This window comes from Nycticebus coucang, chromosome 8 (genome assembly GCF_027406575.1).
Source record: "Nycticebus coucang isolate mNycCou1 chromosome 8, mNycCou1.pri, whole genome shotgun sequence".
Taxonomy (NCBI): Eukaryota; Metazoa; Chordata; class Mammalia; order Primates; family Lorisidae; genus Nycticebus; species Nycticebus coucang.
The window spans coordinates 85,591,857-85,736,035 of NC_069787.1; the positions used below are offsets into that span (position 1 = coordinate 85,591,857).

At 42.2% G+C, this 144,179-nt stretch overlaps 4 protein-coding genes, 1 long non-coding RNA gene and 1 pseudogene across 9 annotated transcripts; 3 read left to right on the forward strand and 3 right to left on the reverse strand.

Moving 5' to 3' along the window:
• Positions 1-10,831: 10,831 nt before the first annotated feature.
• Positions 10,832-11,314, reverse strand: LOC128591778 (60S ribosomal protein L21-like; annotated as a pseudogene).
• Positions 11,315-17,608: 6,294 nt separating this feature from the next.
• ENTPD3 (ectonucleoside triphosphate diphosphohydrolase 3) lies at positions 17,609-58,572 on the forward strand. The gene is made up of 11 exons (XM_053600434.1): positions 17,609-17,688; positions 18,488-18,539; positions 23,230-23,357; positions 31,795-31,912; positions 42,593-42,743; positions 44,983-45,142; positions 46,385-46,618; positions 52,949-53,221; positions 53,376-53,486; positions 53,896-54,033; positions 57,286-58,572. Exons 2-11 carry the CDS (start codon positions 18,500-18,502, stop codon positions 57,520-57,522), a joined length of 1,590 nt encoding a protein of 529 aa, XP_053456409.1. The 5' UTR covers positions 17,609-17,688; positions 18,488-18,499; the 3' UTR covers positions 57,523-58,572.
• Positions 58,573-60,874: 2,302 nt separating this feature from the next.
• LOC128591832 (nucleoside diphosphate kinase A-like) lies at positions 60,875-62,931 on the reverse strand. Its single transcript, XM_053599600.1, has one exon. It carries the CDS (start codon positions 61,535-61,537, stop codon positions 61,079-61,081), a length of 459 nt encoding a protein of 152 aa, XP_053455575.1. The 5' UTR covers positions 61,538-62,931; the 3' UTR covers positions 60,875-61,078.
• Positions 62,932-64,087: 1,156 nt separating this feature from the next.
• Positions 64,088-79,006, reverse strand: LOC128592566 (uncharacterized). The gene is made up of 3 exons (XR_008381930.1): positions 76,030-79,006; positions 74,711-74,795; positions 64,088-64,791 (listed from the first exon to the last, which is right to left on the reverse strand). It is a non-coding gene; the product is annotated as an uncharacterized LOC128592566 (long non-coding RNA).
• A 1,452-nt stretch (positions 79,007-80,458) lies between these two features.
• RPL14 (ribosomal protein L14) lies at positions 80,459-83,462 on the forward strand. The gene is made up of 6 exons (XM_053600542.1): positions 80,459-80,511; positions 80,965-81,066; positions 81,508-81,602; positions 82,742-82,841; positions 82,949-83,002; positions 83,136-83,462. Exons 1-6 carry the CDS (start codon positions 80,509-80,511, stop codon positions 83,418-83,420), a joined length of 639 nt encoding a protein of 212 aa, XP_053456517.1. The 5' UTR covers positions 80,459-80,508; the 3' UTR covers positions 83,421-83,462.
• Positions 83,463-90,200: 6,738 nt separating this feature from the next.
• Positions 90,201-103,227, forward strand: ZNF621 (zinc finger protein 621). 5 transcript variants are annotated; one of them, XM_053600546.1, is made up of 5 exons: positions 90,201-90,768; positions 91,266-91,343; positions 97,188-97,341; positions 98,465-98,569; positions 99,696-103,227. In XM_053600546.1, the coding sequence occupies exons 2-5, from the start codon at positions 91,320-91,322 to the stop codon at positions 100,754-100,756; spliced, it is 1,344 nt and encodes a 447-aa protein (XP_053456521.1). In that variant the 5' UTR covers positions 90,201-90,768; positions 91,266-91,319; the 3' UTR covers positions 100,757-103,227. The 5 variants fall into 5 exon arrangements, with proteins under 5 accessions (XP_053456521.1, XP_053456519.1, XP_053456522.1 ...); XM_053600544.1 differs by having other exon boundaries at positions 98,462-98,569; positions 99,696-103,226; XM_053600547.1 differs by having other exon boundaries at positions 97,215-97,341; positions 98,462-98,569; positions 99,696-103,226.
• Positions 103,228-144,179: the final 40,952 nt, after the last annotated feature.

A 144,179-nucleotide genomic window follows, 5' to 3' on the forward strand; every position in this document is an offset into this window, starting at 1 on the left:
GTAGCTGGGTTCATCTCTTGGTTCTCTATTCTGTTCCAGACATCTACCTCTCTGTTTATGTGCCAGTACCATGCTGTTTTGATCACTATCGATTTATAGTATAGTTTGAGGTCTGGTAGCGTGATTCCTCCTGTTTTGTTTTTATTTCTGAGTAATGTCTTGGCTAATCAAGGTTTTTGATGATTCCACATAAAATTAAGTATTGTTTTTTGGAGATCTTTAAAGTATGACAGTGGTGCTAAATAAGGATTGCATTAAATTTGTATATTGCTTTGGGTAGTATGAACATTTTAACAATGTTGATTTTTTTTTTTTTAACAATGTTGATTCTTTCCAGCCATGAGCATGGTATGTTTTTACATTTGTTAACATCTTTAGCTATTTCTTTTCTTAGAGTTTCATACTTCTCTTTATAGAGATCTTTCATGTCCTTTGTTAGGTAAACTGCCAAATATTTTATCTTCTTTGGCACTACTGTAAAAGGAATAGAGTCCTTGACTGTTTTTTCAGCTTGACTATTGTTGGTCTATATAAAGGCTACAGATTTGTGAGTATTGACTTTGTAGCCTAAGACATTGCTGTATCCCTTGATCACTTCTAAGAGTTTTGTAGTTGAATCCCTGGGGTTTTCCAGGTATACAATCATATCATCTGCAAAAAGTGAAAGTTTGATCTCCTCTGACCTGATATGGATACCCTTGATTGTCTTTTCTTGCCTGATTGTGATGGCTAAGACTTCCATTGCAATGGTAAAAAGCAGTGGAGACAATGGGCAACCTTGCTTGGTTCTTGATCTGAGTGGAAATGATTTCAATTTAACTCCATTCAATACGATATTGGCTGTGGGTTTGCTGTAGATGGCCTCTATCAGTTTAAGAAATGTCTCTTCTGTAACAACAGGAATATGCACACTCATACAAAAATATGGAAGTTAAATAACCTTATGCTGAATGATAGCTGGGTCAGAGATGAGATTACGAAGGAAATTGCCAAATTTTTGGAACAAAATGATAATGAAGACATGAATTATCAGAACCTCTGGGATACCGCAAAGGCAGCGCTAAGAGGGAAATTTACAGCACTGCAAGCCTTCCTCAAGAGAACGGAAAGAAAAGAAGTTAACAACTTAATGGGACATCTCAAGCAACTGGAGAAGGAAGAACATTCCAACCCCAAACCCAGTAGAAGAAAAGAAATAACCAAAATTAGAGCAGAATTAAATGAAATTGAAAACAAAAGAATTATACACAGATCAATAAATCAAAAAGTTGTTTTTTTGAAAAGGTCAATAAAATAAACATTTGGCTAACCTAACCAGGAAAAAAAGAGTAAAATCTCTAATTTCATCAATCAGAAATGACAAACACAAAATAACAACAGACTCCTCAGAAATTCAAAAAATCCTTAATGAATATTACAAGAAACTTTATTCTCAGAAATATGAAAATCTGAAGGAAATTGACCAATACTTGGAAGCACATCACCTTCCAAGACTTAGCCAGAATCAAGTGGAAATGTTGAACATGCCAATATCAAGTTCTGAAATAGCATCAACCATACGAGATCTTCCTAAAAAGAAAAGCCCGGGACCAGATGGCTTCACGTCAGAATTCTACCAAACATTTAAAGAGGAACTAGTGCTATATTACTCAACATGTTCCAAAACGTAGGAAAAAAAGGAAGACTACCCAACACGTTATATGAAGCAAATATCACCCTGATCCCCAAACCAGGAAAAGACCAACAAGAAAAGAAAATTATAGACAATATCACTAATGAATATAGATGCAAAAATATTCAACAAGATCCTAACAAACAGAATCCAGCAACATATCAAACAAATTATACATCATGACCAAGTCGGTTTTATCCCAAGGTCTCAAGGCTGGTTTAAAATACGTAAATCCGTAAGTATAATTCAGCACATAAACAAATTAAAAAAGCAAAGACCATATGATTCTCTCAATTGATGCAGAAAAAGCTTTTGATAATATCTAGCATCCCTTCATGATCAGAACACTTAAAAAAATTGGTATATGATGGACACTATGCCAGCAACGTGGATCTTCATCCACACAGAGATGGATTGTTCTCTTCTATATTTCTCCAGTTGATTTTAAGTAAGACTTGGTAAGACATTTTACCAACAGAATTGGGATATGATAGAAAATCCACAATAAAGAATCTTAATGCCCTTAAAAAAAATTGGTAAAGAAGTGACATTTCTTAAACTGATAGAGGCCATCTACAGCAAACCCACAGCCAATATCATATTGAATGGAATTAAACTGAAATCATTTCCATTCAGATCAGGAACTAGACAAGGCTGCCCATTGTCTCCACTGCTCTTTAACATTGTGATGGAAGTTTTAGCCATCACAATTAGGGAAGAAAAGGTGATCAAGGGTATCCATATAGGAGATAAAGAGATCAAACTTTCACTCTTCCCAGACGATAAGATTGTATATCTGGAAAACACCAGGGATTCTACTACAAAACTCTTAGAAGTGATCAAGGAATACAGCAGCGTCTCAGGTTACAAAATCAACATTCATAAATCGGTAGCCTTTATATATACCAACAATAGTCAAGCTGAAAAAACAGTTAAGGACTCTATTCCATTCACAGTAGTGCCAAAGAAGATGAAATATTTGGAAGTTTATCTAACAAAGGATGTGAAAGATCTCTATAAAGAGAACTATGAAACTCTAAGAAAAGAAACAGCTGAAAACGTTAACAAATGGAAAAACATACCATGCTCATGGCTGGGAAGAATCAACATTGTTAAAATGTCCATACTACCCAAAGCAATATACACTTTTAATGCAATCCCTATTAAAGCCCCACTGTCATACTTTAAAGATCTTGAAAAATAATACTTAGTTTTATATGGAATAAAAAAAAAAAACCTTGAATAGCCAAGACATTACTTAGAAATAAAAACAAAGCAGGAGGAATTACGCTTCCAGCCCTCAGACTATACTATAAATCGATAGTGATCAAAACAGTATGGTACTGGCACAAAAACAGAGAAGTAGATGTCTGGAACAGAATAGAGAACCACGAGATGAACCCAGCTACTTACTGTTATCTGATCTTTGACAAGCCAATTAAAAACATTACTATAAATTGATAGTGATCAAAACAGTATGGTACTGGCACAAAAACAGAGAAGTACATGTCTGGAACAGAATAGAGAACCACGAGATGAACCCAGCTACTTACCGTTAACTGATCTTTGACAAGCCAATTAAAAACATTCAGTGGGGCCGGGCGTGGTGGCTCACGCCTGTAATCCCAGCACTGTGGGAGCCTGAGGAGGGAGAATCGCTTGAGCTCAGGAGTTCGAGACTCGCCTGAGTGACAGTGAGACCCCTACTCATGAAAAAAATGGAAAAACTCAGCCGGGTGCCGCGGCGAGCGCCTGTAATCCCAGCGGCTTCCGGAGGCTGAGGCAGCGGGCTGCCTGCAGCCGGAGTCTGAGGTTGTGGTGAGCTACCATGCCCACTGCACTCTGCTCAGGGGCATAGGGTGGGACCCTGTCTCAGCAACAACAACAAAAAAAATAAAAACATTCAGTGGGGAAAAGATTCCCTATTTAACAAATGGTGCTGGGTGAACTGGCTGGCAACCTGTAGAAGACTGAAACTGGACCCACACCTTTCACCATTAACTAGGATAGACTCTCACTGGATTAAAGATTTAAACTTAAGACATGAGACTATAAAAAAACTAGAAGAGAGTGCAGGGAAAACCTAAAAAGCTTCTGCACAGCCAAGAACACAGTAAGTAAAGCAAGCAGACAGCCCTCAGAATGGGAGAAGATATTTGCAGGTTATGTCTCTGACAAAGGTTTAATAACAAGAATCCACAGAGAACTCAAATGTATAAGCAAGAAAAGAGCAAGTGATCCTATCTTAGGCTGGGCAAGGGACTTGAAGAGAAACTTCTCTGAAGAAGACAGGCATACAGCCTACTGACATATGAAAAAATGCTCATCATCTTTAATCATCAGAGAAATGCAAATCAAAACTACTTTGAGATACCATCTAACTCCAGTAATATTAGCCCATATCACAAAATCCCAAGACCAGAGATGTTGGCGTGGATGTGGAGAAAAGGGAACCCTTCTGCACTGCTGGTGGGAATGCAAATTAATACATTCCTTTTGGAAAGATGTTTGGAGAACATTTAGAGATATAAAAATAGACCTGCCATTCAATCCTATAATTCCTCTACTATGTATATACCCAGAAGACCAAAAATCACATTATAACAAAGATATGTGTACCAGAATGTTTATTGGAGCCTAATTCACAATTGCTAAGTCATGGAAAAAGCCCAAGTGCCCATAAATCCACAAATGGATTAATAAACTGTGGTATATGTACACCATGGTATATTATGTAGCCTTAAAGAAAGATGGGGACTTTACCTCTTTCATGTTTACATGGATGGAGCTGGAACATATTCTTCTTAGTAAAGTATCTCAAGAATGGAAGAAAATGTATCCAATGTACTCAGCCCTACTATGAAACTAATTTTTGGCTTTCATATGAAAGCTATAACCCAGGTATAACCTAAGAATATGGGGAAAGGGTGAGAGGGATGGGAGGGAGGGGGGAGGATGGGCAGAGGGAGGGTGATAGGTGGGATTACACCTGTGGTGCATCTTACAACGGTACATGTAAAACTTAGTAAACATAGAATATAATTGTCTTAACACAATAAAAGAAAATGCCAGGAAGGCTATGTTAACCAGTGTAATGAAAATGTGTCAAACTGTTTATAAAATCAATGTATGGTGCCCCATGATCGCATCAATGTACACAGCTATGATTTAATATTAATAAAAAAAATGCAACTATTGTCAGCATTTTGGCAAAAAAGAACTCAAAATAGATCTCCCATTTGACCCTGCAATCCCACTACTAGGCATCTGCCCAGAAGAAAAAAAGTCCTTTTATCATAAAGACATTTGCACTAGATTGCAAACACAGCTTAATTTACAATTGCCAAGAAGTGGTAGCAACCTAAATTCCCATCAACTCAGGAATAGATTAACAATCTGTGGCATATGTATACTATGGAATACTACTCAGACATTAAAAAGATGGTGACTTGACCTCTTTGGTATTAACCTGGATGGAACTGAAACACATTCTTCTTAGTAAAGTATCACAAGAATGGAAAAGCAAACATCCAAAGTATTCAATACTAATACGAAGCCAGTAGACAATCTAATTTCAATTCAAGTTGGGGGGAGAGAGAAAAGGGGGGGAAGTAGGTGATTGGGGTGCTCCCACTTAATGGGCACAATGTATGGCACACCTGTGTGGGACATTACTAGCAGAGGGACTCTACTTAAGAAATGCAAATATTGTGACCTGGTTGTATGTGTCCTCATGTTAACTTGAAATTAAAAAAAAAAAAAAATCAAAGTAATGGCTTTTAGATTAATTTCAACATGAAAGTAAACAAACACATAAACAAACAAACAAAAAAAGAAATGTCCCTTCTCTACCCATTTTCTTAAATGTTCTGATCAAGAAAGAATGCTGGATATACATATATATATATTTTTTTTTTTTTTTTTGAGACAGATTCTCACTTATTAACCCTTGGTAGCATGCCATGGTGTCACAGCTCACAGCAACCTCCAAATCCTTGGGCTTAGGTGATTCTCTTGCCTCAGCCTCCTGAGTAGCTGGGATTACAGGTGCCTGTCATGATGTCCAGCTATTTTTTTGTTGCAGTTTGGCCGGGGCTGGGTTTGAACCCACCACCCTCAGTATATAGGGCTGGTGCCTTACCCACTGAACCACAGGCGATGACCACCTTCTTCTAGCTCGAAGAGTTTAAGCAGAGAGATCTGCACTTATTCTAATACTTTTCCCCATGTAGGTTATGATTTTCTTACATCTGGCTGCTTGCAGAATTTTCTCCTTCATATTAACTTTGGTGAATTTAATTATAATGTATCTGGGAGATGCTTTATTGGGGTGCAGTCATGCTGGGGTTCTGAAACTGTCTGCTGTCTGAATTTCAGAATCTCTTGCCAAGTTTGGGAAGTTCTCCACAATTATCTCTTGGAGTATAGCATCTGGGCCTTTTCAAGCAACCTTATTGCTTTCAGGAATTCCTATAAGGTGAATATTAGTTTTTTTGAATTGTCCCAGAGTTCTCTGAGAGAATAATCCATTTTTGCTCTCCACTTCTCTTCCTCTTTGGGAGAGGAAGAGCATTTGGGAGCATTCAAAAGCTTTGTCTTCAATGTCAGAAATCCTTTCTTCTGCCTGCTCTATTCTGTTAGCGAGGATTTTACTGTATTTCTCAGATGTTTGAGGAATGCAAGTTCTTGCTTCAATGTGTCAAAATCTTTGGTAATTTTGTCTTTGAATTCATTGAATTCTTGAGACAACTTTTGAAATGCTCCTTGATTTTCTGATTCCAACTTTACCTCTATTCTGTTCATCTTATTTGCAATCTAAATTCTGAATTTGATTTCTGACATCTCAGCCATTTGTTTATGAATGGGATCTTCTGGTGTGTTTTCCTTGGTGTTCCTTGGGGGAGTTGATCTACTCTGATTATTAATATTGCCAGAGTTTTTCCACTATTCCTCCCCATGATTATTTTTAACCATTTGGCTAGATGAGCAAATAAAGTGAAATTGGATTAGGGGCTCCTGGAGTAGTGATTAACCAGCCCTTTCCCCAATAGCTGGGACTGGTGACTGCAGGTTTTCCCCTAGAGCTTTGCAAAGGACCCATACAGTGCTACAGCCTAAGACACTGGGGACCTGCTTGGTGTGGTGTGGTTAAGTGGCTCTGTCTTATTTTCAGCTGGTCTCTGTCCAATCCTAGTGAATCAGTAACTCATGGGTTGAAGTCTCAGCTGTGGAGAAATACAAGCAACTAAGACACCCACCCCCCATGGGTGACAACTGGAAAAGGAATATCATATCTTCCCACAACAACATAACCTGGTTACCACCTTGGATGGTCCTTGGGTGATTAGCCCAGGTCAAGAGTTCCAAATCAATTGTCCTAGTCAGCACCCAGTCTCAAGTGAGAGAGTTCAAAAGGTCTCCAGCAACTAGATAGCAGGGGTCTGCTGGCAGCTCTAGTATGACTCACTCTAATACTCTGTGGAGTCAGAATGGCCCACCCAGCAAGTGGATTAGTCCAGGAAGGTTGATGTCTCCTTCCCCACCTTGCACATCTGTCACACCCACTCAATGGTTACCCTGCAGGGCTGTGACCCAGTTCCCTCCAGTGAGCAGATCCATTAGGGGTTTGCACCTACCTGACCTGAGTCACTGGGAGATCTATGTCTCCTTAGCCAGGCAATGGCACTCTGCCACCAGCTGGCAAGGGGAGCTGAAGTCTGACTACCGTGGGTGCTTAATGGAGGCTGAGGAGTTTCACTTAGTTCCAGCCCTGCCCCTGATTGATGTTGCTGCCACTTATAATCTCAGAGAATTTGTGTTTCTGTCCTGACTATATTCCCCTGGGGACCATGTTCTGTTTGAGTTCACAGAAACTGCGACTCAGCCCCACCCTGTGCCGCTGCTGCTGTGTCAATTCTCATGGAGCTGGCGTCTCTGTCTCCGCTGCACTCTGTGCTGGGGTGGGTGCTGTTAGAACTCACAAATGGCTCTCAGGGCTCAGTGCCTGTGGCTCAAACGGCTAAGGCACCAGCTACATACACCTGAGCTGGTGGGTTCGTATCCAGCCTGGGCCTGCCAAACAACAATGATGGCTGCAACAACAACAAAAAAAATGGCTCTCAGTTCCTGCCCTTCCCTGGGCTAATGCTGCTGCCACACCTGCTTTTGGCCCAGCTATGCTCCCCTGGGGGCCAGTTGCATCTTGGGTTCACAAAAGCAGCAATTCTGACTCAGCCCCACCCTTGGAGTATGCTACTTCTGCACATGCACATGGATTCTATTCTCCATCCCTGCCATGCCCCACCTGGGCAGGTACCACCTCAGGCATACCCTTTGCTCACAGGGCTTGCCTTTCCATCTCAGATCTGTTCTGCCTGAGGCTGCCACTGGACCAGAGGCCTGACTCCCTTTGTTTGCTAAGAGAGGAGGGAATTGTTTCTCCAAACATCACCATGGGTGTGAGCCCTTTTGTTACCACCACTGCCGCTGCTGCGCTGTGCCACAGGGCACCATCTCTCCCTTTCCCATATGGCTCCCTCACTTCACAGTCCCTGCTTATCATCTATGCTGTCGATTCAGCACAGAATTGTAACAACCCATGCCCTGTCCACACCTCTTGAGAAAATGCCCAAGAATCCATGGGGGACTCCATGGGGGACAGGCTTCCAGACCACAGGGTGAGAATGGAGGAGAGTGCTGGGAATTCAGAATTACAGATAGAGCATATGTTCAGTTTTATGTCTGGCAGGAGAGTGCCATGGCACACTAGTGGGTCCTTTCTGGGGAAGGAGTTCTAGTTTTTAGAAGGCCTTTCCCATAGGATAAAATAGGAGGAGATCTGAACTCTGCTCACTTGTTTGTAGAAAGTATCCTGTGAGCCGTTCTTATAGGGGAGGGGACTCCCATCCTCTTGGCGATGGGTTTTGTACCTATTGTTTGTTTCCTTGGGGTTACAACTTGCCTCAGCAGGGGTGATGTGTGCTTTTCGATCTTCTCTCTTGGCTCAGCTCCAAACCATTGGCTTACTTACTAAATTTCTGTCCTTTACCTCTCCCTCTGGATGGAAGGCTCTGTGTAAAGCTAGCTCCAATCGGCCATCTTGCCTCCTCCGTTCTTTTCCTCAATACACTTTCTATCAATATACCAATGATATTCTTCATGGAAGCAGAAAAATTAATTTCAAAATTTACATGAAACCACAAGAGACTCTGAATAGCCAAAAATCTTGAGCAAAAAGAACAAAGCTGATGGCAACATACTACCTGAAACCAAAACATATGTACTACAAAGCTAAAATAACCCAAACAGTATGATACTAGCATAAAAATAGATATATAAACCCATGAAATGGAATAGAGAAGGGAGAAATAAACTCACATACTTTTTAGCCAACTGATTTTCAGTGAAGATATCAAGAATGTACACTGTGGAGAGAACAATCTTTATAATAAATGATGCTAGGTAACTGTATATCCACATGCAGGAGAATGATGCTGAATTCTTTCTCTCACCATATACAAAAATCAAATCAAAGTAGATTAAAGACTTAATGTAAGATGTGAAACAACAAAGCTACTAGAAGAAAATGTAGAAAAAATACTGTATGATATTGCTCTGGGTAAGGATTTTCTGGATAAGATCTCAAGAGCACAGGCAACAAAAGCAAAGATAGACAAATGGGATTAGATCAAACCAAAAACCTCCTGCACAGCAAAGGAAACAATCAACAGGGTTATTTCCAGCCTTACCCCAATAAGTACGATGCCTGGCACATAAGGGTAACCATGTCTAAATTATCAAATGAATAGAAAAAGGAATAGGCATGGGAGTCAATTGTGAAGTGTAATAAACTGATTTGGTCCCATGAATGGGCTTATGAGACTAGAAAGCAGGGCCAAAGGTGATAGAAGCTATTGAATCATACTCAGATGAATTCCAGGGATGGATGTGTGGTGCCAGAGCACAGGCACGAGGATGGCAGACTTGTAATGTGCCTACCAAAGGCAACCAGCTCATTTGTCTTCTGTGCTTCTGGATAGTCTGTGACTATAGACTGCTCTTAGTTTTTAATTTCACTGGATCTTCTCCCAAATTTGACTTTTCTCCTTTATAAAAGGGATTCTTGAACACATAAATGTCAGTCCTCCTGGACATTTTCCACAAAAGCAGGTTGAAATGAGGCTTTTCCTAACCCAGAACTTCTAGTGCCAGGAACAGCTGACCTTACATAATACCACCCAGGCAAGACCCAAATCTGGGGCCAGAATAGTTTATTTTTTTAAAGACAATTAGATTTTATGGTGGTTAAATTTTATGTGACAATTTGACTGGACCATGGGGGTGCCCAAATACTTGGTTAAACATTGTTCTCAACCTTCCTAATGCCACAATGTATTTTCATTGTTAAAAAGGGGTTGCAACCCAGAGGTTGAGAACCACTGGTTTAGAGTGTGTCTGTGAGAGGGGTTTTGATGAAATTAATATTTGAATCAGTAAATCAGTAAATTGAGTAAGGCCAATTCATCCAATTTAAGCAGGATTCATCCAATCACATGAAGGCTTGAATAGAATCAAAAGGCAAAGTAAGGGAGAATTCACTCTTTTCCTGTTGCTTTCCACCTCAGAAGTCAGTCTTCTCCTGCCTTCAGACTTTTACTAGGACTGAAACTTACACTATCGGCCCTCCTGGTTCTCAGGCCTTCAAACTTGGACTAAAACTATATCATTGCCTCTACTCAGTCCCCAGTTTGATAACTACAGATCCTGGGAATTTTCAGTTTCCATAACTACAGGAGTCAACCCCTTGCAATAAATCTCATACACATATATGTTAACATAATTGGTTCTGTTTCTCAGAACCAGACAAATACAGATTGTTGGAAATAATCAGATGGAAATGATCTTCTTTATCTACAATTCTTCATCCATAAAAATGTTACAAACCATAAATTTTGTGGTTTTTTTACAGTAGACTTTTATTTTTAATACCTATTATGCCATGAATTCATAGGGAAAGGTTCCAGGACCTCAGGGAGGTGCCTTTCCATTGAATGTGACAAAGCTTGCTATGCCATGAATTCATGTGGAATAGGTTCCTGCACTTTACGCTCCTGCTCAGCTGGTTCTCTTGGTTCTCCTGTGTGCTGTGCTGTATGCCTATTATGCCATGAATTCATAGGGAATGGGTTTCAGGAGCTCAGGCTCCTTTCTATTGGTTCTCACAGAGTGGGCTTCTCTTGGTGGAGCAGGCTGGTGCTTCGGTTGAACCCAGCTATCTTTTCCTTTGGCTTCCTTCTTTTTCTGATCATTTCCCTTCATGTGTTTTAGAAAGCTATCTTACCTCTTAGAGTCCTTAACACACTCAATACGAATATTAATCCTCTTGGCAAGAATCTTGCTCTTAACTTGTTTGATTACGATGCCGACAGCATGCTGGGTAACACTGTAGACTCTTTCAGTTTTGCCATGGTAACCTTTGTGTGGCATGCCTTTTTGAACAGCACCCATTCCCTGGATGTCTACAATGCCAGCTTTCTTATAGATTTACATATATGTGGCCAAAGGAACAACTCCATGTTTTCTAAAAGGCCTAGAGAACATGTATTGGGTGCTTCTCTTTCCCTTTGTGATCGTCATTTTCATGAATTACTGGAAGGTAGAATCTCTGGCCAAAAGGCACAAAACCATAAATTTAGAGCAAATTATTTGCTCCTGATTCTTTGTTAAGTTTTCTGGACCAACAAAGGACATCAAGAAAAATGATTAAGGGAATGAATTTCAGTAGAACTTAAGTGTGGCTCAAATGGTGGGGTGAGGACTGTATTGGAGCGGAGCAGGAATGAGGATTGTCCAGGATTCACACACATGTTCTGGTTCCTCCTCACGCACTCCTCTTGACTTCTGGCAGTCTGACTTCCATCCTGGACCTCTGGTCTTAGCCTTTACTCCCCCAAACTCCAACCATCACATTCTGCTAATGGTATAAATCATTAGCCTTAAGTTTTCAAAAATGGTGAAATCATCACCTGTCTGACTCTAGCCAAAGCCTACATTTCACAAATGAAAAATGCTGCAGATATTAGAGGTCTAGCGATGTGTGCAGTGTCCCCCATCTGCTGGTAATTAGCAGAGTTGACACTGGAAGCCAGGTTTCCTAAGTATCATATACTCCCTCTCTTATCACCTGGTTGTCCTTCTGGTCTATATTTTAGTTAGCTATAAACTATCTCAATTAGATAGCCTCTGTTTAACTCAAATACTACAAGCCTCAGCATACAGCCAGAAATATAGCAATCACTTGTAAAACTAAATGTCTTAATTGAAAAACTGGAGAAAACTATTTCTCATATAAGGTAGTAAAGGAGTTCATATTCTTAATCTATGAAAGAATATCTTTAGGTGGGGTGGGGGATGAAGAGAGGTAGGTTAGTGGGTATAAAAATACAGTTAGGTAGAAGGAAATAAGGTCTAATGTTCAGTAGCACAGTAGGGTGACTGTAGTTAACAACAATGTAACGTAACTCAAAATAGCTAAGACAGAGGATTGAAATATTCCCAACACAAATGATAAATTCTGGAGGTGATAAATACCCTAAATATCCTGTATTGATCATTACACACTCTATGCATGTATGAAAATGTCACATGTGCCTTATAAATATGCACAAATATTATATATCAGTAAAATCATTCAAAATTTAAAAATCTAATGACTAAAAAAATGAGCACAAATTTACTGAGTGCTCACTAGGTATTTGACTGTGCAAGGCATTGAGAATGCAAAATGAACTTGAGGACAGCATGATTTCTACATGCACGTGGTTTACTGTATAGTGAGCAGAGAAAAACTCATCAGAGGCAGCTAGGTACAGCTTCTCGCCCTCTGTGTGGTTTCATAAGAGTGGTGTTGGGCCTGGAATTCTTCCTCGCATAGAGAAAGCATCACGACAGCCTGTACTAGGCGTATCTCTTTTCTTTTTAATATTTTCCCTGTTCCGGGTTTGATGTGTACTTCTTTGTTCTGCTTAAGTGTGTGAATCAGTGGCCCGTAAGCACATTCCCAGGTTTGTATGGTTCAGGTCCCATTGGGAATGGGGTGAGGACCTTCACCTACACACAAGAGGGGTACATCCAGGTCACCACCTTGCATGGGGGTGGGGGTGGGGGTGAGACCTGCTGGGAATAGGGGGGGGCCAATACTCAGTATTGAAGCTAATCTTGCTTTGTCTCTTCTCCACCTGGTGAAATTGTTTTCTATCCAGTGACTGTGTGAGTTCTGTCTTTGTTGGTGACCCTGATACCTGAAAACCATGAGGTGGGTTAATGTCCTGGGACTTCTGCCCCTGGTGGTAGGCAACAGGTGTCACTTGTTCTACAATTACCATCATGAAACTCTAGCTAGAAGAACCGCTTCTAAGAAGCACATAAGGGGCCTGACCCAGGGTGGATATATGACCCAGTTGCGGAGTATTGGGGAGGTGTTGATGAAGTGATTGAGCAAATTAGGGAAGAAAAAGAAATGGTCACACACAGCAGGCAAAGGAAATGCTCTGTGGCAGGAGTAAATATGGTACATTTGAAAAACTGAAAAGGTTTTGCCCTCAGGCTTAAGGTAAGAAGAAGCATTGAGGCTGGCCAGGTATTGGGTGTGCATGCCTGTAGTCCCAGCTACTTAAGATGTTGAGGCAAGGGGATTGCTGAGCCTGTTTCAAAAAGAAAAAAAAAAAAAGAAAATAGAAGAAGCAACAGTCTAGGGATGACAGACACTGAAAAGAGAGATAGGAACCACACCTTGTGAGATCTTCTAGGTCATGTGGAGGATTTGGTTCTGCATCCACTGAGAAGCGGACAGTACAAATGAGGGGTTAACACACTGAGATTTGTATTAAAGTGATGGTACTGGTAGCAGTGAGAAAAATAAATAAGAAAGGGAGAAAAGGGACACAGTAATTAGTGTGAGACTCTTGTTGACATCCAGGAGAGGGAGTATAGTAACTTAAACCAGAGGTTCTCACCAAGGGAATTCTACCCTTCAGAGGACACTTGACTATGTCAGGAGTCATTTTTGGTTGTTATATTGTGTGGGGAAAGGGGGATGTTACTGGCTTCTAGTGTATAAAGGCCAGAGATGAGATGAAATAAACATCCTAGAATACACACAAGGCAGCTCCCACAACAAAAATTATCTGACCTAAAGTATCTATAGCGGCCAGATTGGGAAACACTGGCACAGACCACGGTGGTGGTGGAGGTAGAGGGATGCTCATATTGGAGAGACAATTAAGAGATTAAAATCAGCAGTAATTAGTGACTGATTGATTGTGAGAAATGAGGGAAAGATTATCAAAGGTAACCACAAGTTTCTGGCTTGCTCACCTGGGTGAGTGGGGGGTGCCATACACGGAGATGAGAAATGCTTGAGGAGTTGACAGTTTGGTGGAGGAAGACAAGGAGCTCAGCCTGAAACCTGGTAAATTTGAGATGCCTGTAAGACATCCAAAGGGGCCCAACACTCTGAGTTCCAGCTCAAGAGGGAAAGCCTCTTGCATTAGACAGGCTTCTGTGACAAGAACTGAACCCCTGGGCATGGATGAGGTCACCTGGAAAAAGAATCCAGAGTGAGGAGGGGAAAAAAAGAGCCTAGGACTGAGGCTTGAGAAACTCCTGAGAAAGAAGCATGAGCCAGCGAAAATCACCCGGGAAGGTATGAGAATGGATCACATATCAGAAGCTTCAAGAAGGCTTGTTTCCTCAACATGTTTCCCAACTCAAGCACTACTGATCTTTTAAAACTTTGCAAAATGGATAAGTTATTTAAATACATTTTTTAGCCGGGCACAGTGGCTCACATCTGTAATCTCAGCACTATGGGAGGCTGAGGCGGGAGGATTGCTTGAGCTCAGGAGTTCAAGGCTTGCCTGAGGGAGAGTGAGACTCTGACTCATGAAAAAAACAGAAAAACCCAGCCAGGCACCACAGCGAGAGCCTGTAATTCCAGCGGCTTTGGAGGCTGAGACATCAGGATGCCCACAGCCTGAATCTGAGGTTGCAGTGAGCTACGACGCCATTGCACTCTGCTCAGGGCATAGGGTAGAACTCTGTGTTGACAAAAATAAATAAATAAATAAATGAATAAATATATTTTAAAGATATGACAGTTTTAATCAGCAATTTTTGGTAAGCAATGAGATTAGCATCTTTGTCATGTTTATTGGCCATTTCTTTCTTTCTTTTTTTTTTTTTCTGAGACAGAGTCTCACTTTGTTGCCCTTGGTAGAGTGCCATGGCATCACAGCTCACAGCAACCTCCAGCTCTTGGCTTAGGTGATTCTCTTGCCTCAGCCTCCTGAGTAGCTGGGACTACAGGCCCGCCACAATGCCTGGCTATTTTTTTTGTTGCAGTTTGGCTGGGGCCGGGTTTGAACCTGCCACCCTCAGTGTATGGGGCCGGCGCCCTACTCACTGAGCCACAGGCACCACCCTATTGGCCATTTCTTATTTCTTTTGTAAGTGCCTCACATTTGTCTATTTTTCTATTTTAAATATTTATATTTTTCTATGGATTTGTAGAACTTCATTATAGATCATGGTTTTTAAGTCTTTGTTATAACTATATTAGATATTTCCCCATAACTTATATTTTGGATGTTTTCCTATGCAGTATTTTTTCATTTTTATAAATGAAATTTATAAATTTTGAATTTATAAATTCAATTTATAAATTCAAATACATTGACTTTATCTTTGTGCTTTAATCTCCTGCTAGAAGAGACTATTCCTTCCCAAGGATCATGAGAAAATGTTCTTTTATATGTTCTTAGGACATTAAATTCTTTTATATATTTAAATTTTTAATCCATATAAAATTTAATTTCATGTGTGATGAGTAATTAAGATTTTTTTCCAAACTAGTAGTTTCAATACCAGTAATCGAGTAACATGTTCTTTCAAACTTCTTTTTACCTTGTACTCAATTGTATATCCATTAGTCTGATACTGGACTCTTTTGTTCTTTAGTTTGGTAATATGTTTTGACATCTGAAAAGGCAAATCTATATTATTTTATAACTAGGAAAACCCACAAAGGTTTGTGTACCTATGTATGTGTGTTTGTGTGTCTGTGTGTTCTTGTATGTGGAGGGTCAATGGGGAAGTGCCTTGGAATGACTAAGTTTGGTTTGGAAGCTGCAAAGAAGTTTGACACAGTGCCTTGAGCAGAGTTTCCAGGAAAATTTGGAAAAGTAAAAGAAGAGGTAGAGACAACAGGACTGTTGAAGGAGGTTGGTGCTCATACTATGAGGTCTGTGGATGGAGGCAAGCAGAGAGGAAAACTGGCACGGACTGGATCTCTATTACTTTTAGATACTGGCACCAATTGCCTTTCAAGGCTCCCACAGCCAGGAAACTTTTTCCCAGTCCCTGGGTAGTCAGGGATGCTAAGGTGATCCATTCACCCCTTAGAGTTGATCTACTGATGTTTGGTTTGGGTGCAGAGTCATCAGCCATTTGTGAACTATGTCCCCCTGCATTCAGAGGGACCCTCAGCTCTTAGTCATATGCCTTATCTTTCACTGGGCCACAGCTTTCAAAGAGAAAGAGTCTTGTAATTCAGCAAGCATTCACTGAAGGTGTGACACTTCCAGTACACACCCTGTACCAATCCCCCAGCAAGGGCCCATTTCCATACAGCTTTGAATGAGTGACCACAGTGCTCTTGAGAGCACATGCTCACACACCCCTCCCCCCCACCTTGGACTACCTTGGGACCCACCTCTCCAGCCACCAAGGTCTCAAAGCAAGAGCATTCCTGTGTTAAGGACCTCTTGTCTCATACAGGCTTTGCACCACCACCACCACCCCCAACTCCACTCCCCTACCAGCCCCAGTACAGTATAGGAAACTGGTAGATTTCCAGTAAAGAGCATACAGACCCAGGACATAGTCAGGTTCTCAGTTTTTCCTTCCAGACATTCAGGAACCACAAGGAGGGATAGTCTAATGGAGCTCACTTAAGCTCTTGCTGGGATCATTCCAAGGGTCTCTGGAGTCACTCAGAAGGGTGAGGAGGCTGCCTACTGCTGCATTAGAAAGAGTCTCTAGGGTATTTGGAGCAGTCCTCATGCCCCATTTTTTGTCATCTTTCCCATTTGGTTTCTTCCAGGCTGTACTTGCCCTGAATTTTGGCCTAATGACACCCATATAAAACTGGGAAGGGGAGAGCACTGCTCAGGAACCAGTGAGAACGTCCCTGGGCACAGCCAGCGTGGTTCTGCTAAATGTTTGTGCATTGCTCTATGCAGCAGGCCCAAGTGACTAAAGAACCCCCCTGCATAATGGCTTCTACCCCAACATCACAGGTGTTTGACTTCCCGTCATCCCCACAAAGGGACAGGGCACAGGGACTGAATGAAGTCATGCATGCCCATAAAATGTCCAGTCCTTCCCTGTCTCTGGCCCTATTTTCCCTTCATCTAGGTAGAGTTGGGGTGACAGTGGAGGAAAGTAGAAGAGAGACCAAAAATCTCTTCGCCTGGACACAGATGGAAGAGGGAGGAAGCAACGGTCATTCCCTCTTCCCTGCGTCCCCCCGCCCCCTCACGTAGTCTCCTGCATCATTCCCAGGCAAGGCCTCACTCCCTGCTCTCCTACACTGGGTTAAGAGGAGCACGGAGAGAACTAAAACAGGGAAGGTGAAGGGCTATTTGGCTTGAACCTGAAGAATGACAGTGGACCCTCAGGGCAGGCAGGAGCGGCCTTCGAGCGGGGGGGGGGGGCTGCCTCGTCCCTTACCCTTCCACCAAGGTCTGGGGTGAAGGTGGGAAGAAGTAGAAGAGAAAGTTGAAGAGGCATTTAGCGGTGACACGGATGAGGGGGCGGTCCCGAGCGGAGGCTGCACCGCCCCCGCCCCGCCCCGCCTGCGCCACCTCCCTAGTCCGGGGAGGCAACCTCCTGCGCGCTGGCTGCCGGCTGCCACTGCGGCAGCGCTAATCGCCGCCTCCCGTCCGCGGGCCGCGCAGGTAAGTACGCGAGACCCGGCGCCCCAGCCTCCGGGAGACCTGAGGGCTGCGTGAGGCTGAGAGCTCGGAGGGAATCAAACGGGGTCATATTTCCCCAGAGGGCCGGAAGAAAGGACCGAAGCCCTGGAACCCCAAATCCTCAGGCGGCGGGAGGTGGCCCCTGCCTCGAGGGCGAGGGGTGGGCGCGTTTTACCCAGTGCCTGCTGGATCTGGAGATGCGCGGGGCGCTTAGATGCCTGCGGCTGCGTGGAGACGCAGTCCAGAGTGGGGCCCCCCAGATCCTGGGGCGCTGGATCCCCAAAGCTCGTCATCCCATTGCAATTGTTTCTAGCTACAGCTAAAGATACCTCTCCCGGGTCTTTAAAGGGAGACTTCAGGCTCCTGGGCCAGGAACACACACAGAAACCTTCCTTGCTGTTGTGCTTTGAAGAAAAGCTCTGCCTCCACCCCATGAATGTTCATAATAGGAGGCAGATTTATTCTGCCCTGGGTTATGTGTACAGGTGGAACAATCTGCTGAAAAGGACGCTAAAAATTATTTTCTTTCAGGTTAAAGTTTCAGCAAACTCATTCTTCGCCCTTTCCTCGAATTTGGGAGAATGACATGAGAATTTAAACTTCAGCTTTCTCTGAAGTTCTGGGTTTGGGCTCACCTTTCCCGGGATGAGGTTTTCATTTGGAGGGGTTGAAGTGTTTATTCTATTTTATTCTGGCTACTGTTTTAACCAGTGCAAGTCTTTTTAACTTCTGGAGTCAGGGGCCAGGGACATACTGACATGCTATATTCTCTAACTTGCAGCTGGGAGAAAAGATGTTCACCGTGCTGACCCGCCAACCATGTGAGCAAGCAGGTTCGTATCTCTCAGCACGCAGCAAGTGTAGTTTTGTCAAATCAGAGGAGAATTTCAGCTTCAGCCCACAGTTTTTCATCCGTGTCCCCTACAAATGACTGTTTAACCTCATTAGTTTGAAACAAGTTGCTCACTGGGGCTTTGCCACCAGCATTCCTCAGATAAAAGCAATGTTTTCATCAAAGCCACACAAAACAAGGACTAACATGTATGTTTCGCTTAAATGGTTTTTCCGGTTTGTATAATCCATTAATTTGGCCTTTGTGGTTTCCCTTACCTCACTGTGTGTAAGATTTGCTTTAGAAGACTGTATTGTTGATTTTATGATGAATTGTAAAGTACTTAGATCTTTCGTGTACTTCCATCCAAACGTTGTTGCTGGCGCAGTGCTCACAACACCCCCAGCCCCCACCATGGGTCAGTGTTGTTATGGTTGATGTTGCATCCACCGCTGTGGATGTGTGTTCTCACACACACGCTTCTAAGCTTGCCCAGCCTGGCTCTGGAGCACTTTTTGGATTGCTCAGGAGAAAACCCAGAAGGCGCTGGCCTCTCCACACTTAGGTAGGCACCTTGCAATTACAGTGTTTGTCCAGCCCTAATGACAGCACAGCTCTCCATATTTCCTAAATGAATGAGACCTGATCTAGTCCATTTTGCTTTGTAATAAGCTTTTCTGCTGGGGCAAGGGTTTGCTTAAGGTAATCATAGCTTTTTGGTTGAAAACTGCTGAAACACAGAGGACTTAGGAGGCCAACCACGTGGCTGTGGTCAGGAAACTGCTTACATGTCACACGCCACCCCTCCCCCGTGGATAAATGTTCTTTAGTCATGTCTCTAACTAACTTTGTATTCTTGTCTTCTAAAAGGATATTTTAGGATATAAGAGCAATTTATATGGTTTTTTTTTTTTTTTTGGTAAAGATAAATTATACTTAAGGAGCTGGTTTACTTTGATTTTTGGGTTTTCCCCACAGCACTTTGAAATTTTAACACATATACTATAACATCATACATACAGACTAGCATGTTACAATTCTTTAAGTTTAACTTGGTAGATTAAATCCCCACCACATCTTGTTAGGGGAAAGAAAACAAACTCTTAAACCTCTATCACTGACAATGACATATTTCACTTGAAAGTTGATGAGAAAGTTTGCATCTGTGGATTAACTGGTTCCTGGCTAGTTTGTGTACTTTTAACTGGAACCCCATTAGATGCTCTGAAGGTCAGCTCCAAGGTAGTTGGCACCCCCTCCAATTGCTATTACCAATGATTTTGCAATGAGTGACCTTGTGTATATGTCATCTTATGTATGTGAGGTTAGTTCTGTGGGGTAAATTCCCAGAAGGGGGACTGCGAGCCAGGTGGTATGTTCATTTGCAGTTTTGATAAAGGTCAACAAATAGGCTGGGCATGGTGGCTCACACCTGGAATGCTGGTGTTCTGGAAGTTTTTTTATTTTTTTGTTTATTAAGATAGAGCCTCAAGCTTTCACCCTGGGTAGAGTGCTATGGCATCACAGTTCACAGCAACCTGCAACTCCTGAGCTCAAGTGATTCTCCTGCCTCCGCCTCCCAAGTAGCTGGGACTACAGGCACCCACCACAATGCCCGGCTATTTTTTAAATTTTTTTATTTTTTTGCAGTTTTTGGCTGGGGCTTTGAACCCATCACCTCTGGCATATGGGGCCAGCACCCTACCCCTTTGAGCCACATGCACTGCCGATGCCCAGTTATTTTTTGTTCCAGCCATCATTGTTGTTTGGCAGGCCCAGGCTGGATTTGAACCCGCCAGCTCAGGTGTATGAGCTGCTTGAGCCACAGGCGCCGAGCCGGCCTTCTGGAAGTTTGAGGCAGGTGGATTGCGTGAGCTCAGGGGTTCCAGACAAGCCTGAGCAACAGTCTCTACTAAAAATAGAAACATTAGCCAGGTGCTGTGGCAGGTGCCTGTAATCTCACCTTCTTGGGAGGCTGAGGGGAAGGATCACTTGAATCCAGGAATGTGAGGTTGTTGTAAGGAGGCTAAAGCCATGGCACTCTAGCTGGGCAACAGAGTGAGACTCTGTCTCAAAAAAACAAAAGAAATAGATTGACAAGTAGCCCTCTATTCATGTTATACTAGTTTACACTCTTAATGACAAGGTAGGAGAACTAAGATTTTACATGGCCACCTGTGACATTAGGAAGCGTCTGTGACTGCATCTACACTCCAGTGGAATCAGATGGACAGAAGAGTTGGCTACTCTAAACCACCAAAACCCGCTGCATGCCTGCCCTCCCCACAAAGAGAATGATGCGATATGATTGGATATAGGGACTGAATCTCATTCTATCATGGTCACATGTATGTAGCCTCCTTTTTTCTCTAGGAAAATGTCTTGTAGAAATAACGAAGGGGCAAAACACAGGTTATTATGCTCTAAGAATAAATGTTCTAAAATAGGGCAGGATCTGCCCCATTGCTGTTCAATAGAACTTTCTATAATGATGGAGATGTTCAGTAGCTGCAATGTCCAATATGGGAGCCACTAGCTCACATGTGGCTGTTGAAGACTTGAAATATGGCTAGTGAGACATATGGCTGTGAGGGACAGCTCACAGCAACCTCAAACTCTTGGGCTTAAGCTATTCTCTTGCCTCAGCCTTCCAAGTAGCTGGGACTACAGGCACCCGCCACAACACTTGGCTACTTTTTAGAGATGTAGTCTCACCTTGCTCAGGCTGGTCTTGAACTCCTGACCTCAAGCAATCCACCCGCTTCTCTCCCAAGTGCTGGGGTTATAGGCGTGAGCCACCACACCTGGCTATTCAGTAAATATTTTAATCGAATACCTTTTTATCTTGTTTTTAAAAATTAGGTATAATTTATATTCAGTGAAATGGATAGACCTTAAGTTGTGCTTCTAAGTTGGATATTCTTGTCTTCCTAAAGTATATTTTTTAGGATAGTGAGGGCAATTTATAAGAGTTTTTTTTTTTTTTAAGGAAATTGTGCCTAAGAAGCTGCTTTGCTTTGATTTTCAGGTTTTTACCAAAAGACTGAACAGTTTGATGAGTTTTGTCAAATGCACACATTAGTATACACCACAATCCTGTAAGGTCTAGAGAATTTTCTTTCTTTTTTTTTTTTTTGAAACACAGTCTCTCTCTGTAGGCCAGAGTAGAGTGCCGTGCATCATGCATCACAGCTCACAGCAACCTCAGACTCCTGGGCTCTAGCCATCCTCTTGCCTCAGCCTCCTGAGTAACTAGGACTACAGGTGCCCACCATAACAACTGTCCATTTTCTTTCTTTCTTTCTTCCTTCCTTCCTTCCTTCCTTCCTTCCTTCCTTCCTTCCTTCCTTCCTTCCTTCCTTCCTTCCTTCCTTCCTTCCTTCCTTCCTTCCTTCCTTCCTTCCTTTCTTTCTTTCTTTCTTTTCTTTCTTTCTTTCTTTTCTTTTCTTTTCTTTTCTTTCGTCCCTTCCTCCCTCCCTCCCTCCCCTCCCCTCCCTGCCTCCCTCCCTCCCTCCCTCCTTCCTTTTTTTTTTTTTTTGGTTTTTGGCCAGGGCTAGGTTTGAACCTGCCACCTCTGGCATATGGGACCAGCGCCCTACTCCTTGAGCCACAGGCGCTGCCCATTCTTTCTTTCCTTTCTTTCTTTCTTTCCTTTCACCTCAAGCTGTCGCCCTGGGTAGAATGCTACAGCATCATAGCTCACAGCAACCTTCAACTCTTGGGCTCAAGTGTTCCTCTTGCTTCAGTTTTTAGTAGAGACAGGATCTTGCTTTTTGCTCAGGCTGGTCTTGAACCCATGAGCTCAAGCAATCAACCTGTCTCAGCCTCCCAGAGTGCTAGGATTACAGTCATGAGCCACTGCGCCTGAGCCTGGCTAACTTTTCTGTTTTTATTTAATTTTTTTTTCTTTTTGATTGCAGTTGTCTTTGTTGTTTAGCAAGCCCGGACCAGGCTCGAACCCGCCAGCCTCGGTGTATGTGGCCAGTGCCCTACTCACTGAACTATGGCCGCTGAGCCTAATTTTTCTATTTTTAGTAGAGATGGGTTCTTGCTCTTGCACATGTTGTTCTTGAACTCCTAAGCTCAAGCCATTCCCTCCTCAGTCTCCCAGAGTGCTAGGATTACAAGCATGAGCCACCATACCCAGCCTGGTCTAGAGCATTTTCTTTACCTCTAGAAAGTGCCAAAATGTTCATCCCAGTGAATTCTTGCCTCAAACTTCCAGGTAATAATTGTTCCACTTTCTGTTATCTACTTGTTTTAGAACTTCACATAAATGGAATCATTTCAGTATAATACAGTACTAATTTCTTTTTATTTAACTAAGATTATTTTTAAATAAAATATATTAACTGCTGTAATAGAAAACCTGGATTTTTTTTTGACTCTCCATTAAAACGAATGTTACTGTAATTCACCTCAGAGATGACCATTAATATGTGTAACGCATTTTGGGAAGTATAAGAAAACTAGATCATGCATACCCTCCCTCCAAACAGTTTTAGTCTATAATTTTGGAGGAAGGATAAATGGAACCCAATTGCTACTCTTTCGTAAAGTGTAGGGTCTCACTGAAGCCAGAGAAAGCGGTTTTTGTACACAATTATGGACCCAGCCATGAATTATGCAAAGAAGACTGGTGCTTGGTTGCTACTTTCCCCTCTCATGTCTTGTGGGTCTTCTCATTTTAGGCCTCAAGGCTCTCTACCGCACTCCAGCCATCATTGGCTTGGTGGTCTTGGTGGTGAGTGTTGTGGTCCTCGTGAGTATCACACTCATTCAGATTCATAAGCAAGAGGTCCTCCCTCCAGGACTGAAGGTAAGTGCTAAGGAATTGGTGTCAAAAGGAAAAAATGGGCTATGATGTCAATTATTCTATAATCATGAGTTAGAGGAGTCCTTTCCCTCTGCCTCTAGCTAGAGCCAGGAGAAAGTGGTGTGTAACCCAAGGCAGAAACACACTGGGTTTGTGATGTTTGAGGCTACGGATCAAGGGTGATGATACCTTCTCTAAGGACAGCATAGCCTGCTTTGACTTCTGATGGTGGAAACCAAAACTAGAATTTGAAGCTAAGAATTGCAGATGGCTACCAAAGATTGCCAGTTAGTGTGGTTTCCTTTTTTACCAGTTTGTCCATTCTCCCAGACCACACAACTCCGATCGTGAGTCAAGGCCAGGAGATCTAGGCTCCTCTTCTTGCCTAGCCCGGGTGAACAAAAACTCAAGGACCTGAGAGGGTCTCCCTGAGCCATATTTGTGCTACCTCTCTTGTGTGCCATGATCTCTCCCAGCCTCCCCCTTGAAAATTACTCAGGCCCTTGTGCTTAGTCCTGAAGCTCTCTCTCAGCTTTTGGTAAGCTCATCCCCAAAGGGTCCCTCAGATGATTCTTGTAAGGATGAACATCATAACAGGATGAACAACCACCCCAGCCTTGTCTCTGAGGATGCCATTGGAGAAAGAAATGATAAAATTAGCAACTGACAAATAAAAGGTGAAGAGAGTCAGTGACTCATTCGATCGTTTTGGGTAAAAAATGCCAGATAGTACATATTTTAGGCTTGGAGGCCCACTTACAGTCTCTAGATAGGATATAGGCAGAGAGTCATCAGTGACAGTTCCATGTAAATAGTATTATTATCACCCCCATTTTACAGATGACACACCAGAGGAACAGAAAGGACTCATCTTCATTTATTGGCTCATTAAAAATATACAGTAATATTTTTTCAGTACAGCAGTCATCTAATTTCTTTTCTGAATGTATTTGTCTTTGTTTGTTCTTTGCAAGGTTTTTGTTTTTGGTCCCTAACTTAAATATTTTTATTGTTGTTAAATTTTAAGCCTTTTTAATTTTGTGAAGGCAAAAAGTGGAAGCCTGATGAACACATGTATATATGAAGAAAAAAAATATATATATATACAGTAATATTCTGAAGTTAAAAAAATAATAAAATACCCTCTCCAAAAAAATGTACAAACTTTTTTTAGCTGGAGGCTACCAGGACCAAGTAATTCAGCTGCGTTATTTGAATCTCATTTAGCATTTACACTTGACCCCACAAGTCCTTTCTGTATCTTCCTGCTATCAGTGACTATTCAAAGGTCATATTTAAAATACATAGAAGTTTTTAAAAGAAAATAAACCAACATTGTTTTGGATTCTGTGAATGGATTTGATGTAACATTCTGAAGCTACTTTCTTCAAGGATTAGTGTAAAATCCCTTTAGACAGGGCATTTGCTTCCTCGATAGAATATTTACTTAAAAAACTCTGTCCACATGAATAATGCTGAATAAAAAGGGGGAGAAAACCCTATGCAACTGTTCAACCATGAGAGAAAAACAAATTACCTGGTTGTCCAAAGACATCAGCTGAGGCCTAGAAATGCTGTTTTCCCCATGCTGCAGGTAGTTCCTTCTTCTGTAAACTACTGTATACAACATTGCGACTGCAACTTAGAGTGATCTTTCTGTCCACTTTGCACAGCGCTTCTCAGTTTAGTGAGCACATTTCCCTGACTTATTTCATTTAGCTCTGTACAAACCGTAGAAGGTGGGCCAAGCAAGCATTGCGGCCCCCTACTTTTCAAATACAGGTTTGGCTAGTAAATGGCAGAACCAGACTGAAACCTGGTCCCTTCTCGTCCCAAGGCCAGGGCTCTCTTCACTGCCACCCACTTTTCTCTGATGCTGAGTTCTGAATAAAGAACCTAGAAGGAGAGATTGGCTTCTGGTGGGAGAACTTGTTCTGCTTTGTATAGAAGAAAAGGTAGCGAGGATGGATACAGATGCCAGAATGTTTGTTGAAATGAGGGAGGAGAGTTAAGGCTAATACTACTCAAAGGCCCCAGTGACTAGGGTCCCACATTTCACAAGGACCAGCTCTGGCTGCACTGCAGCTTCTTCTCTCTCCATGACACAAAGGAATGTGCCAACCCGGAGTCCCATACTCCCCCTTGTAGAACTGCTATGGTGCCTGGGACCTCAGAATCCTGACACAGTGTGGACTTCTCAAGGGCGGACCTCACTGCTGGTCTGAGGGGTGGTCAAGAAACAGCTGCTTATAGTGGGTATAGACAGAGCATGTATGTGGAATAGGAGCTGTCCACACACAGGTGCATGGAGCCCTTCACTCTGTGGATTTGGGTGGGAAAAGAACAGGTTTGGAGCAGGATAGAAGATGCTCTATAAAATTTTTTCTCAGGTGTTACGAATGTTAAGAATCAGCTGGTTAAGAAGTTTGGTAGCTGATGGCTTCTATTCATTTTGGGAGGTAATTAGTAAGCCCTCTATTATGCTGAAGGGACATGAAGGATTATACGGAAGACTGGAAGAGTAAAGTGAATAGAGAAATGTGGAGATCCCAAGGCAGTACAGAGGGCACCATTGAAAGAAAGGATTACACATGCTTAATGCCACTGTCTTGGATTGGGCGCTGCTACTCAAAGATGTGAGTGTAAGCAGATCAGCTGGGGCTGATGCCAGGGAGCATGGGCAGGGGATAGGGAAGTGAGATAGGAGGTTGGGCAGCCAACAGGGGGTAGCACTATGGGAAGCCGGGGCTTAGCCCTGCTGGGGACCTGGGGAGCCAGTGCAAAGTTCACCAGAGTCATCCTGTACCAAGGGGCATATGGAAACACACCTCGCAGTTGTCCCACTCAAGGGCATGTTTATTCTGTCATCAGTCATGTGGTTAAAGGTCTGCTCCCTAGGTGATGTTAACTCTCTAGTACTTTTGGCATATTATGGGCTCGGGTAAACTCAGGCCACTAAAGAAAGCTTTCAGGCAGGTGGGAGGTGGATAATTATACACCATAGTAGTAAGGTCTGAGGGGTTATAGGCAGAGAGTCATCAGTGACAGTTCCATGTAAATAGTATTATTATTACACCCATTTTACAGATGATACAACAGAGGAACAGAAAGGACAAAGACCTTCTCATGGTTTCATAAGATTGAAAATAGAAAAATTGGTATAAAGGAAAGAAAACAGCAGAAAATAGTGGCCTTAAGCAAGGGTTTGGAGGGACTAGAAGACATAACCCTCCACCAATTAGCGGACAGTTCAAAGAGATTTTAAATGTCTTCAGAATCTTGCTATCAGACCCCAGCCACAGTTGCAGGGGACTGGACTTTGTATAACAGGAAGATTGACTCAGAAGTTCTATTCTGCTTAATTGGGTGGATCAAATGTAAGAAAAAACCAGAAGTTCTGGGCCAGTTGAACCAGAAACAGAACAACAGCCCTGGAAGAGGGTGTTTAATATGTAGAACCGTTTTCTCAGGGTGTTGAGAGACTCTCTCTTTTTGTTTTGCAGTACATGCTGGGGTGGGGAGACTATTGTAGGGGATGAAGTCGAATGAATACAAGGCCTTTGGTATTCATTTTTGAATATAATTTTCACGTTTGTTGTCATGTTTATATTTCTTACACCATGAAACCTATTGTGTTGCTGACAGTTGTTCTGAGGGGTCGGGTCTACGTCAGCCAATCTGGAGGGCCATGAAATGTTACATGAGACCATCAGGCAAGGCCATGATATCTGGCTATTAAATCCGACTTTGGCTTGCCTAAACTTGGTTTATGTCAGTTTAACAGCAGAACTATTAAAACTCAGTCAAGGGGCGAAAATGTCCCCAGTCTCTTGTGTTACTGGTCTAACCTGTTCCACAAGCTTTGAAGAGCGAACATGATGCCATCACTTGTATTTTTCACTCAGGCCCCCACATGCTTTAGTCTCATTAAATCCAGTATCTTCCTCTTGAGTCTTCATGCACCACCACCCCAATCAGAATCACCCAAGAGCCTTGGAGCATCTTACACCAGTGACTAACATCCCATTACCATTGCTTTTCACAGCCACATGATGACAGTCCTGAAGATGGGTCTTGCACAGTCTTAGTATATCAGGTACAGGCTTTTTCCTGTGGCCTGCCCAGGCCCCATTAGTTCCCTATGCTGGGTCCAAGATTATAGGCTGTTTTTAGTTACACTCCCATGTTCAGCCATTACTCTCCAAAGCACAACCACTGGGCTAGTCTGTGTTAAAGTTGTTCCCTTCTCACTTTCATTGAGCCTTACTCATCAGCCTGCATTTCTGGTACCTTGTGGCCCATTCTACTCTCTCCCTTTGAAAGCAAGGGTCGGATAATTGGTTTCTTCTTTTCCAGAAGGTTCCAGTCTTCTTACATAAATTGATCTTCTTCTCCTCCAGCCACTTCTGCAGAACTAAGAATGTGCTTCCAAGGAACTTTCTGTCTAAACAAAGGAAGTCTGTAATATCATATCACGCACCTTATTACTGAACAATCAGCCCATTAGATTTGGTTTCCTTGGAGCTCAGTGAAGGCATGATAGCTATGAGTATAGGTTTTAGAGTCAATTGAGCCCAAGCTTATTTTCAGGTCTGTGATCTTTGCTTAGTTTTGTGAGCCTCAGTTTCCTCATATGTCAAATGGGAATGATGACCTCTGCCTTTATAAAGTCAATAACACTTATTATTTTGTGCAATGCCTAGCATACATGCTCAATAATGTTTGTTTTACTACTAGTGGTCTTATTGTTATAGAAACAGTGATAATAAATCTAAGAAAGCTGACCTTATGACTTTGCTTTTGCTTTTGACAGATCACACAGTCTCTAAGTGTTGGACCAGGGAGTTTAGTACTGAAGGCTGTTTCCTTTCAGTTAACCTTCAGTTAACTGAGTGTGTCTTCAGATCTACATTCAAGTCATGCCTTTTTCTGACACTGAATTAAACACAGGGTTACTAATTACTTTTCATCCAAACATCACCTCCCTTGCTGAACTGAAAACAAATTCGTTCCATCCCCAGTTCCCCCATGGAACCATATTGAGTTTCACTCATTTAGGCAAATGAACGTGAAACTGGTTAAAGAGCAATTTTTACACTTTTGAAAATGTCAGTGAATTATGGCAGGGCTAATCAGTGTTAATAGGCAGTAGGTTGGCCCCATCAGCACATCAGCAGGTGCCAGAGAGGCAGCCCTTTCTTTAGGCTCACTGAGCAAAGTCTGGCTGCTCCAGACCCTGGTGAGAGCTGGATCCCTGTCAGTGTTACCAATGGGAATGGATACTCTCCCTTCTTTCTGATCTTGGCCCAGTGACACTGGACTACATACACAGGGAAAACATGCATCCTTTGTGAAAAGTTTGAATAAAGGTTTGGGGAAAGGTGGGTAATAGTTGTTGTCCGTCTCTCTCCTCTTGTTTCATGGGTCAGCACAGGTACGCCAGGGCTGGTGGGAGTGGTGGTGCTAGGTCAGCAGGAGGGAGGAGAGAAAGAAGATCGAGAATCTTGAGGCCTGGACCTTTTTAGTGCCTGATTTCCTTTTTGCCTTCAGTTTCAACCTGTGCTTTAATCTGATTGTGAGTCTCTGCATGGGACAGATAGTGAACAATGCCACCCTTGTTCACACTGAGGGAAGTCATATCAGGATCCCCGTCAATGTCATCAGACTGAAAGACTAAGATTAAGAGGCTGTCCAAGTTCAAATACCAGTGTATACAGGATATTCTGTTTCAATTTGTATAATGGAGAAGCTGTGCTTTAGAAGCTGGAGCAACTATATTTGGTCTTGTTTCAAAAGAAATAAGCATTGTATTTTAGGTGGTAGAAAGTAGGAAACCTTCTAGAATGTCTAGTTTTTTTTTGTTGTTGTTTGTTTGTTTGAGACAGAGTTTCACTTTGTCACCCTTGGTAGAGTGCTGTGGCATCACAGCTCACAGCAACCTCCAACTCTTGGGCTTAAGTGACTCTCTTGCCACAGCCTCCCAAGTAGCTGGGACTACAGGTGCCTGTGACAATGCCCAGCTATTTTTTTTTGTTGTTGCAGTTGCCATTGTTGTTTTAGCTAGGCCAGGCTGGGTTCAAACTACCAGCCTTGGTCTATGTGGCCAGCGCCCTACCCACTGAGCTACAGGCACCGCCCTTCTAGAATGTCTAGTATCAGGAAATTAGTTAAATAAATTATTCTTTATCTCACAGGATGTTATGAATGTATGAAAATGATATTTCTACTGGCAGGGAGAAATGATATAATGCTAAGAAAAGAACATTGCAGGGTGGCGCTTGTAGCTCAGTGAGTAGAGCGCCAGCCCCATATACCGAGGGTGGTGGGTTTGAACACGGCCCCAGCCAAACTGCAACAACAAAAAAAAAGAGCTGGGCATTGTGGCAGGTGCCTGTAGTCCCAGCTACTTGGGAGGCTGAGGCAAGAGAATCATCTAAGCCCAGGAGCTGGAGGTTGCTGTGAGCTATGACGGCACAGCATTCTACCGAGGGCGACAAAATGAGACTCTGTCTCTCAAAAAAAAAAAAAAAAGAAAAAGAAAAGAACATTGCAGGCTGGGTGCTGTGGCTCACGCCTATAATCCTAGCACTTTGGGAGGTTAAGGATTGCTCGAGACAGCAGTTTAAGATTTTTATCTCTACAAAAAATAGAGAAAAAAACTAACCGGGCATGGTGGCACAGGCCTGCAGTCCCAGCTGCTGGGGTGGGAGGTAGGGGCTGAGGCAAGAGGATTACTTGAGCCTAGTAGTTTGAGGTTGATGTGGGCTATGATGCCGCAGCACTCTACCAAGGGCAACAGAGTGAGACTCTGTCTCAAAACAAACAAACAAAAACAAAAAACAAATAATCGGATTTGAAGGATGTCATTTGCTTTGCTTTTCTCTTTTTCTCATTTTATAATTTTATTTATTTTGCTAGACAGGCTTTTGCAATTTATTTGATAATTGACTGTATTTATTGAGCAGCCACTAGGCATCAGGCATATGGTCTCCTATTTACTTCTGAAAGTAAGTTGTCTAAAGATTTGGGAACTCAGAGAGAGCAGGCATCTTACCCAGCCTTGTAAAATTAAGAATCCATTTGCGCAAAAAAAAAAAATCCATTTGCGCCAGCCTGCTTACAGACCCAACCTCCTCTTCTTCCATGGGACAGTTAGGCCAACCCAAAAGCAGTGGAATGGGGGGAAAGGTGGCTACCCTGAAGGCCTCTGGATGCCCGGGGAAGACTCTAAGCATAATTGGATACTAGGTTTAGGTCAGCATCACTCATTCTGAGTTCCATAGGCTGCTAATATGTGTTCTTTCCATGTCAGGGTTAGCCCCGGGCCTGGCCCAGGCCAAATCTTCAGGCACCTGCCTCAAGCAAGACAAGATGGTCCAGGGGTGGGCTGTGCCTATGGCTCAGTGGGTAGAGTGCCAGCCCCATATACTGAGGGTGGCGGGTTCAAACCTGGCCCCAGCCTGCTAAAACAGCAATGACAACTACAACAAAAAATAGCCAGGCGTTGTGGCAGGCGCCTATAGTCCCAGCTACTCGGGAGGCTGAGGCAAGAGAATCGCTTAAGCCCAAGAGTTGGAGGTTGCTGTAAGCTGTGATGCCACAGCACTCTACTAAGAGTGACAAAGTGAGACTCTGTCTCAAGAAAAAAAAAAAAAAAAGAAAAGAAAGAAAAAAGAAATGGTCCAGGGCTCCCAGCTGCTCTCCTGTGCACAGCCAGCCCCAGCCCCACACCTGTCTATGCATATACATATTAGTAAAGTGAGAACAACAATGTGTCAATATTATGTTACATTTTGTTTTTTTCTCCTTAATTATGAATATTTTAATTCTCGGGGCTGATGCAGTTGCTAACATATCTCTACCTTGTGAGAATTTTCTACGTTTTCTTCCTATAGTTTTCTTTCATTTGTTTATTTCCAGGCTATGATAAGTCTAGGTGTTTGGAGAATAGAGGGCATCCAGACGACCAAGCAATTGTTTCCCTTCTGAGACCCTTATGGCTCCTTTTGCTCACCTCAGAGGTCAGGATGAGGTCTTTGTATGCAAGATCCGTGCAGTACAATGAATTCTCAACCTGCGTATTAGGATCATCTGGGGAGCTTTAAAACCTGCTGATGCCTAGGTCCACTTTCAGAGATTCTGATTGATTAGGTCTGGGTTAACCCAGGCAATGGGAGTTTTTGAGGCTCCCCAAGTCATTCTAATGCAGGGCCACGACTGAAAACCTGCCCTGGAACCTGCTTTCCCTCCCCTCATCCTCCTCCCTCACAGTCCACAGAGACAAAAATTGGGTTGGAGAAAACAGTTTTCTCTTCTTGGTCAGCCCCACCCTAAGTGAAGCAGTGTGGTTAGAGGTATCTGGGACTCGCGGTGCCCACTGGGAAAGGAATCCTCGGAGAGGCCCATCTCGCTTCTAACTCTCCCTTCCCTTTTTATTCAGTACGGAATCGTGCTGGATGCCGGGTCTTCCAGAACCACAGTCTACGTGTATCAGTGGCCAGCAGAGAAGGAGAATAACACCGGAGTGGTCAGTCAAATCCTCAAATGTAGTGTGAAAGGTAAGGACCGAAGTCCATCTGGGAGGACGGAAAGAAAGGTAGAATCCTAAGTCCTCTGGAGGCCTGGCGAGGTCCTGAGAAGCTTCCCGGAGGCAGGGACTGAGGGGAGACTTGGGGGTCGGGAAAATAGGAGATCCTGTGCTAGTGTGGCTCCTCCTCAGCACAGCACCTTGCTCCAGGCACTTTCCCTCTCTGGGCCTCAGTTTTCTCATCTGTAAATGTGGGGCTGAATGTCAAGAACTGTGAATGGTCTGAGAGTTGCCCACGCTGTATTTTTGTGCATGCTGGAAGACATCAGACTCCTGGGTCAGAAACAAAGGCAGTTTGTTACAGCAGTAGCCAGAGTATCAGTGTTTTCTTGAACTGGTTCTCTGACTCCCAGTTTGCACAGGATGATAACAAAGAAGGCCAGACAGCATGTGCTCATGCAGTGGATTCTATTTACAAAAAGGAGGCCTGAGATTATTATTATTATTTTTTTTTGAGACAGAGTCTCACTTTGTCCTCCTTGGTAGAGTGCTGTGGCATCACAGCTAGCAGCAACCTCCAGCTCTTGGGCTCAAGCAGTTCTCTTACCTCAGTCTCTCAAGTAGCTGGGACTACAGGTGCCCTCCACAACACCCGGCTATTTTTTTGAGATGAAGTCTTGCTCAGGCTCAGGCTGGTCTCGAACCCATGAGCTCAAGCAATCCACCTGTCTCAGCCTCCCAGAGTGCTAGGATTATAGGTGTGAGCCACCGCACCCGGCAAACCTGAGATTATTTATAATGGGCAGGAGGCATGCTTGCCTTTGCTCTGGAAGAATATCTTTGTCTTCCAAGGCTTCTTGCTATGAAAACATCCATAAAAAGAAGATACTCAGGAATAGAGGCAATCAGCACTTCTGCTCATAAGACATGCAGAAACACAGACATATGTGAAAAATTTGTCTTCCAACAGGGCAAGGAATGGCTGTGTATATTGGGAGTGAGTCAGGAGGGGTATTGACAGTATGTAAACAAATAGGCTTGGCTCTGTTCCAGTGAAGCTTTATTTATGGACACCAACATTTTGAATTTTGTACACCTCTCACATCACAAAATGCTGGAGGCTGAGGCAGGAGGATCACTTCAGCCCCAGAGTTGGAGGCTGCAGTGAGCTATGTTAGGGCCACTGCCCTCCAGCCTAGGTGACAGAATAAGATCTTATCTCAAAAAATAAAAAAATTAATAAATATGAAAACTCTCTCAGCTCACAGATTGTACAAAAAGGTGATAACTATAGGCTGCCAACCCCTGAAATAGAATTTAACAGCATCTTTAATTACCCTCTATGAAACGCCCTGCCTCCCCAACAGCATATTCAGAACTTTGTTAGCTGTGTCCTTGTTCTTCTTTACAGTTTTGTCTTTTGTATTTAGTCTTTCCTCTTCTTGAGAAGAAATCAAGCAAGTATTTATATAAATGAAATCAACCATACACTTTTCTGTAATTTGCTTTGTTCACTAACATTGGATGTTTAAAGTTCATCTATATTTATATTTGTATCTATAGCTCATTTATTTTTCTTTGTTGATGGACATTTGTGTTTCTTTGGTTACAAATAATATTGACTATCTTTCCATGTGTTTATGGCCATGTCTGTTTTCTGTGAAATGTCTGTTCATGTCTTTTGACAATTTTTCTACTGAATTGCTTGATATTTTCTTACTGATTCATTGAAATTCCTTATAACTATTTGGAATATGAATACTTTGCTAATATTATTATATTAATGCTAATAATAACTTCTCATAGTTTATAACTTATGTTTGTAGTTTCTCCATGGTATCTTTTTTTTTCTTGAGACAGAGTCTTACTATATTGCCCTCAGTAGAGTGCTTTGGCATCACAGCTCACAGCAACCTCCAACTCCTGGGCTTAAGCGATTCTCTTGCCTCAGCCTCCCAAGTAGCTGGGACTACAGGTGCTCGCCACAATGCTCCGCTATTTTTCTGTTGCAGTTGTCATTGTTGTTTAGCTGGCCCAGGCTAGGTTCGAACCCCCAACCTCGGTGTATGTGGCCAACGCCATAACCACTGTGCTTCGGGTGCCAAACCCATGGTATCGTTTTGTGAGTAGAAGTTCTTAATTTTTTTGTAAGTACACCTATCTATCTTCTCCTTTGTGGTTTCTCTTTTGTATGTTTTATGTAGGACATCCTTTCCTATTCTGAGGTCCTAAAGATACCCTTATATCGCAGTATCATAATATTTCCCCTTACAATTAGTCTTTAGTCCACATTAGCAGGCCCAGTTCATGAGTATGTGCACGTGTAGGCCTTTTTTATTTTTTTTAATTAATTTATTTTTTTTTATTAAATCATAGCTGTGCACATTAATGTGATTGTGGGGCACCATACACTGGTTTTATAGACCTTTTGACACATTTTCATCACACTGGTTAACATAGCCTTCCTGGCATTTTCTTAGTTATTGTGTTAAGACATTTATATTCTACATTTACTAAATTTCACATGTACCCTTGTAAGATGCACAGCAGGTGTAATCCCACCAGTCACCCTCCCTCCATCAATCCTTCCCCCTCTCCTCTCTCTCTCCCACTTCCCCCTATTCTTAGGTTATAACTGGGTTATAGCTTTCATGCAAAAGCCATAATTAGTTTCATAGTAGGGCTGAGTACATTGGATACTTTTTCTTCCATTCTTGAGATACTTTACTAAGAAGAATATGTTCCAGCTCCATCCATGCAAACATCTTTCTTTAAGGCTGCATAAATATTCCATGGTATACATATACCACAATTTATTAATCCATTCGTGGATCGATGGGCACCTGGGCTTTTTCCATGACTTAGCAATTATGAATTGGGCTGCAATAAACATTCTGGTACAAATATCTTTGTTATGATGTGATTTTTGGTCTTTTGGGTATATACCTAGTAGAGGAATTATAGGATTGAATGGCAGACCTATTTTTAGATCTCTAAGTATTCTCCAAACATCTTTCCAAAAGGAATGTATTAATTTGCATTCCCACCAGCAGTGTAGAAGTGTTCCCTTTTCTCCACATCCACGCCAACATCTCTGGTCTTGGGATTTTGTGGTATGGGCTAACCTTACTGGAGTTAGATGGTATCTCAAGGTAGTTTTGATTTGCATTTCTCTGATGATTAAAGATGATGAGCATTTTTTCATATGTCTGTAGGCCATGCATCTGTCTTCTTCAGAGAAGTTTCTCTTCAAGTCCCTTGCCCAGCCTGCGATGAGATCACTTGTTCTTTTCTTACTTATACGTTTGAGTTCTCTGTGGATTCTGGTTATTAAACTCTTTTGGAGACGTAACCTGCAAATATCTTCTCCCATTCTGAGGGCTGTCTACTTGCTTTACTTCCTGTGTTCTTGGCTGTGCAGAAGCATTTTAGTTTGATCAGGTCCCAGTAGTGTATTTTTGAAGCTGCTTCAATTGCCCGGGGGGGGGTCCTCCTCATAAAATACTTGCCCAGACCGATTTCTTCAAGGGTTTTCCCTGCACTCTCTTCTAGTATTTTTATAGTTTCATGTCTTAAGTTTAAATCTTTAATCCAGTGAGAGTCTATCTTAGTTAATGGTGAAAGGTGTGGGTCCAGTTTCAGTCTTCTGCAGGTTGCCAGCCAGTTCACCCAGCACCATTTGTTAAATAGGGAATCTTTTCCCCACTGAATGTTTTTAATTGGCTTGTCAAAGATCAAATAACGGTAAGTAGCTGGATTCATCTCTTGGTTCTCTGTTCTGTTCCAGACATCTACTTCTCTGTTTTTGTGCTAGTACCGTGCTGTTTTGATCACTATCGATTTATAGTATAGTCTGAGGTCTGATAGCGTGATTCCTCCTGCTGTGTTTTTATTTCCGAGTGCTGTCTTGGCTATTCGAGGTTTTTTTCTGATTCCATATAAAACGAAGTATTCTTTTTTCAAAATCTTTATTTATTTATTTTTTTTTAAATTTTTTTATTAAATCATAACTGTATACAATGATATGATTATGGGGCATCATACACTCACTTCATAAACCATTTGACACATTTTTATCACAGTGGTTAACATAGCCTTTCGGCGTTATCTCAGTTACTGTGCCAAAACATTTACATTCTACATTTACCAAGTTTCGCAAATACCCCTATAATATGCACCACAGGTGTGATTCCACCGATCCCCCTCCCTCTACCCACCTCCCCCCTTTCCCACTTCCCCCTATTGTTAAGTTGTAGCTGGGTTATAGCTTTCATGTGAGAGTCCCAAATTAGTTTCATAGTAGGGCTGTGTACATTGGGTATTTTTTCTTCCATTCTTGGGATGCTTTACTAAGAAGAATATGTTCCAGCTCCATCCATGTAAACATGAAAGAGGTAAAGTCTCCATCTTTCTTTAAGGCTGCATAGTATTCCATGGTATACATATACCACAATTTATTAATCCATTCGTGGATCGATGGACACTTGGGCTTTTTCCATGACTTAGCTATTATGAATTGGGCTGCAATAAACATTCTGGTACAAATATCTTTGTTATGTTGTGATTTTTGGTCTTCTGGGTATATGCCCAGCAGAGGAATTACAGGATTGAATGGCAGATCTATTTTTAGATCTCTGAGTGTTCTCCATATATCTTTCCAAAAGGAATGTATTAATTTTCATTCCCACCAGCAGTGTAGAAGTGAAGTGTTCCCTTTTCTCCGCATCCACGCCAGCATCTCTGGTCTTGAGATTTTGTGATATAGGCTAGTCTCATTGGAGTTAGATGATATCTCAAAGTAGTTTTGATTTGCATTTCTCTGATGATTAAAGATGATGAGCATTTTTTCATATGTCTGAAGGCCTTGCGCCTGTCTTCTTCAGAGAAGTTTCTCTTCAAATCCCTTGCCCAGCCTGCGATGGGATCCCTTGTTTTTTTCTTGCTGATGCGTTTGAGTTCTCTGTGGATTCTGGTTATTAAACCTTTGTCAGAGTTATACCCTGCAAATATCTTCTCCCATTCTGAGGGCTGTCTGCTTGCTCTGCTTACTGTGTTCTTAGCTGTGCAGAAGCTTTTTAGTTTGATCAAGTCCCAGTAGTGTATTTTTGAAGCTGCTTCAATTGCCCGGGGGGTTCTCCTCATGAAATACTCACCCAGACCAATTTCTTCAAGGGTTTTCCCTGCATTCTCCTCTAGTATTTTTATAGTTTCATGTCTTAAGTTTAAATCTTTAATCCAATGAGAGTCTATCTTAGTTAATGGTGAAAGGTGTGGGTCCAATTTCAGTCTTCTGCAGGTTGCCAGCCAGTTCACCCAGCACCATTTGTTAAATAGGGAATCTTTTCCCCACTGAATGTTTTTAATTGGCTTGTCAAAAATCAAATAGCGGTAAGTAGCTGGATTCATCTCTTGGTTCTCTATTCTGTTCCAGACATCTACTTCTCTGTTTTTGTGCTAGTACCGTGCTGTTTTGATCACTATCGATTTATAGTATAGTCTGAGGTCTGGTAGCGTGATTCCTCCTGCTGTGTTTTTATTTCCGAGTGCTGTCTTGGCTATTCGAGGTTTTTTTCTGATTCCATATAAAACGAAGTATTCTTTTTTCAAAATCTTTAAAGTATGACAGTAGAGCTTTAATAGGGATTGCATGAAAATTATATATTGCTTTGGGTAGTATGGACGTTTTAACAATGTTGATTCTTCACAGCCATGAGCATGGTATGTTTTTCCATTTGTTAACATTTTCAACTATTTCTTTTCTTAAAGTTTCATAGTTCTCTTTATAGAGATCTTTCGCATCCTTTGTTAGATAAATTCCCAAATATTTCATCTTCTTTGGCACTACTGTGAATGGAATAGAGTCCTTAACTGTTTTTTCAACTTGACTATTGTTGGTGTATATAAAGGCTACTGATTTATGAATGTTGATTTTGTCACCTGAGACGCTGCTGAATTTCTTGATCACTTCTAAGAGTTTTGTAGTAGAACCCCTGGTGTTTTCCAGATATACTATCATATCATCTGTGAAGAGCGAAAGTTTGATCTCTTCTGACCCTATATGTATACCCTTGATCGCCTTTTCTTCCCTAATCGCATGGCTAAAACTTCCATTACAATGTTAAAGAGCAGTGGAGACAATGGGCAGCCTTGTCTGGTTAAAGCCACCCTCTTCCTCTTTGGAGCATTAAGATCTTTTTGTTGGCCTGGTGCTTTCTAACCAGTGTGTCCTGAATGTGCTCCATGTGTCCTCTCGCCCACAGAGCAATAGGTTCCCAACTGTGGACCTGTCTTCCTCACCCCCAGGAGACTCCTACATTTCCTTCAGTGAGCTGCCGAAATTCTCCATTATAAGTTCATAGGATTCATGGCATTGAAAAAGTTAGGAAGCAGGGTTAGACTTTTCCACCAACAGACCAAGAGTCTTCTTTGGATAACCAGGTGAGGCAGCCTGGAGCTGGTGCCCAGGTACTGCAGGCAGGTAAGGGTCTTTAGAAACAGATATTGAGGCAGAATTTGAGATGCAAGTTATTAGAAACCCACTCCTGTGGCAGAAAAGGTGGGACAGAAAAAGAAGTCCAGCTTCAATGCTTACCTGACGAAGCTGCAGCCGATCAGTTACTCTGCACTGGGTTAAGATGACATGAGGTGACAGGGCTGCAACACCCCTGTTGCCGTTGCTCACTGGGAGTTTACCACCACCAGAAGGGCAAAATCTTGAGCAAGGCAGCTCTCTGCAACTGAGGCAAACCCTGAAGGAGCTGACAGCTGGGACGAGATGTCTTTATTGGAAGGGGGATCTGTGTAGCATGATTGTGGGTTTACTGCAACAGGGGGTTTGGTTTGGATGTTTGCTGAGTGTTGCCTTCAGTGTTATCCACAAAACACAGGCAGCATAGCTCTGACCTTAGCTGGCGATCCCATGTCTGTTCAGCTAACTTCTGAGCCATTTCCTCACATCGAAGCATGACAGAAGGTAGCAGGATGTTTCTTTTGAAAAGAGAGACTAAGGGGTGGCGCCTGTGGCTCAGTCGGTAAGGTGCCTGCCCAATATACCGAGGGTGGCAGGTTCAAACCCAGCCCCAGCCAAACTGCAACAAAAAAATAGCCGGGCGTTGTGGCGGGCGCCTGTAGTCCCAGCTACTCGGGAGGCTGAGGCAAGAGAATCGCTTAAGCCCAGGAGTTGGAGGTTGCTGTGAGCTGTGTGACACCATGGCACTCTACTGAGGGCCATAGAGTGAGACTCTGTCTCTACAAAAAGAAAAAAAAAGAGAGACTAAGGTAGGATAGTGATTAAGACTGTACCCCATCTCTACTCTGTGAACTCTGGAATGTTATCTAACCTCTCTGACTTTTGACACTCTAAAATTAAAAAAAAACATAGTAATAGTATTAGCTACCCCTATAGGAGTGATTTGAAGATTAAACAACATAATACATGTAAAGCAGGTAGCAAATGTGTGGCATACAGGAAGCGCTTAATAAGTATTAGCAGTTATTATTCATGGGACACTACGATCTGGAGCTCTTGGTTGAGCCTCTTGCCGATAGCTACTCTGTCCCATAGTCACAAGATCTGTCTTTAGACCTTTAAGAGCAATTCAACTAAGTCAGTCCTGATGGCTTTGTGGGGAGAGGTGGGACTGTCATGGGGAAAGGTCAGGGCAGTTCCTCAGTGGAAGGCTCCGTGGCCCACAGGGTCATGTATCCCACAGCACATCCATACATGGATCTTCCCTTCTTTGATCACAGCAGCCTCGGGGATCCACATATACTCAGAATGAACAAAGACCAGTACTTAAAGCTTAAATTACAGAGTTGAAGTTCAGCAAGTGTCATATCCTCAGAGACTGTGGCTTCTCCAAAGATATTTTGCATTTCTGATTCTCAGTTGCCAATTTCCCGGACTCTGCTGCCTTGGCAGACAGAAGGGACAGTAAATGCTTGCTCACCCAGCAGTGACTCTCAGACATCTGGGCCCTCAGAAGTTTCTTTTTCTCAGGGTCCCTGGTGAGTATCATTCCTCAGCTGCTGCTGTTTTCCACAAGTTCATCCCTGGTGTCTGCAGCTTTAGCTTCTTCTGGTGAAACCATTCTCTTGAGGGCCTGCTTCCTTGGGGCTTATGCCTGCTGTGACCTTATCCCCAAGGGATGTTCCCAATGTCTTTTCTTTAAGCCAGTGATTAAAAATCCTTTAAGCTCCACTGCAGCCTAAATATCTCCTCCATTGAAGTGCCTTGAAGAATTGCTTTAGGGACCAGGTCTGTAGTATCAGACAGCATCTTTTGCCAATAATTGGCCAGAACCCAAACTTAGGCACATTATCTTTTGCTTCTGTCCCACCTTGGGTAAGTTTTGTGCCATCTGTTCAACCCTGCCTTTCCATATTGAAATAGTAATTTCAGTGCTATTTTCATGGAGTTATAAACCCAGTATCTCAGGAATTTGTGAGCCCCATCTCCTTATTCATGAGAGGAGGCTTAAGGGATCTTACACAAATAGGCTTAAGGGATCTTACACAAATAGGTGACATGCCCCAAGTTTTAGTCATTCTATCTTACTCCTCACCAGCTCCTCCCCAGAGACCAGCTATCACAGATTGTATTGGGTTTGCCCCAGGGACTACACAATCCCCTTACTATAGAGGTGGGTGCTGCCTTAAAAGTCTCTTTGATTGATTCATTCATTCACTCATTTAATAAATATGTATTAGCTGCCTGACAACATATTTGCCAACTGTTCTTGGCACTGGGAATTTAAAAATAAACAAAATGTATCAAGTCTCTGCAGTTAGGTGAAGAAAACAGACAAAAACTAAATGGGTATGCAATAAGAGAAACATGCTGGGAAGAGAAATCAAGCAAGAGAGCTGTCATGCTGTTTTAGACAGGATTGTCAGTGAGTGACAAAGAAGATGACAGTTAAGCAGAGACAAAAGTGAGATGAGAGGGGGAGCTGTGTAATTGTGGGGTGGGGGTGGGGGAGAGAACATGCTGAACAGAAGACATGGCAAGGAAAAGGCCAAGAATGGGATCTGCTTGGCATTGTCTAGGAAAAACCAAGGGGCCAGTATGGCTGGAAAAAAGGTGAGAAATGAGACCAGAGCTGTAGCCAAGCTTCTCCATTTAGTTGACAATTTATAGGAAATACAAGGGGACAAGTAAGATGTTAATGCAACTGTGTGGTTCAGTCAGCAAACTCTAGACTATAGAAACTCTGCAGGAGAAAGAAATTGCAAGGGAATTTTTAATTTAATAATTTCAAGGAAAAATAGAAAGGAGAACCAATAGATTAAAAGAGACTTATAATTGCCATGTATGCATTTTCTTGGGATCCTATTTCACAGGAGAGTGGGGGAAAGGGGAGCAGAGGAAGGAAGTGAGGGAAAGAGTGAGAGAAGTTGAAAATGAGAATGAATATGGAGTCAATGTAACCATTAGTGGATAGTTGATGATATTAAGAAGTTATTTCTAGGGCTGGGCGAGGTGGCTCAGTGAGTAGGGCGCCGGCCCCGTATACCGAGGGTGGTGGGTTCAAACCCAGCCCCGGCCAAACTGCAACAAAAAAAATAGCTGGGCATTGTGGCAGGCTCCTGTAGTCCCAGCTACTGAGGAGGCTGAGGCAAAAGAATCGTTTAAGCCCAAGAGTTTAAGGTTGTTGTGAGCTGTGACACCACGTCACTCTATGGAGGGCGACATAGGAGACTCTGTCTCAAAAAAAAAAAAAAAAAAAAGCAAAATAGCGTGCATTGTGGCAGGCGCCTATAGTCCCAACTACTTGGGAGGCTGAGACAAGAGGATCACTTGAGCCCAAGAGTTTGAGGTTGCTGTGATCTATAACATTACAGCACTCTACCTAGGGTGACAAAGTGAGACTCTGTCTCGAAAAAAAAAAAGTTATTTCTAATTTTTATAGGTGTAATGATGGAACTCTAGCTATGCTTTTTTTCAAAGAATTCCTATCTTTTGTGACATATACTAAAATATTGGAATGAAATGATGTGTCTGCAATTTGCTTTGTGGGGAGAGAGTAGGAAAGAGTTGATCTTTAGATGTGATTTTAGAGAATGAAGTTAGAGTTGATCATTGTTGAAGCTGGGAGGTGGGTACGTGAGGTTCAATATACAATTATCTCTACTTTTATTTATATTTAAAATTTCCACAATGAAAACATCTTTTTAAAGAAGCTTTGGCTTATTTTCCTCACTTTCGCAATTCATTCCTTTTGGTGGTTGGGAGTGGAGCTATCAGTGTGACCACGTGAGACTTAGGACATGCACCTGTTCTCAGACCCCTACCAAATAACTGGGTTAATAATTTCCAAAGCCAACTTGTTTTTTATTTAAAAATTGTATTCCTGGTCACACATAGTGGCTCATGCCTCTAATCCTAGCACTCTGGGAGGCTGAGGCAGGTGGATTGCTTGAGCTCAGGAGTTCCAGGTGGATTGTTGGCTCAGCCTGAGTCAAGATCGAGACCCTGTCTCTACTAAAAATAGAAAAACTAGTCAGGCATTGTAGCAGGTACCTGCAGTCCCAGCTACTCCAGAGGCTGAGATCACTCACTGGAACCTAGGAGTTTGAGTTTACTGTGAGCTATAATCCATGGTACTCTACCCAGGGCGACAGAGTGAGACTCTGTCTCAAAAAAAAAAAAGCTGTATTCCTATTGTTGCTTCCTGGGAATGCTGACAAATGCTGACTACTTGCTCTTCAGGCTCTGGGATCTCAAGCTATGGGAAAAATCCTCAGGATGTCCCCAAAGCCTTTGAGGAGTGCATGCAAAAAGTCAAGGGGCAGGTTCCAATGCATCTCCATGAGTCTACTCGCATTCATCTGGGAGCCACAGCTGGGATGCGCTTGCTAAGGTAAAAGTGAAATGGCACAAAGGAGCCCACTTGACCAAAATAGCTAAGAACGTGTTGAGCCTTGCCTTCCCTCTGTTTTGGGGAACAAACCCAAAAGAAAGAAGCAAGCCTGTGTCATGCCATAAATGTGGGTTGGAAAACTTTTAGTCTTTATTTTAATATCCAGAATGAAACAGTTCTAAAATCTTACTTGGTGCCTTTACTGAAAACACTGGGGAAAAGAAAGTAATATGAAATCTTCTCATAGGGGGGTACCTCTAGTTCTTTAAAAAAATAGTTGTTTTTGACACTTGGAATTTTGATATCTGTGAACAACCAGCTTAGTTCTGTAGTAAGTTCAACCTACAGCTATGTAGCGTCTGCCCATATTCATGGGTCATTATGAAAGTATTGAGATACACAAAAATCAAGTAACAAAATCTCCATGGAAGAAACAAATGCAGTTCTCCCAGCAACACCAATAAACTAAGCAAGTTGAAATTTGCATGGGTGAATTAGAAAAGACACTATCAACTGTGTTTCCTGTAAGTAAAATAATGGAGCATAACACAGTCAGTCTCAAAACTTTCATAGTGACCCATATTTAAAAGAGCACTAAAGTCTGTTTTAAAACAATGAAATGTCTATATCTCATGTCAATCAAGTCTTTCAGAGTTGCTTTGAAACAAAGATCTCATTTCATTCAGTTAATTAGTTCCTTCTAAAAGCCATGAATTTAGCCTGGTTTGTTTTTGAATGTCTTTTCTCCATTATAATATTTCCTTAATCTTGAAATTAAAAAAAATTATTCCAAAAAGAAACCCCAAACTTAAATCTACTCAGGGTAAAAGCTGCTGTAAGCATTAAAATAAGGCTTTATCACAAGAAGATGACACCCTGTTTCAAAGGCCCTTTTTCTATAGTTCCAAAAATGTAAAATTATATGTATCTTGGCATGAAGAAAATATAAAGAAACACAGAGGCACTTTTACAGGATCACAAAAAGATATCATGAGGGTCACCTAGATGGATAGGGCCTTTTCCCTGGAGTTCCCCTAGCCTTGTTTCTATTCTGATGTTCTGGTCAGCCATGTAGTATCTTGACAGAAGTCAGATTTTTTTGCACACTTTTGGAAACTGCAGTGCGTTTCAAAATTATTGAGTTTATAATAGGAATGATCTATAAATTCCTTCCTTCTGCTGTTTCTTTTTCATTAAAAGAGTTCTTAAAAACCTGTTTCTTAGTTACTTACCCCCCCCATCTCTCAGTAAGGAATAATAATTAAAAGGCTCTCCAATTTGTAGCCCATGACAAACCCATGAAACAGAGAACTCACGAGCTGGGGATAAAGAGTGGATGCCTCCTGTAAATAGATTAAATATTAATCCATCTTGTAAAATGATTTTTTGGTTATGATCTATTCTTCTGAGGAACTAGTTGACATTTTAATTACTAGATACGTAAAATGGAAAAAAATAATGAGAATCAGCTGTGATGGAAATTGCTAAAACTGGGAAAAATCTGCATTTTTTTTCAAGCGATGATACCTTGGCATTGAATTGATCCTGTACGCCTGGCTTTCTCACCCTACTGATGAAAGGGAACATAATCTACCAAATGAGCTTTCTTTCACAGGGTAGAATGGCAACAGACGGATGCCTAATCATTTGCCACTTCTCTGTGGATCACCACACCCATGGTTTTCCAAACCGCTGACCTCCACGATGACCATCATATCCCCTCATGACAAAGCTCTCCCAAACAGTGAAACAGGAACAGCAGAAAACTCAACCTTCTTCCTTTCCCCCTTTCTCCTAAGGTCTCCTTCCTCTGGTCAGATGAGGAAAGGCTCCTTTTATGGTGCCCCCAAGAGATTGCTTAACACACTTGTATGCCTTTGCTGACCTTTCCTTTCCTCTGCTGACCTGCGGCAGAGCAATGGCAGTTAAGTAGGAGGCTCTTATTAGCTGGTTGCTAGAGAGTAGAACAGGAACAGGTAGGGGTGGGAAGAACGAATTGTACTTTTTCCTTCTTGGAAAAACCATTGTCCTTCTTGGAAGTTTGACAGGTAATAAATCCTTTACAGTTGCCCTGAGAGACGTCAACTTGCAAAAGGGGTTGCTATGTACCACACACATCTGGAAAGCTGTCCCTTCCAGCAGGGAGTTGGGAAGTTTACACTTGCATCTGAGGGAGACTGTGTATTTTAAGACTGTGTCATCTGGGCACTCAGCCTTTTGTGTTCTGTGCCTTGCATAGGTTGCAAAATGAAACAGCAGCTAATGAAGTCCTTGCGAGCATCCAAAGCTACTTCAAGTCCCAGCCCTTTGATTTTAGGGGTGCTCAAATCATTTCTGGGCAAGAGGAAGGGGTATATGGATGGATTACAGCCAACTATTTAATGGGAAATTTCCTGGAGGTGTGTGGAAACAAATGCATGGTTTTTAACCTTACTGTCTATCCCATCCCCTGTGAGTGGTAGACATCTCTCCTGTATCATTCCTATCATAATGCTTTAGGGAAACACCTATGAGACAATAGCTAAGAAAAGATGCAAATAGCTGGGGAAAAAACATAGCTTATGGGTCAACGCCTGTGGTTCAGTGGGTAGGGCACTGACCCTATATATCGAGAGTGGCAGGTTCGAACCTGGTTCTGGCCACACTGCAACAAAAAATAGCCAGGCGTTGTGGCGGGTACCTATAGTCCCACCTACTCGGTAGGCTGAGGCAAGAGAATTGCCTAAGCCCAGGAGCTGGAGGTTTCTGTGAGCTGTGACACCACAGCACTCTACCGAGGGCGACAAAGTGAGACTCTGTCTCTAAAAAAAAAAAAAGAAAGAAAGAAAAAGAAAAACAAAAAGAAAAGACATAGGTTATGAACCATACCAAATGCTAAGAGAGAGGGAATATCACCACTTTACTAGCTTGTATGAATTTGGAGGGGTTGGGGTTTAAACTTAACAGTGGGATACGGGTCTTTTGAAGGGCAGTAGGGGAGTGACCCTTCTAAGACGCTCGATGGCCATCTGGAATTTACAGAGCCCTCAGGCATTGGGCTTTTCTGAGTCCCCAGAGACAGAAGGAAATCTTCCCTCTGCGTCCTCAGGTCTTCCTACAGTTCAATCCCTGCACTCCCTGTTCCTTTGGTACAGAGGAAAGTCAACTTCAAGAGACAACCACCATATTACAGAAGGCACAATCAGGGCACCCAGACCACATTCTGCCAAGATCTATTTTGTTTCCACTGAAATATATTTTACATTTTTTAATTAATTGCCAAAAGTTAACATTTAGGAATTTTCACATAAAAATGAACATTTCTACCTTTTTTAAACTACCCCACCAAAATTGGAGGAACTGGTCACAATGGACTCATGGTAACAACTAGCAGAAACAGAGTATAACCCGGGGACTTTCCTGTTGTCCAGTCCCTATCACATACACCTGGTCTACTTCACTCATTTAGTACTCGTCTGTGTCACCTACCCAGCTCCTGTAAGCATGTGAATTCACCACTCCTGAAAGAAAAGGAGGGAATTGGCCCAGAATGTTCCCTGTCATACTTCTTAGCAGTAGAGATGGGGCTTGGGTGGAGAACCCGGGGCAAACAGAGATGGTGCTTTTGGTCTTTTTTCTCACTTCCTTCTCTCACTGTGCAGAAAAACCTTTGGCATATGTGGGTGCATCCTCATGGAGTGGAAACCACGGGGGCCCTGGATTTAGGTGGTGCCTCCACCCAAATATCCTTCGTAGCAGGAGAGAACGTGGAGCTGAACACCAGCGACATCACACAGGTGTCCCTGTACGGCTACACATACGCACTCTATACACACAGCTTCCAGTGCTATGGCCGCAACGAGGCTGAGAAGAGATTTCTGGCAGTGCTCCTACAGGTACCTGAGCTGGAGGTGGCAGGTGTTCCCACGAGGGTCTAAGCCTGCTGGGGTGTGTCCTTTCCACTCCATTTCTTCAAACAGCAGGTAGATGGAAGTAATAACAGTTTTCAATTTACTCCTGGGATGTCCAAGTGCAACCCCCTCTCTCTCTACCCCGCCCTCTGTTGTGTAGGCTACTTCCAGCCGATTTGAGTAAGAAATCAGGAAAGGTCCAGAGTTCTGCGTATTTTGTAAATGATTCAAGACCTGAGATCCCTTCCCCTTATGAACACAAAGTATTTTAAACCAGTAGCTAAATAAGCCTGAGAATTTTGAGACTCCCCTGGGTGCAGGCAAAATACTATTAGTGGTCACAAGAGAATGCTTCCTGAAAAGGGAACAGATTGAGCCTTTCCCAGGCTCAGCCTCCTTTTAGATGGCTCCATATTAGGCAAGCTTTATGCCCTTTATAGAGGAGAACTTTAGAGCAACCAAATTCCATCCTGTTGGTCAACAATTCATACAGTAAGTGCTACTGGGCCCAGAAGGCTACCTTAGGCATCAGCTAGAAAGCTGTTGTTAATATAAACTCAATATTATGCAGTGTGCTAGCTACTCCAGTGTTTAGGGGGCATTCATCTCAGCCATGGCTGGGCTGCTGAGATGAGGGAAGGGGCCGCGACTGGAAGGGTATGAGGACAACTAGAAGCCCTAGACAAGGGCTGGGTCAGCCTGTGAACAGACTGTACATAGCATCACTATGTTAACCCTTATTCCTCCGATCTATCATGGTAACTAAGTACATGGAAAAATATTTCCCAGACACTAGCCTGCAGGAGAATTGAGCTGGCTCACAGAAGAGTCAACCACAGCAGATCTCACATCTTTGGACCCCTCCTTTTACCTAATATTCATGCAGGGTGTGTTGTGGGAACCCACCTTCCTATCCTGGCCCCTCCCAAAAACTCCTGTCTGAGCCTACCCCATCATACGTGTGTGTGACATTTACCATCAGGAGCGTCTGAGCGCTGCCTGGGAAGTTCACACCTGAGAACTCTCCACACAGACTGCTACTGCTCTTCCATGACTCCCATTCCACTCTCACTTCCTCGCCCACTCAGCCAAACCCAACCCACAGGCAACCCACTCTACCCTTCCTTGCAGGGGTCTTAATAGTTGCCACTTAGCCCCGCTTGCTCATAGAAGTAGTTCAACCAACATGTTTCTTTTTAGGAGAGAAATCTGGAAAGTCCTCTTTTCTCCAACTCCTTTTATTTCCAGCAATCCTTACTGTCCATTCCTCTAGCTCTGGCCCCGGCAGGAGTGGAAGGTGGAGGTTCAGGGGAAATCAACCTTTTCCCAGGATAACCTCTTAAATTTGGCTGGCCGTAAGGAATGTGTATGTGTGTGTGTGTCTGTCTATATGTGTACTCCTACAGTGGTTACTAAAGAGTGATTACCTGGGTATTCAGCAGTCCTCAGTAAAGAAGTAAATACTACACCTTGCTAAGGTCTCATTCAAATTTGAAAATTCAGGTCTCTAGGGCGGTGGCCCCATATCCAGAGGTGGTGGGTTCAAACCCAGCCCCGCCAAAAACTGCAAAAAACAAGAAAAAAAAAAAAAAAGAAAATTCAGGTCTTTGAGTGTGGTCCCAGCATGGGGAGCAGGGGACGAGCCCCCAGGCTCTCACAGTCAGCTTACTGGGACAGGGACAGAGGTCTTCAATTTTCCTGGTACCCTCCAGATGCCTGAGAGGGCAGCTCCTTCGTCAGAGACTTCTAACTCAGCTAAGTAGAGGGATCCAGATGGGATAAAGCTTACGTACAAATGCATACCCAGACCTGCCCGGCCAGTACTTTCATGGGTCAAATATGTGCTGCCAAATCCTGATTTGGAAGGTTCACCCAAATTATTACATCATGAACATTGGCTGAGTAAACTCCACCAGTGTGGATGGATCTCATTTCCTCCTCTGTAATATAAGGAACCACATAGGGTGGTGAGAATGATACCTAGAGGGAAGGGGCCTTGCAAAATAATTTGCAAATTATTTTCTTATTAATGAGTTCCTCCTTGCCTTATGGCTCAATTCTCACTCTGACAGCATATTCAACATTAGGAACATATATTCACTTTCTTTCTTTCTCTTTTATTTATTTATTTATTTATTTATTTATTTATTTGCAGTTTTTGGCCGAGGTTGGGTTTGAACCCGCCACCTCTGGCATATGGGGCGGGCACTCTACACCTTTGAGCCACAGGCGCTGCCCTCTTTCTGTCTCTTTTTAAGTAAAACTTTTTTCTTCATGTTTAGTGGAAAATATTTTTAAAATGCACCCTGAAGGCTCAGTACCTGTAGCTCAAGTGGCTAAGGCACCAGCCACATACACCAGAGCTGGCGGATTGGAATCCAGCCTGAGCTTGCCAAACGACAATGACAACTACAACCAAGAAATATCCAGGCATTGTGGTGGGCACCTGTAGTCCCAGATACTTGGGAGGCTGAGGCAAGAGAATTGCTTAAGCCCAAGAGTTGGAGGTTGCTGTGAGCTGTGATGCCACGGCACTCCACCCAGGGCAACAGCTTGAGGCTCTGTCTCAAAAAAACAAAACAAAACAAAACAAACAAACAAAAAACAAATAAAGTAAAATGCACACTGAAAAAGTATAAAGAATTTTTTGGAAAACAAAACCAGAATTAACCACTATTAACAATGTTGCATTTTCTTTCATTTTTTTTCATGCATGACAAACTTGGCTTCCTACAGGTTAGATATAGTTTTATATCCAGTGTTTGTTTCACCTAAAAATGTATCATGAACAATTTCCTGTGTTGTTAATATCCTTTGAAATTATAATTTTTATGGGTGTGTAACATTCCAAGAAGTATCATACTTTAAAAACAAAAAACGGTGGCACCTGTAGCTCAGTGGCTAGGGTGCTGGCCACATACAACAAGGCTGGCGGGTTGGAAAACCTGGGCCAGCCAGCTAAACAGCAATGACAACTGCAACAAAAAAATGGCTGGGCATTGTGACAGGTGCCTGTAGTCCCAGCTACTTGGGAAGCTGAGGCAAGAGAATCGCTTGGGCCCAGGAGTTGGAGGTTGCTGTGAGCTGTGATGCTGAGGCACTCCACCCAGGGGGACAGCTTGAGGCTCTGTCTCAAAAAAAAAAAAAAAAAAAGGGCGGCGCCTGTGGTTCAGTGAGTAGGGCGCCGGCCCCATATGCCGAGAGTGGTGGGTTCAAACCCAGCCCCGGCCAAGCTGCAACAAAAAAATAGCCGGGCGTTGTGGCGGGCGCCTGTGGTCCCAGCTGCTCGGGAGGCTGAGGCAGGAGAATCGCGTAAGCCCAAGAGTTAGAGGTTGCTGTGAGCCGTGTGACGCAACGGCACTCTACCTGAGGGCGGTACAGTGAGACTCTGTCTCTACAAAAAAAATAAAAAATAAAAAAAAGGTTTTTTTAAATAAATAAATAAATGGACAAATAAGCAATCTTCCAATAAAATTAAAACTATTCAGATTCCCAACAATGTTTCAATGACTTTTTGAAATCTTGTAACTTCAGGGATTCCAAGACATGCCGATAATTAGTACTTAGATAATGAGGGTCTGTTGCTAGATTTTCTGTCCTGTTCTATACATCCATTTTTCCATTCTTAAACCAATATCATGTTGTTCTACTTGTAATAGTCTGTTTTCCTACTCTCAGGCACTTATTTTGAACTTTGAAATCATTTCAAGTAGTAACCAAATAAAAGTGTTCCTTTGAGATTGTGATTACAATTGTCTTGTGCATGTGTTACCTTGGTAAAATTTGATCTATTGGTGATATTAAGAATTTCTATGCAGAATTATAAAATTTCTTTTCATTTAGTTAGTTTGTGGTTTGTAGCCTTCAATAAAATTTGCAGACTCCATCATTGGTCCCATACTGTTATTGTTAAATGTATAAATGTAGTTACTTTTTGTATGTTTTTAATACTTTCTATCACTACTAAGAATAGTTTCTATCCCTTTTTTTTCCAATTTTAACTGGTTTTACCCTAAGATCAAATTATGTTATGCTGTCATTTTTCTAGTGCCCTTTCTCTCTCTCAAGCCCATTAATTTACTTTTTCATATCAGTGGCCTCCTTGCAAACACTATGTGTTTGAAGTGAATATTATTGAATATTGAGTGCCTGAACTTGACTTGTTGGCAAGTTATATTTAAATAAGTCAGACAGAAAACAGAGAAGGAATAAATATTTACAGAGCTTCTTCTACATGTCAAGCCAAAAATAATTTATACCATTTTGATCATTTAAAAAGTATAAGTCGGATTTGGAGGTAGATACTAAATAAGCGGTTGATTGATTTGATTTTTTTTCTTTCAACCAATATTCAGTCATTGGGTGACCCAGGTATGACATGCTACAAATTAGATATAAATCATAATTTTTTTTAAACCATGGAGGCAGAAAGGGGACTGTTTACCTCCTCCCCAATTATATGAAGATCTTTCTGGAAAACATTCATGTGCGTTATATTGGATGAGTGTTGATTTATATATATATATTTTTTTTCCTTTCTTTTTTTTTTTTTTTTTTTTTTGCAGTTTTTGGCTGGGGCTGGGTTTGAACCTGCCATGACATATGGGGCTGGCCCCCTACTCCTTTGAGCCTGAGCCACAGGCGCCACCTGAGTGTTGATCTTTTTATAAAATTCTGTGAAGAATCCTGCCACTGGCCTTAGCTAAATAACTGCATTATTTTGATGTGCACCTCATTTCCTCATCAGTAAAATGAAAAGGTTAGGCTAAGTGTTAGAGTCAACATTTAACTGTTCATTTGAAATTGAACAGAATTCAAATCCAAGTCCTTAGGAAAAAAAATTCATAAATAGAACCAAACAGATGTAGGACTTTAGCATAAGATAGAAATAGTATTTTGCACCAGTAGATTAAAGATTGAATAGTCATCTAGAAAAAGTAAAGCCAGGTTCCTACCTCAGTCTTCATATCAAATAAATTGTAAATGGATCAATTATTTATATGTCACAAGGATATTTATTGTTTGTAATGGCAAAATAATTGGATACCACCTTAGTGTTCATCTGGTATGCCTTAAGTAAATTATTTGTACAGTGGAACATTATGCAGCTACTAAAAAGAATAGACCACTTTACGTGTACAATGAATGGAAAGATCCCAAAGGTATGTTTTTTCTTTTTTTGAGACGGTCTCACTCTGTTGCCGTGGGTAGAGTGGTGTGGCGTCATTGTAACTCACACAACTTCAAACTCTTGGACTGTAGTGACCCTCTTTTTTTTTCTTTTCTTTTTTTTTTTTGAGATAGTCTCACTTTGTCACTCTCAGTAGAGTACCATGGTGTCATAGCTCACAGCAACTTCAACTCTTGGGCTCAAGTGAGTCTCTTCCCTTAGCTGAGACTACAGGAGCCTGCCAGAACACCCAGCTAATTTTTAGAGACCAGGTCTTGCTCTAGTTCAGGCTGGTCTTGAACTTGTGAGCTCAGGTGATCCACCTGCCTCAGCATCCCAGAGTGCTGGGATTACTGGCATGAGCTGTTGCACCTGGTCCTTCTAGTGACTCTCTTGCCTCAGCCTCTGGAGTAGCTGGGACTATAGGTGCCCACCACAATGCCTGGCAAGTTTTTGTATTTTTAGTAGAGATGGGATCTCACTTTTGCTCAGGCTATCTGCCTGTCTCAGGCTCCTAGAGTGTAAGATTACAATCATGAGCCATGGTGGCCAGCCAAAGATATGTTTTTAAGTGAGAAAAGTAAGGAACAGAACAGGATATATTGTGCTACCATTTATGATTAAAAAGAAAAAAGAAAAGAGGTGAGAGAAGAAAATTCATTTGTATATGCATACACAATCTCTGGAAGGATATACAAAAACTGACAATAGTGATTGTTTGCAGAGAGAGATCTTGTGTGTAGATGTGGGTGAGAGGGACACTTCATTTTCGTGTTTATTTGTACCTGCTGGGTTATTTTACTAGGTGGATAGATAATATTCTATTCAAAATGATACATTCATCTAAAGATACCTATTTTCTTACCAAAATAGAGTTTATAAACCTGCTCCATAGGGATATACGGACTGGATCAGACAGTGTGAGAGAGAACCTAGCACTGTGCCTGCCTCTCTCTCACACACACACTCTCCCCTTCCTACCTTAACTTGAGTTATCCAGACAGCCTAGGATCAAGTACACACTGATGCAGAGTGGTATTTTTTTAGTTTCCCTCTTAGCACTGAAAGGTAGTGATAGAATTTGTAAACAGAAACACTTGGTCTTCCACAATAAGAGCACTAACCCTTCACTCTTATACCTACAGAACTCTACCACCAAAACCTACCTCTCCAACCCCTGTTACCCCCGAGATTACAGCACTAACTTCACCATGGGCCACGTATTTGACAGCCTGTGCACGGTGAGCCATCGGCCAACGAGTTATAACCCTGACGACATCATCACTTTGGAAGGAACTGGAAACCCATTACTCTGTAGGGAGAAGGTGGCTTCCACATTTGACTTCAAAACTTGCCATGATCCAGAAACCTGCTCCTCTGATGGGGTTTATCAGCCCAAGGTTAAAGGGCCATTTGTGGTAAGAACAAAACGTCACCTCATGGCATATTTATTTCTCACCTTTCTGTTTCTCCTCTGCTCACCTATTACCCACTTCCTTATTCCTGACTCCAAAACCTCCATATTATACCCCATTCTGAGAACTAATTTCCTTCTCTACTACTTATTTACAGGCTTTTGCAGGATTCTACTACACAGCTAGTGCTTTAAATCTTTCAGGTAGCTTCTCCTTGGACACCTTCAACTCAAAGACCTGGAATTTCTGCTCACAGAATTGGAGTCAGGTCAGTATTTAAAGAGAAAGGATCAATGTCAGTACAAAAAAAGCATAGCAGAGTCTACCCCATGTGTGTGCGTGTGTGTGTATTCTAAATTTGGCCTTTATGTTCTTCTACGGCATTTTTGAAATGGGAGTATTGAGGGCATCTGCCTCCTGCTCGAGGCATGCATTAACGTTATAACCACACATACGATGGTTAAGACAGTTTGGCACACAAAAAAACACCCATTGGGTTTAGAGATAATTATTTGGTGATATTAATTAGGTATATTTTACATACTTGTACTATCGGGTAGTCATTTTTACCATGAAATTCTAATCCGTAAGATTCTTTAAAATATGATTGTTAATCTAAGGTGTTCATTTTAAACATACTTGCCTTCCCCGCTCCCCTTTTAACACTTCCTTTTTAGCTTCCTCTCCTGCTCCCCAAATTTGATGAGGTGTACGCCCGCTCCTACTGTTTCTCAGCCAACTACATCTACCACCTGTTTGTGAATGGATACAAATTCACAGAGGACACCTGGTCCCAAATACATTTTGAAAAAGAAGTAAGTCAAAGCACAAATCTTTTTCTCCTTTTCCTCCCAAAAGAGAGGTTTGCAAGTATGTATGTGTGTGCCAGCAGTATAGAAGGTAAAAAGGGTTATTGGTAATTTAAACTTGTCGGTCAGAAGCTGATCAGACTGAGCTGTTCTGGGAAGAAGTGATCTTAGACAATTTAGGGAGGTTGCTCACAGGAGATCATTCCAGATGAGGACAGGACTGGAAGCCAAGGGCCAGTGAACGGGCAGGTTCTCAAGAGCAGGGACGTGTCTTACTATCTCTATATTCCTAGCAGTCAGCACAAGGCCAGAACCTGGTAGGGGCTTGGTAAAGGTTTGTTGGGTTAATGAATAAATGTGTTAAGGATCTGAGCCTTTTCATGCTGAAAATAAGCTTCAAGTTTAACTTAACTTTTGGTTTTGGAAACAGAGTCTTAGTTTGTCGCCCTGGGTACAGTGCTGTGGAGTCATACCTCCCAGCAACCTCAAATTCTTGGGCTCAAGCAATCTTCTTGCCTCAGCCTCCAAAGTAGCTGGGACTAGTCCACCACAACACGTGGCTGTTTTTTAGAGATGGGATCTCCCTGTTGCTCAGGCTCAGGAGATCCACCCTCCTCGGCTTCCCAAAGTGCTAAGATTACAGTTGTGAGCCACCACGCTTGGCCTAAATATAACTTAACTTTTTAAAGAGGATAGTAACTAATTGTTCTACTTTTCACATAGATGTCAGAGCAAGATACAGGCTTTATAGCACACAGGATTTACATTAGCATTAAATAAGACTTTTCTCTTTGTTGGTGTGCTTTCACCTAATGGGCAAAATGTAGGGATCTATGGCACACCTGATTGAAGGGCTCAACTACAACTTGGACTTTACCTAACAAATGAAAACAATGTAATCTTATATTAATCTGAAATTAAAAAGAATAATTTTCTCATTGAATGAGCCTGAGATCACTGTATTTACTAATAAAGATTTGGGAGATGGGGAGGATCTTCTTAGCTCATCATTTTATATAAGCTTACATGCATAGATATAAATGCTTATCAAGTAACCAGAATGGTCCAAAGATGGATCATTGCTGTCATCAAGCAACAGATGAAGGAGCCTCCAGACCTTGTTTTCAGGCAGGACTCAGCTTTGTAAATATGTTCTGGAAGGATTTTCTCATTTCAGTAATAGCAGATGTGAAGCTGAAGGATGTCTGGAGTCCCTCTGTTCAATACTAGCTTTAGCACTAATTAGGTTAAGCCAGTCAATATCCTGCCTTAAGCTCATGACTGTCTACTATTACTAAATAAAATTGAGTCATCTACAAAAAATAAGAATGTCTAGGGAGACGTAAGGACTGTTGGTGGCATGTACTCTCTAAGCTTATCTTCTAATGAATCTAATTACCAGTAAAATACATTATAAGAAGGGAGAATGACTTCCCAATGAATACTGATTTGGATTGATATAACTGCCCAGGTTTAAAGTTTCTTTCCTTCAATTATAAAGAATTTTATATACAGCCAAATTAGTAATTAAACGTGAGTGTGTAAAAGGCTTCAGGTTTGCCATGCAACACTTAAATTGCAAATATTTTTTTTGGAATAAGTAACCAAATAAGAGAATTAAATCCAGAAGATGTTACAAAAACCTAGGAAATAAGAATAAATGATGTTGTGGCTTAAAATTTACATTAAAAAAGACCAAAGCAAACTAACACTAAAAAAAGTAAAAGGGAAAAATCCACCCATACAACCCAAATATAGGAAATACCCAACGTGATAGGGGCATGATAGCAGATCAAGTGATACAGGGACATAAGAGCAGCTTAAAAATTTCAGTGTGAACATATATCATTTTTTTAAGATAGAAAAGCAAAAAATAGAAAATAGCACATTAAAAATGTGAAAGTAAGATATTAGAAAGCAATCCAAATTATCAATAATTAAAATTATCATAAATGAACTAAACCAACCAATTAAAAAATAGACATTACCAGACTAGATTTTTTTTTTTTTGAGACAGAGTCTCATTATGTCACCCTCAGTAGAGTGCTGTGGCATCACAGCTCACAGCAGCCTCAAACTCTTGGGCTGAAGCAATTCTTTTGCCTGAGCTTCCCAAGTAGCTGGGACTACAGGCACCCACCACAACACCCGGCTATTTTTTTGTTGCAGTTATCATTGTTGTTTAGCAGGCCTGGGCTGGGTTCGAACCCTCCTGCCCCAGTATATGTGGCTGGCGCCCTAACCACTGAGTTATTTGGGCGCTGAGCCTGATTGGATTTTTAAAAATCGAGTAGATGCCATTTGTAGGAGAAACATTTATGCTCCAAGCATAAGGCTGCGGAAAGATCGAAAGTTAAAAAAAATAATTATTAGTTGACCACTACTCAAAAGAAAACTGGTGTAATTATTTAATATCTGACAAAATAGTCTTTAAGACAAAGAGCCTCATTTGAGATAGACATGGTTACACTATAATGATAATAAGTTCAACTCACTACAAAGTTTGTTGATTTAAAACATTTATAGGCTGGGCGCTGTGTCTCACACCTGCAATCCTAGCACTCTGGAAGGCCAAGGTGGGTGGATTGCCTGAGCTCACAGATTGGAGACCTGCCTGACCCAGAGCAAGACCCTGTCTCTAAAAATAGCCAAGTGTTGTGGCAGGTGCCTGTAGTCCCAGCTACTTGGGAGGCTGAAGTAAGAGAATCGCTTGAGCACAAGAGTTTGAGGTTGCTGTGAGCTATAATGTCACAGTACTCTACAGAGGGTGAGAAAGTGAGACTCTGTCTCCAAAAGAACTATTATACATATAATAACCCCTAAAAACATGTAAAGCAAAAATGGATGAAACTGCCAGAAGAAATTGACAAAGTCTGCTTCTCATTTGGACCGACTTCCTGTTCTTAGAAACTGGCCCTGAGGTTAGTAAACCACTCACAGCCCTTTCTCTAGCCACAAACAGGCCTATACCCCTGGACAACAGGGGTACTTTTCTTGTTAATTGTACCTTCCTCATCCTTAGCTCTGACAAGGTTGTAGTATTCATTCCTTGACTGTTTTCTCTCCATTGCTGGAGGTAAGACCTCTCAGCCTTTGTGGTGACAGTGTGGTACCTGAACTTGGACAAGTCCTTTGACCTCCTTGGGCCACTGTTTTTCCTGTGGGAGCTTTGTAAGATTATAGTGGTGTGCCCAGGTATATAACTGCAGCTGCCAACCTTACTCTGAGAACTGAGCCATTTTCTCCTCTACTCCACAGGTGGGGAACAGCAGCATAGCCTGGTCTCTTGGATACATGCTCAGCCTGACCAACCAGATCCCAGCGGAAAGCCCCCTGATCCGCCTGCCCATACAGCAGCCTGTCTTTGTAGGCACCCTCACCTTCTTCACAGTAGCAGCCTTGCTGTGTCTGGCATTACTTGCATACGTGTGTTTCTTGTCGAGAAAAATGAGGCACTCTGAGCATGTCTTCAACCATGCAGTAGATTCTGACTGAGTCTTCAAAGCAGCTCCTGGAGCCCAAGGGCTGCTTAGAACCAGCCTGCATGGCACTGGGCAATACAAGTAAGGTGGCTGCCTTCAGGAGATACCACTAAAGTCAAACACCTAGGTCATGTGCCTGTCATATACTGATTTCTGCCAAAGCACCTGTTGGGGAGTCCCTCTGCTACTCCGTGCACACTGCTCTTCCAGAGAACTCACACCCACTTGCTCATCTATTGGGGAACAAAGAAGATGATGGCTTTCAAGGTCAAGCCCTTTATTCCAAGTCCCCCAGAGGAGGAGTAAGTTAAGAATATAACATTTCATGTTAAAGAATTGACCTCAGGGCAGTTTCCATTTTCCCTCCCTCAGTATTTCTCCCAGCAAGACTCCCAGTAACCATTAAGCACAGACAAGTATCTTATGATATAGTATCTGGGGGAGAAGACTCCTACCCCGAGGGTAGTGGCCACAGCCAGGCATCCATCATGCAAGTACAACCTGATGCATGGACACACAGAAAGTCTTCAAGAAAGCCATAGGCCATTCTAAAAGTGGAATTCCCACTCAGGGTGCAGGTCACTAGATTATAACCTGTGTGTATCACCATCCTTATCTCACCATCATATTACCATGCCCGCCTACAAAACACATTTACCCTTAGTGAGGTTATTGCATTTCAGATCTGATTGCCTTTGCTAGGCTTTTGCTTACCAAGGGCTGCCTTTCCATTGTTTTCATGGTGTGTATATTTTTCCCACCATTCCCACAAGTAAACTTGATGCTGTCATAAGACATTTAATTACTCACCAATTACTTTCCTAGATCATAGACCTCTCTGATTCTATGATTTGTGCACCAATTACTTTCCTGGATCATAGACCTCTCTACATAGTAACCATAGTTCTTAACTTCAGGGACAGAAAAGGGAGCTGCAGGAATATTCACCTCCAAAGTCTAATGATAAAGAACCACAGCAAATCCAATGGCTACAAGCTAAAAATCAACATTATTTCAGATTGCTGTTTGTGAGCTGAATATGGAATAAAGGACTCATATTTTATTTGGACTTGGAATCTGTGTGTTTGTTAACTCACATATCATACTCTCTCTTAAGGACCCAAGGTGGCATTTATGAGAGGAATATTTTTTAATTAAGAAAAATTTTTTAGGCCAGGTGCAATGCTCACAGATGTAATCCTAGCACTCTGGGTGAATTACTTAAGCTTATGAATTTGAGACCAGCCTGAGCAAGAGCAAGACCTTGTCTCTACTAAAAATGGAAAAAAAAATAGCTGGGCATTGTGTCAGGTGTCTGTAGTCTCAACGGCTCTGGAGGCTGAGGCAGGAGGATCTCTTGATCCCAGAATTTGAGGTTGCTATGAGATCTGATGACACTGTAGCACTCTACCCAGAGTGACAGAGTGAGATTGTATCTCAAAAAAAAAGAAAAGAAAAGAAAAGAAGGAAGGAAGGAAAGAAGGAAGGAAAAAAGGAAGGAAGGAAGGAAAGAAAAGAAAATTTTCTTAAAAATCTTTCCTAGTGGCCAGGCACAGTGACTCACATCTACAATCTTAGCACTCAGGGAGGCTGAGGCAGGTGGATTGCTTGAGCTCACAAGTTTGAGACCAACCTGAGCAAAAGTGAGACCCCTGTCGCTACTAAAAATACAAAAAACTGAGGCCGAGTTGGAGGTTGCTGTGAGCTATGACACCACAGCACTCCACCCAGGGCAACAGCTTAAGACTGTCTTAAAAACAAAAAATAAAAACCACTTTCCTAGTGAATGAAGAAAACCATCCATTAATATGTTTATTCCAGAGAGTTCAAACTGCCTTCACATTGATAAACCTTTGCCTCCTAAAAATAATTGAGTCAAACATTTCTGTACCTTATTTGACAACCTGCCACTCAGATTCTCACCTGGAATGGTGCTCCTCTCTCCATCTTCACCTTTGCTCACACTACCCTCTCTTCCTAGACTATGTATCATCCTTCCATCCATCCACATAATACGTATTTCTTAAGGTCCAGTTCTAGTCCTATATTTCCCACACAGCTGTCACTGCACATATATGCTATGATCTAGCTCCTGGATCACTTTTGCAAAACTAGTCACATAAATTCCTATATTATTATTTCTCTTTGTGGGTGTATATGGTTTATTTGTAAAATGGATAGTAGGATTTTTAAGAGCAAAGCTTGTCATATATCATGCATTCATTCAATAAACATGTAAGAAACAATTGTTATGGCTTAACATCTTTCCAGGTGTGACTTGGATTTGGATACATGCTATGACTGTAGTATTTATATTTGTTGATTGAGATTGTTTCCACAAATTACTGAAGAATGGGCAATAAATTTATAGATAAAAATGACATCCAAATCACCAAGAGTTTGCAAGATAAAAACAACATGTGCAGAAAAGAGGGCCAAACTTTCATGAAGGCAAGCCTCACTCAACAGTGCTAACCCATTTAGGAAACTGGAATAAGTTGGTGAGTATTGTAGGTTTTCTGACACGTATCATAGAATTTTTACCAGATGGACCATCGTGAAGTCCAAGTAACATATCTAGTTACCATGGTGAGCAGACTTCTGAGATGGTGCTCAGCACCCACACCTTCTGGTGTTAACTCTTGTGATTGATTATGTGGTTGCATTATCACATGGCAAAAAGGGTTTGCAAATGTAATTACTAATCTGTTTTCCTTAAAATGGACCACTTATCTAGGTAGACCTAACCTCATCATGTGAGCTCCTTGAAAGGCAGAGCATTTTCTCGGAAAGAAGAGAATATCTCTGAAAGCCAAAACACGGCAAGGATCGGAAGAGCTACTGCCAGCTCAAAGATGGAGGTGCACACCATGTGCAGAGGGCCTGTGGACAGCTTCTAGAAAGTGAGAGCAATTCTTGGCTGGCAGTCAGAAAGAAAACTGAATCTCTCAGTCTTTTTTTTTTTTTTTGAGTATTAACCTTTAATATTCTTTTTAAAAATTTCTTCTAACTCATATCTAAATTTTTTATGAATTTATGTTGTTTGACTGAATTAAAAGAAAGAGCACAATACTTTCCGTAACTTATTACAGTACCGGGATATTATTATTATTACTATCACAGCATTAGAATGTATTATTTTAAGCCATTATAGTATTGCTCATTATTACCATATATGCGCTGTTCATATCCAAGTTACATATAAATGTAAACTAAAGACGTTCCATTATTTCATCTGTAACCCAGAAACCACCTGTAATTTATATGGTATTCATAGTCTCCATTAACTCACGTTATCCTGAGTACATGAAGAAAAAAAAGAACATAAAGCAATACAGCAATACATACTAAGCAACTGCACAATCGTACATTGGGATGATGAAACATTTTAATCTGATAGTACCACATAACACTGTACCTGGAGCACTCACAGCTCTAATAATTTCCTTCCAAATTATAAGGAAGTGTCCATAAATAACTGGGTAAATACTGGGTTTGCGACAGCCTAGTCCTGTGTCCATGGGAATGAGGGGACATGGATGAAAGAAGCATTGTGGTACGCCCTCCTGTCATTCATAGATCCAGTCCTTAGTGCAGCTCTTGTAATCCACCAGTTCCTCGGGGCGAAACCATAAACGGATCTCCTTCTCTGCACTCTCCACAGAATCGCTGCCATGAATAACATTCCTGCCAACTTGGATGCAAAAGTCCCCAAGGATGGTTCCAGGCTTGGAGTCTGCAGGGTTGGTCTCTCCGAGCGTGACTCTGCCTGTCTTCACCACATTCAGCCCCTCCCAGACCATGGCAACCACGGGCCCTGAGCGCATGTATTTCACCAGGCCAGCAAAGAACGGACTGTCCTTCAAGTCAATGTAGTGTTCCCTGAGAAGCTCTTCAGAAGCCTGCATAAATTTCAGACCAACAAGGTAGAATCCCTTCTGCTCAAAACGTTTGATGATCTCTCCTACAAGACCCCACTGGACCCCATCGGGCTTGATGGCAATGAAGGTGTGCTCACGGGTGGCCATGGTCCTGTACTCCTTTCCCTTTGAATCTCTCAGTCTTAAAATTTCCAACAACCATATAAGAAAGACATAGGCTCAGAGGTAAAAGAACACACCAACTTCACCCAGCTAATGAGTGTTTTTGAAGATGGGGGTTGAGATTCTGCCCTTGCTGAACCTAAAACTTATTGCATCATGTTTTCTTTCACAGAGAAAGCCAGTATCATGTCGTAGTCAGGAGTCTGGGTTTAGAATTTTGTACTCCAACAAACTCATTCACATATATGAACACCTGATTTATAACAAGGTTGTCATATCAAAGGAATGGGAAACATGTGGAACAAATGGAAATATTTGTGGAGAAAAATTAAATTTGACCCCTTTCTCACACCATTTGCAAAAGCATTTCCAGGTAGATTAAAGACCTAAGTTTGAAAGATAAAATTTATAAAGGATTTATAAGAGAACATAGGAGAAAATTTTTAGGAGCTTGGGTAAGGGAAGGGTTTCATTATTTTTTTTTTTGAGACAGTCTCACTTTGTTACCCCCAGTTGAGTGCTATGCCATCACAGCTCACAGCAACCTCAAACTCTAGGGCCCAAGCCATTCTCCTGCCTCAGACTAGCAAGTAGCTGGGACTACAGGTGCCTGCCACAATGCCCAACTATTTTTTTGTTGCAGTTGTCATTGTTTAGCAGGCCAGGGCTGGGTTCAAACCTGCCAGCCTCGGTGTATGTGGCTGGCACTCTACCCACTGAGCTATGGGTGCCACCCTAGGGAAGAGTTTCTTAAAAACTACACAAAAAGCATTAACCCTAAAAGAATACTTGATACTGGGCGGTGCCTGTGGCTCAGTGGGTAGGGTGCCAGCCCCATATACTGAGGGTGGCAGGTTCAAGCCTGGCCCCGGCCAAACTGCAAGAAAAAAAATAGCCAGCCAGGCATTGTGGCAGGCGCCTGCAGTCCCAGCTACTCGGGAGACTGAGGTAAGAGAATCGCCTAAGCCCAGGAGTTGGAGATTGCTGTGAGCTGTGACACCACAGCACTCTACCGAGGGTGATAAAGTGAGACTCTGTCTCTCTATACATCTATCTACATATCTAGATATATAGATATAAAAAAATACTTTATACATCTGATCACATTAAGATTAAAAATTTAGCCTGGTCCAGTGGTGGTCCATGCCTATAATCCTAGCACTCTGAGAGGCCAAGGCAGGTGGATTGCCTGAGCTCCAGAGTTTGAGACCAGCCTGAACCAGAGCAAGACCCCATCTCTAAAAAATACCTGGGTTTTGTGGAGGGCACCTGTAGTCCCAGCTACTTGGAAGGCTGAGGCAAGAGGATCACTTTATTCCAAGAGTTTGAGGTTGCTGTGAACTATGACACCACGGCACTCTACCTAGGGTGTCAGAGTGAGACTCTGTCTCAAAAAACAAACAAAAACACATTCAAAGAATTAAAAGACAAGATACAGAGTAGGAGAAGGTATTTGTAACATATAACTGACAAAGAACTAGTTTCCAAATTATATGAACTTCTACAAATCAGTGAGAAAAAGGCAGATAATCCAATTGTTTTTTTAAATCAGCAAAAGACTTGAAAAGACATTTTACAAAAGGAAAACTGTGAAGGTCTAATAAACATATGAAAAGGTGCTCACTCTCTTTAATATTATAGATTGGGTCAATGCAAATTAAAACTACAATGAAATAACACTATATAGCCATTAAAAGTTCTGATAATACCAGTGAGGGAGGCTGCAGAACAACTGGAACTCTCACACATTGCTGGTGAGATGTAAATTAATACAACCACTCTGGAAAACTGTGGTATTAAAATTGAAAATATACATACGGAATGACACAGCAATTCCAATATAAGGTGTATAACTTAGAGATATGTGTTCCTAGGTACTTATGTATACCATGATACATACCTATGAATGATTTTAGCAGCAATCAAGATGCTCATCCCATGAAATGAGTGAATAAATAGTGATATGTCTGTACCAGAAAATACCATACATCAATGAAAACAAAAGTACTACAAATATATGCTCAGTATGAATGGATCTTACAAATGTAATGTTGAAGGTGAAAAGCAAGTCACACACAAAATATGTAGTATTATTTCATTGATACAAAGTTCAAATACAGGCAAAACTAAACACAAAAGGTAAACTCTAAAGAAAAGCAAGAAAATTATCACTCATATATTATTATCAGGAAGATGGAGGTTGTGTTTGGAAAGAGAAAAATGGGTGTCTTAATCTGCTGGGACTACCATGACAAAATACTGTAGATTAAGTGGCTTAAACAACAGAACATTAGTTTTCCCACAGTTTGGGAACTAAAAAGTTCAAGATCAAGGAACCAGCCAATTCAGTTCCTGGTGAGGGTTCTCTTTCTACCTTGCAGATGGCTGCCTTCTCATTATGTCCTATTACTTCTCCTGAGCTCTCAGGGAAGTGATGTGTGTGTGTGTGGTAGAGGGAAAGAGAGAGAGGGCGAGAGGAAGAGAGGAAGAGAGGGAGGGAGGGAGGGAGGGGGGAGGGGGGAGGGAGAGAGAGAGAGAGAGAGAGAGAGAGAGAGATATCTCTGATGTTTCTTTTAACAAGAGCACTAATCCTATCATGAGGCCTCCACCCACCTACATGACCTCATTTAACCCTAATTATCTCTCAGAGGCCCTACTTCCAAATACCAGAATGGGGGCAGGGATTTGATAAATGAATTTGGGGAGACACAAACATTCATTCCATAACAACAGGGCTTCTGGGATGGCAATGTTGTCCTACACCTAAGTAGTGGTTACAGATGTTCCCTTTTTCAACCATTAATATATTTTCTGTAGTCCTATATGACACTTTGAAAATAAAGTTACAAATCTGGGTTAACTCAAGAATTCACTATTTGCTACCTCTATGATTTTCATAATGTCTTTTAATCTCTTTGAGCCTTGATTTCCTCATCTATAAACAAGGCATAACACCTATATCATGAGATAGTTACAGAAAGAAAAAACACTGCACTTAGCTAGTGACTGGCCCCCACTGTAGCCAATAAATACAAGTTTTTTAAAGTACTTATTTTACTCACAGATTCATTCCCTCACTCATCATATTTTCACCAAAAGTCTACTATGTGACAATCATTGAGCTAAATGACTGAATTTGCAACAAAAATGAGACAAATGTCTTCTTGAAACACATGAGACTTGAAGGCCCTCTGCTGGAACCATGGAGAAAATCCTCAACAGGTCAAGCCATTTTCCCCCTAATTAGTGATTCAGAAAAAAAAAAAAAAAAGTTAGTTCAAATGTATTTTTATTATTATGAAATAAGGAGATGGTTATCTAGTTCATTTTTTACATGAGATCATAGTATTATAGATTTTTTCCCCCAAGAGTCCTTACTGTCTAGTTACTTAGTGAACTATTTCCAAATGAAATGATGTATCTGGTGTAACAATCAAGGTTCATCCAGAGCAATAGAACCAGTAGGAGATAAATATTAAGAGATCTGTTTGGTTTGGCACCTGTATCTCAGTGGTTAGGGCTCCAGCCACACACACAAGGACTGGCAGGTTTGAACCCAGCCAGGGCCTGCTAAACAACAATGACAATAACAAAAAAAATAGCCAGGCATTGTGGTGGGCACCTATAGGCCTAGCTACTTGGGAGGCTGAGGCAAGAGAATCAAGTAAGCCTAAGAGTTTGAAGTTGATGTGAGCTATGACACCTCAGCACTCTACTGAGGATGACAAAATGAGACTCTGTCTCAAAAAAAAAAAAAAAAAAATCCAGAAATACTGTCACTACTTAAAATAATTACTAAATTTCCTGCAATTCTTAAATTAAACTCAACAAATGACATTTAATTTTATAAGCACTTCATGTACCTGACAGGACGGAGTTACAAACCTAACAAATCTTTATAAACGTGAAAGAAATTAATAGAAACACATCCAAATAAGGAATGTGTTTAAAAAAAAAGAAAGAAAGAAATTCTTAGAAAAAAAACAAACAAACTTACGGTGTAATAAATTAATTTCTTTTAAATATCCCCAAATGGTCTACACATTTAATCAAATTCTCATCAACATTTGAGCTGAAAATCCAAAGTCTAAAATCAGTTATACATTAATTTGAAATGACATGATGAATCTACTAGATGCTCTGAAACATTAAATCTACTTTAATAATAAATACTCAGATACTGGCTACATTTTACACAAAATGTTATCATGGATTTGATTTACTTAGGCATGGTTATGTGTCTTTCTTGGATTGTAGACTCTCTTACCCAACCTTAGGAGTAGAGGCTAGATTATAGGTGAGATGAATCAGTCAAATATATAGGACAGCAAAATCATTAACCACACGTCAGATATTTGAGTCCAAGACATAAGTTCTGGCTCTAAATATGTCATGGATAATTCTACACCCACCACACCTAAAAACATAGAACTTTGTGTTTGCTATTTCTTTTCTTTTCTTTCTTTTTTATTTTATTTATTTATTATTTTGAGACAGAGTCTCACTATGTCACCCTGGGTAGGGTATCGCGGCATTACAGCTCACAGCAACCTCCAACTCTTGGGCTTAAGTGATTCTTTTGCCTCAGCCTCCCTAGTAGCTGGGACTACAGGCGCCCACCACAATGTCCAGCTATTTTTTTGTTGTTGTTGAAGTTGCCATTGTGCAGTTGTCATCGTTGTTTTAGCTGGCCCTGGGCAGGTTTGTACCCACCAGCCTCAGTGTATTTGGCCGGCACCCTATCCACTATGCTACAGACGCCACCTGTATTTGATATTTCAACAAAGTGTTCCCAAAACCTTCAGGTAGGATTTTGTTTCACAATTAATAAATTATTTAATCCATTTATTCCACAAATGTTTACTAAGGGCATGGAATTGAATGAGGCAACATTTGCTATACCCTGGGTTACAGCAAAGAACAAAACAATGTTTTTTGCTTTCCCAGAGATTAAATTTTAGTGGAGACAAAAAAGGGAATGGGCCGCAAAAGAATTATGCAATGAAGGAGTAAATTATTTTGTGTTAGAACTTCAATGGATGTCCAGGATAGATCGGGCTAAGAAATCTTGAAGAAGTCACCCCTTGAAGGGGTGACATTTTGCAGACTTGAAGGAGCCAGCCAGGCAAATATCTGAGGGAGACGGTAGGTGCACAGGCTCCTGGGTAGAAGCTTGCTTGCCATGCCGGAAGGACAGTAGGGAGGCCAGTGCTCTGGAGAAAAATGAGCAAGGGGGAAGAGTGATAGCAGATGAAGAAAAAGAAAGGGTAAGGGAACAGATTGTGAAGGTCCTTGCAGGCCACTAAGCCTGCAAAGAGAAAAGAGATCTTCCATGGTCTGCCTAATGTTTGAAAAGAACCTCTGGCCTCGATGATGTGGACAGCAGACTGTACATGAAGGGTGGAAGGAGGGAGACCACACAGGAAGCCATATTAGTTACCTTTTACTATGTTAACAATACCCTAGCAGGGGTGTCCAACCGGTGGTCCACAACCACATGCAGATTATTAGAGGACTGTTTTGTTTATCTGTGGTGTTTGGTAACACACAAATTATACACAGACCTTTTTTGTTTTTTTCTCATCAGCTTTTGTTAGTGTTTATGTTTTTAGTGTGTGGCCCAGGACAACTCTTTTTCCAAAATGCAGCCGAAAACAAAGGTTGGACACCCTTGCTAGGCTAAAATTTAGTGGCTTTAAAGAATAGCATTACCTCATTTTTTTCTGTGCGTCAAGAAGCCAAGCACAGCTTAGCTGAGTTCTCTAGCTCAGGGTCCCTCACAATCAAGACGCCAGCCAGGGCTACGGTCATCTCAAGGCTCGATTAGGGAAGGATCTGTTTCCAACTGCACTCGGACAGTTGTCAGCAAGACTTGGTTTCTTTCCGGCTATTCTACCATGGGCTTGTCTGGCCGGCTACACTTATTTCCTTGCCATGTGGTCCTCTCCATAAGGCAACTCACAACATGAAATTTGCTGGATCACAGTAAGCAAGCCAAGAAGAGAGACCAGGAAAGAGAAAGAGAGAAAGACAGAGATGGAGAGACAGAGAGGTGTTACAGGCCAGGCATGGCTCACGTCTGTAGTCCTAGCGTTCTGGGAGGCTGAGACAGGTGGATTCCTTAAGCTCAGGAGTTAAGAGACCAGCATGAGCAAGAGCAAGAGCAAGATCCCGTCTCTACTATAAATAGAAAAACTAACCAGGCATTGTGGTGAGTGCCTGTAGTCTCAGCTACTCTGGAGACTGAGGCAAGGGGATCACTTGAGCCTAAGAGTTTGAGGTTTCTATTAGCTAGGATGCTACAGCACTCTACCCAGGGTGGAGAAAGAAAAGAAAAAGAGAGAGAGAGAGAGACAGACAGACAGAGAGAGAGAGAGAGAGAGAAAACAGAAAAAGGCAGATGTTACAGTCTTTTAAAATCTAATCTCAGAAGTATAGCCTAACACTTTCATCAATCATAGCATATGCTTTAGAAGTCACTAGGTCAAATGGATTAACAAGCTGTGGTATATGTATACCATATGAATACTATTCAGCCATTAAAAACATAGAGACTTTATATCTTTTGTATTAACCTGCATATACTTGGAACACATTCTTCTTAGTAAAATATCACAAGAATGGAGAAACAAGAATCCAATGTACTCAATTCTAATATGAAGCCAGTAGACAATCTAATACCCACCCACATAAGAGAAAACTCAAATCAATTCAAGGTAGGGGGCAGGGGAAGGAGAAAGCAGGGAGAGGAGAGGAGGGAGGGGAATGGGGAGTTATGGTGTATGGCACACCTCTTGGAGGTGAGATACAACTATAAGAGGGACTTTACCTAACAAATGTAAACAGTGTAACCTAATTCTTTGTACACTCAATGAACCTGAAATAAAAAAAAAACAAAAAACAAGAAGTCACTAGGTCTAGGCCTCTCCAAAGGAGAGGAGATTATACAAAGGTGGGATTACCAGAAGGCAAAAATTGGTGGGGGCTATTTTAGACGTGTCTACCACAGAGGCTATTGCAGTTACCCAAACAAGAATAATGGTGGCTTCCAGAAGGTTTGTAGTAATGGAGGAGGAGAGAAATCAGTCAGATTCTCCATACATTTTCTAGGTACAGCCAACAAGATTTTTATCTGCCAGGATGTAGGGTGTGAAAAAGAAAGATCAAGGATAACTCCAGGGTATCTGACCTAAAGGACTGGAAGGATGTAATTGCTATTGATTCAAATGGGGAAAGCTAAAGTTTGTAGGGTGAGACTGCTGAAGATTAAGTTCCAAGTAGTCAGGTGTGAAAAGGCTGTTTGACAAGGAAACGTATCATGAGTCTTAGAGCCATCTTTCAAGTTCCACTTTTTTAACTTTTACCATGACTTAGAAATGGATTGGAATGGATAAAATTTTATTCCTTGGCCATGATTGCCACTAGTTCCCTCAACCTAATTGGGCTTCACCTAAACCTTTACACCCTCAATGGCTTCTGCATGGCTAAGAGCATGGGATCACACCACTTACCAGCCATGTGATGGGGCATGAGCTATTTAACCTTTTTGTCCCTATTTTCTCATCTGCAAAGTGAGAATAATAGTACCACTTCTACTCTAGAGACTGTGTCTTGGGCTTTTGCAAGGACTAAATGATTTAGCGCTCAGAACAGTGCCTAGTATTTGCTGGAAGTGCTATGCGAATAAAGATTAGCTACACAAGTGTTTGTATGCATGTGTGTGTGTGTCTGAGTGGTTCTCAGGCACAATTCTGTAATTATTTTATTGATAAAGATTTAAATATTGGTCTCTCCCAAATTGATGCTGTCTCCTGAAAAGCTTCTGACCAACGACAGATTCTCAGAAAACATGGACAAAGGGTGGCTCAAAAGGAGTAGGGTGCCGGCCCCATATACAGGAGGTGGCGGTTTCAAACCCTGCCCCAGCCAAAGAAAAGAAAAAGAAAGAAAAAATGGACAAAGATACAAGGATGCCTCCAAAACGGACCAAATATTTGAAGATAATTGAGAAGTTTGTGGGCTTGACACCCATAGCACAGTGATTTTGGCACTAGTCACATACACGGAGGCGGGTTTGAATCCAGCCCAGGCCAGCTAAAACAACAATGACAATTGCAACAAAAAATAGCCAGGTGTTGTGGTGGGCGCCTGTAGCTACTGCGAGGTTGAGGCAAGAGAATAGCCTAAGCCCAAGAGTTTGAGGTTGCTGTGAGCTGTGATGCCATGACACTCTACCGAGGGTGACACGTTGAGACTGTCTAAAAAAAAAAAAAGAGGTTTTTGTTAATTTTTACATATAATAATAAGATTGAGGTTATATTTCTTTTAAAGAGTCATCTCTATGATACATATTGAGGTATTTATAGGTAAAATATCTTAGATTTGCTGTAAAATGAAACAGATGAAGGAGTAGTGGATAGGTAGAAATGAAACAAGATGAAACAAGACCGGTCCTGAGTAGATAATTGCTAAGGAAGAGTACAGTGTACATGGGAGTTTATTACACTATTCTATGTTTGCATACATTAAAATTATTCATAATAAAAATGTTCTTGACCTAAGATCTATGCCAAGAGAAACCGAAGTCCTAGTACTGCTTCCCATGCTAAATATTCGGTTTGACTAGGGTTCCTAAAATTTGATTCATTAGCAACACAGAGACAATGTCACTACTGGTACAAAGGTGTACAAGACTCTTTCAGATCCCACACTGTCCCTACTGCATTTAATAAATGTTAAATTATTTAATCCTTATAAAAACCTAAGATGCAACCGCCATTCAACTTGTCTTTAGGTGTAATTTTGCCTCCTACACTCTATTCTTAACCCAACAGCCAATGTAATCTTTAAAAACATTTTGGATCATGTTACTGCTCCAGTGAAAGCCTCTATTGGCTCCCAGCTCACGCAGAGTCTTTCCAGCAGCTTCCAAGGTTCCAGATGCTGCGGTTCCTGTCTCAGACTATTTCTCCCTCATTCATTCCATTCCAGCCTGTCTCCTTGCTCTTCCTCACACATGCTGAAAAGGAACTTGCTATTCCCTCTGCTTGGAATTCCCTTTCCCTAGATGGCCACATGGTTTGCTCATTCATCTCTATTCAAGTGTCACTTTTTCCTTGAGGCCTGCCCTTCTCTCCCTAATTAAAATAGCTATCCTTCCCTTCTATTGCAGTGCCTTCCTAGCACTCCTTGTCCTTCTTTCTGCTTCATTTTTCTCAGTGGCACTTACCACCATATGACACACTGTGTGCTTGTTCCTTGTATCTATCCAGTAGAAGGAAAGCTCTATGAGGGTAGAAATTTGCCTATTTTTTTACTGCTATGTGCTCATTGGCTTGAATATTTTCTGGTACACAGGCATTCAGTATTTGTTGAATTAATACATGTTCATTCCTTCTAAATGGCTCTGTGCCTGCATTTCTCCTCCCCGAATGCCCTTGTCACTCATGCTGCAGCCTTGTTTACCACCAGGCTCACTACACTGTATTACCCAGCATCACTCCTTGTGGGAGGATGTGTTTCCATGGTGATGCAGGAGCTTTTCACCTACTTAACAGGTCTCCCAAAAAGCTCCTGTAGCAAGGTTCTATTTCTAGTGCTGTTAAGACCCCAACACACACAGAACTTTCCATTCCTACCCTGGAAAGCCTTGTCTATCAATATAGCTAGCTAGCTAATTTGCCTGCTGCACTTCAGCAGTTGTGTAAGCTAGTTTATTTAAACAGACCTCTTATGGTGGACATTTTAGTATGCTTCAAGACTTTGGCTATTCATTTACTCAGAACATATTGGTGGAGGCCTATTCTACAGCCCTTGCCTCTTTTCTTGGTAAAACTCTACTACAATTTACTTAACCAAGATTAGTCCATATCACAAAATCCCAAGACCAGAGATGTTGGCATGGATGTGGAGAAAAGGGAACACTTCTACACTGCTCGTGGGAATGCAAACTAATACGTTCCTTTTGGAAAGATGTTTGGAGAACACTTAGAGATCTAAAAATAGACCTGCCATTCGATCCCACAATTTCTCTACTAGGTACATACCCAGAAGACCAAAAATCACAGTATAACAAAGATATTTGTACCAGAATGTTTATTGTAGCCCAATTCATAATTCCTAAGTCATGGAAAAAGCCCAAGTGCCCATCGATCCACAAATGGATTAATAAATTGTGGTATATGTGCACCATGGAATATTATGCAGCCTTAAAGAAAGACGAGACTTTACCTCTTTCATGTTTACATGGATGGAGTTGGAACATATTCTTCTTAGTAAAGTATCTCAAGAATGGAAGTAAAAGTATCCAATGTACTCAGCCCTACTATGAAACTAATTTATGGCTTTCACATGAAAGCTATAACCCAGTTATAACCTAAGAATGGGGGAAAGGGGAAGGGGTGGGGGAGGATGGGCAGAGGGAGGGTGATTGGTGGGATTATACCTGCAGTGCATCTTACAAGGGTACATGTGAAACTTAGTAAATGTAGAATATAAATGTCTTAACACAATAACTAAGAAAATGTCAGGAAGGCTATGTTAACCAGTGTGATGAAAATGTGTCAAACGGTCTATAAAACCAGTATACGGTGCCCCGTGATCGCATTAATGTACACGGCTATGATTTAGTAATAAAAAAAATAAATAAATAAAATAACCTGGCATTGTAGAGGGCACCTGTACTCCCAGCCACTTGGGAGGCTGAGGCAAGAGAATCGCTTCAGCCCAAAGAGTCTGAGGTTGCTGTGAGCTGTGACACCATGGCACTCTACGGAGGGTGACAGCTTGAGACTCTGTCTCAAAAAAAAAAAAAAAAAGAATTTAGTACATTGGACTCTTGCTTCTCCATTCCTGTGATGCTTTACTAAGAAGAATGTATTTCAACTCCATCCAAATTAATACAAGAGATGTATAGGCACCATCCTTTTTAGTGTCCGTATAGTATTCCATGGTATACATATACCACAGCTTGTTAATCCATTCCTGGACTGCTGGGCATTTAAGCTGTTTCCACAATTTGGCAATTATAAATTGAACTGCAATAAACAGTCCAGTGCAAAAGTCCTTATGATAAAAGGATTTTTTTCTTCTGGGTAGATGCCCAGTAATGAGATTGCAGGATCAAATGGGAAGTCTAATTTGAATTCTTTGAGGATTTTCCATACTTCCTTCCAAAAGAGTTGTGTTAGTTTATAATCCCATCAGCAGTGTAAAAGTGTTCCCTTCTCTCCACAACCACACCAGCATCTGCAGCTTTGAGTCTTTTTTTTTTTTGGAGTTTTTGGCCAGGGCTGCGTTTGAACCTGCCACCTTTGGTATATGGGGCTGGTGCCCTACTTCTTTGAGCCACAGGCACCACCCTGCAGCTTTGAGTCTTTGTGATGTAGGCCCTTCTCCCTGGGGTTAGGTGATATCTCAGGTTTGCATTTATCTTGCAAATATCTTGATTTGCGTTTCTCTGATACCTAGGGATGCTGAGCATTTTTTCATATGCTTGTTAGCCATTTGTCCGTCTTCTTTATAGGTTCTATTCATCTCACTCACCCATTGATATAAGGGGTTGCTGGCTTTTTTGTTGTTGTTTGAGTTCTCTATAGATTCTAGTCATCAAGCCTTTGCCTGATTCATAATATGCAAATATCTTTTCCCATTCTGATGTTTGTCCATTAGCTTTGGTTGTTGTTGCCTTAACTGTACTGAAGCTATTCAGTTTAATTAAGTCCCATTGGTTTTTTTTGTTGTTGTTGTGATTGCCACTGGAGTCTTCTTCATAAAGTCTTTTATGATAGCTTATGATATCTTTATGATGATAGCTTCAAGTGTTTTCCCCACACTTTCTTCAAGGATTTTTATTGATTCATGCCTTAGATTGAGATCTTTTATTCATCTTGACTCAATTTTGGTTGAGTGGAGAAAAGTGTGGGTCCAGTTTCAGTCTTTTACAGCTGGTTATCCAGTTCTCCCAGCACCATTTATTGAATTCACTTTCCCCCAGTGAATGTTCTTTTTTGGTTTATCAAAGACCAGGTGGCTGTAAGATTTTAGGTTCATCTCATGGTTTTCTATTTGATTCCAGATGTCTATGTCTTCTATTTTTGTGCCAATACCATGCTGTTTTGATCACTATGGCCTTGTAGTATAGACTAAATTCTGGTAGGCTAATGTCTCCAGCCTTTACTAAGAATTGCCTCAGCTATACAGGGTTTTTTCTGGTTCCATACAAAATGAACAATTATTTTTTCCAAATCTTGAAAGTATGATGTTGATATTTTAATGGGGATTGCATTGAACCTGTAGATTGTTTGAGAAGTATAGACATTTTAAGTTATTTTCTGTTTTTTTTATTTTTTATTTTTTTGCAGTTTTTGGCCAAGGCTGGTTTGAACCTGCCACCTCTGGCATATGGGGCCGGTGCCCTACCCTACTCCTTTAAGCCACAGGTGCCACCCTAGTTTTTTTTTTTTTGTCGTTCTCAGTAGAGTGCTGTGGTGTTACACCTCACAGCCACCTCCAGCTCTTGGGCTAGGGTGATTCTCTTGCCTCAGCCTCCGGAGTACCTGGGACTATAGGCGCCCAGCACAACGTCCGGCTATTTTTGCTGCAGTTGCCACTGCTGTTTTAGCTGGCCCGGGCTGGGTTCAAACCTGTCACCCTCGGAATATGGAGCCAGCGCCCTACCCACTGAGCCACAGGTGCCGCCAGAGAAGTATAGACATTTTTAATAATATTGATTCTTCCCAGCCATGAGCATGGTGAAGCTCCCGTTTTCTGCTGTCACCTTTCCAAGATCCTTAGATTTGTTGTTTATCAAGTATTTTCCTGACAGTGGACCAATCTTTCAAAGGCACAGAAAACAACACTACCACCTTAGTTGTTAAACACAAAGCACAGATCACAAAAAAATCCATCCAGGCATTTGGAGTATTGGATAAACTTATATTATTGAGGAGTTGAGCACTGTGTCCCAAGAGTCCTGACCCATTTCAGAGTACTTCAGTCTCTGTGGGAACTGGAAGTTGGAAGTGGGCAACTTTTGAGTTGCTAACATCACCTACCTTGGCATGTCACTCAAGTTTCTGGGATTTAATCGTCCAGCGTCCTCCCCATTATGGATATCTTTCTCATCCCAGAGTGTGTTATCACCTGTGCTAAGTTTACCTTGAGCTTTGCAACAGGAAAGATCCAGAACTTCTCTATTGATATCATCCCTCAAATACCTTCTTCCCCCACACCATCAGCATTCCTGGGGAGTAAATAAAAATTTGGTCAGTTTTAAAGAAAATTCTGCATAGTTATTCATGAGGAAAAACAAATACAAATAAAGACAGCTGTTCAAACTGTAACAGGAAACAATCTGCAGGGACATACTTCATCTATAAAGTGTCATAATAACCCTTTGAGTGGTTACTGCTTTCGCATACACTGAGAAACTCTGTTCTTTAAAATAAAAGACTCTCAGAAACTTGCTGTTTGAAATTCTGTCAGTAAGAATAAAATATCTTACTTGTGCTTGGAGGATGTAAGTCACTTTAACATAGAGAAGCAGCTTCAATTCACAAGCCAGCTGCAAAATTTCAGAAAAAGGTTTTCTGGACATTTTCAAAGAAACAGGATCATGGGTCCACTTTGCAGTCTAGGCCTGATGTTGACCCCTCTTACAACCCTGCTTTGCTTTCAGAGTATCAAAACATTGTTTCATTTAAATTCCATCTAAACTTCACACTTCTTCAAAATTCTGTAAATTTATCTTTTCCTTCCTTCGGTTAAAATGAACACTGTATGTAAAATGTTCCAAGGTGTTTCTGGTACACAAGATCCCTCACTGCAGTATATCAGTAGACCTGATTTTGTTGACTACATGTTTGTTCCTGGTCGTCTTGGGCTGCCTGGGCGTGGATGCTGTCTTGCTTAGGTTCGGGGTTCCTAAGGTTGCAAATTTTGAAAACAGATACACTTTTTCACACTTGAATATATGTGCACCTGTTCACCATGCCACATACATGGCTAACGTGCCAATTTGGTCATAACTAGGATTAGTTCACATCTCATGAAGGTTACAGGAATAAGAAAGGCAGGGCTATGCGTAGCTAGCTTTCGGTTCACTTAACATGCTGATTACTTTCTTTTTGGACATTTTGTCCGCTAAGCTAAAGTCTCCATCCCCAGTGACTCAGGAAAAAAACAAGACACATCTACCCAGCTGAGGCTGACAGAAATATTGGGGTCGATCTGGTTACAGGTAGACCGGTCTGGCCACGTCAACATCAAGACACTCCAGGACACAGCCGGGAAGTGGGCGTACTGCTCCTCTCCCTGCGTCCCCCATCCGGACCCAGGACCCGTGCTACCCCTCTGCTCTCCGCCCGCCCCCTGCGGGAACCCGGAGCTCGGCAGCCGCCCTGCCCCTCATACCCATCCCTTGCCACGAGCAAAGGAAGGGTGAGGTTTCGGAGGTTGAGGGGGTTTGCACGAAGTACCAGCTAACGTTTTCTGAGCGCCTTCCGGCCTCCACATTTGTCATAGGTGAGGACCGCGCCTAGCCTTTCTTCTTAGTCATCGGGCGTTCAACTAGGGCCTGAGCAGAGGCCAAATAAACTACAGAGCGCGTCCAAGAAGCCAGATCGACTCTTAGCGTCATCCTCGAGTTGACCTTCCTCTTGTAATTGGAAGAACTTACTCGCCCTCAACTTGCCCTTTCTCTCGGTGGTCGCGGAAGCTGGGTGGTCTTTCTGGAAGCCCCAGAAGCTCGCTGAGAAGAACTGAGGTTGCTGAGTGTAGTGTACTGTTTTCTGACGTCTATGGCCATGGCCGTTGTGGTTATTTTGTTCATTCCTGCATACCCACGACCTTCCCAGGCACACAAGCTTTGTTTGGAAAAAAGTTACCTTAACATTATAAATGGAGCTTGGAAGAAATTTGGAAACTGCTTGGAGCTGCTTGGGAAGGAGTTTTGAGGGGCACGCGGGGAGCCCAAAGAAAGGAGAGGGCTCAACTGCATGAAAAATTATGGGACCTGAGGTTTTGGAGTACCTTGAATGCCAGGCTGTGGAGATTTGGACTTTATCCTGCGGGATAGGGGGTTAAAAACGAACATTGTTAGGACTTTAAACAGAGGTGACATAATCAGATAATGTACATTACAAAAATAATTCTGTAATTGTATGGAGAATCTTAAAGAGTTTCTTTCCCAAAATGTGTTCAGAGAACCACTTAGAGAAGTTATTTTAAAATGCATTTTCTTGCCCCTCTCTGGACCTGCAAATCAAATTCTTTTGTTATAGAACCAGGAAACAACATTAAAAAAAAAATTTTTTTTTAAGTTAACACACATCTGGGGAGAATAACGCATGAACTATAGGAATTTGAATTTTGAACTACAGAACTTTGAATTTTCACAAGTTAAACACCCTCCTTTAGCTCAGATGAAGAAAATAAAATGGCCAGCAGCTCAGATGCTCCCTCTTTTCCTCCAGCCACTCCTGCCTGCCTCAAAGGTAAACTTATCACAACCATAGGCAATTTTGCCTGTTTTGAATTTCATATAAAATTACATAGCATATATTCTTTGTTTCTATTTCACTTAGTGTTATATGTAAAATTTACCCATGTTGTTCCACGTAGTTGTAGTTACTATACGCTGCGTTGCCAGACTACCACAGTTTATCTATTCTCTTGTGTATGGACTTTTGGATAGTTTCTAGTTTGGGGCTATAAACCTTTTTTTCTTTATTTTGAATGCACAGGCTGAAATGCAATGGCATCATAGCTCATTGCACCTTCAAATTCTTGGGCTCACGAGATCCTCCCAGCTCAGCCTACAAAGGAGCTAGAACTACAGGCATATACCATCACATCACATCACACCTGACTAAATTTAAAAAATATGTATTTTTGCCTGTGGCTCAGTGGGTAGGGTGCTGGCCCCATATACCAAGGGTGGCGTGTTCGAACCTGGCCCCAGCCAAACTGCAACAAAAAATAGCCAGGCTGCTGTGGTGGGTGCCTATAGTCCCAGCTACTCAGGAGGCTGAGGCAAGGGAATCACCTAAGCCCAGGAGTTGAAGGTTGCTGTGAGCTGTGACACCACAGCACTCTACCAAGGGCAATAAAGTGAGACTCTGTCTCAAAAAAAAAATCTATCTATCTATCTATATATACACACACACACACACACACTTGTATTTTTTTGTAGTGATGGGGTCTCACTATGTTGCCCAAACTAGCTAAAACTTCTGGTCTTAAATGATACTTCCACTGCAGCCTCCCACTGGTGTTGGCCTTACACGCCTCTGCTCCTAACCAAACTTTTTTTTTTTTTTTTTAAAGAAACAGGGTCTTGCTCTATTGCCCAGGCATGAGTGCAATGGCTTGATTATAGTTTACTGCAGCCTGGAACTCCTGGGCTCAAGTGATACTCCCATCTCAACGTCAGGAGTAGCTGGGACTACATGCATGAACTATGATGACCAGTAATTTAAGTATTTTAAAGAGGAAGTGACTTGATTTGATTCACTTCTTTAAAAGATTTGACTGCCTAGCAGACAATATATTAAAGAAAGCAGATCACTTATAAGACTGCTAGAGCACTCCAGGAAGATACACTGGCATAGAGCTTACAGCAGTGACTTTCAACCAGTGTGCAGTGAGATCTTAGGTATGCCATGAAAAGTTTTAAAGACCATTAAATTATTTTCTAAATAAGTTCAAAGCACAGTAAGTATATTCTTTTTGTGTGGGGGGTTATATAATTTAAGTGTGTTGTGGAAATTTAACTATAGGTTCAAGGTTGCCTTAAGATAAAAAAGTGAGAAACACTGGTTTAGAGGAAAGGCTTGGAATACATTTGAGAATTGTCATGACAAAAATCACCACCTTAATTAAATGGTAAAAGGTAATACCAAAGTATCAAGACAGCCATAGGGCAATGGTGTATGCTCATAGTCCCAGATACTCAGGAGACCAAGGCAGGAGGATTGCTTGAGCCCCTAAGTTCAGGGCAGTAATGGGGGATGATCCAGCCTGTGAAAAGCCACTGCATTCCAACCTGGGCAACATAGCCAGGCTGTGTCTCTAAAAAAAAATATATAGAGAGATATATGGAACTATATATACAGATGAGGCAAAAAAGTGTATAGTCATTTTAAGAAAAGAAAAATCTATTAAATTTGTAATACTCAAGTCACATCTGACTTCCGCAATTACAAGAAATACTCAAACGTGGCTTGCATTCACCTTTTGACAGCACATATTGAGTGTTACAAATTTAATAGTTTTTTCCTTTCTTAAAATGTGTATACATTTTTCGGCGCCCTCTGTATATAAATACTGTATCTTAAAAAATATAGAGAGGAACATTTGTGTTCTTATGCAATGCACTAAGGACACAGCATTTCTATAAAAAAAATTAATGAATCAGGCGCCGGCCCCATATACCGAGGGTGATGGGTTTGAACCTGGCACTGGCCAGCTAAAACAGCAGTGGCAACTGCAAAAAAAAAAAATAGCCAGCGTTGTGGCCGGCGCCTGTAGTCCCAAGTACTCGGGAGGCTGAGGCAAGAGAATCACCCTAGCCCAAGAGCTGGAGGTTGCTGTGAGGTGTGACACCACGGCACTCTACTGAGGGCAACAAAAAAAAAAAAAAAAAAAAAAAAATTAATCTAATCTTGAGGAAAACTCCCAATAAACCCATATAAAGTCCAAAGATTAAGTCTGTAGTTTAAAAATATGTCAGTATCATAAAGCACCAGAATAACTTAGGAACTGTTATGCATGTTTAACAGTTAAATCTAAAACTATCAGTTAAAAATTACAGACCTGATAACTAAATGCAACTTGTAATCCTCTATTAATTAGATCATGGGCCAGGAAAAACATTTTCTTTTCCAGTTTGCTCCAAAGGACGTAAGAGGGACAACTGATAACATGTGAATAAAAGCTTCCCATTAGCTAATAATACTGTAGCAAAATTAACTTCCTGATTTGGTAAGTGTACTGATGATGTAAGGAAATATCTTTGTTGTTAGGAAACACACATTTAAGAATGTATAGAGATAAAAGAACGTCATGTCTGAATTTCCTCTCAAATTGTTCAGATAAAAATGACAGGATAACGCAAACGTAAAGTATTAATCTTTGGGATATCTAGAAAAGCTTATGGTTATTATTTATACTAGTATAGCAATGTTTCTGTGTGAATTACTGTATAGGATTTCTTATCCTCGCCAGGATAGTGGTGAGTAAAAAAGGAAGTGAGTAAACAGAATAAAGGTTAATAAAATTACTGGGATTACTTTGTGAGAAAACGTGAGGAGCGAAGACATGAATAAAACCAATATTTAAACAAAAATCCGGAGAATAGAAAGATCAATGGGAAGCAGACAGTTTCAAAGAACAGGCATAGTTTCTGTGCTGCTTTTTTTTTTGAGACAAGAGTCTCACCATGTCGCCCCGGGTAGAATGCCGTGGCGCCACAGCTCACAGAAACCTCAAACTCCTGGGCCCAAGCGATTCTCTTGCCTCAGCCTCCCAAAGCAGGTGGGATTACAGGGCCTGCCACATGCCCGGCTATTTTCTGGTTGTTGTTGTCATGGTTGTTCGGCAGGCCAAGGCCGGATTCGAACCCTTCAGCTCCGGTGTATATGGCTGGCGCCCTAGCCGCTGAGCCACAGACGCCAAGCCCAGTTTCTGTGCTCTTCTTTACCCTAAGTTGCTAAGAGATAACCTTCAGGCAACTTCGCAGCCCAAACGACTGAATACAACCGCGCCGAACCTGCCGACTGAAAAGCAATTCTTCCCCAGCGGGCTCCGCCATGTTTTCCCAGGCAGCCTGCGTGCGCGTACGTCACGCCAACCAATCGGTGCCCACGTTGGGGGCTCGTTAGCGTATGGGCGGGGCGGTCAGCTACACATGCGCACGGGTGGGCGAGCTTTCTCCCTTCTCGCCGGACGCCGCCGACATGGTGAGTCTTTCTGTTTGGAGCTCCGCTCCTGATTACCACGCCGCTCGACCTCTGACTCAGCGGGGCAGCTGAGGCGCGCAGTGGCGTTCGGAGGGTCCTGGGCAGCGTGTGGCGATGGTCCATGGGCATCCTGTGCACGGGTTCGGGCCCTTCGCGGACTCGCGGCTGGTGAGCGCGTGGAGGGCCGCGAAGGCCTGGCCCGCCTTGGGCCACGCGTGCTGGCTGTCGCCCCCGGAGCCGGACGGCTGAGGTCCGTGGCCAGAGTTTGGCGGAACTAGGGGGCTGGCGGGCGGGGGCGAGAGCCGGGCTTTGTCGGCTCTTGGTGTTAGGGCGTGAACTCCTTCAGGGCTTTTTTTTTTTTTCGCTGGAATTAGCCATGTTGTCTTTAAGCTTCAGAAAATTATGTAGACTGACGAGTATTTGTAAGTCTGCTGGTTTCTTTTCTTATGTTAGGTGTTCAGGCGCTTCGTGGAGGTTGGCCGAGTGGCCTACGTCTCCTTTGGGCCTCACGCCGGAAAGCTTGTAGCGATTGTAGATGTTATTGATCAAAACAGGGTAAGTAAAAATGTCACAACTTTTTATTAAACGCAGCAGTAAACCGTAGCACTGTAGATGGTGATGATAATTTTCTCAGTTGCCCTCTAGGTGAGGATGTTATGAGCGGTAGCTTTATTTTGCCATTAAGGAAACAGGCAGTGTAGGTGAAGGGGGTTCTAACACAGATTTAGCTGTTTAGCTGTTAATACTGGATTTTGTCGTTGCCTCAGACACTTGAAGGAGGATTTGATGGTGTAGAAGCAAAGCTGTATGAACATAATTGAATGTAAATAAGACTGCTATAAAGTAGGTCAATCTTTTGGGATTTTTTCCTGAGGAATTTGTTGAAGGAGTAGTGTGGAGTTGATAGTCTTGAAAGGACTAGTGCACTGGTAATTCATACAGAATGCCCATTTTAATATGTTTTTGCATTGAGATCCTTGATCTTTGTGTCTTTAGGCTTTAGTTGATGGACCTTGCACTCAGGTAAGAAGACAGGCCATGCCTTTCAAATGCATGCAACTCACTGACTTCATCCTCAAGTTCCCACACAGGTAACTGTCTATCATCACTTTGCTAGCTATGTTTATATTAGTAAAAGTTTGCTTAATTCAAAAATTTTTGTTGTGTTTTTTCCCTTGAGAGTTTTGCCTTTATCAGGGTTGCCATCTTCTTGTGGTCCCCCTTTTTTTAGTATTTTTACACACAAAATTAGGATTTCTGTTTCTACTGAACGTAGTCACTTTCAGCTTTAAAACAAAAAACAAAATTAATGTCTCGCAGTTTTGTTACCATTAGGTGATTTGATGTTTGCGTGTTATAAAGTATTTAACTTGGGAACTTGTGTTCTCTCAGCTTACATTTAGAGAATTGGAGCAAGGAGTAGTGATTGCTTTTTATAGAAATTTAAACACTGTTGTGTTGCTATGAAGTTATGTCAAACTACAATGATAGTTTGTTGCAGAGGAGTATATACTGTAACATAGCCTTTAGAGGTAACATAAGGCTAAAATGATTTTGCATTTGTGTACACAAATGCATAGGATGAAGACTATGCTGTGCACCCCAGATAGTGCTTCAAATAGTGTCTGATATGTGCACAATGGACTATCGAGTACTGGTTGTTGAAAACTTAACACTTGAATATCCTGGAGTGAACATGTGCTGTGCTATTGTGACTGCTACATAGTTGGACACACAGTTAAGGATGAATCTTGAGGATGCTTGTCAAAGTTCATTGTATAGAGGAATTTATGGTGACTTGTTTTATTTGGGTACTTGTCTTATTTTCCATCTCAAGTTCTCGAATGATGTGTCCTGGGTTTTATTTTTAGGATGTTTGGCCAAAAGTCATTATCTTTTTTGTGTGTGTGTGTGTGGTTTTTGGCCAGGGCTGGGTTTGAACCCGCCACCTCCGGCATATGGGACCGGGGCCTACTCCTTGAGCCACAGGCACCACCCAAAAGTCATTATCTTAAAAAATAAAAAGCCTAAATACTCATTTGTTAATTATGGTCTATGGTGGCTTGTGAACACCGTTCACATAGGTAAAAGACTAGGTATGCTAAGTGTTGAATGCTGTGAAGACAACTAAAACTGGAAGGGTACTTTGCAAAGGAGTGAACAAACACTGCTCTTGATTTTGTGTGTCTTTAAAACTGGCTCCTTAATCTTTGGTCTTGGGTCTTTTTAGTGCCCGCCAGAAGTATGTCCGACAAGCCTGGCAGAAGGCAGATATAAATACAAAATGGGCAGCCACAAGATGGGCCAAGAAAATTGAAGCCAGAGAAAGGGTAATGGCTTGGGGACATTTGAATTTTGGCTTTTTTCTTTTTCCTTTGGAGGGTACAATATAGTATGTAGTACAAGAGGGATAATTTTAATTTTTTCTTTTTAATAGAAAGCTAAGATGACAGATTTTGATCGTTTTAAAGTTATGAAGGCAAAGAAAATGGTAAGTTTTTAAGAACTATTTTTGTGTAATTTCAGGATGATGAGCAGTAGCTAAATCATTTCAAGTTATTAGTCTTTGGGGTACTTCATGTGAAAAAGGAGAATTTAAGTGCTTGCTTATTTACAATTTTCAGAGAAACAGAATAATAAAGAATGAAGTTAAGAAGCTTCAAAAAGCAGCTCTTCTGAAAGCTTCTCCCAAAAAAGCACCTGCTAAGGGTGCTGCTGCTGTTGCAGCAGCTGCTGCTAAAGTTCCAGCAAAAAAGATGACCACTGCAGGCAAGAAGGCTGCAGCCCAGAAGGTTCCTGCCCAGAAAGCCACAGGCCAGAAGGCAGCACCTCCTCCAAAAGCTCAGAAGGGTCAAAAGGCTCCAGCCCAGAAAGCACCTGCTCCAAAGGCATCTGGAAAGAAAGCATAAGAGGCTATAATGAAAGTAATAAAGATTCTTTTTGACATGTTGGCAAATGTATTTACGTGTATGGATTTAAAGCCTGTTCCTGAGGCTGAGCCTCATTAGAGAATCCATTCCTTAATTTGACTTTGTCCAGATGTGGTGAGATAGTACAAGGCCATCACAACATTTATAACTGAGTACTCTGATGGAAAATTATGATGATAGAACACCAAACTACATTTTCCCCCGTATAAATAGGAAAAATTCAGCGCCCTCCCCGCCCCCGCTTTTTTTTTTTTGGCAGTTTTTGGCCAGGGCTGGGTTTGAATCCGCCACCTCCGGCATATGGGGCCTGGCGCCCTACTCAGTTGAGCCACAGGTGCCACCAACTCCACCCCTTTTTTATTATGAAACACAAAGTTCCCAGCCTGTTAATGCTTGAGTGAGCAAATTTTCTCATAAAAGTGTAGGAAACCGAGACAAATAGATATACAAGTTGAGTATTTCTGTTTTTTTTTTTATAATTTTTATTTAGCTCCAAGTTGAGTATTTCTAAATCTAAGATATTTCAAAATGAAACTAAGCACCAATATGATGCCACAAGTGGGAACATTGCACACCTAACCTCATAGGTTGTGGGCCCACAATACCATTTATTCAGTGTCCCCATAGAAAAACTAGGTACCTTCAGGTAATGTATACAAAGTTTATATGGAACAAATTTCATGTTTAGGGATAGGTCCCATTCCCAGAGATGTTATGTATATGTAAATAATCCAAAATGCAAAACACTGGCTCCCAAGCACTTGAGGTACAGGACATGTGGCCTCTGGTAGGTGGGGTTTCTGGCTCTTCATAAGATTTTAGTAATTTGAGACATTGAATGTTCCAGGTGGATTTAAAGTGATAATGATGTAATAGCTTCTATAATAGGAAAAATAACTGGTAATTTGGAATTGTACTGGGTGGGAAATCATCTAAAAGATGGAATCTACAGCTGAAAACCTGAGAGCAAGGTGGTGTAAGGAAGGTTAGGAGAGGAAATAGACCTGTTGAGGACTGACTATAGGGGCTACAGTAAGGAAGCAGGTTAGTGGTTAGATCTGAATTGTGAGCATAGGAGATCACTGAGGGGTTTTTTTGTTTTTTTTTAGACAGTTTGTCCCCTGGGCTAGAATGCCATTTCCTCATCCTAGCTCACTATAAACTCGTGGACTCAAGGAATACTCCCTCAGCCTCCCAAGTAGCTGATTTTTCTATAGAGACAATGTATTGCTCTTTCTTAGGCTTGTCTCGAACAGGGTGCTATAGAGGATTATTGCCATGAGCTACCATACCCATGAGCCACCATGCTTTGGCCCACTGAGGGTTTTTAATGGAGTGATAACCTCAGATCATGGAACTGTTTACTGGACTGAATCTTCTGGAAAGGCTGAGATTGGTGCTATGCAGTCTGGTGGTATAATCTAAGAAGGTAGTAGTGGTGATGCCATTTGATTTTGGCCTTGATTACACATTAGGCTGAAGGGAAAATGAAAATGTGTTGAGGATTTCTGGCTTTGGTTGTTGGAGAACATGTGGCCATGTGTTAGTTTATCAGAAGGATGAGATAAGATATGCAGACCACCTTCTTAAGTTGACCTAATTTTCATAGGCTGGCCATGCAAAAAAATATCATGAAGACTATCTGGGTGAATATGCAAGGCTGCAGACAACCTATACTCAGATTCTGGCACATTATCCACCAAACCTACATAGCTCATTTATGTGATATGCTTTAGAGTAGGTAATAAATTGTGTTGTGTAGCCAGTGACTGATTCGTGGCAAGAGCTATGATGGTTAGTGACACAAGTAGAGGACTCAAGACAGATTAGGGATTCAATGGATAAATTGATGGTCCCTGAGGAGTACAGAAAAAGATTGGGAAGCAGTTGTAAGAGGTGGGAAATGAAAGCCAGGGAGAGAATTTTGCTTGAGATTGTCAGAGAAAAGAGGGCAGTAAGTGCAAGAAAAATGTTAATATGGAGTTTTTTTTTTTTTCAGTTTTTGGCCAGGGCTGAGTTTGAACCCACCACCTCCAGCATGTGGGGCCTGCGCCCTACTCCTTTGAGCCACAGGCGCTGCCCTGGAGGTTTTGTTTTTGTATAGCTGGTGATTGAGCATGTTTGCTTCTGGGAGAAGTGTTTGGTCCTTGGAAAAGCAAGACATGTTGGAGTCTAGGGAAGATGAGGGATTAGCTTTAAAGGAAAGATGTCTTTTGCATGAGGAGAAAGAAAGAAAAGGTGGGTTTAGATAATCTGTAGGTTTGCTGTCAGGAAATTGAGGACTTTCACTTTGATGTCTGAACTCTGGAATTGGCAAGGTCATAGACTGAGTAGAAGGAATGAGAGGATGTAGGTTTGCAGGTAATAGTTTCTAATTGCTTGTAGAGGAAAGGGGAGAGGATCTCTGTCAGATTGCTAGTGGCTTTGAGAGTCCTTTGACTTTAGTTCGTGAGGTGTTCAGAGGATGAGAAAACTTTGCAAGCTGCATCTAGTACATAGTACAATGTGGAACAATGGAAATTGGAAATTCCAGTCTAAGGGACTTGTAGGAAAGTATTGAAGCATAAGAATCCTGAAAAGGAGCAGAAAGTAATATCTTTTTTTTTTTTTTTTTTTTAAACTTTTATTAGTCACTGAAATCAGCAGAATTCTTTTTTTTTTTTTTGTAGAGACAGAGTCTCACTTTATGGCCCTCGGTAGAGTGCCGTGGCATCACACAGCTCACAGCAACCTCCAACTCCTGGGCTTAAGCGATTCTCTTGCCTCAGCCTCCCGAGTAGCTGGGACTACAGGCGCCCGCCACAACGCCCGGCTATTTTTTGGTTGCAGTTTGGCCGGGACCGGGTTTGAACCCGCCACCCTCGGTATATGGGGCCGGCGCCTTACCTACTGAGCCACAGGCGCCGCCCCAGAAAGTAATATCAAGTGGCGTGGCACCCATATCTCCGTGGGTAGGGCGCCGGCCACAAAAGCAGAGGCTAATGGTTTTAACCTGGGTCTGCTAAAACAGTGAAAAACAACTGCAACAACAAAAAATAGCTGGGTGGTGTGACAGGCTGCCCGTAGTCCCAGCTACTTGGGAGGCTGAGGCAAGAGAATCACTTAAGTCCAAGAGTTAGAGGTTGCTGTGAGGTGTGATGCTACAGCACTCTACTGAGGGCGACACAGTGAGACTGTCTCAAAAAAGAAAAGAAAAAAAATCAAGAAGGTGAGACAATATAGATTTTTGAGCAAAGGAGTAATCTTCATGAAGCTCAATCTAGCACATAGTCTGAATTGGGTTGGAGAATGGGGAAGAAGATTGGAAAATAATTAAAATACCCAGGTACATGAAACTTCACTTTGATTATGGAAAACTGCACACTTACCCAGTTAACCTCAGAGAGGGAGGATATCATAGGGAAAGAATACAGATACCAAAGTCATATCCAGATTTAAATCCTATCGTTCAGCCCCAAATCATTCCTGTACCTTACGTGAACCTCATCAAAAAAACAAAGAACCTTGATACCTGCCTGATATTGTGGCAAGGATCAGATAAGTCAAATGAAATGCTTGTGAAAGTGGGAACAGGGTCTGTATTCTCAACCTCTGACAGTTCTTTCTTTCTATAATAAGGTACTCAGTAATTTGGGTTGAATTGTGTTGAGTTAAACTGGCTCTATAGACAAAATCAGAGAGTTTGGTTTTCAGGGAGCCCCTACTAGCCTCTACTTCAGTAGCCTCTCATCTTTGGGTAGTTAGCATGTCCTCCAATTCATATCACTGCTTTCTCGTCTTAAATAAAGGTTATCTCATTCTACGAAGCTGAATTTTTTAAAAATCTGGACTAAATTATGAATACACTGACATAATAAAATATAATTGAAAGTTGAAGGACACCTTGTTTATTTCCACATCCAGTCCCCTGTGTGAAAGAAACCACGATGTACATCTTGCAGACAATTTAAAATGTATTTGTAGTATGCATACATAAAAATACTTTGCTTGTTTTAAGTAAATGTACTCTACATATTCTGCAACTTGCTTTATTTAATACATTCTGAAGATTTTCTCAAGTCCCCATTTTAGGGGATCTTCAGAAAAACAACCAATGGACTGGATGGATGAATTGGCTCATGTGATTATGAAGGCCAAGAAATCCCACAGTCTCCCATCTGCAAACCAGAGAATGGGGAAAGCTGACGGGGTAATTTGATTTGAATTGAAAGGCTTGAGAACCGAGGGTGCCAATGGTGTAAGTCCTGGTCTGAGTCCTAAGGCTCAAAAAACAGGAGCACCATTGCCTGAGAGCAGGAGAAATGGATACCCAGCAAATTTACACTATCTCCACAATTTTTTTTTTTTCTATTCAGACTCTATAAACAGATGAGATGATGGCCACCTGCATTTGTGAGAGCTATTTTTACTCAGTATCCCCCTTCAAATACTTACCTCTTTCAGACACTATGGCAGAAATATTTTACCAGCTGTCCGGGCATTCTTTAGCCCAATCAAGTTGACACTTAAAATTAACCGTCACATCCCCTATTAATCTAACTAATTCTTTTTATTTTCACAGTAATCCATAATATGAATGTTCATGTGACTTGATGTTCATTACGAATGCTCATTTCACCTCTATTGGTTGACATTTAGGATAGTGCTAATATTTTTCTATTTAAACAGTGATTCCATGAATATTGTTTAGTTTTGGGTTTTTTTGAGATAGTCTCACTTTGTTGCCCTGGGTAAAGTGCTGTGGTGTCACAGCTCACAACAACCTCAAACTTTTGGGCTCAAGCAATCCTCTTGACTTAGTTTTTCATTTTTAGTAGAGACGGGGGTCTCTTGCTCAGGCTGGTCTTGAACTTGTGAGCTCAAGTGATCCACTTACCTCGGCTTTGCAGAGTGCTAGGATTACAGGTGAGACCCTCTGTGCCAGACCCTATGAATATCTTTGTACATACCACCTTCTGTACACGATGGTGTTTATCTGAGGCACATTAACTGAATTTGCAAGATTGAAGAATGTGTGTGGCCTGGTGCGGTTGTAGTTTGGGCCTTTTTGAAAGTTAGACTATATACAAGTATAGTCTATACTTGTATAGTCTTTGAGTCAAATGCGGGGCCCTATTTGTTAAATTATTCATTGTTTTGCTGTTCCAAGTGACCTAAAGCAGGAAACATTCTTGCAATTCCATCTAGTTATTTTTTATAATCACGGGAGAGCATACATTTTTTTCTGTTACCTGTGGAAATGAAAGAGAATGTAAATGTGTTCTGTTTAGCAGGCAGCTTGATTTTGCCCATTGCAGGAAGCAGAGGGTAGTGGTTAATAACAGTTAGGACAACTTTGGTTTGGACTCAGGTGTGTGACCTTGGTTAAGTTACAGAAACTCTGTGTACTAATTTTGTTATCTGTGAAATGGGGATGATGGTCTATCTATGTCATTGGTTTGTGTTGAGGATTAAATGCATTGACATGTAAAGAAGTGCTTCAAATGGTGACTGGTGCATAACAAAATGTTACCTATTATTATATTGTTATTGATAAGTTTCTACTTATCAGTACACTAGTGAAACAATCACCACAATCCAGATATGAACAGCCATCACCCCCCCAAATTTGCTTGTGCCCTCTATAACCTCTTTCACCTGGCCCTCTACAGACCGCCTGTCGTCTGCTTTCTGTCACTTTGGATTAGTTTATTTTAAAATTATTATTTATTTATTTTGAGACAAAGTTCTACTTTTGTTGCACTGGCTAGAGTGTAGTGGTGTCATCATAGCTCACTGCAACCTCAAACTACTGCCTCAGCTTCCTGAGTAGCTGCGACAACAGGCACAGCCACCATGCCTGGCTAATTTTTTCTAGCTTTAGTAGAGATGGGGTCTTACTCTTCCTGAGGTTGGTCTCAAACTCCTGAGCTCAAACAATTCTGTCTCGGCCTGCCAGAGTGCTAGGATTAAAGGTGGGTGCCACTGTGCCTGCCCGAGTTTTCCTTTATTTTGGGGTGTGATATCTTTTACTCAGCATAATTATTTTGAGATTCACCCATGTTGTTGCATCTATCAGTAGTTCATTCCTTTTTATTGCTGAGTAGTCTACTATATTGGTATTTCCACAATTTGTTTATTCATTGACCTGTTGATGGCCATGTGGGTTGTTTGTAGTTTTTGGCTATTACAAATAAAGCTGCTGTAAACATTTGTGTCCCAGTCTTTGTAACAATATATGTTTTCAATTGTCTTGGATAGACGCCAAGAACAGAATGGCTAGTTCATTAGGTAGGCGGGTAACTTTTTTTTGAGACAGAGTCTCACTGTGTCGTCCTCAGTAGGGTGCTGTAGCATCTCGCTCACATCAACCTCAAACTCTTGGGCTTAAGCGATTCTCTTGCCTCAGCCTCTCACGTAGCTGGGACTACAGGCTCTTGCCACAACGCCCGGCTATTTTGTTGTTGTTGTTACAGTTGTCGTTGTTGGTTAGCTGGCCCAGGCCAGGTTCGAATTCGCCAACTTCGGTGTATGTGGCTGGCGACATAACCACGGTGCTAGGGCGCCGAGCCAATCACCATTATTTTGATTGTTAAATGAATCTGTCCTAAAAGGGCAGATGGAAACCACGGTTCTTCTGAAGGTTTCCCCGGCCAGTACCCAAGCAGGATCTTTAGTTTGGGCTTTTAAAAAGTAACACACAGACACCCTTCTCCACGCCTCCACAGCCTAGATGACCCGCGGAGTACGACAGCTGAGGGGCCGTCAGTTAACAAGGACCCGACTTGTGCCTAGAGGCCAAGGTTTGGGTAGAGCTAGGACGCATCAGCGCCCTGAGTGCCCCGCCCGAAGTTGTACCTACGGCTGCCGCAGGCCAAAGGACGATCTTACAAAGCCACGACATAGGAGCCCGCTGCAGCAGCCGATCCGTTTCTGCTCCGCGGGGCGAGTCACGCGGGGCCGGGCCGCGGAGACCACAGAGACTGGCGGCCTCCGGGACGCCTAGAAGGGCCCGCCTGCGCGCCCGCCCTTCCGGGTCGGCGTGGAATTACTAGCTTCTCGGTGATCCAAGAGGAAGAGCGTCGTTATAACCGAGTTCTGCGTGCCAGGTCCATCCGTTGTCGGGCTCCTCGCCGCCAGAGACTGGTGGCTTGTCACATCCCTGCCCCTGAACTTGGTCCTAATGGCGGCCCGCCTGTCCCTTGCTCGGAGCTTGGGTATTTGGGCCTCGCCGAAGCCGCCCGAGGTGGCTGCGCGGCCTTCTAGCACCCAGGCCCACCTGCTTACTACGGCAGCGCGATCATCTTTTCTGCCCTAAAGAACTTGTTCTGACAACCTCCTGCGGCCGGTACAGACGTTTCTGATGTTTGGGGTCACCTTCTTCCCGAGGAGGAATGTTAAGATTCCTATTGTGTCGTGTCCGTTGAGAAATGGCCTGGCTGTTGTGTCACCCCCTGAGACACTGAGTATTTTAGCCTTCAACCGCATTCGGCCACTTGTGTTCCTCCTCATCAGAGGCACTCTTTTTGGGTCAATGGTTTCATCCCTGTAAGCATTCTGTAAAAAGTTCTATTTGTACAGACCTAATACGATATGGACCGGGTACTTTGATCCCTCAATTTACTCTGTTTGAATGGGCTCAGACAGCCTTGGGGCTGAGCAGGCAGAACAGTTGGAAAGAACAACGCGGGCCTTTTGGGGTTGTCTGCGGAAGAACAGCCAGAGGGGGCCTTGTAGAGTCTCTGACCATTGCTGGAAATGTGGAGACTGGGCGGGCCACGGGTTGCTATGGGTGATGCAGAGCAGGGTCCATGGAACATAATGGCTCTTCTGTTATTTCCTAAGGATCCTGCTTTTCCAAACCCAGAAGACAGTGCTTAAAGGCAGGGGACATCAGCCATGCTCCAAACAACTTGGCCTCAGGTGAGCTGAGCTCCCTTTCAGTCTTTTTTACTTAGATTAGTTATCAGGAAAGTTCTAACTTGACCTGGCTGTGGTTTTCCCTTTCATTTTACCTGTAGGGCTATCACAGATACTAAGTGTGTGGTGGGAGAAATAAAAGTTTTGTGTATAGAGTGTGGTGAACTTGGATATGTAGATATAAGTGGAAGAAAGGGAACCCAAGCCAAGAAATTCTTCCTGAATGTAGAAATCCAAATCGTGTTCTAAAAATGAAAGTCACCTACTGAAACCAGAGAAGTTCTTCATTGAAGAGATTGTCTTGCATATTGTGGGTGTATCCCAGAGTGATCAACACTTTTCTTTCAATATGTATTCGTTTTTTTTTTTTTTTTTTGTGAGACATAGTCTAACTATGTCACCCTGGGTAGAGAGTTGTGGCATCATAGCTCACAGCAACCTCAAACTCTTGGGCTTAAGGGATTCTCTTTCCTCAGCCTCCAAAGTAGCTGGGACTACAACGGACTACAACCCCTGGCTATTTTTATTTTTGTTGTTGTTGTTTGGCAGGCCCAGGTCGGGTTTGAATGCGCCAACCCCAGTGTGTGTGGCTGGCACCTAAGCCGCTAAAGCTTACAGGCACAGAGCCTCAATATGTATTTTCTAAATGCTAGTTGTAAAGGCCCTGAAGTTTGATATACTCTAGAAACAGGAAGAGGTCAGAGAAAGTGGTTCAGTATGAGGTGGGAGAAGTAAGCATGGGTATTGTAGGTCATGGTGAAGACTTTGGTTTCTGTTCTGGTTCATTAGAACGGCACTGAAGAGTTTCAAGGATGGGGATGACATGGTTGCATTTATATATTAAAAATATTTTTCTAGCCCTTTATGGCAAATTGGTGTGGTGGAAAGGTGTGAGTCAGTTAAGCAGATATTGAAGTCTTAAGATATTGTGTATTCTTGGCAGTGCTCAGTGGGTATGGCACCAACCAATACACCAAAGGTGGCAGGTTCGAATCCGGCCTGGGCCAGCTAAAGCAACAATGACAACTGCAACAGAAAAATAGCTGGGCATTGTGATGGGCTCCTGTAGTCCCAGCTACAGACAAATGTCAGGCACTTAAAAAAGAAATAAGAAATGGCCAATAGGGTGGTGCCTGTGGCTCAGTGAGTAGGGCGCCGGCCCCATACACCGAGGGTGGTGAGTTCCAACCTGGCGCTGGCCAAACTGCAACAACAACAACAACAACAACAACAACAACAACAAAATACAGTGTGTGGTGCCCCATGATCGCATTAATGTACACAGCTATGATTTAATAAAAAAAAAAAAAAGCCGGGCATTGTGGCGGGTACCTGTAGTCCCAGCTACTTGGGAGGCTGAGGCAAGAGGATCGCCTAAGCCTAAGAGCTGCAGGTTGCTGTGAGCTGTGACGCCACAGCACTACTGAGGGTGATAATTTGAGACTCTGTCTTAAAAAAAAAAAGAAGAAGAAGACATTAAGGATTCTTTTAATTAATTAATTATTATTATTATTTTTTGAGACAGAGTCTCACTATGTCGCCCTTGGTCCATCCACCTTAGCCTCCCAGAATGCTAGGATTACTGGCATGAGCCACCGTGCCCAGCCTCTACGCATTTCTGTTGGGTCTCTTCTTTTTCTTTTTTGAGACTTAGTCTTACTCTGTCACCCAGGGTAGACATAGTGTCATAGCTCATAGCAACCTCAAACTCTTGGGTTTAAGAGATCCTCTTGCCTCAGCCTCCCAAGTAGCTGGGACTATAGGTGCCACCACAACACCTAGTTAATATTTCTATTTTTTTGTAGAGATTGAGTCTTGCTCTTGTTCAGGATGGTCACAAACTCCTGAGCTCAAACAATCCACCTGTCTTAGCCTCGCAGAGTGCTGGGGTTATAGGCATGAGCCACCGCAGCCAGTGCTGTTAGGTCTGTCTATTCTTAGCCATTTTTGTATGGATTACATCTTATTTTCTCTCATATTTTCCAATTGCTTATGATGGTATTTAGGAAAGTAAATTTTGGTTTACTTATTCTATATCTAGATAACTTAGTGAATTATCAGTTCTAAATATTGTCAGTTTTTTTTCTTGGTTCTTTGGTATCTTTAGGCAGATAGTTATTTCATCCTCAAGCAAAGATACTTATATTCGTTTCTTTCCTGTATTTATACTTGTTTTCCAGTCTTTGTAGAAAGTAGAACCCCTAAAAGAACAAAAAAAAAAAAAAAGCAGAACCCCAGCTTATAGTAAATCATCAGCCATCAGCTGTAGTGGATATGCTGTCGGATTTTATTGTTAAGGTGGTATTTGCTTTTGGTTTCTCACTCTCTTCATAAATTAAAAAAAAAGTTTGTTTATGGTGAAACCATTTTTGAAATTAATTCTTTTAGCAAATGTATATTAAGCATCCAGTATATGCCAGGTACCATTTATGAGCAAAACAGAATCCTTGTTTTGTACATTATGGTGGGGGAGATAGACAGTAAGCAACAAAATATGTCAGGTGATGAGTAATACTGTGGGGAAAAATAAAATAAGGTGTGGTAGATAGGGACCTCCACAGGAGGAGCAAAAAGATGTCCAAAACCCGACTGCCTCAAAATGGTCAAGTTTCCCTTTAATATTAGGCATTTTTTAGGACTCATGAAACTTAAGGCTGTTTCATGGCAGGCAAGAAGGATAGTTTGGAAATGAAGGGGTTGATGGTGGTAGGCTGGGAGAAGAAATTTGTGAGAGAAGCTCTGGAGATGTTAGGGAGTGAGATTTGACTTGCCATAAGTGAAAGTGAAATTCGGTTTTATCTATGAGCCTGTGGTTGCTGTCCTCAGAAGCCTTTTTTTGTTTTTGAAATGGACAGAGTCTCACTCTGTTGCATCAGGTAGAGTGCAGTGGCAACATCATAAGTCATTACAAACTGAAGCTCCTGGGCTCAAGCCATCCTCCTACCTCAACCTCCCATGTAGCTGGACTACAGGCATACAGGGTGATGCCTGACTAATTTTTCTATTTTTAGCAGAAAAAGGGTCTTTCCAGGCTGGTCTTGAACTTTTTTTTTTTTTAATTGAGATAGAGTCTCACCTTGTTGCCCTCGTAGAGTGCCATGGTGTCATACTTCACAGCAACCTCAAACTCTTGGGCTCAAGTGATTGTCTTGCCTCAGCCTCCCAGGTAGCTGGGACTACAGGCTCCTGCCACAATGCCCAGCTTTCTTTCTTTCTTTTTTTTTGGAGACAGAGTCTCACTTTGTCACCCTTGGTAGAGTGCTATGGCGTCATAGCTCACAGCAACTTCAAACTCTTTGGCTGAAGCGATTGTCTTGCCTTAGGCTTCCTAGTAGCTGGGACTATAGGTGTCCGCCACAATGCCTGGATACTTTTTTGTTTGTTTGTTTTTAGCAGGTCTGGGCTGGGTTCCAACCCACCAGCCCTGATGCATGTGGCTGGCACCCTAACCACTGAACTATGGGCACCAGTGGTCTTGAACTTCTGAACCCAAGCCATCCTGTCGCCTTGGCCTCCCACAGTGCTAGGATTACAGGCATGAGCTGCTGTGCCTGGCCTTCTCAGAAGCCCTTAATGCTTGTTGTCGAAGCAGTAATTACTCCCAGAACCTCATGATTCAGTGTGTGGCTTGGATTATTGGCACACACTATTTTTGAGGACCTTTTGGATGTTATCATTGCCCAGTTAAAGGCTAGCTCTCCCTTTAGGAATAACTAGATTTGAGGATGGGTGTGTTGGCTCATGCTTGTAATCCTAGCACTCTGGGAGGCAAGGTGGGTAGATTGCCTGAGCTCAGGAGTTCCAGGCCACCCTGAGCAAGAGACCCCGTCTCAAAAAATAGCTGGGCATTGAGGTGGGCACCTGTAGTCCCAGCTACGTGGGAGGCTGAGGCAAGAGTTTGAGATTGCCATGAGCTATAATGCCATGGCACTCTACTGAGGGCAACAAAGTGAGACTCTTTCTCAAAAACAAAAAAAAGAGAGAAATAACTAGATTTGGTCTTTTTTTTTTTTTTTCTTTTAGTGTCTCCTTTAGAACTGAGTTCCTAAGTTATTCTTGTTTGAAAGGACTCTTATAAGGACCTATGTGTAGAGCCAGTGAAGCTGCTGTGAGCCGTTTGAGTTGCCAGGATTTATCCCTGGTGTACTTTTCTTCCCTCCTTCCTTCAAGAGTAGTTAGTTACATTCCCTTCTTTCTGTGCTTACTCTAGGACACAGGCTGCTTAGGGGTTACTGGAGTCAGAAGGTGACATGCTAGAGTTAGGCACTTGCCTGTAGCCCCTGTTGTAAGTCGTTGCATTTTCAGTGGTTGAAAAGAACAAGGCTGACTGCCCAGGGTAGTGAGAATCTCCTTGGAGGTGGACTCGTCTGTGGAAGGCATCGAAACAAGATGGTGCACAAGTCATGAAACCCCTCCCAGCTGACAACCTAGTCTCTGTGGTCTGCACTATCCTAACTGTAGAAGCCAGTAGGACACTATCTGGGACTGTTCTGGGGCATTATGGATTCAGATTTAGAAGCTCCACTTTCTAGGGTAGAGTGTGCAGTTTTGAAAGAGGTGACCATGAATTAGGGGACAGGGAGAGCCCCTGTGGCCTGGAAGAAGTATGGTAAAGGTGGATTGAATGGTAATTTGGGGAGTTGGGGAGTTTGAGAAGCTGTTCTCCAGAGATGGGGCAGCACCAGGTTGTGGTGAAGTTCAGGGCTTAGCCATGTTTCTGGAGAAGTTTGTGAGCCCAGTGTGGGAGACAGCTTGGCATGTTGAACCCACGTTTGTTGTTGGACAAATCTATTGTTGAAGTCCCAACTCTACCAGGTCCTGGCTGTGTAATCTTTGGCAAAGTAGTTAATTTTTTAAATTTATTTTTGTGAGACAGGGTCTTGCTTTGTCACGCAGGATAGAGTGCAGGGATCTGATTATAGCTCACCGAACTCCTGAGTGCGAGCAATCCTCCTACTTCAGCTTCTTGAGTAATTGGGACTATAGGCATGCTGCCTAATCTTTTTATTTTTTAATTATTATTATTATTATTATTATTTTGAGACAAAGAGTCTCACTGTGTTGTCCTTGGTAACATAGCTGGTGTCGCAGCTCATAGCAACCTCAAACTCCTGGGCTCAAGTGATCCCCTTGTCTCAGCCTCCCAAGTAGCTGGGTCTATAGGTGCCCACCTTAATACCTGGCTATTATTAGAGACGGGGTCTTGCTTCTATTCAGGCCAATCTGGAACTCATGAGCCTAGGCAATCCACCTGCCTCAGCCTCCCAGAGTGCTAGGATTACAGGTGTGAGCCACAGTGCCCAGCCAAGAGCCAGTTTTCTGATAAGGCAGAAAGGTAGAAAAGAGAAATTTGCAAAATACTGGGGCTGTTGGTGTGTGCTTGTGGATGATGTTGATGAAGATCAGAGACAATATATGTGCAGGGAACAAATGGGGCTGTGTGTGTGCACTTTTGATGTGTAGAGACAGGGTCATTGGTAGCTGTCTGGTACAACTGAGGCAAAGAAAATAAGATGATAGGATTATAGAATAGGCAAGGGTAAGAGGTACCAGAGGGATAGATCTGTGAAGCCAGGAACATTGGGATTGATGCAGTTACGAGGGAAAGAGCATCTGATGCTGAGCTATGAGTTTAGACAGCAAAGCTTTGGGGCCCCAGAGCTGTGCAGATGGGAGAGTGGTGGGCTCCCCATTTGAAAGTGGGAACACTGACAGAGATCTGGCCCCTGGCTGAGGTACTAGGTGCTGTTCTTGCTAGAGGAGACCTCCCAGGGCCTCAGAGTTGTGGATTCAGGTAGGTTTATCCCTCCCTGCAGCTCAGGCTGCCCTTTTCTGCTTCTTACCCAGAGCTTGAGCAGAAACCTGTTGTTTCAGGAGTCAGTGGCCTTCGAGGATGTGGCTGTGTACTTCACCCAGAATCAGTGGGCAAGTCTGGACTCTGTGCAGAGGGCCCTGTACAGGGAGGTGATGCTGGAGAATTATGCGAATGTAGCTTCCCTGGGTAAGTTCTCTCTTAGTGATAGTTTGATATCTTCCAGATCTTTGGGGATTCTTTTTTTTTTTTTTTTGAGACAGAGTCTCCCTCTGTCTCCCTGGGTAGAGTGCTGTGGCATCATAGCTCACAGCAACCTCAAACTCTTGGGGTTGAACAATCCTCTGGCCTCAGCCTCCTGAGTAGCTGGGACTACAGGAGACTGCCACAATGCCTGGCTGATTTTTCTATTCTTATCAGAGGTAGGGTTTCTTGCTCAGGCTGGTCTTGAACTCCTGAGCTTAAGCAGTCCACCCACCTTGGCCTTCCAGAGTGCTAGGAGTATAGGCATGAGCCACTGTGCCTGGCCTGTTTGGGGGATTCTAATAACCCTTAGGTTTGATACCTTTAAAGGAAGTTCTGCAATCACCAGCCTTCAAAGATGCTGAGTAGGGAAATCCCTGGTTCCCTTTGCCTTTGAAAGTAGACTTGCATATACCCCCAGGGAAGGGTAAGGTTCTGGGTCTTGAGGGGAAGCACTCTTACTGGCCTTGTAGGTGAGCCCTTCCAGTTTTCTGTGGATGTTGGTTGTCCCCTCTGAGGAGCGGTGTTCTAGGCAGCAGAACATACATCATTCCCAAGGGAGTTTCTATCTAAGTCAGAGCTGCATTGCAACTTTTCTTTTTTTTGTTTTTTTGTAGAGACACAGTCTCACTTTATGGCCCTCGGTAGAGTGCCATGGCATCACACAGCTCACAGCAACCTCCAATTCCTGGGCTTAAGCGATTCTCTTGCCTCAGCCTCCCGAGTAGCTGGGACTACAGGCGCCCGCCTCAACGCCCAGCTATTTTTTGGTTGCAGTTCAGCCGGGGCCCGGTTTGAACCCGCCGCCCTCAGTATATGGGGCTGGCGCCCTACCAACTGAGCCACAGGCGCCGCCCTGCAACAGTTCTTTTTGAGGAGAATCAGACCTCCCTGGCTTCATTGTGGAGCAGAGTTTGGACCCCTTCCTTGGAACCCCTTGGTAGACTTGATCTCCTGGGTGTTCTAATTTTCTCTCAACTTGCCCAGTGGGCCTGGGCTGGGAGAAGTCTCAGGAACAGCCCTGGATGTCTGCCTTCAACTTGTCTTTCTTTCTTTCTTCCTGAAGTAGGGTTTCCATTTCTCAAACCCATTCTAATCTCCCAGCTTGAGAAAGGGGAAGCACCATGGGGCCCAGATCCCTGGGACACAGAGGTTCTGAAAGGCATCATTGCAGGTGAGTAAGAGAACCTAGCCATTGTGTTTCTTCTTTTGTCTTCATGGTTTACTACTTGAGAAGTATTTCTGCTGCTGTAGAAACAGCACTCCCTGTCATTTATAAGGCAATACCCAATGCACTCTGACCTCTCACTGCCTTCTTACTTCGATCCAGGAAAGACTCCCGTAAGAGTGCCTGGCCCCACACCATCTGCACATTTATGTGCTGTCCTTCAAAGCAGAAGCACTGCGACTCAGTAGCCCCTAAACCACTTCTTCTTGTCTCACTTAGCGGTGGAAAATTTTAATTTTATGTCATTTTTCATTGCAAAGAAACTTTAAGGAAAATGTGATTCTGTGGGTTAAACTGATGTATGTGTGCCACAGCTATGAATTTTATTTTTAGCAATGAAAATAATGGCTTTAATTTTGCCTTTTTCGTATCTCAGTCACTTAAATGCCCCATTTGTCATGATCTTTAGGTCTGCATTGTATTTGTCATAAATGAGACCATAGAGAGAAAGGCTCAGAATATTCTTCTCCCATAGCCCCAGTATACACACACAGAGCACCTAAAATTAACCTGACATGGCTCACCAGTCCTGGAAGGCTTTGATAACTTGGACTTCCTTCTCCTCTGGAGGGAGGTCTCCAGGCTGTCCTTCTCATGAGCACTGTGATTTTTCTTTTCTTTTTTTTTTTGAGACAGAGTCTCAAGTTGTTGCCCTCGGTAGAGTGCTGTGGCGTCATAGTTCACAGCAAACTCTAGCTCTTGGGCTTAAGCTATTCTCCTGCCTCAGCCTCCCAAGTAGCTGAGACTACAGGCGCCTGCCACAACACCTGGCTATTTTTTGTTGCAATTGTATAGCTGGCCGTGGCCGGGTTTGAACCCACCACCTTTGGTGTATGTGGCTGGTTCTGTAACCACTGTGCTACAGGAGCCAAGCCTATGTAGAATATTTTAAATTAGAATTACTAGGGCAGTATTTAGAATTTGGGGTGACTTCTTGGATCATTTTTTTCCTGGTTTGTGTTTCTCAGCCTCTGAGACCTCTTGCAGTGCTAAACCTGTTTGAGAAAATTAAGACACTGAATTGTGTTTTCCTTCTAGTTCAGTAACTGGGAACATTGGTTTCTCTGTTCAGATGGTGAGTCCTGGATCATGAATGAAGAGCCAATAGTAAAGCAGGAGGCTTCTGAAGAAATAGAGTTGCACAGAGCCCCAGTAGGAGGACTTTGCAGAAACAGTTCTCAGTACTTTGATTTTAAAAGCAAGGCAGTGCGGCAGACTTTTAGTCTAAATCCAAATCTGATACTTCGAGGTGGAATGAAGTTCTATGAATGTAAAGAATGTGGGAAAATCTTCAGATATAACTCAAAACTTATCCGGCATCAGATGAGTCATACTGGAGAAAGGCCCTTTAAATGTAAGGAATGTGGCAAAGCTTTTAAGTCCAGCTATGACTGTATTGTACATGAGAAAAACCACATTGGAGAAGGGCCCTATGAATGTAAGGAGTGTGGCAAAGGTTTGAGTTCCAACACAGCCTTAACTCAACATCAGAGGATCCACACCGGAGAGAAGCCCTACGAATGTAAGGAGTGTGGAAAGGCTTTCCGTAGGAGTGCTGCATACCTTCAGCATCAGAGATTGCACACAGGGGAGAAACTCTATAAATGTAAGGAATGCTGGAAGGCTTTTGGTTGTAGGTCCCTTTTTGTTGTCCATCAGAGAATACATACTGGAGAGAAACCTTACCAATGTAAGGAGTGTGGCAAAGCCTTCACTCAGAAAATAGCCTCCATACAGCACCAGAGAGTTCACACTGGGGAGAAGCCTTATGAATGTAAGGTGTGTGGGAAAACCTTCAAATGGTATGGAAGTTTTGTTCAGCATCAGAAATTACATCCTGTGGAGAAGAAGCCCATCAAGGTTCTTGGGCCCCCTGTGGTCGGTCCCCAGTGCCCCTCTCTGGCCTTATCTCCTATTCTTCTCCAGGGGTCATGCTCTGCTCCAGCTGTGGCTGTGCCTTCACTCACCTTTCCACATACTGTGCTCATTCCTACCTCTGGGCCTTTGTTCATGCTGCTGCCCACATCTGGAATACCTTCTTCACCCACCCAAATAGTACATGTCTTCCAGGGTCTTACTCCCACTGTGAAGCCTTCCTCTATTATTCTGACCCCTTCTTTTCACCCCACATGAGCTTTATCTCGGTGTTCCTATGGCTGTTACCCAACAAATCTTCAAACTAATTTACATTGCATTTGTATTTTTCCCCCACCTTACGTTTGTTACAACTCTTTCAGCATAAACTTCATTGTAATCTATATACATTTAAAGATTGTATTTATATAATATATTCTCTTCTGGGTAGAAAATGGAAATACTTAACCTTTGCGTTGGTCACTATCATCCTTGAGCAGTGGTGGCTATATCTGCATCATAGGGTTGTTGGGGTGTTAGAAGTGCTGAGAGGACACTTTTGTTTGTTAGGGGAGTCTGGGAAAGAGGACATCCCTGCACTAGGACATTGTGATTAGAGAGAAGCAACCTGGAAGAAACAGGAGGAGGCATGCAAGACCTGTGGGAGTAGAGAATTAGAGAATTAGGATAGGTTTCCAACAATGAACTTTAGAAATCAATGCAGATTGTTCAGTGAGCCAGTGGCTAGGAGGTGTGTTTATAGAGCTGAAGTTGTGTTGCCCTTGGCATGGATCATTGAGGATTCTACATATCTATGCAAAAAATGTGAAATAACAGTAAAAAAGAAAAGTATGCGTTGATAGCAATCATTTATGTGATTGATAGCAATTGTAAACAATCATGTAAGGTATTTTTCCTTGCTCTTGATATCTAGATGTTTCTTTTAACTTTTATTTCCTAAGTAAATCTATGCAAACATGGTGGCAGAGCCTGGTGTCCAGAGTGTCCAGAGAAGTGGAGTTCCTGAGCACATTGCATCTTCTATTTTCTTTTGGAAATATTACTGAAAGATAAAATCAGCATAAATATAAAGTAAAAATAGTTCACACACAATTTTTAAAAACTCCAATGTGAAGCAAACTAGAGACTAATACTTCTTGAACTTGAATGTGCTTAAAATGTATCTTGAGGGCTTCTTAAACAGATTCGTAGGTCCTTTCCACAGAATTGCCACACTGCAGGGCTCACAGCTCGGTCCTCCCAAGTACTAGTATGCCGACTCACCTGGAGGCTGCCCCTGAGACCCCCTGAACATGTGTGGGTCACGGCCTCTCCCTCCTAGGCAGCAACATTTCCATTCTGGATTTCCTTTCTCGACCAGAATTGCACAAAGCCTGCATCATATCCTTTTCTGAATCTAGTAATAGTTCTATAAATCTATACTTTTAACAGAAAATGCCTATTTGTAGGAATATTTTTCATGCCAGTGGATGTCAACTTGCCCTTTCTTTTTTAGAAACACAACTGATCCATGAAATGAAAAAGTCTAGATTTCAGTATCTGAGAAACCTAAAACTGTAACTATTCCTTAGAGACAAACTTAATTCTAAAATAAAGTGATGGCTTTCTTAACAATAGTGAGACTCGTGATAGTTGGAGACACGTTGGTGAACCCACTAAACAGATTCATTCATTCTCTTCCTTTTTTGATATATGAAAAGACATTTTATTACTGCTATTTTACTATATAACATATTAACAAGTATACCAGATTGCATTTTCTGAAACGGCAAATGAGGCACAGTTCTCTGATTCCTTGGAGAACCTCAGTATCATCTGTCCTTTGGAGGATTCAGTTTCTTATGACAAGTGTGATACTGTCCATGAGGATACCAGTGGTGCTTAGTAGTAAAGAACATTTTGCTAAGTTGTTCTATCATGGGTCTCTGCTCAGGTGTTCACTTTTCATTATTCACTGTGTTCTTTTCATTATTACGCACAGAATCTGGTAGAGGGATAGATTTTGTATGTTCATGTGGGATGTCTGCAGAAGGATGGTAGCATGCTATCATCCTGCCATCAGATGTCAAAGCAAGCTCTGCTTTGTAATTATAGTCATCTGGTAGAGAAGAGTATGTAGATTTATGGCAAACAATATAAAGCTCCATTTTGGATTGGAAATAAACACTTCAGGATAGTTCTCTTTGATATCACCCATTTACTGCTGCTATGGCCAAGACATTTTTAAAGAAACATTCCTTTTAAAATCTGCTTCTAGGCAGACCAGTTTTCATCCCTCAACAGCTCCTCCCCGTGAGGCAGCCATTTTGTTTCAATCCCATTCATTCTCTTAAAAATATTTATTGAAGCTGAATCCCAGCACTCTGGGAGGCCAAGGCAGGTGGATTGCCATGAGCTCACAGGTTTGAGGCCAGCCTGAGCAAGAGTGAGACCCCCATCATCTCTAAAAATAGCCAGGCATTGTGGTGGGTGCCTATAGTTCTAGCTACTTGGGAGGCTGAGGCAAGAGAATGGCTTGAGCCTAAGAGTTGGAGGTTGCTGTGAGCTATGATGCCATGGTACTCTACCAAGGGTGACAAAGTGAGACTCTGACTAAAAGAAAAAAAATAAATAAAAAACATATATATATATGGATGCTTACTATGTGCCAGGCACTGCACTGCGACTAGGGATGGAGTAGTGAACAAATCTTCACCCTCTTAGGTCTTTTTTTTTTTTTTTAAGAGACAGAGTCTCACTTTGAGCCTAAGAGTTGGAGGTTGCTGTGAGCTGTGATGCCATGGCACTCTACCAAAGGTGACAAAGTGAGACTCTGTCTCAAAAAAAAAAAAAAAAAATATATATATATATATATACACACACACACACACACATATATATATCTGTACGGTGCTTACTGTATGCCAGGCACTGCACTGCGACTAGGGATAGAGTAGTGAACAAATCTTCACCCTCTTAGGTCTTTTTTTTTTTTTTTTTTTTAAGAGACAGAGTCTCGCTTTGTCGCCCTTGGTAGAGTGCTGTGGTATCACAGCTCACAGCAACCTCCAGCTCTTGGGCTTAGGTGATTCTCTTGTCTCAGCCTCCCAAGTAGCTGGGACCACAGGCACCTGCCACAACACCCGGCTATTTTTTTTGTTGTAGTTTGGCCGGTGCTGGGTTTGAACCCGCCACCCTTGGTAAATGGGGCCAGCGCCCTACTCACTGAGCTACAGGCACCGCCCGACCCTCTTAGGTCTTATGATCTTTAGAGGGAGATAGTGCAACAGATAGTTGGACACGTTATAATTTTGGTAAGCACTTGAAAGAAAGGTGTGCAGTATTGTTAAGAGAAGCCAGTGAAGAGAAGTTAAGGGACAAAAGCAAAGGTCTGGGGTAGGCAGGCACATGGCTTACTTAAAATATTGAACGATGTCTAGGGTGGTTGGGGCAGTGAGTGAGGGACGCAGAAAACAAAAAGGATGACAGGTTATTTTACTAGTCCAACTTGCTTGCCTGTTACATAGGGATTCTTTAAGATCTGTTTTAAAGCAAATGAATGTGATCCCAGGAATACTTTTACCCAAACATTTTATTTTGAAAGTTGTTAAACCCATTGAAAAATTGAAAGAGTGGTACAATGCGTACCTGCATACCTTCCATCTAGATTCAATTAACTCTTAACGTGTTTTCACATTTGTGCTTTCTTTGTTGTGTATGTCCACGTATGTATGTACTTATCGCTTCCTAAATCACTAGGAAGTAAGTTGCAGATGCCACTCCACCCCTAACTTCTTCAGCTTTATCTCCCGAGAATTTTAAGGACATTTTCCTACATTAGCATGTTACCATTCTCACACCCAAGAAAATGTACCACCAATTTGGTAATGTGGTCGTGTCGTCTAATTTACAGATTATAAAAAAATTTCCCCAAATGTCTTTTTTAAAGCTGCTCCCCCCCATTCAAAACCCAATCCTTAGATTTGTTTCTCTCTCTCTCTACTAAATATTTTTTTCTATGGGCTTCTTTAAAAAAAATTTCAAAATAGGCCAGACACGGTGGCTCATGCCTGTAATCCTAGCACTCTGGGAGGCTGAGGCAGGTGGATTGCTTGAACTCACAGGTTCAAGACCAGCCTGAGCAAAAGCAAGACTCTGTCTATACTAATAGAAAAACTGAGGCAAGAGGATCACTTGAGCCCAAGAGTTAGAGATTGCCGTGAGCTATGACCCCTCTACCCAGGGCAACAGCTTGAGACTCTGTTTCAAAAAAAATTTTTTTTTTCAAAATATTAAGGGGGTACAAATATTTTTGTTACATGATTGCTTTTGTAATGCTTGAGTCAGGGCTATAAGTGTGCCATGACCTATACTGTTGTACCTGTTAGGTAGTTTTATGTCCCTTTCTCCTCCCTTCTCCCCCAGGTCTCTTTTAGAATAGTCTCCTGCTTAAAAAAAAAAAAAAAGCTGGACATATGGCTCACACCGGAATTCCCAGCATTGTAGAATGCTGAAATTGGAGGATTGTTTGAGGCCAGGAGTTGGAAACCAGCTTGAACAACATAGCAAGACCCTGTCTCTAAAAAAAATTTTTTTTAGATTAGCTGAGCGCAGCAGTGCATGCCTGTAGTCCCAGTTGGTTGAGAGGCTGAGGCAGGAGGATCACTTGAGCCTAGGAATTTGAGGCTGAGGTGAGCTATGACAATGCCACTGCACTCTAACCTAGGCATAGTGAGACCCTGTCTTCAAAACAAAACAAAACCAAAAAGCAGAAAATGAAAAACAAAACCAATGATACTAATTTTTAAAAAACTGATACATTAGGGTGTATTTTACACATATGTCAATATATACAGCGTATATAATACATACATACATTATACATCCATTTCAAGTGTATAATTCAATGATTTTTAGTAACTTTATTTGAGAGTGCAAACATCACCATACATCGGTTTAACATTTTCATCTTCCCAGTTTGATTCCTCACTCCCAGGCATCTATTAATCTGCTTACTGTCTCTATAAATTTTCCTTTTCTGAACAGTTCATATAAGTAAAATCATACAGTATGTGGTCTCTTACATCTAGCTTCTTTCACTTAGCATAATGTTTTTTGAAGGTTTAGACATGATGTAGCTTGTGTCAGTAATTTGTTCTTTTTTTATTGCTGAATAGTATTCAATTGTATGATTATAGCAACTTTGTCTATCCATTCACTAGATGATTGACATTTATGTTGTTTCTATCTGCTAGCTATCATTGTAACTGGGGCACCAGAACCAGGAGCATGAGCCAAACACTCCTATAGGTTAAAGTTGTCCTTTATTACCAAGATTCAGAATCCCTGGAAGACAGGGAGATTATACTCAAAGCCTGACTTACTTTGAGAGAACTTCACAGAGTTCTTATACCCTCTCCCAAGTTACTGTCTTCAGCTATACATCATCTGGCCCTCTGATCTGTAGCTGCAGGGCACTTTCTAATTTTTTCTGTACATTTTTCATCTGTTGTGTTTTCTTCAGCCCAGGGTGGCGACAGCTTTAACCTTGTCAGAACCAGGGGAGGACTGACTGACTTGATTGATTAATTAGATCATTAGTTAGATCATTAAATAACTTTTACAGCTAAGGGGGAGGAGGATCGAGGCTGTTTCTCCTCTTACATTATGAATAAAGCTACTAACAGCATTCATGTGCAAGTCTGTGTAGATACGTGTTTTCATTTCTTTTGGGTAGATCCCTAGGAGTGGAATTGTTAGGTCTTATGGCAATTTATGCTTAATTTTTGAGAAACTACCAAACTTTTCGAAAGTGGCTGACCAACTCAAATTCCTACCGGTAACATAAGAATGTTCTTGTTTCTTCACATCCTCTTTTTGTTTTCTAGCCATTCTAGTAGATGTGAAATGGTATCTCATTGTGAGTTTAATTTGCATTTCTCTAATGACTGATGATGTTGAGCATCACTTCCTTTTCTTTTTTATTTATTTCATGTGAATACAGGGGTACATAGGATTAGGTTACATAGTTTACTTGTGTAAGGTTACACCGAGTTGTGGTTGTGTGCTTCACCCAAGAAGTGTACAAAATCCCCATGCAGTATACCTGTTGAATGGGAGTTGGGCACATTTCATACGCTTATGACTTATTTGTATATTTTCTTTGGTGAAAAATCTGTTTGTATCTTTTGCCTATTTTTTGATTGTTGTTTGTATTATTGTTTAGTTGAAAGAGTTCTTTGTATATTCTGGATACAAATCTTTTTATTGAGTACATGCTTTGCAAATATTTTCTCCATGTTGCTTGTTCTTTTACTTTTTCAAAGGTGTTTTCCGAAATGCAAATGTTTTGAATTTTGATGAGGCAAAATATATCACTTTTTTATTATTGCAATTTTGGTTTCATATCTATGAAATATTTTTCTAATTTGAGGTCTTAAAGATTTTTCCTAAAAGTTTTGTTGTTTTAGCTCTTCTGTTTAAGTTAATGATCTATTTTGAGTTAATTTGAATATGTCACTGAAGTTTTTTTTTTTCCCTGCATACAGTGTTGAAACTGTAGTTTTTTTTTTAAAATCTCTTAAAAAATAAAAAAAATAAACTCTTTTATCAGGTTGAGGATGCTCCCTTCCCTCCCCCCACAGTTTTTAAAGAGTTTCTATGAAGAATGGGTATTTTATTTTGTCAAGTGCTTTCAGATGATTATAGTTTTTTGTCCTTTGTTCTATTAATATTTTGTATTACATAAGTTAATTTTTGGATGTTAAACCAACTTTGTATTCCTGGAATAAATGCTAATTGGTAATGCAGTATAATATAATCTTTTTATGTTGTTAGACTCAGTTTGCTAATTATTATTATTATTTTCTTTTTGAGACAGAGTCTCAAGCTGTCGCCCTGGGTAGAGTGCTGTGGAGTCACAGCTCACCACAACCTTCAACTCTTGGGCTTAAGTGATTCACTTGCCTCAGCCAACCAACTAGCTGGGACTATAAGCGCCTGCCACAACGCCTGGCTATGTTTTGGTTGTAGTTGTCCTTGTTGTTTGGCAGGCCTGGGCTGGATTTGAACCCTCCAGCTCCGGGGTATGTAGCTGGCACCCTAGCCGCTTGAGCTACAGGCGCTGAGCCAGTTTGCTAATATTTTGTTGAAGATTTTTATATTTATATTCATGAGGGCTATTGGCCTATAGATTTCTTGTGATATATTTGTCTAATTTCTTATTCCCAACAAATCCTCTAATAGTTTTAACATTCATTGGTGATCTATTTGCCTGAATGAATCAGTGGAGGTTACAAAAGAATGATTTTCCTGCCAGGCAGCACCTGTGGCTCAGTGGGTAGAGCGCCGGCCCCATATGCTGAAGGTGGCGGGTTCGAGCCCAGCCCCCGCCAAACTGCAACAAAAAATAGCTGGGCGTTGTGGCGGGTGCCTATGGTCCCAGCTACTTGGGAGGCTGAGGCAAGAGAATCGCCTAAGCCCAGGAGTTGGAGGTTACTGTGAGCTGTGATGTCACAGCACTCTACTGAGGGTGATAAAATGAGACTCTGTCTCTAAAGAAAAAGAAAAGAATGATTTTCCAGTTCTATCATTTCTTCTTTCATTAGCCAGTATTCATCTGTAAAGATCTTTTTATCCTCTTGCATTTTGAGTATCACAGTAGACTCATGTTTTTTTAAAAAAGTATTATTCAATGTATGATATTGAAGGAGCTAAGGAAATTTTACCCCAAAATATGATTCCTTGGTATAAAGAATATTTTAAGTAAAAAGGCCATTTTTGATCCAAAAGCACTGGCCTCTTCTCTATAAAACCTGAGTAACCTGATTTAAAATCAGGAAAGGGGGTGCTGGACTCCTTATCACATAGATTTGGCCTTAACTTTCAGGTTAATCTGCAAATTGATCTGTTTCCACCCATCAACAGACATTCCCCCTAGCAACCAATTGCTGCATGTATACTTTCCACACTCTTCCCCCTCTCTTCTAAAAAGCATCTTTAAAAGCCACTGACCATAACTAAGACTTGGGGAAATCATTCTTGTGGTCCCCCAGCCCCATGTGCATGGTATTTAGAAATAAACCTTTCTCTTATTAATCTACCATAACTGTGAGTTGATCTTTTCAGCGAACCAACCTAAGGGAAAAGGGAAAATTTCGTTTTGACTCCTTCAATATTAATAATCAATTTTAGTCATTCTTATTCTTAGTTGCCCCAAATTTCATTATTGGGAGCCCTTTCATTCTGGCTCTTGTGTCCTTTGGCCCTGTCTCCATTAACCTTTGAGCATTTTTATGCTTTCTGGAAAAACTTGATGTCCCATAAATAGCTGGTACCTCCCTTTGCCCTGGAACCAACCAATTCTCTAAGGAGCCATGGTGTTGGGAATGGTATTTAGAAACCAAGAACAAGGAGCTAGAGATCTTTGTTATCTTGAACATGGGTTGTTCAAGGCTGGGATTTGATACATTTAGTTTAGTTTAGGGTGTGGACTGTTAGACTTTTCTTTATTTCTTCAATTCCAGCTTCATGTGGAAGCCCAAACTAAATGATAAAATAGATCTCTGTGATATTGGTGCTAAAAGGTGGTGACTAAGGGTCATTGCTGTTGGTTCTCATTTGAACCTGCAGCCATCATGGGTTTTTTAGTATAAGAAAAAAATAAATAATTTATGATTGGCTGACATGTCTAATTTATAGTTATCTGATTTCCAAATAACTAATAGAGTGCTTGGCATTTTGAAGACTTTCAATAAGCTCTTTTTAAATAAATCAATTACTAACACTTCTTTGTATAAGTTTTTGCCTTCATCATAATTCAAACTACAGTTTAATGTCACCAGGAGATTAAACAGTAAATATATAGAGATCCATAAGCTATGAATGACAAACTACAGATAAATAATTTCTACAGATACTAGTTTGTTTATAAACCAAAGAAACTACTCTCATAATTATATAATTATTTTAAGGACATGTAGCAAAAAAAATCTTAAAAATTAAACAAATGTATATTGGTGGGTAAATGTTTGCCAGTAGCAAAAGGGAAGTGAATAATGTGAGAATCAGCTAATTTAGTCCTTACTTAATTCCTTATTAGTGGAAGATGGCCAAATTAGGCATCATTTACCACTTTATTTTACCTGTGCCCAGATTTTGAGAAATAAAAGTGATACTGAACTAGAATACCCTTTTATCCCTATATTGACAGTTATTATGTGAGAGAGAACAGCATCAGTCATGGAAACAAAGGAAAAGACTAAGATGTTTGGGTTGTTTTAATTCGTTTAGCTGGACACACATAGACCCCAAACATAGTTCAATTTGTTCTTAACCAGTTGGAACCAACTGAGACATCTTCTGACTTTTCTGGAGTGCTGGTAATCCAGAGAGGGGATTGAGGCCTATTTAGATCTCCACCCTCATTGTCACCTCATTTGAGAAAAGATTCTCACAGATTCATCAATTATCAACGATTTTCACATTTGGTCTTTCTCTTTCTCATCTTTATATGCACACACGTATATTTTTTTCTGAACCATTTCAGAGTAATAGCTGAGCATTTTATGAGTCCTCAGTATAGTTATCAAATTTTGGAAATTTAGCATTGACCAATCCTATTTTCTAATTTACTGGCTACAATCCAACTTTACAAATTATCTCATTTATGTCCTGTATAGCTATTTTTAGTTCTAAGCCAGGATCACACATGGCACTTAATTTTTGTGTCTTTCTAGTCTCCTTTAATTTGGAACACTTTCTTAACCTTTCTTTATCTTTAATGGCTTAAGTTATTTAACCTGAGTTTGTCTGAGGCTTTCTCATTTTTGGATTCAGGGTATGCATTTTGGCTAGAATATCCCTGAAGTTACATCGTCTCTCAGTGCATCATATCACGAGGTTGACACTGTGGGCTTGTTCCATTCTTGACGATACAAATGTTGATTATTTGGTTAAGGTGGTGTCTGTTAGGTTTCTCCACCACTAAATTATTCTTTTTTCTTTTGTAATTTGCACTTTTGGGGGAGTCATTTTAGATATATGCAGATATCCTGTTCCTCATTGAACATTTCAACTATTCTTGCCAGAATCATCACCTTGATTTTTAAATACAGATGATATATACCTATCTGTATAATTAGTGGAGCATGAGACAGAAACCGAAATCAAGTTTTATAATTCTACCAAATTATCCTTGGCAGGTGAAACAGATGCAGACTGCCAGCAAACTTCTATTTATTCAGTAGATTGGCAAACAAACCAATCAGGTAAAAGCTACTAGATATTTTTCAACAGAGCTACAAACATCAAGGAAAGAAAGAATAAATTCAAGCCGAGGCTAGGGTCTGCTAAGTCTCCAGTTATATCCTCCTGCTACGCAGAGCCAGGTAAACTTTGACTAGGTTGAGCCTCTGGCCTGGGAAAACCCTTCGTTTCTCTGTTGAGTTACTGAATATTTAGTTTTGAAATGTACTTAGTTTCCAAGGCTGAGGTTCTTTCCTGGGGAGATTTCCTTCTTCATGAAGAATCCTTGACTTACAAAGGATGTGAGAGGTCATACCTACCCCGTGCCCCTCCTATGCCTGGCAATAAAGGGCATAGAAGACCCTGGCTTCCTAGAGATGACTGGGCTTGGGCTTTCTACAGCTTGTCATGTATGGGACATTTACTAGTTTCTAAAGCAATTATTTGTTTTATATTCATTGGTCCCATGTGCCATTTCCTTTAACACACATCATATGAAAAGGAGATGCAGAAAGATCTTGAATTGGGTGGTTTGTCAGTGACAAAGTTCTGGGCTTTTCTAAGTATCTGTGGCTTTCCAAGTATCAGGATGCTATTATTCTCACAGCCAAGTAACAGTACAATTATTTTCACTCTTTTATTCACTGGCAAAGAGAATTAATACCTATGGGCTTGCACAAGGAGAATTTCCATAGCATTGGTCACAAAGAAAACTGATGACTGGAGTTCTTCAAGCTAAAAAAAAAAAAAAAAATGACTGTGATGGCAAGAAGCTAAATTTAGTTTTTATTGAGATACAATTAATGTATGATAAAATGCCCATATCTTGAGCATTTGATGAGTTTTGACAATTATATATACCATGTACCAACACTTAAACAAGATAGAGAACATTGTCATCAGCCCAGAATGTTCCTGCTTGTCCCCTTCCCGTCAATACCCATCACCCAGAGACGGCCAATGTTTTGATTTCTGTCACCATCTTTTCCTGCAAGGTAGCCAGTCTTCTAATGGAAAAGGCTAATTTTACCTGTTTTTGACCTTCATATAAAGGGAATTATATAGTATGTACTGTTTTAGGGGTCTTGTTTGTTTATTCAATGTTATCCATGAGATTCATTCATGTAGCCATAATTTTTTTATTGCTATGTAGTATTCCCCAGTATTATTTTGAAGCATTAGCATCATATTACTTCATTTATAAATATTTCAGTAGGTAACTCTAAAATAGAAGAGGACTATAAAGATTCTACATTGTCACATCTAAAAGAAATCAGCATTATGCTCTGACAGTATTCTGATCCTTAGAGCAGAGGGGATGTAGGGGGTTGTGGTCCACGTTGAGTCAGGAACACCGGGAGTTTAGAACCTGCCCATGGCAGAGGGGTGAAGAGGTGGGGGAGAACATTTATGAACCTTAGCGGGGTGCTGGGGAAGGGAAAGATGCGGAGAGTGAGAGGTACTTGTTCGAGATTGATTAATGGGTGTGGAATAAATGAGTGACTATATCAGGGACTTTGGATGGAAAAATAACCACTTTGCTTGCCTTCTGTCTTTTAGTCCTGAGTTTCCAACCCCTGAACCATGTATGTTAAGAAACACTTGTTTTCCTTACGTGTGTTTATTGTATTTGAAGATCACACTAGCCTGCCTTAGGACACACAGTATCTCTCAATACAAAATACCATTTCTCTTCTTTGTTTAAAATGCATCCTTTATTCACATACCCATCCCCTCTTTGTGTTGGAATTTAATTTTGACTAGACAAGATTGGTCTCATTCCCAGGTTACCACAAATATGCTTGCATGCCATCTTTTCTTGTTCATTAAATATTTTTTCCCCGTTTTAATTTTCTATTCCAAAAAATTGTGTGTGTTGACCCAACCCGGCATGCAAATCAGTGACAGCACATTTCATGTTCTTGGTATATTTCCCTCGGCTTGCTGCTATTTCTGCAGCCCTCCTGCTGTTTTCCTGCCTGTGTGTTCTTTTTTTCTGTTGATAGCTTTCATTTTGGTCTCTCCTTCGCATCTGGCCCTTCAAGCTGGGCTGTGGTTCTACGCTGTGGTTGGGCTGTTCAGCGATTGGACTCCCTCCAGCCCCACCAAATGCTCTTTCTGTAGAGAGAAGCTGAGCTTAGGATATCTTTCTTATGGTGTCTTGAATGATGTATTTTGCTTTAGGTGCAAAAGCCCACACAAACTAGAAATGCTGTCTGTGCTCTCTATTTATTAATTTAATAACAACAACAATAATAATATTTAATAATAATAGAAAAAGCCTCAAACTCTTAGGGCAATCTTTGAGCAGAGCCCTCCCCTTCAGCTGTTATCTTTAAGTAATATTCAAAAAAGGCTGTAGGTTATATTGCAAAATGTCATCATGAATGTTTTGTTCTGCTAACATTTTTTCCTTGTGCTATTATGAATTGTGTCATACACATCTCCCTCTCAATAGAAGTGAAAATTTACAAATTAGAATTGTTCTAGCTGATGGCCAGAATAAAATATTCTTCAAGGAAAAAAAAAGCCTACTGTAATGGCAAGAGACTAAGCCTAGTTTTTATTGACATATAATTAGCATACGATGAAATGTACATATCTTAGGAATCTGATGGGTTTTGACAATTGTATACACCCTTGTACCACCACCAAAACGAGATATATCCATCACCACAGAGGGTTCTCTCCTGTCCCCTTCCAGTCTATACCTATCACCCAGAGGCAGCCACTATTCTGATTTCTATCACCATAGGATAGTTTTGCCTGTTCTTGAATACTGCATAAATACTCGATGGGTGTTAGTTTTTTATGTCTGACTTTTTAGAACTTACTGTGTCTATTAAATTCATTAATGTTGTGTGTATCTATAGTCCATTCCCTTTTATTGCTGAGTAGTATTCTGTGTTCTGTTGTATATTCATGCAACTTATTTTTCTAATTACCTGTTGATGGGAATTTGGACTGTTTCCAGTTTTGGCCTATTTCGAATAAAGTTGCTATGAATGTTTGTGTACAAGTCTTTGCATAATTGTGGCAGAAGATTCTCATATGTCCCCAGTGGTCCCTGCTTCCTGATTTTCTCACCCTGTATAATCAATGCCCCCTCCAGTGAAGGTGGGAACTGTGACTTCCTTCTCAACAATAGAATCCGGTGAAGGTGATGGAATGTCACTCAATATTATAGAAGATCATATCTTCTATCTTGCTCATAGATGCTATTGACTCTTTTGATGGCTTTTATGAAGTCAGCTGCTCTTTTGAGAAGCTCACACAGCAAGGAACTGGGGGTGGCCTCTGGTTAACAGCCAGTAAAAAATGGTGTTCTCATACAAGAGTCTGTAAGGAATTGAATCCTGCCAACCATGTGTGAGCTTAGAAGCAGTTTCTTCCATAGTTGAGCCTCAGATGGGATCTGAGCCCTGGCTGACACCTTGATGGCAGTCTTAGGAGAGACGCTGAAGTGGAGGACCCAGCTAAGCCACTCCTTACCCATGGAGACTGTGAGATGATAAATGCCTGCTCTTCCAAGCTGCTAAGTTTGTGGTAAGGTTACACAGCAATAGGTTCAAACAGTGGGCCCATGTTTTATTTTTCTTGGGTAAATATCTGAGAGTGTAATGACTGGATCATATGGTAAGTGCACATTTAACTTTTGAAGGAACTGCCGAACTGTTCAAGTGGGTGTGTGTTTTTACCCCCCATGAGCAAGCACTGTGTAAGGCTTCCACTTAGATCCTCAACATTTGGTGTTGCCAATATTTCTGATTTTCCATTCTCATTGGCATGGATTATATCTCATTGTGGTTTTTAATTTGCGTTTACTTGGTGACTAATGAGCAATAAACCTGTTTTAACCAGTTGTGCAACCTGTTCAAATTTCATTTTCCTTCCAAGAGAAACACAGCTTGTTTGTTGGCTTATTATTTTTGTCCTTGCTATTTGAGGTACACAGATAAAAAGACAGGATTCCTATTAAGGAAACTCATAATATAATGAACATACCAACATATTCTTATACCTAAAATATAAAATGAGGGAATAGAGGGCATGAGCTATTTCTATATGTAGAAAGACGAGTCATTCAGTAATGAGTATTGCACATTTATTGCTCATTAGTCACCAAGTAAATGCAAAGTAAAATGAGTAATGAGTAATCCCATTCCCATTTCCATTTCCACTCATTACTAGGTGAATTTACAGGTACTACTATGCCATAGGTAGGCATTTGTAAATTTCATTTTACAAGAAGGTCTCTGAAGCTTACAGACTTCTCAGTTGAAATGGGCAAGGCTATGCTGCTGTAACAAACATCTCACCATGTTTCAGTGACTTAAAACAATAAAGGTATATTTCTTGCTGATATCCATGCACGTCATGGGTTGGTCTGGAACTGTTCTGCGTCTTGTTCTCCTTGAACCCTGGGTGACAGTATCAACCACCTGGAATGTTGCTCATCACTGTGGCTGAAGGAAAAGAAAGCACAGCAAAACTCACACGGCCTCTTGAAGTTTTACCCAAGAATAACATATTCACTTCTGCTCATTTTTATTGAACAAAGGAATGGCTCCGGCAGGGTAGGGGAATATAATCATATCATCCAGAGGTTACTTAATTTACTCCACAGGGTAGAATCTGGATTTGAGCCAAGTCTTCTGATTCTGAATCTAATACTTTCCCCCTATACCACAGTTGTCCTAAATGACCCTTAAAATCATATTGTTTCATTTGCTTGCTGTTACTATGGCTTTTTTTTCTATTTCTAAAGCTGACATATTTTCTAATTCATCTTTCATTAAAATGAACCAGATATCTCAAGTAAAAGGAGTTTATTTATTTAGCACACCTGTTTATTTATACGCAGACATGTATTTCCAATTTAATTTCCAGTTCAGAAAGCTCTGCTGGTAATGAATTTTCATTAAAGTAGTACAAGATTGGAAAATAAAATAAGCTTTGACACATTTTCCAAAATAATCAACACAAACCCAATGTGAGAACCAAACAATTATTACCTTCAGAATCAGCCCCAGATTATTAAAATGCAATTAGACTCAGAGAAGTAACCCAGCAGGGGGCTCTGTTTACTTTTTTCCCAATTATTTTCACAATAAATTTTCTCAGGGTCTGCTGGACACCTCCTCAGCACTGTCTTCCTAATATCTGAAGATACTGTAGGTTCATCTAGGACTCAAGGATAAAAGAATTTGTTTCTTCCCCTGTTGACTTCAAAGATACCAGCTAGATACTAAATTGGATATGGTCAGAGAGGATGTGCAGATGGGTTTTATGTGACTTACACAGGGTTTGCAATTTAAAATAAATTAGCTGGCAGTACTTAAAATGTTGTATATAAGTTTGGATTTGTGGCTGTCTTGGAAAACTGGAAGAGCTGACAGTTCTGGGCCCCATTTCTACCTGGCCGAATACCTGGCTGATGTTAAGCGGCAGCTTCCCCTTTAAGAGAGCCATGTTCCCTCCAGCTCCCCCCCAGGCTCCCCCTGGGACTTCATTCATTTGAGTTTCCTAGTGAGGGAACAGAGGAATTGAGGCATTTCTCAGCTTCTCTCTCTTCCTGCTTGCTGCAGTTTTTCCCAGCCCCAGCTGTCAGAAGCCCCTTGATGCCCTGAGCTGCTCAGTAGGGAGCTTCCCTAAAAACTGCCTGTAGGCCTAAGCACCAGATGCCAGAATTCCTTCTGGGGTGAGGCACAGTTCCCTTGGCTGTGGCAAGGATTTCAGTCAATGCAAGGCCTGAGTTCCTCCCTGACTTGCCTCCCAGCTTGCGGCCCTGTAACAGTGACTGTCCACCCCTGTATAATCCCATGAAGTGTACAGACCAGAGCTGGCTGCAACCTTTCCTTCCTTGGCAGCCGTCTCTTGGTTGGGAGACCCTAGGCTTCCTGCTCACCTGCATCTTCAGCCTGGCCATCTCCTCGGACTGTCACAGTTCAGGCTCTCAAGTGGGCATGGCATTGCTTCAAGTTGCTATTGGCTTAAATTTTGTTATTTATTTGCACAGAGTAAGTATGTAACAGCAGCTTTGTTGACCAATGAGACAAAAAGGTCCAGAAACTGATCCATGCATATACATTCACCTAATTTATGGCAAAGGTGACACTACAGTGTAGTGGGGGAAAAGTCAAAATTTATTTTTTAAAGAGAAGTGTTGGGTCAATTGTGTATCTATACAGGAAAAAAAGAAAAAAAAAACCACCCTATCTTTACCTCTATGTCACACATACACCAAACTCAATTTCAGTTGGATTACAGAGCTAAAACAAACGGGCCTCTGGAAGAATGCATGGGAGAACAGCTTCGAGCCCTGGAATAGTGTTTGTTGATTTAGTTCATTATTTTAGTCATTCAACACAAAGTAGAGTATCATATCGTGGGCTTATCATATACTGGGCCCTGTGCCGGGCAGCAGGGATATAAGAGTGAAAAAGACATACTCCTTGTCCTCAAAGAGCACACAGTTTAGTTGGGGAAAGAGATAAGAAACAAATTCTTTCTTTTCTTTTTTTTTTTGTAGAGGCAGAGTCTCACTTTGTCACCCTCAGTAAAGTGCCGGGGCGTCACAGCTCACAGCAACCTCTTGGGTTTAGGCGATTCTCTTGCCTCAGGCTCCTGAGTAGCTGGGACTACTGGCACCTGCCACAATGCCTGGCTATTTTTTTGCTGTTGCAGTTTGGCTGGGGCCGGGTTTGAACCCGTCACCCTCAGTATATGGGGCCGGCACCCTACTCACAGAGCCACAGGTGCCGCCCAAGAAACAAATTATTTCAACAAAGTGTGATGAAACCCCTAAGAGATATAGGAATCCAAAGGAGGGGGATCCCATTTCAGAGTGAGGGAAGCCTTTTTGTAGGAGGCAATAGAAGTGGGAGGAGTTAGGAGGGGAGAGAAGGGTGTGGCAGGCAGGGAAACCAGCAAGTGCACTGGCAAGCAAGAGCGGGGCACACGATTGCAACTTGTTCCTTTAAAATGTGTTCCTAAAAAATAAGCCTCTTGGCTTATTTGGTGTCTTCCTGCTGAGAAGTATATGTTTGTTTAGTGCATTCACCACAACATGACGTGCTGTCAAGGACAGGTATTGTTATCCTAGTTTTACAGGTAGGGATTTGGAGCGCTTGGATAACTTATCCAAGTCCACCTAGCTCTCTGGTAGAGATGATGAAATTAGAACCCAGGTTTTTGGACACTTTTCTACTCTTTCCATTATGCCATGTGGTTGTTAATAGCCCAAATCAAGCCTTTTGGACATGGTAGAGCTGAGAGTTGTAAGGGAAAGAAGAAGGATGCTTCAAGCCAGGTTTACAATCAGCCAGACTGGTGCCTGCAGGTTGCCCGGCATACATAAAGGTAAGGGACTGAAACAGAGCAGGTTATATGGACAGGATCACAAGGGATCTGGGTCACAGGTCTGCTGAGTTGAGAGCATCCATTTCACACTAAATGGCTCTGAATGCAGGGAGGTGGTCCTGGAAGAAAATGTACACTTGGACGCCATGCTTAACACTTGCCACTAGGTGGGGCTCACATGCAGGCATAAACAAGCAACTTGAGGGTTTTGCATAACATAGGGGATTGTGCTGGTCTCTCTAACGGACACTGAAGACAGAAGCAGGAGGCCTTGGACACATGCAGGATGACAATCTCTTCTTGAAGTCCTGCTCAGATCTGCGTAGGTCATTTGCAAATCTCTGGTTGAATATCATTGATGGCCTGCGGGGGTGCATGTACCCTGGAATCAGCCAGGGAAGCTGGAAGGAGGGGCTGCTTGCTCTGCCTGCATTTACCTACGGGGTCCACAAACAGCTGTTTTAGGACTATGGATAGTTTATGGTCCCTCTTGCCTTCCCCACATGTGTAAAACACAGCACTCTGCCCATAAGATCCCAATGTACATAGTGCCGAACTGTAATGAGTGTCTTTCCAGATTTTCTGATGGCCAAATTCTAGGTGAGCTCATCATACCTATTCTCCTTTCTTCATTTTCTGGTGCCCTGTTTTATTGTCCACTGGGAAATCCATGTGGCTGCCATGAAAATCTCTTACCAGTCTGAAACTTCAGTTTTCTCATCTGTGACATGGGGATAGCTGGTACCTCCTAGGGCTGCTGTGAGCATCCTAGTACCAAGAGGCTGTCGCAAACTGTGAAGTACTATATACGCTCATTGTGGCTCTACTTATGGGATACGGTGTTCTTATGGCATAAATTATGCCTCCTCTTCCTCCCAGGTGGTACTGTGTGGTGCACCAGGGGTGGTTCCAAGTATTTTGCCATTCAAAAAGCCCCACACCCTATAAGCTGTATCCCTAGAAGCATGGAGCTTTGAACCCAAGTTTGTAGCTTCAAAACTTTGAAATCTGGGGCTCACTAATATCCCCAGATGGCCTTTCCTAATCAAAAACAAATTGGTGCAATAGAAAGTCAAGTGCCTTACTTGACTACCAGATGGAGGCTGAAAAATGGTCCACCCTGTGGTTCTCACCTCCCTTTGTGCTTGCCTCCAGCCTCCAGCCTCCAGCCTCCAGGCTCTCGCTTGACTTAGCCGTTCCCCACTCCCAATGTACTACTTTATCTTGGGATGCAGCAAGAGAGAGGAAGGGTATGGAAGAGCAGGAAGAGCAGGAGGGGGGTGCCCGGCTCCCTGTGTGTCCTGCTGTAGGGAGGATGAGAGCTGCCTTTGCATGAATGAGGAAAAGGTGAGGAGCTTCTCCACCCCTGGCACCATTTAGCTTCTGTTAAGGACTTGACAGTTCCAGGATATATTTGACATCGCCTTGTTCTGGCCTTGTTGACTGGAGGCATGGGCATACAGAATCAGGAAATATAAGACACTTTTCTTCAGGATGGCAGCCTCCTCACCACCTGAGAGCTGTCATCACCCGTCTTCTGTCTCAAAGGTCCTAAGGTGGTCGGGAGCCTCACAGGTCAGAGAGCTTCATCCAGGAGATGGGTGTGCACCAGATGGGCATTGGATGTGGTGCTCTTCGGTTTTTATGGTTTCATGGAGGGATGCCTATTTTTACAAGGATCATAGTTATTGTTTGAATTTTAAATTGATTAGGAAAGGGGGGATGGTCGTAAGAATGGGAGGGGCAGAAGATGTATTTTGTCAATGTATCAAGCTATGGCACCAGCATCAGAAGGAAAGGAAGACCCTTTGGTCCTAAGATCTGGGATACTAAGACTGGATCCTATTAATTTGCTTTCATTAAGGTGTAAATGACTGTTACATTGAGCTGCCATCCTTACATTTTACACAGGAACTATAAACAAAGCATCTCTCAGCAGGATTCTCCAGACAGCCTTTGCAGGAAGAAACAAAAGGAGCTGAACCCCTATGAAGATCCCTCCTTCAGCTCCCAGAAGTGTATATGAATAAACCTCAGTTAGCACTTCCAGGAGGAAGCAGCTCTAGTGGGTCACACAGGCTGGGATGGACTTGGAGCCAGGCTCAGGGATACCTCTCTAGGCCAGCCCCCACCCCACCCCACCCCCAGCTGTGCCCCACAGGCACCTTTGGCCAAACCACACTGGAATGATGATAAACTTGGCCCCTTTCCATGAGTGCCCTGGGGAGGGAGTGGGGCCAGAAATAAACCTCTTCTCCTTCTTAGGAACAGTTTCAAAGGCAACTATTTAGGTCTGTGGGCAGATTTCAAGTCCCAGTTTCTGATGCAGCAAGTGTGGTCCCTGCACAGGGCCAGTCATGTGCAGATGCAAAGCAATTAGGGAATCAGCCAAGTATCTGCTAAGTGCTTTCCAGCCAGGCTTTAGGCAGGCCAGTGGTAAAGTGACTGTATAGGGATGCCCAGGTGGGGTGCAGAGCAGGGACATTCAGTCCCAGTGGGAAGGGGGAAGTTGGAAGAGTTGTCTGACTAGTTGGAGTCAGCCAAGTGAGGAAGGGCCAGAAAGTCTTCCAGGCAGAGGAGAAGCTTATGCAAAAGCACCAGGCTTGGCAAGCAGCTCTGCCTTGCTAGAGAAGAAGCCCTGCTGAGAGATGAGGTCAGAGAGATGAGTGGGCCATTTAGGAGGGTTCAGAAGAGGAAGGAATACCCAAGGGTACACTACAGAGTCTTAAATTAACACTTCCGGCAGAAACTCCGAGACATCTGGTCTTATTCCTGCGACAGCCCAGACCAGGAAGGCCAGAGGGCGCAGAGCTGCGGGGGCAGAGGTCCTTTATACTAGATTAAACATGAATCACTTGGGAGGCCCTCGCATGCCTAGCCCTTCTGAAGGTCACTGATTCTCAGTGTCCCACCCCGTGATTTGTAGCTGCAGACAAATGGGAAGTGGCTGGTCCGAGGTCATGTTGGCATGGTGTTTAGAGAGTTGGTCTCTGTGTTAGGGGGCACAGCCCAAAACAGCCAGGGCAGGGGCCTGGGAACCAGAAGCCTCTCCCCAACTCCCCTGAAGGGGTGATATCCCCCAATCCAGGACTACATCCAGCCTGAGGCAACAGGGATGGGAAGATTCCCCCACTCCCTCCCCTCCCACCCCCAGCCTCACCCTGTGGGCGTCCTCCTTGCTGGTCCAGTTTGGGTATCAGAGCTCTGATTAGATCATTCCATATTTCCTGAGATGGGAATCTTGGTGTTAATGGCTATAGCACAGAGGGTCAAGGAAAGGGCACTGGTGTCAAATGCTAATACTGGATAAACCAGATCCAGCAGGGAAAGCACCCAACTTCTCAGGACCTGTGATTGCTCGTCTGTAAAGGGATTGAGGTCTCCACCTTGCAGGAGGCCCAGACGCAGCTCAGTCCTTCCCACTGCAATCCGGCACCTTGCTGAGGTGCATGCTCCTGCCACTCTGGGCAGGATGGACACAAATCTCCCCTGATTTGCAGAGGCCTGGCTGAGCCTCTGCCCCCCACATCCTGCACTGGGCTTGCTTTCCAGCTTCCTCATGGCTCACGGCCTGTGGGTGGCAGCAGTGGGACACGCTGCCTAGGCCAGGCCTCCCCACCAGTCTGAGCAGAGTCTGGGATAGAAAGTTCCTTTGCACAGTGAATGCAGCTTGGGTCGATTTGTTTTTAAATGGGTGATGTTTGAGGCTCCTTTATGAAAGCCCTTCACATCTGGCATTCAAAGAAAATAATCAGTCTAGACTATCAGGCCCGATAACAGCTTGTATGAAATTTGGGCCCGACTTTGCAATAAAAGTGCCTCCCTGCTCCAAGCAGGCACTCGCGCCCTCTCCCTCCTTCTCTTCTTGTGACCTTTTATCTCAGCGGGAGCCCTGACTAGAAAGAGGGTTCTGGAAATGTGATGTGTTTCTCATTAAGTTTCTGCAGCATGAAAGTCACGTGGTGCAAAGATCTTTTTTTCCCCCATTCTTCTTTCTTTACCCTTCATATCTATAATAACTCCTGCTGCTTAGGTTTTATTTAATTTGAGATGATTGAAGACTGAAATCTTGTTGATATGAAGATCTAAAAAAGTCTGTTTCTAGGGTGCTGGTGGTGTTTGGCTCAGTTTTCTTCAGCATTGAGGTGGTCAAACAGTTTCAAATAGAATCAGTCCTTTGCTAGGGACCAAAATGTCCTCCTTTCTCTTCCCTGTCCACATCTGTAAATTTCTTTCTTTAAAACTTGAGGCTAGGACTTGGGGGATTTTAATGCTATTTGGACCCAGATGTCTTAGGGGTCCGAAGGAGTCCCTGGGAGCTTCAAGGGGTCTCAAAACACAGTGAATAGAATAGTTGCTTCCTTCCTTGCTCTGCTGAGAGGCTCTCTTCTGAGCCCAGTGGTTTGTGGAAATGAATGGAGATGGGGAGTGAGTGGGGGGACGGGGGGAGGCCACAGAGCCTGACAGGTGGGAGTTTATGCAGCTGTTGTCTCAAAATAGGTTCCCAGCTTCATGCCTAAAGCAAAGGCCTGTGAGAGCATGAACGGAGTCACACCTGTGCAGGTGAGCAAAATGTGGGTGTGTACCGAGGCTCCCTCCTTACCCACTGCTTTGCAGCACTGAGCACCTGGACTCCTCTTCCATTGGGCCCCAAATAGTGGTCTTTTTTTTTTTTTTGCCGGGGCTGGGTTTGAACCCGCCCCTTCTGATATAGGGGCCGGCGCCCTACTCCTTTGAGCCACAGGTGCCGCCCACAAATGGTGGTCTTTGGTAGCTGGAGGGCCAGCCTGGCATCTTCCTTCAAAGAACGATAGCGTCCTAGAGCTCATGGGTCTGCATCATTGTCCCTACCTTACAGTTACTGAGCAGGGTACTGGTCTTTGCTGTGCTGGTTTTGTTTGGAAGGCTGATCCCAGGTAGAAATGCTGATGGATATCTTTTTTTTTTTTTTTTTAAAGACAGAGTCTCACTATGTTGCCCTTGGTAGAGTGCTGCATGGCCTCAAAGCTCACAGCAGCCTCCAACTCCTGGGCTTAAGCGAACCTCTTGCCTCAGCTTCCCAAGCAGCTGGGACTACAGGTGCCCACCACAAGGCCCGGCTATTTTTTTGTTGTTGCAGTTGTCATTGTTGTTTGGCAGGCCCGGGCTGGGTTCGAACCCGCCAGCTCCCGTCTATGTGGCTGGTGCCCTAACCACTGAGCTACGGGCGCTGAGCCACTGATGGCTACCTTGATGCCTGGCTTCTTGCTGCTTTTTGTCTTGCTATCACTAGCCTGGGGCATTGTGTCACCCTCTATTTCCAATACTCAGCCCTACCCACTTAAACTTCTGTTCTGAACAACAGAATAGAAATGAGGAGTGGGGAAGTCCATTTTCAGTTTGACTGCCACTACCTCCCTGGTGCGCTGGGTGAGTCCCTGCCACATCTACACTTGTCCTTGGCTGCACAGTCTGGGTGGATCTGAGGTTTGCCAGTTTGTAGCAGGGGTCAGCAAACTACTTCCTGCAGAGTCTCCTTTCCTAAATAAAGTTTTATTGGAACCCAGCCACACACTCAGTCCTTTACATATAGCCTATGGCTATTTTTGTGCTACAGTGACAGAGTTGAGTAGTTGTAACAAAGACTATGGCATATAAAGCCTACAATATTTACTACCTGGCCCTTTACAGAAAATGTTTTCCACTCCCTGGTCTATGGCTTTGGATATTTTATTTTCCAGGGGGTGAGGCAAAATTGTTTGTGAATCACAGTAATATTGTCGTGTGGAACAAGATCCTGGTGATCAGTCTTGTGAATGAGGCTCAGGTTGTTGCAGGATCCCAGCCAGAAAGCAAGTGAAGGAATCTGTATCAGTTAGCTTGGGCTGTCATACTATAGACCTAGTGGCTTAACTGAAATTATTGTCTTAGAGTTCTGAAAGCCAGAAGTTCATGATCAAGGTAGAAGTCCATGATCAAGGTGCCAGCAGGGTAGGTTTCATTCTGAGTCCTCTTCTCTTAGGTTATAGGTGGACACCATCTCACTGTATCCTTGCATGACCTCTGCTTTGTGCTCATGCAGAGAAAGTGAGAGTGAGCAAGGGAGAGAGAACAGTAAGCTCTTGGTGTCTCTTCTTATAAGGGCCCTGATCCTATTGGAGCAGGTTGCCTCCCTTATGATCTTACCAGACCTTGATTACTTCCTTAGGGATCTTATCGCCAAATACAATCACATTGGGGAATTAGGGCTTTAACATATGAATTTGGGGAGAGCACAATTCAATCCATAATAGAATTATCTTTTTCCCAGTTATTCCAGCCTGCGAGTTGGGAAACTTGGTCAGTGGAGGTCAGATGCTTGCTCTATGTCCTAGGTCGCATTCCCCAGAAGCAAACGCTGAGAGAAGGACTTACTTGCAAGTGATGCACTGAGGACATGCCCCCTGGGGGACTGGTAAAGGAGCCAGGAAGGACAGGGGAGAGCTGGGCCAAGCCTTGCAAGGATGCTCTGGAGTGGGGCTTGCATCTTGGAGTTTGATGTGCCCCACCTGTCAGTCGGTGGCCTTGGGAAGCACAGTGTCTCCCTGGCATTTCCAGTCTCTGCAGGTGTGGGCAGAGCAGCTCTGGCCTCCTGGGGGCAGTCCAGCAATGGAGTTCTCAGGTGCAGGTGATGGAAGAAAGATCATACAGAAGCCAGGGGAGGTATACAGCAAATGTAAAGGGACTGGAGGGGGTTTGGGCAGAGTATTGACTGTGTTGTCATGTTCTAGAGAGAAAAGTCTGAGTCAATAACAAAGGTTAGATGAAGAATATCTAAGCTCATTTTGATAAAACAAAATTTGGAATATCTGCAAATGTGTTCTATACTTGGAACTCATCTGAGGACAGAACTGTACTAGATCTTTTGTACACCCAAATTCTCAAACCTGGCACATAGTAGGTGCTCAGTTAGACTTGAGGACTGCTTGGAAAGTGGGTGACTAGAAGCTTGGAGAAAGGTGGTGGTGGAGGACAGGTTGGGGCAGGTGTACAGGGACAGCCCCTGCCCTGAGCCTCTCCTCACAGCTAGAAACCTGGCCCAGGCCTGACCATCCAAGAAGGCTGGAGGTTTGGCCTATCACCTCTAGGAAAGGACTTTTCTAAGTTTGGGTTGCAAAGACTTTCTCCCCATATAGGGGAGCAGCCTTTCCCCAGAGCTAGTGTGAGGTGAGGGGGGGGCACTGAAATGCTGGGAGTGGGGTGGATAGGAGCAGATGGCTCACATGTAGCACAGGGGGCATTTGGTTTCTACCTTGATTTTATACACGTCTTAGAACAAATTGAATGGTGGTGGTGATTTCATGCATTTTTATCAGTTTTGTCACATGGCCTAATTTTTTCCCCCCTCTTTGGGAGAATTGACCTGAAAAGCTATTAGAAATAATGAGAGTTCAGTAAGGCAGCCAGTCACAAAATAAATGCACAAAAATCAATAGCTTTCCTATTCCCAACAGTAACCACTTAGAAGAAATAATGGAAAAGAAAGACCACATTCACAATAGAAACGAGAGATATTTATCACCTTGAAGCAAACTGAGAGAACAAGACACCTGTCCTGTACGCCCTCCCCCCTCCCTCCCGGGTCTCCTTCTGTGGTGGGAGAGAAACGTTCTGGCTGCAGCTGGGATTCCTGGCCACCCCCCTCAGACCTTGGCCACAGGAGGATTATGGGTCAGGGGTTCCCTAGTTGCCTTGGTGGGACATTTCTGCCCCTCCTTAGACATGTTGAAGATACACACTCTGGGCAATAGCTACCGGGTGGCTGCGGGCCCGTGTGTGTGTGTGTGTGTGTGGGGGGGTCCGCTGTGATTGCTGTGGGTGTCACTGTGGTCCAGGGCAGGACCTGGGTCACAGGGCATTAAATGAAACTGAGAGCCAGAGAGGCGGTGCTGGGTTCCTGGGGCACCAGCTGACTCTGGAGCGCTTCTGCTCTGGGGTGTCTCATTGGTGGTCCAGCTGGTTGTGACCAGGGTGGGTGCAGGGCACAAAATATATTGGCAAGGGTTTCTTTTGTAACCAAGATGATGTCATGTCTTGGGTGGGGTTAGATTAAAGGAAAAAATCCAGTGTTCTTTTATCCCAGAAACATTCTAGGGTCACCTAGCCTGACCCGTAACTTGGATGGAAATATCACTTATATTACTCAAGTTTTCCCTTTGCAAATGGTCAACAGCTTTGTTTAATCCTCTCCATCTCACCAAAAAAAAAAAAAAAAGATACAAGAGTATCCCACCAATTTCTCCTTGACACTGTACACATAAGCTTGACTGAGGACTGCTGGTCCCTGTGACTCTGCCTGAGGACTCTGCTTTGTTCATTCTCACAGCAGGTCAGAAATGGAGGGCACATGAGGCCTGGAAATGGCCTGACACCCGGACAGGTAGGAGAGTGGCATTACTACCCCAGGCCCCTTGTCTCACAGGTGGATGGCTCTGAAATATGTGCTCTGTAGGGTCCCGCAAAGTTCCCATGGAGAACTGAGCTCATGCTGCCCTTTAGCTGTCACCTTCTCCCTGTCTCACTTTCCTGTTCCCCTACTGGCGTTTTCTGATATCACTTCTCAAACTCTTTGCATATAAATCCTTATTTCAGGGTCTTCTTTAATGAGGGTCTCAACAAAGAGAGATAGGGATGGTGGCAGAGATAGAGCTGTAAAGAGATGAGAGAGACAGGAGAGGCCTCACCCCACCTAACTGGAGTCTAGGCATAGATTTGGCTTCAGGTATGATTGCACCCAGAGGACTCAAATGATATCCTCATCCTCTTTAGGATGATCACTTGGCTTTGCTTTCTTTTCAGGCAGACTCAACACAGCAGCTTTCAGGAGTGCCAAGGTTCTATTCAAGCTGAACAACACTATCAGGAGGAAGAGAATTTGTTTGTAGCCAAGTAAGTCTTAGAACTGCAAACCACTAGACTGACTTGCATACCCCTGAGCTGTCCCCAAGGCCAGGAGGATGGAGTAGTCTAACTGGCCAGTCACATGCCTGCGGTTCCTTTTCAGGGTCTCTTCTGTATACTCCCACTCGACTTCTCCCACGCACCCTGGTTGCATACACTGCAGAGAAATTAGAAGCAGCAATGAGGGACTTGTGTTTTGGACATGGGTAAGGGCAGACAGTTGTGTTTGGGAAGTAGATAAAGGGAGACACGAGATGCGCTATGCTGACGTCTGTCTGTCTAGAATCCGATCGCATGCTAACCATTAGACAATTGCGAGGAACTTTCCAGAGAATCTGGGTTAAGCCAGACCACTTCTTTCCTCAAAGTTGTGAGGCAAATAGAAAATGAACATCCAGTTGAAGTCCCTTATCCCACTCCTTTTCATATGAGGGATTTTAGAGACCAATTTTTGACCAAAAAAGCAGAAGACAGGAAGGAAAGTAATATCTGGAGAGTTCCTACTGTGTGCCATCATTGTCTTAGCATCGTACAGTAGTGATTTTTATTTGACATGGATCCCACAGTTGTTTAATATTATAGATGGCCACGCTGAAGCTGGATAACGTTAAGTCAGGTGCCAAAGAAAGACTCTGAGCTGGGATTGTTTGACCCCTCACAGCCATGGCATTTCCACTGTCCTAGATGTCTTTTTTTTGAGACAGAGTCTCAAGCTGTCACCCTGGGTAGAGTGCCATGGTGTCACAGCTCACAGCAACCTCAAACTCTTGGGCTTAAGCAATTCTCTTGCCTCAGCCTCCCAAGTAGCTGGGACTACAGGCACCCGCCACAACACCCAGCTTTTTGGGGGGTTGCAGTTGTCATTGTTGTTTTAGATGGCCCAGGACAGATTTGAACCCGCCAGTCTCGGTGTATGTGGCCAGAGCCCTACCCACTGAGCTACGGGCACTGCCCTGTCCTAGATGTCTTCACTGAGAAAATGGTGTTAGAAGAGGGGAGTCGGCTTTGCTTATTCTGTAGATGAGATTAGCTCTTTTCCCAGTAGTCTAAACATTATGATATTAGAAAGGAGATACTTTAATGGAATGGAACTTACCATCATACATGGTATAAGAATTAGAAACAATCTATCAGTGCTTGTAAAATCACAAAGAGCTTAATAAAAAAAAAAAAAAAAAAAAGGTAGTTTGCTCAGATCCACACTAGAGAAACCTGTCTATGCAGTACACAGAGCAGGCAAGAACAAGGCAACTTAGCTCTCTGAAGACGGAACTTTGCTTGGAATTGTTATGTCTTTGTCCCTTGAGTCCAAGACAGTGCCTGACATGCAGTGGGTGCTCAGTGTGTATTGAGTGAGTGAATAAACAGTGCACAGACATTATTAATTTCTTTTCTAACAATACTACTTTCCAAATATATTTCCATGACAACAAAAAAATTATTTCACAGTAGTGTTAATAGTTCAAATTATTTAATACTTTTTTTTTTGAGACAGACTCCCAAGCTGTTGCCCTGGGTAGAGTGCTGTGGCATCATAGCTCATAACAACCTCCAACTCCTGGGCTCAAGCAATCATCTTGCCTCAGTTTTTCTATTTTTGGTAGAGATAGGGTCTCACTTTTGCTCAGGCTGGTCTCAAACTCGTGAGCTCAAACCATCCAACTGCCTCGGCCTCCCAGAGTGCTAGGATTACAGGCATGAGCCACCGTGCCTAGCCTATTTAACGCTTTCTTGAATTTATGGTTTATTATTTTATTTAGCTAACTCTCCTTTTTTTTTTTTTTTTGAAAGATGGGTAGTTTACATTTTGGAGGGATAGTAAACAATACTATGAATAAACACCCTTGCACTTACATTTTTAAAGTTTTCAAATGATTTTTTTAGGATACATGCAGAAAAGAATGGCTTGGTTAAATGGCACACATGTTTTAAGGCTTTTTAAAAATATACATATCATTTGGGAGGCTGAGGTGGGTATATTGCCTGGGCTCAGGAGTTCAAGACCAGCCTAAGCTAGAGCAAGATCTCATCTCTAAAAACTAGCTGGGATTTGTAGTGGGTACCTATAGTCCCAGTTATTTAGGCAAGCGAATCACTTGAGCCCAAGAGTTTGAGGTTGCTGTGAGCTATGACACCACAGCACTCTACCCACAGCAGCAAAATGAGACTCTGTCTCAAAAAAAAAAAATAATGCATATGGCCAAATATACATCTGGATATAATAAGGGAAAATGTAATTTATTTTAAAATTATGCAAAAAGGATTTGCCCTCCTCATAGTCTTGGGCTAGATCTCTCAGTCATATCTTAGCATGTATTGACAATCTAAAGTGAACTAATTGATCTTTGTGGATTATTATTTAAGATAAGGAGGCCACTGGCTAAGATTTGAAAATCTGTTGCTTGCTTTTATTTCCATTGTACTGTTCCGCCAGTCTTTGGTGAACCGCCAGGGCGTCTGAGAGGTTGTCTTAGGTACCATACCTCGCACAGCTGAGATTCGGCTTTGGCTGCTCTCCACCCCCGTAACCTCATTAGTGTCTCTCACACAGAGGACTCAGACACCAAAAATACTTGTGAAATTAAGTGTTGGCAAGAGTGTGGGAAACCCAGACTTGCACGCGTTGCTGGTGGGAGTAGTAATTGGCATAGCCACTTTGAAGGCAATTTGGCAGCATCTATTAAAATGTAAAATGTGGGTACCCTGTGATTCAGCAACCACACTTCTCCATGTCTTCTCAAGAGAAACTTTTGCATGTGTGTGGATGTTTGCTCAGCATGATCGTAATAGTGAAAAATTAGGGTGAAAAAAAAACCCATATGTCTATCGATAAGGAAATGTTTGGGAAAAGTCTGAGAAAATCCTGTATTGTACAGTAGTTGAAGGGAAGGAAGTAGACTAGAGACAAAAAGTTTTGGTCCTGAGGCCAGATCTAGGCCAGGAGAAAAATGTTATTCTCTTTGTATTTCTGTGTCTTCTATAACTATTTTAGCAAAGTCTGTTCTTGTTACTTGCCTTAGTTATGCTTTATTAAGTCACTACCGATGCTGAATTAGTGCCTACTGAACCAGTGTTCCTAGGGGAAATGTAGGGTTAGATTCTCAGGAGCCACTGGTCACAATTCTGTCAATCAGTCAGTGCATTGCCTTGTTTTAGGTTTCTGTTTAAAGACACCTCATTTAGCACGTATTGTTCATTCATTAGCATTGAGCTCACCCGAGAGCACTGTAGCTTGTGCCTGAACATAAGGCACACTGTAAGGCCATCCCAGCCTTCGCGCTCCTTCTTGTTCAGAAACACTGGCCAGGACTTCAGTGCTATGCTTGGGGGCCATTTTATTTTATTTTAATTTATTATTATTATTATTTTTTTTATTGTGAAATCATAGCTGTGTACATTAGTGCAATCGCCTGTACCCATTCTAAGATGCACCATAGATGTGGCCCCACCCATTATCCTCCCTCCACCCAAACCTCCCCGCTCCCTTCTTGGGGGCCATTTTAAACAATGAAATCACCAACAGAAAGCACAAAGATGTGACAAGTGTGCATTAAATACACCACATAAAGGACACTTGCTTACAGTATGTCATCTGCAACAATAGGCAGAGTTTCCCCTTTTCAGCATCAGCTGGAAACATGTGCATTGGGCAACTTAAATTTTTTGCCCCCCTGGACATGTCCGTAGATGACCATGAAAGCCCTGTGAGGACTGATGTTGGGGTTACAAGTACATTTTAGCGAGTAGGTGAATTTGCAAATACAGAATCCATGAATAATGAGGATTGACTGTAATTACAAAATACAGGGACTCTTGTAGACACATACCTTAATCACTGTTATTACTCCTAGATTCTTTAATATTAGTGAGTACCCAAAATTCACATTTTCCAAATTTTCTTACTAAAAATCAGAATTCATGGGTTAAGCATGTGGATATATTTTACTTCATTACAATTATGATAATTATGAATTTTATTTTTAATTAATTAATTAATTAATTTACAGACAGAGTCTTATTCTGTTGCTCTCCGTAGAGTGCCGTGGCATTATCACAGCTCATAGCAACCTCAAACTGCTGGGCTCAAATGATGCTCTTGCCTCAGCCTCCTGAGTAGCTGGGACTGTAGGCACCTGCACAAGCTTGGCTAGTTTTTCTGTTTTTAGTAGAGACAGGGTCTTGCTCTTGCTCAGGCTGGTCTCAAACTTTTGAGCTCCAGCAATCCACCCACCTTGGCCTTCCATAGTGCTAGGATTACAGGCGTGAGCCACTGTGCCTGGCCTATTATTTATTATTAACATAATTAAAATTATCACTGATGCTCACATTGTCTTACCTTTGGCCCTTTTCCAAGTTGGCATAACTCCAGTAGTGTTTGACAATTTTCTTGCTTTCTGACATAATTAGATGGTTCAAGCTCCTCTTTCGTATTTTGAGTATTAGACTTGGAATTGCTGGTTTCTCAAGCAGCTTTGGTTCTTTTTAGTGAAAGATGGTATATAGAGACCCCAATGTTAGTGCTAAGAGTGCTCATTGCTGTTGTCATTGTCACTGTTTCTAGCTCTCTGAAAAGAACAAAACTAGAAAATATGAGAAAATACGAGGAGTACCTATCTCCCTTTTTTTTTTTTTTTTTTTGAGACAGAGTCTCACTTTGTTGCCCTGAGTTGGGTGCCATGGTGTCATCGTAGCTCACAGCAACCTTGAACACTTGGGCTCAAGCAATCCCCTTATCTCAGCCTCCTGCCTAGCAGGGACTATAGGCACCCACCACAACGCTGGGCTAGTTTTTCTATTTTTAGTGGAAATGGGGGTCTCACTCTTGCTCAGGCTGGTCTTGAACTCCTGAGCTCAAGCAATCTACCCGCCTTGGCCTCCCAGAATGCTAGGAGTATAGGCATGGGCCACTACACCTGACTATCTATCTTCATGAAATAATATACGTTATGAATTTGAAACAATGCTTCCTTTTTAGTTGCAAGATTACCTTGTTTTTATTTAAACTCTCCTATCTTACTTTGTATTTCCTTCTTCCCACAACTAGAATATTTGTTCTCTACAACAGCCTGGATGATAGAATATTGTATAATTAATCAGTAGTTTTATCTCACATTACTATTATAGCAATCTTAGAAAAGCAAAACCACACACTACCACCAAAAAAATATTATTACTAAAAACAGTTAACTTTTTTTTCTTAAGACAGAGTCTCACTATGTCGCCCTCAGTAGGGTGCTGTGGCGTCACAGCTCACAGCACCCTCAAACCCTTAGGCTCAAGCAATTCTCTTGCCTCAGCCTCCCAAGTAGCTGGGACTACAAGGCGCCTGCCACAATGCCCGGCTATTTTTTGTTGCAGTTGTCATTGTTGTTTAGCTGCCCCAGGTTTGGACCTGTCAGCCTCAGTGTATGTGGCTGGCGCTGTAACCACTGTGCTATGGGCACCAAGCCAGTTAACTTTTTTTGTTGTTGCATTTGCACTTCTTTCTTCATTTATTTACGTTTAAATTTTATTTTTATTTTTTTCAAATTAATGTGAGGGTACAGATTTTTATACTACATTGTTCTCACTTCGAAAGTAAAGTTCCAGTTGTAAAAGAACGCCATTCTTAGAATATATTCCATCAGAAGTGTGCAGTCAAATCTCAGGGGTGTCTCTTTGTGTTATTATACCGTCAAAATAGGTACACACTTATCTGATTTTTTTATATTTTGGGATTAATATTTCAAAATTTAATTTAATCTTAAAATAAGTACAGAAATAGTAGAATAGGATACATAATTTTCTGAACCTTGCTTTTTAAATCACTTTCTACAATGTACCTTGGTGATTACACTGTAGTAGAATACGGATGTCTTCCTCATTCCCTATTACAGTTATATGGTACATGCAGATTTGTTACAATTTATCCAACCAGTTCCCAATTGTGACATCTGGGTTGTTGTCTGCCTTAGCTAATATAATTAGTGCTTCAATTAGTGGCCTTGTGCATTATCAATGTGACGTTTTGTCAGTATATATTTGGGGTAGATTCCTAGAAATCTGATATCTGAGTCAAAGGGTAAATGAATATACAGTTTTCCTAGATATCTCCAAATTCTCCTTCACTGGTGATTCTTGTATTTCTTCTAGCAATACAGGTATATAAAAGTGCCTGTTTTCCACAGCTTCACCAATAGAATATATTGTTGAACATCTGTATTTTGCTTATCTTTGGATAGGTGACAAATTATATCTCAGTGTAGTTGTAATTTGTATTTCTGTTATTATCGCCTAACTTTTCAAGGAAAATAAATGCCTTGTCAACATGTAAAATACTGCATTTCTTATAAAAACTGAGATTTCAATCTCTCTTGAACAATTAGTTTGGCAGCCCTGAACCCATGTTTCCGTATGGCATGACTGCCTGGAATTGAGTGTGCACATGTGTTTTCCATTCAATACACACTCTGCTTTACTTCTTCATTGGTTTACATTGCCTGCTTTCTCCTGTAGGTGTTTGAATTTGTCCCCCAGTCCTTGACTTAGAATGTAGGTGTATCAGTTATCCATCAACACAGCAATGCTGCGTAACAATCAGAAAACCGCAGGGGCACGTGGCACTGAGCATTTCTTGCTCTTGCTTGTGGGGTAGCTAGGTGGCTTATTCACGTATCTGAATGTAGGGGTTCAGTTAGCCGTTAACTGATTTAGATTGCTCTTGGCTGTGTGGTTATAGAGCCACATGAATAGCGTGACCCCATGCATATGAAATGTCATGTGCATTGGATGCTGTGCTTCTTGTCTAGATTAAGGCACACGCCCTCACTGCTTGGTATTTGGTTGGGGCCGATGTCCCATTTAGACCCTTCTGTTCTATTGTTCCTCAGCTCTCCCTCATTCCTTAAGTTGCCCACTTTTAACACATGCCTAGCACCTTAGTCTCAGGCATTTTCTCAACATAGTAGAATTTTCCCCTCTACCTGTGTTACTGACTCTGTCAAAGATGGGATTAGATTTTGGTTCTGCATAGAGGAGGTGATGGATGGAGAGAAATGGAAGTAGTAATGTTGGCCTTAATAGGAAAAGACTGACCTTTCCAGGAGGGGGAGATTCTGCTAGCAGATTGTGTTTGGGCTCAAATTGCAACTCTCCTCTGGTCTCCAATCTGCCAGTCTACCCTGATGATTTTGGATTTGTTAAGCCTCTATAATCATGTAAGCCAATTTCTTTAAAATTTTTTTCTTTTATTTCTTTTTAAGCTTTGTAGTTAAAACTAAGACACAAGCACACACATTAGCTTAGGCCTACACAGGGTCAAGATCATCATTACCACTGTCTTCCACCTCCACTGGTAAGCCAATTTCTTTAAAATGTCTTTCTCTCTCCTTATGTACAACACACGCGCACAGCCCCCCCCCCCCAATTGGTTCTTTGTCTCTAGAAAACCCTGACTAATATAGACTGTTGGTGGGTAAGGACTTCCAACCTGAATTGTTGCTTGTTTTCTTTTAAAGTAACTTAAATTGCTTTCAGTCTTATATGAAAGGAGGACTATTCCGCATGTAAATAAAATGTTAGCTTTATTTCGTGGCAATTATAACTCTCCTTTTATTGTTTGCTCTCTTCTTTTTCTGAGTTGCACTCCAGAGATTTCTGGGATTAATTGATAAGGAAGGGTCTTGGCTCCAGAGAAGTATGCTTTCTCCTGTGAGAATGTTGAATGAGAATAGAGAGAGGGTAGAAGGAATAGGAGACAAAGAAGTCTCTTCACCTTGCCACAGACTTTTAGAGGGTCTTTGTAGTTAGTGCTCCCAAAAGATTTACACCTTCCCTAACTACTATTTATTCTCAGAAAGTGTGCTGGGCTCTGGGGCTGTTTTGGTTCAGGACAAACCCAGTAAAGGTGATGGTGCTGACACAAGAATGTATGGTGCCATTTTGTCTCATTTTAACTTACCAGAATTTACCATCATTGTTTTGGGACTCAGAGAGGGCAGCTCTGTGTGTCATGGAAATACTGAGTTTTGTGCAGATGGCACTATTGGCATACAGCTCTTGCCTCATCCTGTAGGATCCTGAGAGCAGGTGAGGAAGATCTCAGAAGCCGGACATGGACAGGGAGAGAATGCTGTTCCATAGCAGTGGAGGCTAGGAGGCTCTTTGTCCTACCACATTATTTTGCAAATATTCCAAGGAGTGTATGTTCTAAATACCCTTTGATTTCATGGGAGCACCCTTGCATTGTGGAAACCTGTAGCTGGGTGGAGAACTGTAGGTATTCAGCAAGTTGGGGGTGATCTTTTAAAAAAGTTCATAAATTCTGCATGCTGTACAAATAACAAAACACTTGACAAACACACACTCTGAAAATTCTCCAGTGAGTCCTTTTCAATCCTATGCCTTTGAAGAGAACAGGGCCATTACCTGAAAAATGTGTCTCACAGTGTCTCCCAAACTCACAATGAGATGAAGAGGGACTGAGGGGCTTGACTCCCCAAATTTGGGTCTCAATCTCCAGATTCCAAAACTAATGTCCACTAAAAGGAGTTGATGAGGCATAGAGAGGGAGGAAAGACAGGGAAGGAAAGTGGTGATGTCAGTCTTCCAGCAGGGCCACTGCTCTTCTCTGGGTAAGAGGCGGTAGTGATCAAGGTGAGAGTGACAGTGAGTCCACCAGGGTCTAGTATAACAAACACACTTTTAAAGCCAGATATACCTGAGTTCAAATGGAAGCCTTACAGTTTACCAGCTGCATAGCTTGAGGCAAGTTGGCTAACTCCCTGAGCCTTGGTTTTCTAATTTGGACAATGAGATTATCATTACCTCCTAGAGAGGAATTTGGCATTTAGAAGGTATTATAAATACTAGTTGTCATTGCTGTTATTTTTATCACATGCTTGATTGCAGACTTATAAGAAAGGCCAATGGGCAGCCATTTCTACCTTTTGATGGGCGGAGGGGCTGGAAAGAGGGCAAAAGCTCTATGGCTCCTGCGTCAATGGGAGGGTAGGGCTGAGGGTTGAATCTTGCCTCCTGGTCCATGGCTCAATCTAATTAAAAGGGACAGATTCTTGATAAGCCATTGTCTAAATGGTTGAAGAAACCAGCCCTGTTCTCTGACCCTAAGGCCGCCTTGCCCAGAGAGGAGGCTGGGCACTGGACAGCCTTGTTTATCTGTCCTCAGCCTATCTGGGCCTTGTGTTCCTTCTGCACATACCTCAGGACAGAGCACAGCACCCCTGAGATGGTGCATTTCTGTGCAAATTGACCCTTCTAAGAACACATTGCTCTTGGATTATTCCAGTGTGTGTCTTTGTTGACTCTAATTCAGATTAATGGGAGATTTAGAAGGTAAAAAACCCATATGGAAAATGAATCAAAGACAATAATCACTCAGCAAAGAGACCTTCTTTCCTCTCTCTTTCTCTTTATCTCATTCTCTTTGTTGTTTGGGTAAACTTGATGCTTCCCCTAGCTGGGGCATCATGGTAAAATCTTGGCCTTTTCATGTTATCTGAGTCAGTTTCCCTTGGAATGTTCTGAGTCACGTCAGGGTGTCAGGGAAAAGGCCAAACGTGGAGTTATTATATTTTGAAGAACTGAGCTACCCAAAGTGAGGTAGTACCTTGAAGTAGTGGCAAAGTCAGTGGGTTTGGGTACAAAGGGCCTGAGTTTGTATCTTGGCCCTGTATCCCTGGGACTATGTGACCTGGGGTAAATTACTTGCCTGCTCTGAGCCTAAGTTCCTTACATGTGTAAATGATCTTGGTTCTCTCACATTTTCTATGTGCCTAACTTTTTTCGGAAGATTGCATTCTGATTGAAACTGGAATTGTGGTGTGTTTGAGGGCAACTAAATACTGAACATCGATATTGACATGTTAGGTGATTATGTATAATCATGCCTTGGAATGTTCTGAGCCATGTCAGGGTGTCAGGGAAAAGGCCAAAAATTTATTGAGGTTCTAGGTGGGGCAAGTTCATGAAGAACTGAAGATTTTTGGTTAGGAAAAACAAATCAATGTCCCTCATTTTGAATGGCAAGAATCAGACTGTTGAAAGAATAAAGATCCTATATAATGTGGAGTGTGGAGCATGACAATGAATCATTCTCAACAATTCTGGAACTATCAGTCCAATCCAACCCGTGCTTTTCTGTTTGTCCTGCTCAAAAAGAGCAAGAGTTGGGGCCATTGATGGTCAGATGCCTAGGATCAGTAGTCTGCTTAGAGCTAGAGTTTGATCCAAAGAGGCCATTGTCCTTGCATAAGAGATGTTCTGAGATTGTGGCGAGCCTGTGGTTTAACAGGGAGTGGAAGAAAGGGAAATATGGGAGAGGTTCACAATGTTCACTGCTAGCCTGTCTCCCAATAATTCACTTCTGCTTTAAAAGACTGGGAAATGGGCTGTTAATGAAGAAGGGAGGGTACTGAATATAAACCTTGATGGACTTGGGTTGAATCTATGGTAAAATATACTGAAAGGCCAAGACCATGGGAACCTTGAGTTTAGCAAAATACAGAGACCCTGAAAGAGCCCCAGTGTCCTCATAGACCCATTATGAAGCTAAAATGGGAAAGGGAGAAAGGGAGAAAGCAGAGGTTTTTGGAGTCCAGGTGGCTTGTCAACAACCTTCTTCAAAAAAGCTTCTTTGTTATCATTGTGCTGGGTCTTCTGACTCCATGGGTGGTGCCTGAGTGCTTCTGCCTGTAGCCCCCTGACCCAGGATCCTTTTGGAGCATTTGTCAAAAGGAGCACAAAATAAGTGTAATAAAAATGCTTTGTAAACAGTGACCTTCATGACATGTTAAGCTGTTTTAACCATTATTGCCATTATAGTGATCTTCTGTGGAATGCTTTTATTCATCACAGATCAGGTACAGAGAAATCTCCTCTTGATATTTGGATGCAGGTCTTTGTCACTGTTTCAAGAAGAAAATTCTCCTAGGAATGTACCTTCACGAAATCATTTCCTGATGATACCATTTTCTTCTGCGTGATTACTGGTGAAGTCCTTAGAGCCATATTATCCCCGAAACACCTCAATGTGGATAATATCCAACCTGTTATTCCCTTTAGATTTTTTTTTTTTTTTGAGACAGAGTCTCCCTCTGTCACCCTTGGTAGAGTGCCTTTGTGTCACAGCTCACAGCAACCTCAAACTCTTGGGCTCAAGTGATCCTCTTGCCTCAGCTTCCCCAGTAGCTGGGACTACAGGCGCCTGCCACAACTCCCAGCTAGTTTTAGAGATGGGGTCTCGCTCTTACCCAGGCTGCTCTCAAATTCCTGAGCTCAGGTGATCCACCTGTCTCGGCCTCCCAGAGTGCTAGGATTACAGGCGTGAGCTCCCCCGCCCGGCCTCTCTTATTCCCTTTAAAAAGGTAAACAATCTTGATAGTTTACTTGCTATAAATTGTATATGACAATTTATCAGCTGTAGAGGGGTTTAGAAAAAGGGATTTCTATTCCTGGTAAAATGGAAGATTAGAAAATCTGAAACCTTTCCATGACCGCACAACTAAAATAAGAAACATAATTTTTTGTTTCTTTTTTTTTTTTTTTTTTCAGTTTTTGGCCAGGGCTGGGTTTGAACCCACCACCTCTGGTATATGGGGCCCGCACCCTACGCCTTTGACCCACAGGCGCTGCCCAAGAAACATAATTTTAAATTCATGGATGACCTTACAAGGAAATGAAGAAAGCTGTCAGAGACCAGGGATGAAGTGAGAGTGGGAGTGAGTGAGCCTCCTGAAGGCATCCATAGCCACAGATGTAGAGGAGAAAGGGCGGCAAGCTGGGGAGAGCTGGTGCGGGCTCTTCTCCACTCCATGGGAAGCTACGATCTATAAAGGGCTACACTCTCACTAAGCATTAAACCAGGAAAAGTCCTCCTCAAGAGGCGAAATGCTATCTCAGCCTAACCTTGATTAAAGGGGAAAATATATTCTCTGTGAATCTGTGGACATGGATTGGCCCTTGGGTAGAGTTGTTATTTGCAATTTTTTTTTTTTTTTTGAGACAGAGTGGCATCATAGCTTATAGCAACCTCAATCTCTTGGGCTCAAGAGACCCTCTTTACCTCAGCCTCCTGAGTAAGTGGGACTACAGGTGCCTGCAATGATGCCCAGCTAGTTTTTCAATTTTTAGTAGAGATGGGGTCTTGCTCTTACTCAGGCTGGTCTTGAACTCCTGAGCTCAAGCAATCCACCTGCTTCAGCCTCCCAGAGTGTTAGAATTACAGGCGTGAGCCACCGCACCTGGCCAATAGTAGGATATGTTAACATACTTTTCTCAATAATCTTAGATCTGAAAAGAAAATCTGTAAGAAGATGGAAAATATGAACAACATAGTCATTTATTCATTTGATGTTTTATTGAATACCTATAATGTCAGGCACTGTTTAAAGTGCTAGAGTAATAACAGTGAAAAACTGATTCTCTTGCAGAAGTATATACACCAGGAGACACACTCAACAATGTCCATAGAAATACTGTTTAACAGTAAAAAATAAAAATCACCATTACAGGAGAATGGTGTCTTCACACACTGAAATACTAGAACTATAAAGAAAAGGAAGGGAATGCTAAACATAAAGTTCAAGAAAGTGGCTACCTCTCTAGAAAGATTTGAGCTGCCATCAGGGCACCAGCTTCAACTCTATTGTTTCACTTTTAAAGTTTGTACCAGGTAGATTCAGGGTGTTTGCTTCATTATAATGCATTAGTGTTTACATATACATACATCATATATTTTAGTATATGATATGTTTCATAATAAATGTGCGATAGTATTCACACTATTGAGGAACTAAAGATTATCCGAGGTAGACAGAGAAGAGATAAATGAAAAAGTATAAATCATAAGATATGATAAGAGGGTAGGAGCCCCCCAAAGTGAATCAATCCAGAGAGATTTTAGAGATAAATTGGGACCAGATGTCTGCACAGGGGCTGGGGAATGCAAATGGAGAGCCTGAAAAAGGCCTGGTCTCTGACATTTGGAAGCTTGTCCAATGATGAATTAAGGGATTTCTTATTCCAAGGGATTTTTTATACTTAAGTCCTGTGATTATATAAGGCAACTAGTTTATGCCTCTGGATATAAACTTTATGTGTGTGTTCTGGTTGCTATTGTTGTATCAGTCCATCTCCAAACTTAATGGTGTAAGACAACAATGATTCTGTTATGCTCACAATTCTGTGGGTTAAGAATTTGGGCAGGGGGTCAGTGCCTGTGGCTCAGTGGGTAGGGTGCCGGCCCCATATACCAAGGGTGGTGGATTCAAACCCGGCCCCAGCCAAACTGCAACAAAAAATAGCTGGGTGTTCTGGTGGGCGCCTGTAGTCCCAGCTACTCGGGAGGCTGAGGCAAGAGAATCACCTAAGCCCAGGAGTTGGAAGTTGTTGTGAGCTGTGATGCTATGGCCCTCTACCGAGGGCAATAAAGTGAGACTCTGTCTCTAAAAAAAAGAAAAAGAAAAAAAGAATTTGGGCAGGGTATAGCAGAGATGACTTATCTATGCTCCATGTGGTATGAGGCTTCAGCCAGGGTAGCTCAAATGGGTGGAGATGGCTGAGAAAACTTAACTGGTGCCATGTAGGTAGGGCTTAGTGTCTGTTAGCTGGGTTCCCTTTTTTTTTTCTTCACATGGCCTCAGTTGGGGCACAATTGTCTAAAATGTTTTTACTCACATACTCACATTCTCCTGGGTTGGTAGAATTAAAACAGCTCTGAGTGGCTAGACGTCTTTCCATGCAGCCTCCCCACATGGCTAAACTTGAGCTTCCTCGTGGCCTGGTGGGCTCAGCACAGTCAGACTTACGACGTGGTCCAGGCTTTGCACAGAATGAGTATTCCAAGATAACAGGGTTGAAGTTGCAAGGCTTCTCATCACCTAGCTTTGGAAGTCACAGTGTTTCTTCTGCTACACTTCTACTGGTTACACAGAGTCAGCCTAGGTTTAGTGTGTGTGTGTGTGAGAGAGAGAGAGAGGGGCAATATATTTAGAGCAGGAATACTGGTCGGCACTGTTCATTGGGTCATAGGGGAACATCTTTGGAGATCATCTCTTACACTGTATGAGCTTATCCCTGAATGTGGAGAGAGGAGACTAGAGGCAACATCGGTATGGACCACAAAGTCTGTATATAGACCCATAAACCCTGAGGTTTTGTTCACTCTCCTCTCTAACCCAAGTGACTTTGGATTGTCATTTCCCTCCCTGAGTGTTGCTCCCAAACGGGAGCTGGGGAGACCAGTCCCTCTCCTAGTCACTGAATTTCTTTGCAATATAATGATACATAAATGATTAATTGAGGGTTGAAAAATGATAATATTCTATTTCTATCATTTGTTTTTTCATTCATTTGCCAGAATGCTTATATGAAGAGCCACTTCCTTTCATCTATTATTTGGTTACCTAGTGGAATAGTTCCTATAGAAAGATAGGATAAAGGATTGAGTCTTTCTTTAAAATTTTCAAGAGAGGGGGGTAACTAGACATCACACACTCCCTGATGAAAAAGCACACTTCTTCTGACCCTCAAAAATCAATCCTGGTCATGCTCTGCACTCAGATACCCATTTTCAAGAAATAAAGAGGATGGAGGAACATTTTGCACTATATCAAGGGGATGAAAAAACAAAAACACCAAACCAGCTTCTGGGAAACTTTATGTGTCATACAACCCTTTTTAACAAATAGAGAGGGGAAAAATGGGGGGTGGAGGTGGAGAGAAAACCTATAAATTGCAAGATTTAAAAGACATATAAAATAAATTAAAGAACAGGCAAAGTCAAATGATACTGTTTAGGGATTCATCCTGGATGATGATACTACAATAATACAAGGAAGTGATTGTTAAGAAGTCCAAATAGTGGTTGCTGTTGGAGGGAGATGGGCATAGGGGTTGAGGTGTGACACCTGGAGAGATTTCTTGGGTAGATGCAAGTCCTATTTCTTGACATAGGTAATTACAGGAGTGTTTGACTTATAGTAATTCATTAAATTATATTTTTGTTTTATGAGTTTTTATTTATTTATTTATTTGATACAGAGCCTCAAGCTGTCACCTTCGGTAGAGTACTGTGGCGTCACAGCTCACAGCAACCTCAAACTCCTGGGCCCAAGAGATTCTCTTGCATCAGCCTCCCAAGTAGCTGGGACTACAGGCACCTGCCACAATGCCTGGCTTTTTTTTTTTGTTGTAGTTGTCATTGTTGTTTGGCAGGCCTGGGCAGCATTCGAACCCACCAGCCTCGGTGTATGTGGCTGGCTCCTTACCCACTGAGCTACGGGCACCACCTTATGAATTTTTATATATCCTTGTTTTGTTTTACAAAAAATAAAGCTTTTGAAAAACCAGGAGAAGCACACTTACCCTCTAGAAGCTCCTCACCCCAGCCCCTCCCACACAAACACCTGCCCTAGGCAGTGCCAGTCTTTAGAAAAGAAGGTACCTTTGGAATTCAGAGATCAGGCTTTGAATCCCAGCTTACTGCTTGTGAGTTCTAGGGTGACCAATACTTTCAGTTTGCATGGGGCTGAGGGACTTCCTGGGATGCAAGAATTTCAGTGTTTAAAACAAGGAAAATCCCAAGCAAACTGGGACAGTTGGTCACCCTAGATTACCTCTGAGCCTCAAATCTCTTGAGTGTAAGTGGAGACAGGAATCCCTACTGCACTGAATTATGAGAATTAAACATGAGAGAATGAGAACACTGAATATATACTGGTACCAGACTAAACGTTTCCGTTGAATTCTGCTCATCAAACAATTACTGAACACATACGATTATAGCTACCACATGTGACACTCATGAAGTAAGGCAGACACCTAAGTCCTTGTCACTCCAATTGTGGTCCTTGGACCAGCACCATTGGCATAATCCAGGAGCTTATAAGAAAGGCAGGCTTTCAGATCTTCCCGCCCCAAGGTGGTGATCCTGAATAAATATATATTTTGTTCCTTTTCCCACCTGGAAGGATTGGGAGAGGACTGCTGAGGAGAAGATCAGGTCTGGGAAGGATTATAATATATAATAATGTATTACATGTTACATTCAGCAGGATTCAGGAAGGAATTGAAATTCTGAGTCTTGGGACTTCGTCTAACTCAAGTTTACAGTGGAACGAAGTGAGAATCTGAATTCCTTGTTCCAAAGGCCAGCAGGCACTTCTAATCCCCATCCATTGGCTCAATTCTTGGAGAGGAAGAACTGAGTCAGAATAAGGAAATACCAAGGCTTAGTAGCTTGGTCTTTTCTTTTGAAAAGTAGATGAGTTTGTGTGTGCAAAGGTCCCCTTGGATGGGGGACAGCCTTGAGAGCGACCTGCCTGGGAGGAGCAGGTGTCATCTGTAAACTGGTGGATGAATTGCTTTGCGTGTGTTTTTGAAAGTTCTTGCTCCACTTTTGGGTGTCTCAGCACTTGCCCAGAGAGAATCATTAATCAGACTGGTCACCTTAATTGAAGCTCTCCAATATTTCATTGGAGATTTTTATCTATTTGCAAAAAGCTGAAGTTTCAACTGTTAGGGGCAATGAGCTCAAACTCTGAGTCACAGACGACTCTAAATACTATCAACAACCCATTCTATCAATGGGACAGCTTTGAAGGATTTATGGATGTAAAATTATTATTACTATTAACCACCATCATCACCACTGCCATTGCTACTACAATTACTAAATAATAGCAACTATTGCTACTATGCACCAGGCGCTGTGCAGAGTTCTTTTTAGGCATTATTTCATTTACTCTTCATTGCCATCTTATGAAGTGAGAATTATTTCCATTTCATAGTTGAAGCAATTGAAATTTCAAAAGGTTAAGTAACATGCCCAGTACCAGAGTTAGTGAATGTCATGCCTGGGATTTGGATACAGTTTGAGTCCGTGTCCTTAACCACCGTGTCCCAAGACGCTGGTATTTCATTATGCTTCTCTTACCCTTGGGATCCCATGACATTCCTGCAAGGATCTCTACCCTTTTGTTGATAAAGAGAGTGTATCTGTTGGAATGTTTTCTGTGGCAAATATCTGTGTATATGTCTCTATCTGGCTTAAACTTTCAGGAAATATGTCTCCTCACCTTATGGACAATGGTCCAGAGGCAGGTGGGTGTCAGAAAGTGTCATCACGGTTGTTCTAGTATCACTCTGGCTGGATATTCCCAGGGGGAGGCTGCATCCT

Excerpts from the sequence above, each read along its gene's own strand:
- ZNF621 (XM_053600543.1), top strand. The coding sequence starts at position 98,212 with ATGGGGCTGGCGCCCTACCAACTGAGCCACAGGCGCCGCCCTGCAACA. Across the intron at positions 98,570-99,695 it reads TCTGAAAGGCATCATTGCAG|ATGGTGAGTCCTGGATCATG; the intron begins GTGAGTAAGAGA and ends TTCTCTGTTCAG.
- LOC128591832 (XM_053599600.1), bottom strand. The coding sequence starts at position 61,537 with ATGGCCACCCGTGAGCACACCTTCATTGCCATCAAGCCCGATGGGGTC.
- ENTPD3 (XM_053600434.1), top strand. The coding sequence starts at position 18,500 with ATGTTCACCGTGCTGACCCGCCAACCATGTGAGCAAGCAG. Across the intron at positions 46,619-52,948 it reads TTCTGGCAGTGCTCCTACAG|AACTCTACCACCAAAACCTA; the intron begins GTACCTGAGCTG and ends TTATACCTACAG. Across the intron at positions 53,222-53,375 it reads AGGTTAAAGGGCCATTTGTG|GCTTTTGCAGGATTCTACTA; the intron begins GTAAGAACAAAA and ends ACTTATTTACAG.
- RPL14 (XM_053600542.1), top strand. Across the intron at positions 81,067-81,507 it reads ATGTTATTGATCAAAACAGG|GCTTTAGTTGATGGACCTTG; the intron begins GTAAGTAAAAAT and ends TTGTGTCTTTAG. Across the intron at positions 81,603-82,741 it reads ATCCTCAAGTTCCCACACAG|TGCCCGCCAGAAGTATGTCC; the intron begins GTAACTGTCTAT and ends GGGTCTTTTTAG.